Genomic DNA, 144179 nt, shown 5'->3' on the forward strand with positions numbered 1-144179 from the left:
GGTGCATTAAGTTTGTTGGAACCTCTCCAACTTTCTGATAATAAAGAACGATTAATTTAATATTGACTTCAGGTGTCCCTGGTGTTGAATTTCCACGACACTAGAAATGGAGTTCAACGGTGTAAGAGGATTAGCACTGTAAAGAGAAAAAAAATAATAATAATAACTAGATGGTAATTTTCCATGAAGAAAAATTGGTGGAACTTGCTTTAACTCTTTACTGAATATTTTTGTGGTAGTGGAAGAAGTTTCAAATGTTATACTTAAGCCAAGAAGTTAAATATAGTCAAAGTTAAATTTAGTAAAATAATTGATCTGATTACTTTGATAGACTACACTATCAAGCGTATTACTTTAGATTGTTGGGCAGTTAGATCATAATGTCTAAACTACAGTTGTGTGTGAACTAAAAGAAGAAAGCAATCTTCTATCAGAACATGGGAATAAAAAGCAGGATTTCAGATAAATAGATGCATGATTTACATTTGTAAAACGTTCAGTATGAATGAAGTTTGAATTTGAGTTGTTTGATGATGTAATGATTATAAAGTTGTTGGCAATTATTTGGGGAGAGAAATATGATGGTGCATTTAGTAATGTCAGCTCTTTAAAAGTATTTTTTGTGGTAGTTGAAGAACTATGTAGAATAGGTTTGTATGTAGACCTACTGGTAGCTAGCTGTAGTTCTATCTAATAAATCAATCTTTAGGCTAAAAGTACATTTCCTGAAGAAAATGTGGTGTGTTTGCTAGCTTGTTTTAAAGTATGTATGGTTTTGAAGTACATTATAGTCGTGATAGTGTCTGCAGTGGTAATGGTGATGACTGGTTATAGTTTAAAAAGTAGGTCGATGAAAAGTTAGGATAGCCTGAACAAATGAAAGTTGGTTTGGTGTTTCTAGCTTGAACCATTCAAAAGTTACTCTTGGTGGGCTATTTTATGGAAATGTTGCAAATTGATATATTTATAGTCGGTGGTTACGTTGGTGGGAGTGTCTCGAGTAGTAATGGTGGTTACTAGTTATGGTAGAAAAAGTAGGAAAATCAAAAGATTGATTGGTTGATATGATAGGATAGCCTGAACATGTGAAAGTTGGTTTGATGTCTCTAGCTTGAACAGTTACAATTATTGTTGGTGGGTATGATATGATAATTATTGGTCATTTAAGTAGTTGTAATTTATAGTGCAGACCAGAGCTAGACCAGAGCTAGTGCGAACCAGAGCTAGCTAATTGTAACTAGTGCAGACCGGTCAGTAGATGTGTAGTTGTGTTGTCGGTTCTTTGGGCCCTACAGTATGAACATGGCCAGTACTTGTGGTCAGCGATTGTGGTCAGCAGTTGTGTTGTTGTGGTCATTAGTTGTGTGGTTTAGTAGTTTTGTGAACAGTAGTTGTGTGGTTGTAGTTTTGGTGAGTAGTTGTGTGGTTCATTAGTTGCGGTCAGTAAATGTGTGGTTATGGTCAGTAGTTGTGGTCAATAGTTTTGGTCAGTAGTTGTAGGGTTGTGTCCAGTAGTTGTAGTTTTGTAGTTGTGTGGTTGTGATCGGTAGTTGTGGTCAGTAGTTTTGTTTGTGGTTATTAGTTGTGTGGTTCAGTAGTTGTGTGGTCAGTAATTGTGTGGTTGTGGTCAGTAGTTGTGTGGTCAGTAATTGTGTGATTGAGGTCATTAGTTGTGTGGTCAGTTGTTGTGGTAAGTCGTTTAGTGGTTGTGTCAGTATTTGTGGCCAGTAGTTGTGTGATTGTGGTCAGTAGTTGTCTTCAGTAGTAGTCAATAGATGCGGTTAGTAGTTTTGTGGTTGTGGTCAGTAGTTGTATGTTTGTGGTGGTCAGTAGTTGTGGTGGTCAGTAGTTATGGTGATTAGATGTGTGGTCAGTAGTTGTGTGGTCAGCAGTTGTGTGGTTGTGGTCAGTAGTTGGGTGGTTGTGGTCAGTAGTTTTGTGGTTAGGAGTTTTGGTCAGTAATTGTGGTCAGTAGTTGTGTGGTTGTGGTCAATATTTGTGTGGTTGAGGTCAGTGGTTGAGGTCAGTAGTTGTGTGGTTGTGGTTAGGCGTTATGGTCAGTAGTTATGTGGTCAGTAGTTGTGTGGTTGTGGTCAGTAGTGATGTTCCTTCTAATGTTTTTTCAGCACTGAGAAAATGTCAGGTCTGCTCAGCGCAAACTTGAACATTGTGAAAATTCTGTGCAACTTCCAGTGCGCGTTTACTGTGAACACTGAGGCTGTACCTGCTTTAAGTTACAGGTTCAGACAGTGGTCAAGTAGCCTACTGTGGCTATTTGATTATAATGTAGGCCTACCAGAGTGGCCTACCATTAAAAAAAACTATGGAGAAAATGCACCCCATAACATTATAACAAGGAAAAAGCTGTTCTATCATTCACCCCAGTAGAAACCAATTTGTGGTTTTCAATGTAGGTCTACATTCCATGAGACTTTTGATAAAAACATGCATGGCTTGTCATTAACCTGTTTATCCGCATATCCATCAGACAAGGAGGGGACTGAACATGTTGATGTGTTTGATGCAAGAAACCACTTTATAAAATAAAAATGTGACTGACCAGCTCGATTTGGTCTTATGTAGAAAATGTTTTAGTTGTGTTTTTTTTTTATTGGATACAATTAGAGACTCTGAGTTAGAAAATGATATATCATACACTGCAGTTAATGAACAATGAGAAAGTAATTATGCTTTAAAAGTTTAACTTTTTGAGAAAATGGCTTGTGAATGTTTTGGTACTACCATTGGAGAGCTCTTCTTTGTCTACACCCATTAAGCATTGTTCACACCCTCTTAAGCCTTAGCACCACCCATCTCTTTAAGGATTCACAGTGTAGTAAACAACCAATGATTACAAGACTAAAAGTGATGAAAGTAGTAGCAAAAAGTAGTAGTAAAAATTAACTTTATCTAGTCCTTGGCCAAATCCTAATCTGACTTTGGTGCAGGTCATGTTACCATCTCTGGTAAACACACACTATATCAAACCAAATCTAAGTTTCTCTGTCACGTGCACAGGATACAGAAGGTGTAAACGGTACAGTGAAATGGTTACTTGCATAGTGGATTTTTTTTGTTTAGACATCTAGCTAGCTGAACAATGAACCATAATTCCAATACTAATGCCATGTTCAAACAATTGGGAACTTGGAAAAAAACTAACTCCGACTGGGAAAAATTGATTTGAACAGTCATCCAACTCGGAATTTGGGCCTATTTCCAGAGCTCCTACACAGATCATACACGTAACGTTAGCTAGTGAGCCAGGCAGCTAATGTTAGCTAGCTGACATTACGCTTTAACTTGCAATGAAAAGGACTTTCGGACGAAATTAGAAACGCATAATATCTGAAAATGTAGCTAGACTCTTACCCGTATACATGGATGAACGCTTCTGACTCTGTCATGGATGCCCTTAGTTTGAGATGTTGTTGTGGTCAGTATTTGTGGTTATTCATTTTGTGGTTGTGGTTCAGTAGTTGTGTGGTCAGTAGTTGTGGTCAGTACTTGTGTGGTTGTGGTCAGTAGTTGTTTGGCCAGTAATTGTGTAGTTGTGGTCAGCAGTGGTCAGTTGTTGTGGTCAGAAGTTGTGTGGTCAGTAATTGTGTGGTTGTGGTCAGTGGTTGTTGTCAGCAGTTGTGTGCTTCAGTAGTTGTGAGGTTCAGTAGCTTAGTGGTTGTGGTCAATAGTTTTGTTCAGTAGTTGTGTGGATGTGGTCAGGAGTTGTGGTCTGTAGTTGTGTTGTGGTCAGTAGCTGTGTTGTGGTCAGTAGTTGTTTGGATCTGGTCAGTAGTGCTGTGGTTGTGGTCAGTCATTTTGGTCATTAGTTGTGGTCAGTAGTTGTGTGGTTGTGGTCAGGAGTTGTGGTCAGTAGCTATGGTCAGTAGTTGTGTGGTTGTAGTTGTGGACAGTGATTTTGGTCAGTGAGATTGGTCAGTGATTGTGGTCAGTACTTTTAGTCAGTAATTGTGGTCAGTAGTTGTTTGGCCAGTAAGTGTGTGGTTGTGGTCAGTTGTGGTCAGTAGTTGTGTGGTCATTAATTGTGTGCTTGTAGTCAGTAGTTGTGTGTTTTTGTCAGTAGTTGTTGTAAGTGGTTGTGGTGAGTAACCAGACTGAATAATTTTCTGTTTTTTTACATTTACGGATAGCCAGGGGAACACTAACACAGACATAATTTACAAACGAAGCACTTGCGTTTAGCTTGTTCTGCCAGATCAGATGCATTAGGCAAGACCAGGGATGTTCTCTTGATAAATGTGTGAATTGGACAATTGTTCTGTCCTGCTAAGCATTAAAAATGTACCTTTGGGTGCCAAGGAAAATGTGTGGAGTAAAAAGTACATTTTATTTAGGAATGTAGAAGAGTGGAATTAAAAGTAGTAAAAAATATAAATAGTAAAATAATGTACAGATACCACAAAAAACGACTGAAGTACTTTAGACCCCTGGTGGTCATTAGTTGTGGTCAGGAGTTGTGTGGTTGTGGTCATTAGTTGTGTGGTTGTGGTCAGTAGCTGTGGTCAGTAGTTGTGTGCTTCAGTAATTGTGATGAGTAATTGTGGTCAGTAGTGGGCACTACTTTTGGTCAGTAAAAAGTGGTCAAAGTAGCTCATTTGTGTCAAAAGTTGCAATGTTGCTTTACAGTTAATGGAAGATGGAAGTGATGATGTCACACTGGGGAGCTTTAGAATATTGAGGAAATCCCATGCAAGTGGACGGAGTGCAAAAAGGTAAAAAAGTTGTATGCAAGCAACCTAGTCTACACGTTTTAAAGTTTGAATGGCGTTTCCACCTTAAACGGTGTAAGAGTACAAGTGTTCAAAATAATAATAATATGTCCGAAATCATTTTTACAATATTGAAGTGTGGCTGCTTTCGCAAGCCACACAATAAATATAAGTCAGAAGTAATTTGTGCAATTGTAGAGTGTGGCTGCTTTTGCAAGCCACACTAAAAAGTCTGAAGTACAGTATGCTGAAGATTTAAACAGGGACTTTTGCTGTCACAAGTCCCATTAATAAGAGAATGTAATAAATCAAGAGTTGTGCTTTGCCTTCAGCAAGCGCACATCTAATAATAAAGGCGTTATTGTCACCATAACCTAACATAAGCATAAAATAGATGCCTGCAACTAGATTCCCTGCATACTGGTCTTGACAAGAAGAAAAACTGAGGTTTTCTTCTGCACTGTTCAACCAATCCAGTAAATGTTGAGGAGTTTAGATGAAGTGTGCCTTGTTAACGTCCTAACCCTAACCATACTGCTAATCTTATGCCTAACCCTAATTCAATTAAGACCAAAAAGCTATAAAAAAAAAAGTCAAATCATGAATTTTTACGATATTGCCAATTTTGACTTTATGGCTGTGGTTGTTTTCAGGGCAGAATTATAATGCTTTTTCACAATGATTTTATAACGGGAAACATGTGCATGTATGGTGTGCCCAAATGTATGAATCTCAATTTTGAGGTACGCAGTCTTTTCAGAAATGGCACATGCAGATATTTAATGTGAAATTTAGGCAAAAGTTCTAAATATAAATGAGCCTTTTCATTTTTTTTAAATGTATTTATTTATTATCATATTTTTTTTTATTAACAACAAATCAATACATGAAGAACATGTGGGAACACAAGTATAAAATATAAATGAGCCCCCAGTGCAGAAGCACCTGTATGACGTAATTCAACAGCATCGCGAGCCTTGAACCTTCGCGAATCGCACCTGTGTGAAGCTAGCGACAATAAGGATTAGCCACAATAGAGGAATTTAGAGCTTGCCTTCAAAATACAAATCGTCAATTGAATGATTGAAACAAAAAGTGGAATCATGCCTTATTTGGACTAGATAATGCTAAACAAGGTCGGAATGTTGTTATATAAATTCAACAACAGACAATCATTTGTTAATTTTACACCAAAAAGTAAAAATCTGTTGAAATCGCACTATGTAGTCAATGTATTAGACTTTAGAATTGCATTGGGGGCATACATGCACTGTACAGCCTAACCTAAGGATGTTGCACCCATGAAATGGGGTATTAGCCTACTCGGTGACACTCACAGAACACAACTGTGTGGAGTTTACACAAATATAAGCGTCTTAGCTCTTGTTGGAGGACTTTGACAGTGGGAAATCACCTTTCTAGTCAGTCTATTGTGTGTATTGAACATTCATATTGTACTGTACAGACTAAATATTAAACACCAGTGCGAAATGAGCCACATTAACTTATTATTATATTTTGTTGAATTTATATAACAACATTCCGACTATGTTTATTAACATAGTCCAAATATGGCACGATTCCACTATTTGTTTTAGTTTGAATCACTTTCAATGGCGGACTTTTATTCTGAAGGCAAACGCCACTATTGGCGCTAATTCTTATTGTGGCTGGCTTAACACGGGTGTGAATCGCGACCAACCGAAACAGTACTCTGGAAGGCGACTTGCTACTGCCTCTTTAAGGAAAAAGGGAAACATTTTAACAAACAATTATAGATAGATGGCTAAGTAGACAACTTCAATGTGGATTTACCGGAATTTTGCACGAACATTTACCGTGAATGTGGAGATAAATGGCGCTTACTTCTGTGGATAAGGGAATATATGATTGAGCACGAGAGGGTGACTGGTTAGCATAGTTCTCGCTAGCTAAACATGGTGGCCAGTGAGCGAAAAAGGATCTAAAATATTTAAGAAAAGCTTCTTGTTGGATGGTGAGACAACCTTGGTGATGGTGAGTGAGAGTAACCTTTCTACTCGTACTCCAAACCTTGGCTGGATTTGCACATTTCAAATACACTTTTCGGTTCATCTGAATATCCAGTAAGGAGTCGAGCTGTCCCGACACAGTCCTTGGACAACCCGCTTGAAAAGTTGTAATGAAGTTTGTTTCATGTTCTACAATGTATTGTACATAGACGAACAAATGACCATTGAACAACGATGATTTCAAATGCGCGTTAGGGATTTATCTCGTGGAACATCACTCTCTCTCAATTCCAATGTGAGCATGGTTGTAATATTGTTAGCCTACAGCTGAGTTAAACGGCAACAAAATAACTGGTAAGCATCAGTGCTGGTAACATTGTTTCATTTAGGAAATTGTATCACATTGCTTCGTTGTGAAGACACCCACTGTTTGGCAAACCTTTTCTACTCGTACTCTGGGAATATTCACGGCGACACGTTATGGATTATAACGTAATACAACACACACACAGGCCAGAATTTGTGAATTGATGGAAACGAGTGATGGTTTTCACATTTGGGATTTTACGATACTTCATACAACAAAACGTGGATTACCTTCGATAGAATTTAGAGGACTTGCAGAGAATATTACATGGAGACTCGTCTGACATGCCAAGGAAGGAGTTACCACTACCAGAGGGTTGGGAAGAATCCCTGGATTTTGACGGGAAAGTCTACTACATCGACCACATCAACCACGCCACCAGTTGGATTGATCCAAGAGACAGGTATGGTATGACATTCCAGTGACTCTAAAAGCAAGCAGTTGAGTCTTGCTGATAGATTGTTGTTGATAGCGCATATCACCAATCAGCATACATCAAGTGCTCATAATCTAATGGTTCACTTGGCACTTAATGAATGGACTCAACTGCAATCTTTGAGTTTACATCACATTTTCTTAGGTGTCACACAATGTAACAAAGTAGGCTATAAATCTAGCCTGGTCAGCAGCGAGTGTGCGCTATGGAGCTGCACTATCGTCTTGGTTTAATGTGCCCAGCCGGTAATAAACTAGTGTCCCCCGCGACCAATTCGTACATAAAACATCCTCCATTCAGGCTTTATAAGCATCGGTTTCCTCTAACTAGCTTTAATGGCATTTCGCGTATTGTCATAATAAAGCACAATTTTCCATCATCATGCTAGAGTGGCTAATGCTACTTCCTGATGTTGCCCCTCGCATGCAACAACCAGAAGTTGTCCGAAAATGGGGGCAAATGCTGTTTAACTACAGTATGTATACATTTCCCGTTTTTTTCGAATCGGCACGCCATTAACGGTAATCGAGGAGGAGACCGATGCCTTTGCAGCCTAAATGGAGGAACCGATCGCAGGAGGACAAGTGTATTATTACTGGTTTGGCACATTAATCCCAGATGATAGTGGAGATCCATAGCGTCTGCCCAGGCTACTATAAATCAAGCCTGGGTGTTGATGGAAAAAAACATGAAGATTTTCCTCAGGAATGTGGCTCATGGTCACCCGGGCATTCATTTGCATTCCTGTGATTAGAAATTAGCCCTCGAGGTTTGAGTTAGTTTTCCCCCTTGTAATCTTTTAGTGTAATAGGCTTACAATCCTTAGAACTTGGTCATGACAGCCAGGGTCTCATTTATACAGAAACTCACTGTCAACCATACTGTGGAACTAATTTCGTTTTACCAGTTACTTAAATCCACTCGGACTTTGACACAAAATCTCTTTTAATAGCTTAGTTCTGGAATGCTTGAGATTATGGGATACATTTTTTTTTCATTCAGCCTTGGTTCTGGATAAGGATAGGCCTTCATATTATGTGACAAGATTTTAAAATAGGCTTTGTGTCAACAGTTACACCTGTTTTCCTTGGTGGCTGTCATTGTTGCAGTCAGCACACAGAACCATAATTAAAAGCCCAATAACATGACAGAAGCAAGGGCACAGACCTCTCCACCTCCTTGGTGAAATGCCTTGGTAGCAGCAAGACCAAGATGGCAGAACTTTGTAAACAAAGACCTCAACACACATTCCTAAAATGCACGGCTGAGGAGGGCTGAGCACAGAGGCTGTAAAGTAAAGACTGATTCATTTAAAATCCCTTTCACTGCTTGCCAATGTGCACAGGGTCAAAGTACAACATCACAACTTGGGAAAGAGTTGTGGTCAAAAGGAGAGGGGTTGAGCCAAGTGAGGAACATAGACTGCCACTGTAAAGGGTCCGTCTTCTGTAAATCATAGGCCTGTCTTCTAATATATAATATAGGCCATTTAGCAGACACTTTTATCCAAAGTGACAAGTCACACGTGCATACATTTTACATATGGGAATCAAACCCACAACCTTGGCATCAATGGCGCCACACTCTACCAACTGTGCCATACAGGATCATGTCTCCTATGCTGTTCAGTGATCTGTTGGAGGGCACAGTAGAACATGAAGCCAGCCCAGAGTACAAAGTCTGAGATGAGACACAGCCATTCTCAAAGTAATGAACTCAGAATGAAATGACCAGACTGGCCCAAAACTGTCATTGGACTTTTACATATTTTTCTACTGCTGTTCAGCACTAAGACATTTATTTTGCTGTGCTGAGCAACAGCTGATGAGGAGTTATTAGGAGGCCTACTGATGATGATGACAAATTCCCATTAGACTGGTCTGTCCTATTGGTGAAAAATGTGCTTTCACAAACACCTCTCACTGTGGAACCAAAGAATGTACCAGCCAAGTGTGATCAAAGTTCTATTATTCCATTATTATACGTTCTACAGCTATTACAGGCCTATAACATCTTCAAATACTACAAGATATCCCAAAGGTATTGTAGTATGGCAATCTGACCATGTAATGATAACTTTTGCTCTTTGGTCCCCTTAGCCTATCAAATCTGAGTAATGTTATCCTTTAAGCTCAAGAATGAAGCCTGTTAGGCTTAATGGAGCTGGTAACTGGAGGACTCAGCCCTACATTCATACCATGCATACATGCATGCATCTCGTTGGCCTCTGCCCTGTCAGTATCTTTCTGGGCTGCATTCACATACCTCAGCAAGACATATTGTTTATCCACCCTCATGGTGACGCACACACCCAACGCATTCTGTCAGCTGAATGGAATGTTATCTCCCAGATACCAAGCTGTTGCAAGAGGGGAGTTGAAGCAGCTAGCAGCACTACTTTATTGTTGGACCTTGAGAGCTATGAAATGTAGGTTGGAGTCTCATAAATTTGACTTGAGGAATTTATAGTGCGATGAATGAAAGTCTGACTCATCATTCAGTTATGCTCCCACATGTTTGCACTCTGCCGCACTCTTTGTCGCTTTGCATTAGAGCATTATCACCTGCTTTTGACTTTGTATGCAAACCTGCCTAGTGTTTTTTACACTGCCACTCGACTAGTAATGCTGCAGCTCACCTAGGGCCTCTTATCAACCATGCCTTATTAAAAATTGCATAGCAGCATGTCGCCTAAGAAAAATACAATATCTTACTTTTATTAAATAGGCCCAAATCAATCATATTGTAGGGCATGTCTCTCCTTTTCTGACATGACTGGTTTATTCCCGCTAAACAACAATAATAGGCTAACATTTATCTGTATTAACATTAGGCCTACGTTTTAATGTTTTTTTATTAGTCTACCATTATTATAATTCCTGTGAATCAAACACCTCCATTTCCACAAAAATAACTATTTGCTTGCAATACAGTTGATCAACCACTAGAAGTTTTGCGTATTCATGGTCTGAGATTTGCGTGGCGATGCGCGCACTTTCCCGTCAAGTTCAAAATGGATAAATACCAACCTTTGTGGGAAAACCTTGCCTGCACCAGTTGTCTTTTTTTTGTGCGCACGCACCTTTTGATAAAAGAGGCCCCAGGAAATGCCAGACCCCCTGTCTTTGTTTGAAACACTTAGCTAAAGGTTAAACCTGTCAAATCAACAACTACGGACTCTGAAATCCGCTCTCGCTATAAAGGCCTACTTGGTCTGCATGGAGTATTAATAATGAGAATTTATAACTTTTTTTATAGTGATTTTCATTACAATCCAAAGCACTTTAAGCAAAAAAAATGAAAAATACATGCACTTTTGAAGAAAAATTAAAAATGGCAATGAATGGATGATAATGTCAGGCAGGGTAGTTCATGGCTTCAGCGGTTTCAGAATTTGTTCTTAACTGACTTGCCTAGTTAAATAATGAAGAGAAAAACAAAGCAGTCAGCACAGGAGGACAAGTAAAGTAGAGGCAGTTCTGAGATGAAACTGAGGGAGGCACATCCAGGGGGTTTCAGACTGGTCCAGAGCCTTTCATCAGAGCACTTGCCATCTCTGAAGCAGCACTTCTCAGTATTAGTCTCTAAAGTCAGATTCTTATGGGTAGAATCCTCCATTACCGATGTGTAGCACCCACCTGGGTGGAGCCACGACAGCCGCGAAGGCACCAGAAAAGCACACTGCAAGTCAGTCGAATAGTCCACGTTGAAGCTAACCACTGGAGAAAACGTTTCAATTTCAACGGGCCTGCCAACTCCAAACACCATCCCTTTACTTTGAGTCAAAACATAGCTGGTTTGTTTGATAGCAAGTTAGCTAGCTAAGCTTCTTGATGACAGTGACGCATTAGTTAGGGGAAACCAACTTATGCTTGTATTTGTAAGCAACTCACACATACTGCCCATACAGTAGGCCTAGTAGTTTATGGGTTTACATAGATTCAACAGAATCTTGAAAAAACCCTATCCTCCAGGGGAGTGCTTTCCTAAGGGTGGGTCGCGCCTGGTATTTCCTGTATCACACAGCTTATGGAAAAGGCTGGAAAGAAACAGGATTTGTTTTATCATGTGGTTCACAAAAGACAATTATAGAAGCCTTAAGGGGGTCACTCACTCACTACCCAATTGAGTTATTGAAGACTCATCACTGTCTGAAGAGATTAGGAGATGTCTAGCCTGGTTTCCACTCCAGACAGACTGGAAGAGGTCTTGCATGCCAATGCACAGCCAGTGAGTGGCTCACGCTAAGCTCTGGGCCTATTTAAAGTCCTCTGATTGGTCTATTGAGACAGCAAGTCCCCGCTTTTCGGAGGGTAATGATGAGTTCGGCCATCAGCTCCGAGTGATTAGGGGACTGGATTTGCAAGGGTGAGAGGACAGCGACAGTGGAATGAATCAAATAATGGGATGATGCGCACACAGTCACTCAAAGGACCTGGCACCAGCAGCCAGCTTTTTGGGAATTTTATTTTTTTTTCTCCGCGAAGCCTTTTCCTCTGAGATACATTTAGAACAGGCCTTTTTCATTATTCATAAAGTTAAAAAGGAACCCGTTGGGTTTCACCCTGAGCAAACATCTCTGTGAGGATGGTAATATCTGCCGTCTGCAGAAAAGAGTTTGAGCAAAGGAATAGATCAAGACACGTTTTCCCACATGTAGCCTACGCCACTGATAACTGGCATAAGCTTATGTAGTCTATCCTTCAGCCTAGGTTAATGTCATAGCTATGAGGGAAATTAGTATTAGGTTAATTGTGAACCCAAGTGTGCCAAGTTAGATCAGCATGAAAAATACAACAACCGAATATATCCAACCCACCTAATGTACGAACTGAAAGGCTGATTCTTGGACGTTACTCAGCAAATAGCTCCCTTCCCCTTTTCCATTGGCACTTTGCACATTGGTCGTGCTGGTAGAGTCTTCCTGAGGGGCCTTTTGTGTATGGTGGCCACTGAGGTCTCTTGGGTATCCTATGATCCTGAGCCTGGCTTGGTGTTGGAAGGCCTGGAGGGGTTGCCTCAGAAACCTCTAGGCAATTTGTGAAATGCCAGGTCCCAGCTTCCGGCTATTGTGCTTTGCAAACCCCACTCGAGGCGAATAGAGACCTATTCTAATTAGACCCCTTTTATTAGAGACACACACACATCGTGCAGTTCTGGTAGCCCTCAGTGACAACCAAATTATCTATCTTTGCATGGACCCTGGATGGCCCACAATCTTGTCATGGTCATCCTGATTTATTATTGCTGTGACACCTCTAATTCTTACCATCAGTTGACTGTTGTTTCTTGTGTGTGATTTTCAGGCAGACTAAACCTCTGACATTTGCTGACTGCATTGGCGATGAGCTGCCAGTGGGTTGGGAGGAGGCCTACGACCCCAATGTCGGGGCCTACTATGTGGACCATAACACAAGTGAGTCCAATTCTCCATAACACTAACTTCTGGCACCCATATTCATCACACATTTGTGAAGAAACACATGGCCAGTCAAATCAAGATGCAAAATTATTTCAACATTTCTTTCATTCTTTCTTGTTTCTTATGTTCCGTCTCCCTTTCCTCTCCCATTGATCTCTCTCTTTCCCCTCTCCTACCATCAGAGAGCACTCAGCTGGAGGACCCGCGGGCCCAGTGGCAGCGGGAGCAGGAGGTCATGCTGCGGGAGTACCTGGACGTGGCCAAGGACTCGCTGAGCGCCCAGAAAGAGATCTACCAGGTGAAGGAGCAGCGGCTTCGCCTGGCCCAGCAGGAGTACCGCCAGCTTAACGACGCCTGGAGGGACAAGTCCACCTCTCAGACCAGCTGTAAGGACAAGCCGGGGGGGCAGGTTTATGGGGTGGCAGAAGGAACAGGTGTGCAGGTAGCAACGGTGATGAGGGGCAGAGAAGCCAGGAATCTTGAAGGGCTGTACGTAAACAGGGGGCAAGGAACCAAAGAGATTAGGCGGCAGAAGAGAACTACAGTGATTGGTAGTCTTTTATTACTCTTCTGCGTGATGCAACACTTTTGACACTGGGGAGGTGCACATCAATTTGATCACAGGATTACAGCACATCATAGTTCACTCAAGTTTTCAGTAATTTACATTTTTGTGGAATTAAAGCTACTCCCTACTAATTTAATTTGACTCCATTCCTAAGAGGAATCCTCTGCCATTGCTCAGACTTGAAGTGGTGATTTACAGTAGTTTGATAACACACAGGGGATTGATGAGAAGGGCCTTGAAGTTGAATAGCGCGATGTAGAGGATTAGATAACACCCTGGCTCTTATCTTCCACAGTGAATTCCAGATCGTCCTCCAGCAGTAAATATGACCCAGAAATCCTCAAAGCCGAGATAGTCACTTCCAAAAGTAGGGTAAGAAACCGTTCTTTTTTTAAATAAAAAATTGTATTTTTTTTACACCATCTCCGTACTCCAACGATGGCCTGCTTTACTTGTGTTCAGTAATCATTAGGATGGATGTGTATACCCATATGTGTCCTTAAGTCTCCTGTTTTGGCTTAATTCTCATCCCTAAGGACTGTTGCTAAGTGACTGAGTGTACAACTCTTTCTCATTGTAAAGGAGGAATGTGTGTAAGTGACATCTTTGTCTGAGACCTCCACCCAGGGCTGGGTCCCAAATTGCACCTCATTCCCTATATATTGTACTACTTTTGACCAGGGCCCATATGGCTCTGGTCAAAAGTAGTTAACTACATAGGGTGCCATTTGGGACGAATCCCAGAGCTGCCGGTTGGCGTTGTGCAACATTATACAATGGGTGGGCTAATGCTGATTGGTTAAAAGCGCATTCCAGCCAGTGTCTATTCCACAAGTTACCACAGCTAAATCTATGATGTTAAAATGCCTTTTTACTCTCTTCCATTTGACTGCGCAATTCACTGTCTCATCAGCCCAGGCAGGGAAGTTAACATGATCTCCACCATTAAAAAGCATATAGATGTTATCTCACATTTCTTTTAGGCTAACATTTAGTTTTCAGCAGCGGTGATTTGTATAAACCTTACTGTCCGTCTCTCCGACATTTGCAACATTGTTTCAATATTCAAATTTGATCTCCAGCTGTCCCATAGTAATGAACGTGTAGGGGTCGGGAAGAGAGTTGCAGGCAGCGTTTCTCAGCCAGTCGAAATCATGAATCAGCTGGCATCATTTTTATGTATCCAAATAAATGTCACTAGAAAACAGCTTAAACAAATGCAGCTACTGTTGTTCTTTTTGCACCGTTTGACATGGCTAAGTTAGCTGTAGTTGGCTAGCTAGCAAACAAGGGATAAGAATGTTGCCAGCCAGTATGGCAATGGAACATTTAGAATGAACGACTGGGTCTCGTCCATAGATACAGAACAAAAAGACTGAATGACTGGGTTGCGTCTCTGGCCACCGAACCAATAGAAGCAACGACCAGCCGGCTTGGCTAGCAACCGTAGTTTTGTTTCAGGACTATATCTTGTGGATGGATGAAATAGTATGAATAGGGCCTCCCGGGTGGTGCAGTGGTCTAAGGCACTGCATCGCACTGCTAGCTGTGCCACCAGAGATTCTGCGTTCGAGTCCAAGCTCTGTCGCAGCCGGCCGGGACTGGGAGGCCCACGGCGCACAATTGGCCCAGCGGCGTCCGGGTTAGGGAGGGTTTGGCCGGCAGGGATATCAATACACAAGTATATATTTTTAAACCTGCATATTTAGTTTATATTGCCTGCTAACATGAATTTCTTTTAACTAGGGAAAATGTGTCACTTCTCTTGCAACAGAGTCAGGGTATATGCAGCAGTTTGGGCCGCCTGACTCGTTGCGAACTGGAAGACTATTTCTTCCTTACAAAGACAGCCGACTTCGCCAAACGGGGGATGATTTAACAAAAGCGCATTTGCGAAAAAAGCACAATCGTTGCACAACTGTACCTAACCATAAACATCAATGCCTTTCTTAAAATCAATACACAGAAGTATATATTTTTAAACCTGCATATTTAGCTAAAAGAAATCCAGGTTAGCAGGCAATATTAACCAGGAGAAATTGTCACTTCGCTTGCGTTCATTGCATGCAGAGTCAGGGTATATGCAACAGTTTGGGCTGCCTGGCTCGTTGCGAACTAATTTGCTAGAATTTTACGTAATTTTGACATAATATTGAAGGTTGTGCAATGTAACAGGAATATTTAAACTTAGGGATGCCACCCGTTAGATAAAATACGGAAAGGTTCCGTATTTCACTGAAAGGAAAAACGTTTAGTTTTTCTGTGTGTTTATTATATTATAATAAAGTCTATGATTTGATAGAGCAGTCTGACTGAGCGGTGGTAGGCAGCAGCACGCTCGTAAGCATTCATTCAAACAGCACTTTCGTGCGTTTTGCCAGCAGCTCTTCGCTGTGCTTCAAGCATTGCGCTGTTTATGACTTCAAGCCTATCAACTCCCGAAATTAGGCTGGTGTAACCGATGTGAAATGGCTAGCTAGTTAGCGGGGTGCGCGCTAATAGCGTTTCAAACGTCACTCGCTCTGAGACTTGGAGTAGTTGTTCCCCTTGCTCTGCATGGATAACGCTGCTTCGAGGGTGGCTGTTGTCGATGTGTTCCTGGTTCAAGCCCAGGTTGGCGCGAGGAGAGGGACGGAAGCTATACTGTTTGTTACACTGGCAATACTAAAGTGCCTATAAGAACATCCAATAGTCAAAGGTATATGAAATACAAATCGTATAGAGAGAAATAGTCCTATAATTCCTATAATAACTACAACCTAAAACATCTTACCTGGGAATATTGAAGACTCATGTTAAAAGGAACCACCAGCTTTAATATGTTCTCATGTTCTGAGCAAGGAACTTAAACGTTAGCTTTCTTACATGGCACATATTGCACTTTTACTTTCTTCTCCAACACTTTGTTTTTGCATTATTTAAACCAAATTGAACATGTTTCATTATTTATTTGAGGCTAAATTGATTTTATTGATGTATTATATTAAGTTAAAATAAGTGTTCATTCAGTATTGTTGTAATTGTCATTATTACAAATACATTTTAAAAAAATTGGCCGATTAATCAGCATCGGCTTTTTTGGGTCCTCCAATAATCGGTATCGGCGTTGAAAAAGAATAATCGGTCGACCTTTAATATGCAGTGTGTTTCTCTCAGTTGAATAAGCCGAACATGATCATATTGCCAGTAATCAATAGTATTTCGATTTGGGCACTATTTTTTTCTCAGTGAAATAACTCTATTCTTGTCACTCAAGGCCATCAGACTGCTAAACAGCAATCACTATCTCAGAGAGGATGCTGCCTACATTGAGACCCAATCACTGGCCACTTTAATAAATGGATCACGAGCCACTTTATTCAATGCACTCTAAATAATGTCACTTTAATAATGTTACATATCTTATATTACTCATATCACATATATATACTGTATTTTATACCATCTATTGCACCTTGCCTATGCCGCTCGGCCATCGCTCATCCATATACTTATATGTACATATTCTCATTCACCCCTTTAGATTTGTGTGTATTAGGTAGTTGTTGGAGAATTGTTAGATTACTTGTTAGATATTATTGCGCTGTCGGAACTAGAAGCACAAGCATTTCGCTACACTCGCATTAACTTCTGCTAATGTGTATGTGAGAAATAAGATTTGATTTCTTTGTCTCAGGTGAATAAGCTGAAGAGGGACCTCGCCTGCATGAAACAAGAATTGCAGCATAAAGAGCAGGGCTTTGAAACGCTGAAAGAGTAAGTGCAACCCGACATCATTACACTATCACAATTACACTTAGTAGTAGTAGGCTTCTGCTTTTTTCGCTACAGCCGTAAAAAGATTCCCATTATCAACACACTCGAGGCCCTCATCTCACTATGGTCGAAAAGGCAGCTCCCTGACAGTGAATTTGATGATGACCCTCAAAATGGTCAAATATCACAATATTTGTCTGTGAAACACATTTCTCTTTCAATGCCTGGAGTGCCGCCTCTTGCATCTGTGTTGTGGAAAAAGACAGATGGGCCCTGCCTCAGTTCAGTTTCGTTTTTTTAAACGAAAGACAAGCTACATAGTAGTTCGACTGGATTCCAACCGTTCTTCCGTGACCTTCATTTTGCTATCAAACATTTACCAACAATCATGGAACCGTACTAATATACGAACACGGCAACATCCTGTCTGTCCTGAACTCTCCTTTCTCAGAGAAAATACTTCAGGATCTTTATAACAAAAGACCGAAATAGGAGAGTATCTATTCTAACAGCATATTTCTACTGAAGTGGAAAAGGCTTGGATAGGCCTCACTGGTTCTAGTTCTCCTTGGTCTGCAGTGAAGGAGTGCTGCCCCCTCCCTCCTTTGCTCTCTGAACAATGTGGAATGACCTGTTATTCCACTGCATGCATGCCTTGCTGTTGACTGACTTTACATATTTGATACTGCTGCCACGGACGGTCTCTCCATCTGTAGCTGACTGTCTGGGCTTCAGGCTCTTTACTCTCTCTACACCTGTGGCCCTTAAAATCCAGTTTGGTTCCCGTCCTGGATCCTTAGTTTTTTGTTATTGTTCACTCTAATCCAGATTAGATCAGGATGGTTTAAAAATGTCACTGTAGTATTTTCATAGTGAAAATGAAACATGTTTTTTTAAACAACATACCTTTTTATCAAACACCAAACTAAAGATGTTAAATATGAGAGCAGAAATGTAGAAGTCTGATAGTGCTATCTATGTAGTATTTAGGCCTACTCACTGATTCACAGTTTCATAACCTATATCACTGTCTGATCAGTTTCCAACTTGTCTTTTTCTTCCTCACTTTCTCTCCCTCTCCCACCTTAACCCTGTCCCACCTTATCCCTCTTCCTCCCCTCCCGTCACCTCCCTCTAGGATCGATCACAAGGTGTCCAGTGCGCCGTACGGCTTCAAGCTCCATGAGGCGCAGGCCATTCTGAACGAAGTCAAGTCTATCAAGGACGCCATCAGCTCCGGGGAGAAGGAGAAACAGGAGCTCATGCAGGTAAGCGGGGAGGGGGATCAGGTGTTGCTATGAGGAGATGGGTAGATGACAGCCTGTCAGCTTCATATGAGACGATGGGGGGGATCAGAGGATGCGGGAGTGTGGGGGGTAACGGGTGGCTGTTTTGAGCTAGACTTACTGTCATGGGAAGGAGGGAAGGAAGGAAGGAAAGGAAAGGAAAGGAGTAGGGAGGGAGATGGGGTGGGCTGATGGTCAGGCAGTGAAAGAGAGAGGAGAGAGCGAAGAAGAAAGGGAGTAGACAGGAACTGCAGAGTCTCGTCTTGGTCTCGTGTACCTCTTCATCTCACACGGCACAGCATTTTCTCTCTGCTGGTGCGTCTCCCACCCTCCCTTGTTACCTGTGTCCCCTGCAACCTCTCCATCTCCCCTCTCCTGTCCCAGCGCCCCTGGGCTGAGTAGCAGACAGACAAGACTGCATGGTACTGCAGACTCTGTCATGACTTTGCTGCTCAATCAATGATTCACCAGCATGCTAAGTCTTTTAGAAGCTGAGCTGGAGGAGGGGTTGGTAGTCGACCTACCTTCTTCATGCTTCCTCCTCTGCTCTGACCTGAGGGAGTGGGACACACGTGCGCTCATGCACACACACACACACACACACACACACACACACACACACACACACACACACACACACACACACACACACACACACACACACGCACACACACACACACACACACACACGCACGTACGCACATCAAATGTGCCCCAGTTTTAATCTGGGTGGCAGTAGAAAACAACAAAGACTGTGTTTCTTAGTAGGGGCTGGGTTGTGTTTAATAATGCAGAGCCACTCTCTCTCTCATGTGCTCTCTCTCTCTCCACCGGGCTGTCTCCCCTCCCCAGCCTTCTGCAGCTGACAGTTCAGTTGTATGTACAGTTGAAGTCGGAAGTTTACATACACCTTAGCCAAATACATTTAAACTCAGTTTTTCACAATTCCTGACATTTAATCCTAATAAAATTCCCTGTCTTAGGTCAGTTAGGATCACCACTTTATTTTAAGAATGTGAAATGTCAGAATAATAGTAGAGAGTGATTTATTTCAGCTTTTATTTCTTTCATCACATTCCCAGTGGGTCAGAAGTTTACATACACTCAATTACTATTTGGTTGCATTGCCTTTAAATTGTTTAACTTGGGTCAAACGTTTTGGTTAGCCTTCCACAAGCTTCCCAGAATAACTTGGGTGAATTTTGGCCCATTCCTCCTGACAGAGCTGGTGTAACTGAGTCAGGTTTGTAGGCCTCTTTGCTCGCGCACACCTTTTCAGTTCTACCTACAAATGTTGTGTATGATTGAGGTCAGGGTTTTGTGATGGCCACTCCAATACCTTGACTTTGTTGTCCTTAAGCCATTTTGCCACAACTTTGGAAGTATGCTTGGGGTCATTGTCCATTTGGAAGACCCATTTGCGACAAAGCGTTAACTTCCTGACTGATGTCTTGAAATGTTGCTTCAATATATCCACATAATTTTACAGCCTCATGATGCCATCTATTTTGTGAATTGCACCAGTCCCTTCTGCAGCAAAGCACCCCCACAACATGATGCTGCCACCCCAGTGCTTCACGGTTGGGATGGTGTTCTTCGGCTTGCAAGCCTCCCCCTTTTTCCTCCAAACATAACGATGGTCATTATGGCCAAACAGTTCTATTCTTTTCATCGGACCAGAAGACATTTCTCCAGAAAGTACGATTTTTGTCCCCATGTGAAGTTGCAAAATGTGGTCTGGCTTTTTTTATGGCGGCTTTGAGGCAGTGGCTTCTTCCTTGCTGAGCGGCCTTTCAGGTTATGTCGATATAGGACTCATTTTACTGTGGATATAGATACTTTTGTACCTGTTTCCTCCAGCATCTTCATAAGGTCCTTTGCTGCTGTTCTGGGATTGATTTGCACTTTTCGCAACAAAGTACGTTCATCTCTAGGAGACAGAACGTGTCTCCTTCCTGAGCGGTATGACGGCTGTGTGGTCCCATGGTGTTTACTTGCATACTATTGTTTTGTACAGATGAACGTGGTACATACAGGCATTTTGAAATTGCTCCCAAGGATGAACCAGACCTATGGAGGTCTACAATTTATTTTCTGAGGTCTTTGCTGATTTCTTTTGATTTTCCAATGCTGTCAAGCAAAGAGGCACTGAGTTTGAAGGTAGGCCTTGAAATACATCCACACGTACACCTCTAATTGACTCAAATGGTGTCAATTAGCCTATCAGAAGCTTCCAAAGCCATGACATCATTTTCTGGAATTTTCCATGCTGACCCACTGGAATTGTGATACAGTGAAATATTCTGTCTGTAAACAATTGTTGGAAAAATTACTTGTGTCATGCACAAAGTAGATGTCCTAACTGACTTGCCAAAACTATAGTTTGTTAACAAGAAATATGTGCAGTGGTTGAAAAACGAGTCTTAATGACTCCAACCTAAGTGTATGTAAACTTCTGACGTCAACTGTATGTGTGTGTGATTTGTATTGTCTGTCTGACTGCAGTGTATGAAGCCTGTCCTACTCAGTCAGCATTGTGTCAGTTGCCAGTCTTGTCTTTGCTGGTTTTACTTGAATTGTGTACTTTAATATTAAAGATGAGGTTCATTCCACTCTGTGCTTCAGTGCTGAGCTATTTATGATATTTATCAACAACCTTGAAGATCAGGACTGATTTTATCACTGACTGCACTGATTTTATCATTGATTTAAGTAGGTTACCATGTTTGGCCACTTGCAAAAACACATCTTTATGCAATGTACAGGACTCTATCTCTATGAACACGACTATGGTCTGTATTATAGATTTAAACCATAGGACAGGAGCTTTTGTGAATGCAAGACACACAGCAAAATATGTAATTATTACTAGCCGTGACTTCTCTCTGATGTGTCAAGCCTGTATACAGTATGTCTGTCTCCTCCCTGTAGAAACTAGCAGTGCTTAAGGACGGCTTCCAGCTGGACTCGGTGGGTTCTCAGTCTGACCTGTGGGGCAGCAGCCCCTCCCTGGCCAACTCTGAGCTGTCCATCCCTCGACTCTACTCCGAAACCAGCTCCCAGACAGACATACCTGCTGAGGTGAGAGGAATGGACAAATTGGGAGGCACTACCTGGACTTGTCCAATAAGAAACGCTTGTTTTCGTTTTCTGTTTAAAAATGTTTTGCTTTGGTGTGCCCTAATGAACAGGACCCAGGTGTAACCTTTGGAAGTGTGCCATGGAATGATCCACAGATACTGGTTGCATCACTAATTGATCAGAATGTAGGTTTGTCACACCACACCTTCAGTTCTGTTATTCTTTTGTTTGATCCAGTTTGGGACCAACACCAACAAGTTGGCAGAGAAGGTTCGACTAAGCCTGAAGTATGAAGAAGCAAAAAGAAGGTAACTTGTGTAACCCAAATAAGGGGTTTTCAAAATGTTCTTTCCCAGGCCAACCGACGACCTAGGGAACCCCATCGTATGTTAGCACATTTAAAAAAATATAACATTTTGTCTTCTCATCAGGTGAATGATATTGGCAAGTAGAAGTAACATTTTGAATAGATTTGGTAGACAGTTGTTTTGACCTCCCCACAGTTCATTGGAAGACTCTAACAATAGTCTATTAGCTAAAAAGGTACACTACATGACCAAAAGTATGAGGACACCTGCTCGTCGAACAACTCATTCCAAAATCATGGGGCATTAATATGAAGTTGGTCCCCCCCTTTGCTTCTTTTACAGCCTCCACTCTTCTGGGAAGGCTTTTGACTAGATGTTGGAACATTGCTGTGGGGGCTTGCTTCCTTTCAGCCAGAAGAGCATTAGTGAGGTTGGGCACTGATGTCGGGCGATTAGGCCTGGCTCGCAGTCGATGTTCCAATTCATTGAGTTTGAGCGGAATAGGATCACCTGTTGCGCATTGGGAGCCAGCTCCTCTTAGCTGGTTGATGCATGGAATGAAATGTGTTCCTATAAGCCCGAGTTGCGCAACATTTCCATAGGCTATGCAATTGCGTGAGAAAATACTTTTGATGGCCTCTGTTAAAAAGAGGAAGATTCTATAGGCTAGGTCTACTTTATTTATTTATTTATTTATTTATTTATTTAGTAACTTCCCTAATATTGCTTTGCTTTACAACCGGAGTAGCCTACCAGGCTGGCATGAAAATGAACTGCGGGAAAGCCTCCTCCTTCAAGTGCATACGGATGACGTCTTCTATTTCCCACCGCCCCTGTTGCGACAGGTGCATGATAATGGCCCATTTCTAAATTATAACTAATTTCACACACATTATTTAGTACATGTAAAGACAAGATTAAATTGAGAATAGTCTGATGGGTGAGAATATTATCACGTGTGAATGATGCCCAGTGTGTGCAGGCAAGGAACAGCGCATAAACCATTTTTTGTGCAACTTTTTCCCAAGCATAGTCTCATGTAGCCTAGCCCATAGGCCTATATGCTTTGTTAAGGTTTGTATCACCACTAAAATGGCCAAATAACTCTTGTAGCCTGTAGGCCTAGCATGTCTGGAACAGGGTTGGAGAGCTCATGGCCTACAGAGCCGAGTGAAACGTGTTCTTATAAGCCCAGTAATTTCGCAATCACGTGTGATAAAAGTTTTGATCTCAAATGTATTTGTTTAACACTTTTTTTGGTTACATGATTTCATATGTGCTTATTCATAGCTCAACACAGAATAGTCGCATGTGTGCACGCCCTCAAATCGTTTGGAGAAAATATCCTTTCAATTTGATTCAGCTTTGTTCAATTATATTCTTCATAATATAAAATAATGCCATGGAATTCTAAGCATATCTTGTCTGCTAAATGAACTAGTGTAACCCACAGCCATTTGGCATAGCCAGATCAGGACCTAACCTAAGGACAACTCATAGTATGCTATTCTGTTCTTCTGAAATAGACTACATTTTCTTGATTTCATGCTTCTTTAGACCCGTCTAAAGATCAGTGTGGAAGTCAGGAGATGCTAAATGTGTTTGTTAATTAACGGTCAATTACCGTGAGAAGGAGAGCTATTGGCTTGACAATCACCGGCTGACAATTTCGTGAACCCCACAGCCCTACTCGTGAAACGACCTCTTACTTCCTTCATACTGGACACAGAGATATGAAAATGGTATCCACAATGGTATTCTGTTGCAGCTAGTGATATTCATAAAATCATTTTTTTCACGTTATCCAGATGACTCATTCCCAACACAACACATCATCAAGTATCAGTCTAGTGACTTTATAACTTGCTATGAGTGTTCATGAGCCTTTATAATGACCTTTAACGTATTATAAGCCATATTATTTCTCTCTTAAACCTCTCCTCCACACAATTTAAATACAACATAAAAGAACATGAATTATATGATGTCCTCTCCTCCCCCCAACCCCAGGATTGCCACCATCGAGGTGCAGATAGCCAAACTGGACAGTGAGGCTTGGCCGGGGCTTCTAGACCCGGAGCGCGACCGCCTCATCCTCATCAATGAGAAGGAGGAGCTACTGAAGGAGCTGCAGTATATCAAGCCCTGCAAGAGAGCGCCCAATGAACAGGAGAAGATTGAGACTGAGAAGAAGATGCTTGAGAGAGACCTGCAGGCTGCCAGGGACAACCAGAGCAAGGCCCTGACTGAGAGGTGAGCATGGGAGGTGACGCGAGTGATGTGCCCCCTTTCGTTTATCCCCAATTAAGTAATCGTGATCAGCCTGGGGCTCACTGACTTATTGAGAGTTGGCCATCACTCCATCCCTAGGTCAGGGTCACGGTCAGGGAAGGAGGGATAACAGAGGGAATAGAGCTGCACACCAGGAAAGCATTATGGTCACACAATGATACAGGAGATTCAATTAGTCATCCACTCTTCTGTCTTTGCAGGACATTTTTATTGCCAATTTTTGGCATTTTAGTGTTCTGTTAGTCAGCACCTCACCAAAAGAGTGCATTTTTAAAATGAATTTCTACATCTCATTTCAATGCTAGCCAGACAACGGGTCGGCGTGTCTGTTGCGTGAAGGAGAGAGGGGGCCATGGGAATCCCACTGGAACTAGGCTGCAGTATATTCAGACAGGGAATAGATAGGCAGAGCAAGGCCCACAACATACTGTACTGTACCTGCAGTGAAAAGACATGGTGCAAGTGCCTCAGCTGCAGCACCTGATATGACTGTTACATAAACACAAAGGTCTACTCCCTGATGTGGACATGGTGATGGACTGGGCCCCGTGGCTCTGTTAACAAATAGAAACTAGACTGAACACTAACTATGGAAAACAGACCGACGTCTCCAACTGGGTTCAAGAAAACACTGTCAAACAGGTTGAAAAGCATCAACACTGTGCTCTCTGTTGACCTAACGTTGTGTATGTTGACCCAACGTTGTATATGTCGACCCTGTAAGACTTACTCCCAGACACACGACGCACCTTTTGTTATGTTGGCTGCTTCAATCCGCATAACCTTTTTTCATGACATTCATGGCTCATGATTGTAATTGGATCACAGACTGTAGAAGTGGATAGTATATGTACTGGTGTGTAGAACCCCTAGTCTCTTACCCATCACTGGCCCTCTGTAAGGTGCATTTTTACCCTTTAGTGATTGGACACCTGCACTCTGGATCAGGTAACCAAGGGGACTACAACAATTGGGCCTTGTGACTATGGCACATTCTCCCCTCTCGCTCACATTCTCCCCTCTCGCTCTCTCGCTCACATTCCTGTCTCTTTTCCTCTCTTTCTCTCATTCATATTCCCCCTCCCTCTCCCCCTCTAGCTTTCCTAAACAGCTACCTTGTTCTCTGTTCTCAATACTGTACCTGCATTGAGTTCCCTCTCTGGTTTCTCCCTTCCTGTAACCTGAGCATCACTAACCGGGGATGTAGGTTGGACACAAAAGATGCCCTTTTCTAACTGCTGGTTCTGTAACCCCGGCCTGGAAGATGATCAAAAGACTCAGTTATTATGTTATGGCCTGTTTCCATTAAAGCCTCATTACACTGACACACTCCCCCAATAAATAAAGAACTGGATAACAAGATGTCTTTTATGAGACACAAGTGTCTGCCTTTTGCCCTTTTAACTGTCTATACTGCTGTATATATTTTCAATCCGGCTGTGACCTAACATGTTTTGTTTTCTATCAGATTGAGATTGCACTGTAAGAGAAACAAGCTGGTGAGAGAGCTGGAGGAGATGGTTCGCCTGGCCTCATCACTACACACTCAGCTCAAGAGGTATGCACACTCACCCATCTATACAACACATTCAGCTACTGTCTCCCAACACTTCCACACTGTCAGTTTAGGAGGCAGAATCACTTAAATGTATCTACTAAGCATGTAAACTCCTATTGCACAACTCGATGTGCACGTTCAAAATGAAAACCGATTTAAGAATACATTTTATTGACTACATGGAGACACAGGCAACATTTTTACCGTGGAGGTCTTGGTGAGGTTATAGTCACTAAGGTGTAATGGTACACCACTACTGCACTCTGCTCTAAAGTTGTTCACGAATCACTACACACTTCTATGAGCACAGCCTCTTCTGTCTCCTCTCCTATCTAGTCTCTCACATCTCAAAATGGGCTTAGTGCTTCTGAACATTCAACATTTTCATCCAATTAACCCATTTCACCTCTGAGGCAACTGTAGAGTTGCAAGCTGTTTCATCAGGTATTTTCAATAAACATCACAACCCGGCCTTGCCTGGCGCCCTGAGCCTACTCGCTACCCTTTGAGGGGAAAGAGTGAAACTTTAATCCAAGGTCTGCTGGGGAATGGTGAAGATCACATTACCGTCGTTCACATGAAAGCATTTTATCTTTCATTTCTTGAACCCCATAAGTTCACATGAGGTCTGTTCTAGACTACAGTATTTTCTAGGGATGCATGATATATCGGTGAACATATCGGAATTGGTCGATATTAGCTACAAATGCCAACATCGGCCCGATGTCTAGTTTAACGCTGATGTGCAAAACCAATGTCAAAGCTGACTTGCGTATGTACATGACGTAATGACGCCACGTAAAATGTTGTGCTTCACGTGCAACACAGCATTCCTAACCTAGCCCACAATGTCTGCTGTGTGGATCAAGCAGTCAACAAGTCGAGCGGTCATTTGAAAGAGTAAGAAAATTTCAGCGAGACAACTCAATGGCGAAATCCATTAACGCCAAGATAATGGAATTCATTTCCCTTGACAATCAACTGTTCTCTGTCGTGGCTGATGTTGGCTTTCACCGACTGGTCGAGCACCGCTATTTTTCAGATGTTTCCCTACCGGAGTTACAGTAGTAGCGTCCCTGCTATTAGCTTCACGACTGACATTTGGACCAGCGATGTCAGCCCCATGAGCATGCTGAGTCTGAGCACAGTGGGTCATCGAGGATTTCGTACTGAGGAAAGTTGTATTGCATGCTCATGAATATGCTGGTTGTCATACCGCTGCTGTCATTTCAATGGCATTTGAGAACATGTTTGAAGCTTGGAAACATGAACACGCTAGCTCCATTCGAACAACTGACTCAAGAAATAAGCTCATCACCTGCAGAGGACGAGATACCCTCTGTCATGGCATTGAAACGCCTGCTCAACAAAACTGCCGACACAGGCTGTGAACAAACGATTCGGTGGCATTCTCTCTGAGCCTCTTTACTGTGTCGCCACCATGCTCAACGCTATGTACAAGGACCGCTACTTCGATGCAGACAAGAAACAGGGTTTACGTGAAATGTTACATACATAGCTGGACAAGATGGAAACGGACACAGTGACAGTGTGCACCGAGGGAGAGAGGCCACGGACAGACAGAGCTGAAACTTCACTGCTTGACGTATGATGAAACCCTGATTGGCTTGACTTCGAGACGTGTTATTCGGGAAGGGTGTCCCTCCTACCCTATAAAGAGTCCGACGCAATGTCTGAGTCATTCAAACATCTCACTTTTCATCAGAAACCTTACCTCGACACGACTGCATTTTTCAGAAATAGCTAAACTGTCCACAGACGTGAGCTTACAACTCGCTCGCCGGGTTCTATTCTCGGGATTGTGCGACTGACAATTTTTCCTTTCCCTTCACCATAGCTAGAGGAAAATTATAGGGAGTAACGTTTACAGCTGTGACACGGCTAACTTGTTCATGGCCAAGTTAGCTGTATCCAAACAGTGACTAGTCGTCGGCAAGCTAGCCACCACGCTAGCTAGCTTTTGGGGTTTTTACTTCGGCAAGAAAAATTTCTACTAGCTACATCAAGCTTTCTTTTCTAACCTGTCCTTTTGAAACGGTATCCGGCCATCACACCGAGTGCCACCGTCAGAGAGAACCCACGCTAATCGCTAGCTTTCTGGGACTAGCCTACCATGCTATTTTTTTCTGACAGTTAAAAACGTAACATCCAAGCAATGGCGACAAAGACATCTCCCACCCCAAACGAGGAGAAGGTCCCGACACGAATCTGCTCCTGTGGGAATAAGGTATCGGAAACGGTGTGAGGAGAAAAAGAGGGTGAAGCCCTCCAGCTCTGTATGCCCAGGAAGACACAGCCCAGTGCCTCGCCGCACCTTCGTCCAGGCTGCAGCAGGTCAACCACCCTTAACCTTTAAGATCCCCAGATGCCCAGCCCCCTAGGCTGGTTTGCAGCCTGGGGAAACTTGGGCCCCTGGTCTAAGAAACCCTCCTTCCCGCCCATGGCACCAAGGGGCCAGCCTGCTACTAACCCCACCCAGGGGATAAGGAGGAAGAAGCACATGGCCTAGCGATGTCCCCATCACTAGAGAGGCAAGTACAGTCTCCCCCAAGCACTGTTCTATCCCCTGCTCCAATCCTGAGCCTTTTCCAGGGTGCAAGTTCCCGGACACCTCAGTGTTCTGTCAGGCGTACCAGGCCAGAGTTGGTACAGCCCAAAGAGAAGAGACAATATTCAGATGGATGCTTCCACAAAGCCTCCCTCTTGTCTCACACTCCCCAATGTCAGTTCACAAAAAAAATGTATACTAGCGCAACCAGGATACAGGCCAAGGGCGCAGTCAGACATATTGTTTCTCAGAAAATCTAAACAAACAGGGTGCCCCCCTATAACACCACCAGAGGGAGCTACTGCTCCTTCTGCGGTGACAGGCCACATAAGCGTGCTCCCGCTACGAGCCAGCTCCCACTACAGCTCCCTTTCGGCCTCTCTCTGTCACCTCGTGTTTTTCCGAAGTGTAGCGAGGCAGCCATAGCCCCACTCAAAGAGAAGGGAATTCGGCTGATGACGTACATAGACGATTGGATGCTGTGCGCACAATCGAGACGAGGTCTTAGAACACAGTCAGCTGTTATTGGGACACCTGAAGCTTCTAGGCTTCAGAATAAACGCAGTAAAGAGTGTCTGGGTGGGAATCAGAATAATCTCTTTCCTGTATTCGGTATCGCTCAAAGCTCGCCTTTCGGTGGAACGTATAAGAACATTTGAAGATTGCCTAGCACTGTTTTGCTGAGGGAACCTGGTCTTTAAAAACATGCCTGAGGCTACTAGGCTTGATGGCATTGGCTTTAGCAGTCATTCCGTTAGGACATTTGAATATGAGAGGGTTTCAACGCTGGTTCTCTTCTCTGGGTCTGAGCCGTCAAGGGCAGAACAGTCAACGGGGTGTGGGGACCCCATCTCAGTTCTACTCACATAAACTGCCTGGAACTCCTTGCAGTGTCCCTAGCATTAAAGACGACCCTCCAAAAATGGGAGGAACAACATGTTCTAGTCAGAACAGACAATACCACTGTTGTGGCTTACATAAACAGACTTACACAGACTTACACTTACACACACTGGCATGCAGACTGATTGTGTGGAGCAGTGTGCATCTCCAGTCACTGAGAGCTACTCATGTACCGGGAGTATTGAATCTGGGGGCAGATTTACTTTCCTGGGGGAATCCTCTATTCGGAGGATTGGTGAAGTTTCCAATCGGGTTTGGATGCACTTCGGCATTCCAGGAGTGGATCTTTACGCATCAATGGAGAATACTCAGTGTCCACTTTTTTTCCCCCTGAGGGATCAGGATGCATCGATGGGAGTGGACGCGTTGGCGTACGAGTGGCCAGGCGTCCTCCTGTATGCATTCCTCCTACTGGCCCTGATTTTCCCCCACCCTAGCCAGGGTGCGGGAGAAGGGGCTATCGTTCATACTAATAGCGCCACATTGGCCAGGGAAACACTGGCTAGCGGCAATCACTCAACTCTGTGGTCATTCGTGGCCCCTCCCCCTGCGTCGGGACCAACTGTGCGAGGCGAGATTTTTCACCCTCACCTGGAATGGTTGGCACTCTGGGCCTGGCCCGTGAATGGTGCATCTTGAACACTGCCGGGCTTCCTCAATGTAATTTAGACTATTCAGAGTGCTAGAGCCGCATCCACCAGGTCCCTTTACAATTATAAATCGCGTTTGAGGAATGGTGCGCTAAAATACAGTGTCATTCCAGTGCTCTGTCCCGGTAATTCTGTTGTTTCTACAGGAATGATTAGAAAAGGGAAAGGCTTTTTCTACTAATAAAGTATATCTGGCAGCTATTTCGGCTTGTCATGTGGGTTTTGGGAACACGACTGATGGGCAACACCCCCTTGTCGCCCGTTTTATGAAGGGTGCACGTCGCTTGCGTCCGGTGTCCAAACGGCTGGCCCCGTCATGGGATTTATCAATTGTTTTGGATGCTCTATGCCAAAAGCCTTTTGAGCCTCTGGATCAGGTGGAACTGAAGTTGCTTTCATGTAAGACCGCGCTATTACTAGCACTGGCTTCTGCAACGCGTGTAAGTGACATTCACACATTCTCTGTGCACTCGTCCAGTGCGCAATTTGCACCTGGTAACAATAGGGTATGATTGCGGCCTAACCCCTATTTATCCCTAAGATTATTAACCCATCTTTGATGCATCTTCCCCTTGAGCTAGTAGCTTTTTATCCCCCACCGTTTTCCTCTCCGGAACATCAACGGTTGCATATGTTGTGTCCAGTATGCGCTCTGCGCATCTACATGGACAGGACTAAGGGATTTAGGAAATGTGATCAGTTGTTTGTTTCCTGGGCGAAACCGCACACGGGTAAAGCGCTCACTAAACAACACCTCTCCCACTGGTTAGTGGAGGCTATTGCTTTGGCCTACACAAGTAAGGGTCTCCAGTCTCCTGCTGGCCTACGGGCTCATTCTACTAGAGGAATGGCTACCTTCTGGGCTTTATTTAAGGGCATATCTATCCAAGATATTTTCTCAGCAGCGAGTTGGGCTTCGCCTCATACATTTGCAAAGTTTTATAGGCTCGATGTTACTGCACCGACCCTGGCGCATAGTGTTTTACGTGTAGGATCTTCTGAGGGGCAAGGCCCATTTGTGTGATATATAGACCAGGGCAGTCGGTCATCAGGATAAGCTTGTCTGGCAATACGGGAGTCAGTATATCCCATAGTGAAATACCGAAATTAATACTTGAAAGAGAACTATAGGTTACGACTGCAACCCCGGTTCTCTGATAGTATGAGTGAGGTATTTCACCAGAACACCCTTCTTGCATGAGCAAAACTAACCTATAGTTTTGATTATGTTTTACTGGTAATGGGGACATACGTAAATGCCAATAAAATAACTTTTTGGGGGGTGTGTGTGTGTGTAACCTTTTATTTAACTAGGCAAGTCAGTTAAGAACAAATTCATATTTACAATGACGGCCAAACCCGGACGACGCTTGGCCAATTGTGCGCCGCCCTATGGGACTCCCAATCACGGCCGGATGTGATACAACCTGGATTTGAACCATGGACTGTAGTGACGCCTCTTGCCCTTAGATGCAGTGCCTTAGACTGCTGCGTCCATGTGTGTGTGTTAACTGTTTAATTGTGCTAAAATTTTAAATATCGGTTATCGGTATATATTTTTTTTGCCAAGATAAATTTTGGATATAGGTATCGGCCAAAAATGTCATATCAGTGCATCACTAGTATTTTTCTCTTCTGAGTGGCTTGTATGGTTCATTCAGTTCTATTTGAACATCTTGCCCATCTACTGTTATAATCTCCACCCGGCACAGCCAGAAGAGGACTGGCCACCCCTCAGAGCCTGGTTCCTCTCAAGGTTTCTTCCTAGGTTACGGCCTTTCTAGGGAGTTTTTCCTAGCCACCGTGCTACTACATCTGCATTGCTTGCTGTTTGGGGTTTTAGGTTTCTGTACAGCACTTTGTGACATCGGCTGATGTAAAAAGGGCTTTATAAATTAAATTTGATTGATGAGGGAGTGTTGGTCTTGAGAGTATGAGGGAGGGATAGGACATGGACTATTTCAAATTTTCTCTAAAAGCTCAAGATGAAAGGTGCCTTAGAGGGTAGCTCTCCTGTTATCTTCAACCAGCTACTGGTTCCTCCTCACTTCAATCACATAGTCTTGTCAATTTGAATTAAAGATCTCAAACACAAATGAGCATTTATGAAAAGTGCTCTCTGTGAAACTGAAGCTGGGTTTTTATGAAAAATATTAATTCAATAGAATTGCATCAGAAAAACAAAAGCCCAAACCCTGTGTCTCTACCATATATAGTTCAAAAGTTAGACTACTTAAATTCTATTATAGTGAATACAATGTCATTATGGCCATAAAGTGGTCGCTGCTCAATAGAACTGTCAGCGCCATTCTGCCCACGGAGCACTAACTTCGAACGTCAACTGACAAGCTAGCTATTGGCTGCAGGTTCGTGTGTGGTAACATGGACTTTTTCTGAATGAAATCCCTCCCTGAAAAAAAATCTGTTCCAATTTTCATTGTAGATTTCTGGGTCTTCCCATTTAAATTGCCATAGAAATGGCCCCTCTCAACATTGATTGACCAGAGGAATAAAAAGCCACAGATCTGGAGATGAAAATGACAAGGGTATCACCTCCCAATGCTAAAATATGGAAAAGATACAACCAAGAGCTGTGCTGTCTAAATTAGCAACGTTCACAAACTAATGTTCTTATTTAATCAGCACTGTTAAGTACAAGCATATTAAGGTTGTAATATTGTAGAGAACAATCTAATGATTCATAATGAAAACTAGGTTTAGACGTTAATTTCATAGCCCCCTTTTTGAATTTAGCCGTATTTCAATACATTCTAGAGCAGCGAGTGAATGCCCTATACTGTATTAATGCTGTTTTGAGACAATTTGCTTCAAGCTCTTTTAACAGGTTAACAGTGATAATCAAACAAGTATAGTAATGTCAAAAAGTGTTTTCCCCTTTTCTAATTTTCACTACTTTTCATTATTTTGTTATCAGATGTTTGTTATCAGATCTTCAATATTTTTTTCACTACTTCTCAATCCCAATTGAGATGTTGTGGCAGGATGTGAAACGAGCAGTTCATGCTTGAAAACCCACAAATGTCGCTAACTTAAAGCAGTTCTGCATGCAAGAGTGGGCCAAAATTCCTCCACAGCGATGTGAGAGACTGAACAACTACTACAGGAAGCTAAACGGTGACACAACCAGTTATTGAGTGTAAGGGGGCAATTACTTATTTATTTTTTTACACAGGGATATTAGGTGTTGCATAACTTTGTTTATGTCATTGTGTTATTTGTTCACTCAGGTTCCCTTTAATGAATATTAGGTTTTGGTTGAAGATCTGATAACATAAAAATAAACATTTTTAGCTAATATCACCCGATTCCGATATGCTCACAGATTTTTTATTTTTTTAAAATGTTTAATATCGTGCATCCCTAATTGTAATACATTTTAGAACAAGGCTGTAATGTAACAAAATGTGGAAAATGTCAAGGGGTCTGAATACTTTCCGAATGCACTGTATTTGGTTTTGGTTGAAGATCTGATAACATTCAGTCTCAAAAATAAAGAAAATCAGAAAGTGGGCACTTTTCACAGCACTAACTTCAACAATAGAGAGAGACAGAAAGAGCATCGCTGTCTCTGTGTCTCTCTTCGTCCTCTCTTTCTGGCTGATATACAGTACATCAAAGGGCTGAGATGCAGAGAAACTCCCCTGTGTCATTCCATATGAGCTTGCCAAGCTATAATTAGGATGTTTGCTGTAGAGCAGAAACTGCATTTGAAGTTACGAAGGGCTAAAAGAGGGGAGGAAATTAGGGTTTTCAGTGCCCACACAGACAGGAGAATGGCTACGGAAGGCAATGGTCAGACCAGCCGTCTGTGAGCTGAAGCGCAGCTGGGTCATAGGTCTGCCTGGAGTGTGCTCCTAGTGCTTCTAACACTGTGGTCTTCTCTCTCTCTTTATCTCTCTGTTGGTCCCTTGCTCCCTTTTTTTTCTGGTCCCAATTCTCTCTCCCTCCTCTCTGCCCTCTTTCTCTCATTCTGTCCCTCCTTCCTTCTCCCCATCCAATCCTCTCCTCTGCCTCTTTTTCTCTCCATCTACTTCCATCCCCTCTTTCTCTCTCTCTGCCTTCTGTCTCATTCTGTCTTCCCTCCTTCTCTCAATCCAACCCTCTCCTCCCTCTCTTCCTACAGTCTGTCGGCCAGCACGCTGTCGTGTTCGTCGGGCAGCAGCCGTGGCTCGTTGACCTCCAGCCGGGGCTCTTTGGCTACCACATCCTCCCTGGGCTCCACCTCCTCCCTGAGCTTTACCGACATCTACCTGGAGCAACCCGAGCTGGGAGACCCCGACTTCCAGAACAAACTGGAAACCCTACTGCAGGAGGGCGGCCCGGTGGTCAGTTTCCGGCCCTCCAGCTCCATCACCACCATCCACGAGCACGAGGTGGTCCCTGTAGTAGATGCCGGGACTGGGGGTGTTGCCGGCGGGGGAGCGGAGGCCGGCACCAGGCTACAGGCGCTGAGACTATCGGAGACGCCAAGGTCCATGAGCTCGCTGTCGCCGAGGTCTTCGCTGTCGTCGCTCTCTCCACCCTGCTCTCCCCTGGTCATGGACTCCGCATTCCTCTCAGGGGAGGGGTATGCAGTGTTGGGGGGCCCGGGGGGGCTGGATGTGGAGCTGCATTGCAGGCTGACGGAGCTGGGGCTGGACAGGGAGGAGCAGCAGCGAGGTGGAGGGGTGGAGATGGACACTAAGCAGGCCATGGCTGGAGAGGTGCTTAAAGGTACAGTCACTGTCTATTATCTGACATTGGTACAGCATTGTCAGAAGTCATTGTATGAACTGTGACTGTGCAGTGGTGGAAAAAGTACCCAATTTTCATACTTGAGTAAATGTAAACTGACTCGAGTGAAAGTCACCCAGTAAAATACTACTTGAGTAAATATACTTCAGTATCAAAAGTACATGTAATTGCTCAAATATACTTAAGTATCAAAAGTGAAAGTATAAATAATTTCAAATTCCTTATATAAAGTCCCCCAGATCAGAGGCAGTAGGGATGACCTGGGATGTTCTCTTGATAAGTGTGTGAATTAGACAATTTCTGTCCTGCTAAGCATTCAACATGTCATGAGTACTTTTGGGTGTCAAGGAAAATGTATGGAGTAAAAACAACATAATTGTCTTTAGGAATGTAGTTTAGTAAAAGTTGTCATATACATAGTAAAGTACAGATACCCCCAAAAACTACTTAAGTAGTACTTTCAAGTATTTTTACTTAAGTACTTTACACCACTGTGACCGTGTACAGTCTGGTATTGTGTTACTATGTAGTGGAGTGTATATAGTCATCTCCATTGTGATCCATAAAGAATGAATGTTTGAATTATTTAATTAATTTGCAACAGTTTGAGATCCACACAACACATTGCAAATCAGAGCAGTGTCAGCGTCACACTAAGAAAAATGTGAACGTGAATATACAGTTGAAGTCGGAAGTTTACATACACTTAGGTTGGAGTCATTAAAACTCGTTTTTCAACCACTCCAAAAATGTCTTGTTAACAAAATATAGTTTCGGCAAGTCAGTTAGGACATCTACTTTGTGCATGACACAAGTAATTTTTCCAACAATTGCTTACAGACAGATTATTTCTGGAATATCAAAAGAAATCAGCCAAGACCTCAGGAAAAAAGATTGTAGACAAGTCTGGTTCATCCTTGGGAGCAATTTCCAAATACCTTAAGGTACCACGTTCATCTGTACAAACAATAGTACACAAGTATAAACACCATGGGACCACGCAGCCATCATTCCGCTCAGGAAGGAGATGCGTTCTGTCTTCTAGAGATGAATGTATTTTGGTGCGAAAAGTGCAAATCAATCCCAGAACAACAGCAAAGGACCTTGTGAAGATGCTGGAGGAAACGGTACAAAAGTATCTATATCCACAGTAAAATGAGTCCTATATCGACATAACCTGAAAGGCCGCTAAGCAAGGAAGAAGCCACTGCTCCGAAGCCGCCATAAAAAGCCAACTGCAAATGGGGAGAAAGATCGTACTTTTTGGAGAAATGTCCTCTGGTCTGAAAAATAGAACTGTTTGACCATAATAACCATTGTTATGTTTGGAGGAAAAAGGGGGAGGCTTGCAAGCCGAAGAACACCATCCCAACCGTGAAGCACGGGGGTGGCATCATGTTGTGGGGGTGCTTTGCTGCAGGAGGGACTGGTGCACTTCACAAACTAGATGGCAGCATGAGGCTGGAAAATTATGTGGATATATTGAAGCAACATCTCAAGACATCAGTCAGAAAGTTAAAGCTTGGTCGCCAATGGGTCTTCCAAATGGACAATGACCCCAAGCATACTTCCAAAGTTGTGGCAAAAATGGCTTAAGGACAACGAAGTCAAGGTATTGGAGTGGCAATCACAAATCACTGACCTCAATCCTATAGAAAATTTGTGGGCAGAACTGAAAAAGTGTATGCGAGCAAGGAGGCCTACAAACCTGACTGTTACACCAGCTCTGTCAGCAGGAATGGGCCAACATTCACCCAACTTAGTGTGGGAAGCTTGTGGAAGGCTACCCAAAATGTTTGACCCAAGTTAAACAATTTAAAGGCAATGCTACCAAATACTAGTTGAGTGTATGTAAACTTCTGACCCACTGGGAATGTGATGAAATAAGTAAAAGCTGAAATAAATCATTTCTCTCTACTATTATTCTGGCATTTTACATTCTTAAAATAAAGTGGTGATCCTACCTGACCTAAGACAGGGAATTTTACTCGGATTAAATGTCAGGAATTGTGAAAAACTGAGTTTAAATGTTTTCTGACTTCAACTGTGTGTTTGTGTGTGTGTGTGTGTGTGTGTGTGTGTATATCATTTACATTTTAGTCATTTAGCAGACACTCTTATCCAGAGCCACTTACAGTAGTGAATGCATACATACATTTTTTTCTCCATACATACATACATATGGGTGTTTCAGAGACAGGGCTGTATCAACATACACACTGATGATGTAACATTCAACACACACTAACTATATTGAACTGGTTGGTCTGGCTTCCTCCACTGCAGTAAGGGTGTGAGTGCATGCACCTCATAATGAATTCAAGATTGCACCTGAAACCTGATTGCCAATGGGGCCACTACAGGGGGAGAAGTGAGAGACTGGGGGTTGAGTTATGGCCCACTGTTACCTGTGGTGGTGGTGTGTTGTAAATTGAACCTACTCCAGCTATGCAACTCAACACCGGTTTCCATGGCTGCAAGGGGGAAAGGTTGTGACAATGTGTTGTCTTTCTCTACCCTTCTTTTTTCCTCCCTTCTCTTTTCCTATCCTCCTCTTCCCAACCCCTCCCTATCCTCCTCTTCCCAACCCCCTTTTCACATAGATGCCGTAGCGCAGGTCCGAGGGACGGTGGGTGCTGGGTCGAAGAAGATGGGTGTGACGTCAGCAGTGTCTGATGAGTCGGTGGCGGGTGACAGTGGGGTATACGAGCCCTCTGACAGGTGGGTACTGTAGTAGCCACTGGGTCACCTGGAGGACAAGTGTCTCTAATTTCTTTACACTGGAGCCTGACCCGTCACGGATAGTAAAAGATTAGTGCTTCGTTACCACCCCTATCTAACTATATGAAAGTGAACATCGTTGTCTCACGCATTGACTGTATATATGAATGGACAAAGCTATCGATCACATAACGTCTCATGGAGACATAACGTGCACAGTTTGAGCTACTCCAGGAAGTGACATTGCAGGCTAGCTCAGTGCTGCCCCCTCTCATTGAGTAACTCAAGTTAAAGGCCGACCGGGGTACTGCAGACTGCCATTAGCAACTGAATTATCCTGTGCGTTTAATTTTTTTTGTTTCATGGACATACATTTGGTGTATTAGAAGCAATTATTGGTACAATTATCGTGTAAAAAGAATAGTATTTTTAGACAGATTGACCACGAAGATTGCACTTTTTCCATTCACTATAAGATACTGTTTTCTGCAAACAATGCCTGCAGTACCACGGTTGGCCATAAACTTCCGTGAGAGGGGGCAGTCATTCTCCCCTGGTCTCACGTCAGATGGCGTCACTCCTACGAGATGCTCGTCCCTCAACCGATCTGTCTTGTAGGACTTGGAACTCATCTCTAAAAGTCGCGGTTTTGCTCATCCGCCTAATGCCACATTTCATTACGCCGTACGTCATCTTCATGCAATCTTGTACCACTACTGGACGGAGAGCATAGGGTTTCACAATGCATGACAAGATTGTGAGCCTAGTCTCTCGTCAAAGATCACATTTATTTTGGGAAATTGCAAAATATGACCTTTTCATTCACAACAGGAGAAACATATTGTTTCAGGTGATAATAAAACATGTTTAGTTACTTTTTCCTTAACTTGTTTCTCTAACTTTCTAGCAAGTCAATCTGGCTTACAGAGCAGCTAGCGAAACGCTAGGCTTGGTTGATAATGTAGCTAGCGACTTCCACCTAATAATTATCATAAAAACAAACGTCATTACCATCATAATAAACTAAAACGGGTTTATAACATAATTGGCTTAACAGCCAATGTGTATTATTTAACATTACTATTAAAGTAGTACTCACTTATAGGAATGGGTAATTGTTTACAAGTTGCTAGATATCTCATAAAGCCATCGCTGAAAACCACATTTTCATCTTGTTCTGTGGTTTGGTAAATTCCTATTTTTTTTTTCTTGTAAAAAATCTCCAAACATTACAAAAGACAACATTCAGACGCACACAAACATCAACATCACTCCTGCCCAGACCTATCTGTTCTCACCCCTATCTCCACTGCCTGCACTATTCATTTCCACATGTCCTCAAATTGCACTATTTTGTTCCTCTCTGTCGCCCACTCTCTTTCAATATTCAGATAATGACGCATTTGATTTTTCCATTGTCTTAACGATGGAGGATTGGTTGATTTCCAGTTCTTAAGTGTATGTTTTTTTCAAGAAGAGAATTGTCCAACCCATCGGGTATCTCACTGCTCCCTCATATGACATGTCTTGAAATATGCAGACAGGTGGATTAAAAGTACATTTACATTGGAATACTTCTGACAGCCAACTTTCTAATTCCGCCCATAACTTTTGGACTTTATAGCATTCTCAGAAGGGACGAATTATTGAGTCGTTAATTTTATACTTAAGACATGACTCTGTTGTGCTGCAGAATTTGTGAATTTTGGTCTCAATACATGAGTTTATACTGGATTAAGCATACATTTTCGTTACCTGTAATTTCGTTTGTTAGGTTCAAACATTCCCTCCATCTTGTGCCAATATCAGTTCTTTTTAAGTCTTGGTTCCAATAGTTTATATTTTTTTCTAAGAGGTAGTCAGTTTGATTGGCTCTCTGCAAGGTTTTATATAACTTACCTATCATAGGAATATCCTTTTCTGACTCATAGGATTCCTTCAAGATTGCTCTGATGTCTAAAATATTTCCAATCAAAATTTTGTGACATTGAAACTTTTAAGTTGCATGTATTTGAAAATATCTGCATTGGTTAGTCCAAAATTCCTTTTTAATTCTGTCATGGAAATAAATGTATTTGCTATTACCAAGTCATTGACGGTTTCTATGCCTTTAGTTTTCCATGTGGACCAATTTATCGGTGTATTCTGAAGGATTGTTCCATAGGGTTGTATTTTTGGGAGTGATATTGGTTCTTGTACAATCCGATTCATTTTCTACCATATTGTTCTAGTGTTCTTAACTATGAAGTTGTTAATGCTCTTAGCTTCATCCTTTTTAAAATAGACGTGAAAAGTTTCTGGGGTGAGCATGCTCATCTTCAATATGTACCTATTGTTTGTCTTTAGTGCATTTAACAATATGTCTCTAGTAAAAGCCTTGGGTGGCAAGTTGGTACAATTCCTAGTCTGGGAGGTTAAAACCACCCTCAGAGTTAAGGCCATGTAAACTTTCCAATTTATTCTACGAGTTTTATTTGCCCAAATGAAGTCTGACAGAGTATACTTTTTTTAAAGAATGTCTTCGGTGGGGTAATTGGTATTACTGAGAATAAATATAAAAACTTTCGGAGCCATACCATTCTGAATAGGTTTATTCTACCTGTAAGATTTATGGGAAGATTGTTCCATTTTAAATAGATCTGCTTTCATATGGTTGAGTAATGGGATAAAGTTATCTTTATATATTTATCACGTATTAAGCATCGTAAGTATTTTTTTGTGGTCCACTTAAAGGATGGCTGTAGATCATTAGTTATTTTTCCTATTACCATTATTTCATTTTTTTCCCATGTAAATTTTATATCCTGAGATTTTAGAGTATTCTGAAAATATTTTTAGCAAGGAGGGCATTGAGTTTTCAATTTTGGTTCAGTATATCAGCAGATCATTGGCAAATAAGTTTAGTTTATATTCATGTTTACTGATACCTGTTACGTTTGGGTAACTTCCTGTTTTTTTAACTGATTCTGCCTGCAATGAAGGCGACACAAAGTTTGGAAAAATTACAAGTATGCGGCATCCGTTTCGCTGCGATACCACTGTTGTGAATGGTCCCCATTGAAATGAATGATACCTGGCGGAACGCAACAGACTGCTCAGATATAATGTGAATGAGGCGTAACCTTGTGCTTAACACTAGTTCCTAAATCTGTAAATCACTCCGTTCTCTAGGACGCGCTGGCTACTACTGCAAACCGTGCTTGATAAGCTGACCAAACAGCTAGCAGCCTAGTGCAAGCTTGTTTGAATGGCCATACGGTAGGTAGCTAGTTTGCCAGCTTGTTGAAGTTGTACGGCACCAAAGTTATGGGACTGTTACAGGAATCAGCTTATCTGACTTTGACAGCTGGCATTGTGCCTCACTACTTGAACATTTGGCCAACGCAATAACGTCACAGAGAGCAGTCAGTTATGCTTTAGAACTCGGCGATCTATTCACTGCAGAACATATATCATGAAAAGTAATTTGTGCATTAGTTAGAACTACACTAACTAGCTATCTAGAGGGAGTATTCGGCAGTGTGTGAACTGCCGTTGTTAGTATCCCTGCCTTTCGTTTCCTATGGATTGATTTTAGACTAGTTCAGCCAGTAAGTAGACACTATGCGTTAGCTAGCACATTTTTGTACACACAAAACACCTTAGCGAGATGTAGAATTAGGTAGACTTGCTCATGACAAAAAAAAATTACATTTTAGCTACAGGTATATAGTTTTTGGTAAGATGGCAAATATGAGTGGCAATATAGTCCCCTACCATCCTCAGTCATTTTCCATCCAAGTTGTCAGTACCAGGAGGTTTGTCAAAGTTAGTAAACTTTAGAATAAAATGGTGTTTGACCAGATACAATGCTATTTCACAGTAAACAAATTAACTGGCTCAGCATGCTTATAGGGAAGGGCCCTCAACATGCAACATGTATAGCACTAACACAAATGACTGATGATGGACTGAAAGGAATTGATGATAATAATAAGATTGAGGGAGCTGTTAGGCTGCATTGCAGCTTTTGACATTATTGATCAAAGCCTGCTGCTGAAAAAATCGGTGTTATGGCAGAGGATGTAAAGCATTAACGTGGATCGAGAGTTGCCTGTCTTAACAGAACAGAGGGTTCTTTATTATACAATGGGTGGGTCTAATCCTGAATGCTGATTGGTTCAAACCGCATTCCAGACAGTCTATTCCACAAGTTACCACCAGCTAAATCTGACATTATAATGCCTATTTATTCTGTTCCATCTGACTGTGCAATCCACTGTATCATCAGCCCAGCCCGGCAAGTTATAAACTTAATGTCTAGATGCTTTTTATAGTGGAGATTATCTCACATTTTTTTAGACTAACATTTAGTTTTCAACAGCGGAGATTTGTATATAAACCTTGCTGTCTGTCTCTCCGACATTTGCAACATTGTTTAAATATTCAAATTCGATCTCCAGCTGTTCCATAGTAATGAATGAGTCGGGACGAGATACAGGCAGGCAGCGTTTCTCAGCCAGTCGAACTCATGAATCAGCTTTCATCATTTTTATGAATATATACAAAGAAATGTCAATTGAAAAAAAGGTAACTAACTAACTAGTGCAGCTACTGTAGTTTGCAGTCTTTCCAGCTTCAGTTTGAAGTGATTCTGTTAGCTGTGTTGTTGGCTAGCTCCTCTGAACAAGTGTCCTCACGAGTGAGCACATTTTCTATGTCAGGCCAAATTGCGCTTCATTAGCTCATTGTTATGGATGTCACAATAAATGTCACTTTGCATAAACAAATGCAAATACAACTACTGTTGTTATTTTGGCTTTCACGTGACCATAAATTAGCCGTAGTTGGCTAGCTAGCAAGCAAGGGATAAGAAAGTTGCCAGCCGGAATGGAATTGGAACATTTAGAACGAATGACTGGGTCGCGTCCATAGATACAGAACAAAATGACTGGGTCACGTCCATAGATACAGAACAAAAAGACTGAATGACTGGGTCGCGTCCATAGATACAGAACAAAAAGACTGAATGACTGGGTCGCGTCTCTGGCAACAGAATGAACGACCAGCCAGTTTGGGTAGCAACCCTAGATTTGTGTCGGGACTATATCTCGTGGAAGGATGAAATAGTATGAATAAATTAATCAAAATAAAGTTTTTAATGAAAATATGTCAATCATTATTTGAATATGTTGGTAACCTGTTGTATAAAAGTGATAATGCCCGAGAAGCTGGTGTTTGGAGGATATATTGGCACGGTTTGCCGACCCTCAGCTTCGTCTCGGGACTAAGAACACCCGTGCTAATATATCCTCCAAACACCGGCTTCTCGGGCATTATCACTTAAATGGAAGCCTCTAACATAAACCAGGTAGAGTCTGGCATACTTCAAGGCAGTTTTGGCCCCTTTTTTCTATTTTTACTAATGACCTAGCACTGAGTAAAGCTTGTGTGGCTATGTACGCTGATGACTCAACATTATACACGTCAGGTACCACAGCAAGTTAAATCACTGCAACACCTAAGAGCTGCAGTCAGTTTTAGAATGGGTGATAAGCTAGTCCTAAATATATATAAAAAAAACTAAAAGCATTGCATTTAGGACAAATCATTTGCTGAAACATAAATCTCAACAAAATGTTTTAATGAATGTGGCAATTGAGCAAGTTGAGACTAAACCTCTTGATGTAATCAAAACATTGACACAACGGTAGCTAGGATGGGGAGAGGTCTGTCCTTGAAAAAGCACTACTCTGCTTTCTTGACATCATAATCAACAAAACAAGGCCTACAGGCCCTAGTTTTATCACACCTGGACTACTGCCCAGTCATATGGTGAAGTGTTAAAAAAAGGGACATGGGCAAATTACAGTTGGCCCAGAGCAGGATGGCTGGCCCGTAAATATACACAGAGGCCTAATATCAATAACATGCATGTCAATCTCTCCTTGTCTTCTGTGAGAGGTATTGATGTGTCTGTTCAAACAGCTAACACACAACTCAGACACCCATACATACCCCACAAGACATGCTAACAGGGGTCTCTTCACAGTCCAGAACAGACTCTGGGAAACACACAGTACCACATACTGTAGAGCCATGACTACATAGACCTCTCTTCCACATCAAGTAACTCAAGCGAGCAGTAAAATCTGATTTTTAAAAAACCCATATAAAACACCTCACGGTGGCACAACGCGGACTGTGAAGAGACACACGCATACGCACACACATTGTAATATTGTAGGTTTGTAAATGTAATGTTGTGAATTTGTGGTTGCAGAGTAGTAATGTGGTGATGTCTTGCATGATGTGATGTAGGCTGTTGCATTATGTTATATAATTGTTTTACTCTTCCTGGGGTCCAAACAGGATTATCTGCTGCCTTGGCAGCAGCTAATGGGGATCCTAATAAATTAAAATAAAAAAAGCATATTTAAAAAAAAATGATGAAAGGGGATGATGTCAGCTTAGTAACATTTTTTTAATGTTTGGAATGTATATTGTAGCCAAACAAATTTTTTGGTATGAGTGTTTGCGAGTTATGAGTGCAGACGACCGTCACGCTATCTGACGTGAGACAATGAGTGAACATATAATGTGTTTACACAGGGAGGAAGAGGCAAAGCGAGAGGGTTTACTCCCGTCAAAATTTGTCCACGATAAGCAGACCAATAAGCAGATCGCCTGACTTTCCCGCCTTTGGGACAATGACTCCGATTGTTAGTGCGGCTCGAGACAAGACGATCTCGTCATTATATACAGTATCTTTGGTTTACATCAAGTGATCGCTGGAGACAAGCTGTCTGCAGTACTATTTGTCAAACAAACATCCAGCATATTTGCATTGTGTTTCGTTTGCACCGTTTGGCCCGGAGCGTGAGGGTCTTTTTGCCATATACTGTATGTTGCCAGTCCCTCTCACAACCAGTACCTCTGCTATTTTGAAGTCTGGTTGCCATATCTGTTTGGACTGATATCACCTATAATTTTAGTGACATGACTTCAATGTAAGGTTAATAGCTAAAGCACAAACCAGGACTGGCTTCCAGGTACTGTATTTGATAGTCACTTTGTGGATCTAACCCTAAACCTGTTGTATGTGTCACTGTTCCCAGGCCTGTCCCCCAAGCAGAGCTGCTGCTGGGCTATGAGGAGAGGGGAGGTCCTCCAGGCTGTGCCCAGGTCAGACTGGGCCTGAAGTACGAGGTGAAAGACAAGCGTTTCACCGTGTTAGTCATGCAGCTCTCCAACTGCAGCGCGCTCACCCCGCTGCCCAACCACAAAATGTATGTAGCAAAGTTATCTTTTCTCTTTGCTTTAGGAGTGAATGACTGTCATTATTTGTTAGGTTATGTGAAACAAACACCTCGCAGATGACTGAGCATACAGTGCATTCGGAAATTATTCAGACCCCTTGACTTTTTCCACATTTTATTACGTTACAGCCTTATGCTCATCAATCTACACACAAAACCCCATAATGACAAAGCAAAAACATGTTTTTAGAAATTAACAACAACAAAAAAATCACATTTACGTAAGTATTCAGACCCTTTACTCAGTAATTTAAAGCACCTTTAACAGTGATTACAGCCTCGAGTCTTCTTGGGTATGACGCTATAAGCTTGGCATGTCTGTATATGGGGAGTTTCTCCCATTCTTCTCTGCAGATCCTCTCAAGCTCTGTCAGGTTGGATGTGGAGCGTCGCTGCACAGCTATTTTCAGGTCTCTCCAGGAGAGCTGTTCGATCGGGTTCCAGTCCAGGCTCTGGCTGTGCCACTCAAGGACATTCAGAGACTTATCCCGAAGCCACATTGTCTTGACTGTTGGAAGGTGAACCTTTGCCCCAGTCTGAGGTCCTGAGCACTCTGGAGCAGGTTTCCATCAAGGATCTCTCTGTAATTTGCTCCGTTCATCTTTGCCTCGATCCTGACTAGTCCCCCAGTCCCTGCCGCTGAAAAACATTCCCACAGCGTGATTCTGCCACCACCATGCTTCACCATAGGGATGGTGACCGGTGTCCTCCAGGTGTGACGCTTGGCATTCAGGCTAAAGAGTTCAATCTTGGTTTCATCAGACCAGAGAATCTTATTTCTCATGGTCTGAGAGTCCTTTAGGTGCCTTTTGGCAAACTTCAAGCGGGCTGTCATGTGCCTTTTTTAATGAGGAGTGGTTCCGTCTGTCCACTGTACCATAAATGCCTGATTTGGTGGAGTGCTGCAGAGGTGGTTGTCCTTCTGGAAGGTTACCATCTCCACAGAGTAACTCTGGAGCTCTGTCAGTGTGACCATCAGGTTCTTGGTCACCTCCCTGACCAAGGCCCTTCTCCCCCGATTGCTCAGTTTGGCTAGGCAGCCAGCTCTAGGAAGAGTCTTGGTGGTTCCAAACTTATTCCATTTAAGACTGATGGAGGCCACTGTGTTTTTGGGGACCTTCAATGCTGAAGAAATGTTTTGGTACCCTTCCCCAGATCTGTGCCTCGAACACAATCCTGTTTGTTCGACCTCATGGCTTGGTTTTTGCTCTGACATGCACTGTCAACTGAGACATTTTATAGACAGGTGTGTGCTTTTCCAAATCATGTCCAATCAATTGAATTTACCACAGGTGGACTCCAATCAAGTTGTAGAAACATCTCAAGGATAATCAATGGAAACCGGATGCACCTGAGCTCAATTTCGATTCTCATAGCAAAGGGTCTGAATACTTATGTGAATAAGGTTTTTCCGTTTTTATTTGCTAAAATTTCTTAACCTGTTTTCGCTTTGTCATTATGGGGTATTGTGTGAAGGTTGATGAGGAAAAGGTTTTATTTAATCAATTTTAGAATAAGGCTGTAATGGAACAAAATGTGGAGAAAGTCTAGGGGGCTGAATACTTCCGAATGTACTGTATGCTGTCTGTGTACCCACTTTTCTCATTTAAGTCGGTGTGTTTGTATTGAAAGTACTGTATGTGTCATTTGTTCTCAACAGTACACTCAACTGTGTGCACATTGTCTAGGTGTTTAACTGTGCTTCCCTTCCGTAGGTACATCCGTGTGGCTGTCCTCCCCTGCTCTGAGACCACCCGCTGCCTTTTCCGGACGCGTGGCTCTCTCCCCCAGGACGCCGTGGAGGTCAACGAAGTCTTCGGCATCCAGATGGCCCACAATGTTCTGCGGCAGAAGACCCTGAGGGTGGACGTGTGCCACACAAGCCCATCTGGCCGCGAGGAGTGTCTGGTGAGTTTAACGACACACATTTGTAAATTAGCGTCAACAAAACAAATAGTCCTTATCACCAGCACACCCATATACAGTAGAAACACTGCCACCCACGGTGGTGTATTTGCGATGTGTACATCGAAATCCCAATGTATACCCTTTAAGCTTCCACACCTGTTGTTATTGAATCATATGACAGTGGTGTATTGCCATAAGTGAGCATAAGTGGATTTTTGTCCCTCTGACACTCCCTACTGTGTCTCATGCATGAAGTCTGTTACATCAGTGTATAACATCCTTCAGTAAACCACCTTTTAACTCTTAACTCTTATGTCTTCCTCCTCCTCTCCTCTGGGCAGGCTGGTGCTCAGATAAGCCTGGCTGATGTCAACACCTCTGGGGAGAGATGTGTCAAGTGCTACAACCTCCTGAGCTACTCCTTCATGCCCCAGATCAATAGCAAGGACAAAGAGACCGGGACGGCTACACAGTCTGAAAGGGTAACGTAGACCTTCATGCGTCGTGTATAACAATAGGCTGCATTTCAAAATGAACTGGCTCTGTTGTTTTAAATCTGTATGTAGACGTGTTACATAAGTGTTTTTTTTTCTCCATTTATATACATACTGTATGTATCTTATGAATGCATGTAATAGATGAATAACTGTGTTTGTTTGTTTGGTGTGTTCCAGAGCTCTGTCCCCACCACAGGGAGAGTAGCAGGCAGTCTGGAGGGTGCACCAGAGGAGGATGAATGGTGAGCTCTCCCTACGTTAACAACAGCACCTTTATGCCTTTATTCTCTTGTCTTCTCATCTCTCCTCCCCCCCTTTCAACCTCTATGGAGGACAGGCATTCTTCCATTCTACACACACACACACACACACACACACACACACACACACACACACACATCCGGAATCCCACCCTGCAGGTTCAAAAACACAATGACAGTGCTTGAATTTCTGATACACCCGTCCCCCCCCCTTTCCCCCTCTCCCATCTATCTCTCCCGTGGGAATAAGCTAAGACGTTAAGTGGCGATTTCGAAAGCCCAGTGGCATACTAACCACCTCTCCACTCCCACACCCCCTCACAGGTAGAATCCGATAGATGAATAACTCACAGGTTTCTCCCTCCCTGTCCCTACTTCCCTCCCTCAGTCCATCTGATAGTGTTTCAACCCTCCACAGGCACAGTGAAGTGCTGGAAGGAGATGTATTTGAAGACGAGGGAGACAACCATGTAGAGGGGCCTGAAGAGGAGGAGTTGTATCCTGAGAGCAGTCAATGGGAGGGAGAGAAGGTGGCGGCCAAACCTACTCAAACAGGAACTATGACTGAGAGGGTAAGTGGGGACTCCAACTATACAAGATGCATAAATGAATGCAATTTTATTTGACATGATTTAATTAGTTTTTAATTACAGAGGATGATAATGGGAAGTATTTGAGTAAAACATGTTAATTTGGTTCAAACTCAACAGTTCGACAAACTCCTTAATATGCCGACTCAAAACGTGCTCAACAGTTCTAAGACATGACTGTGAATGACATGATCACAGTTGTAACTGAACATAACAGTAAATCTGTAAGCCAAGCTTGACTGTGTGAAATGACTGATCTCGTGCTCTGTCCCAGGTGAACAAGGAGACCAGTACCGGCCTCAACCACCACCATGCCGTCTCCTCGGTGGTCCGGCCCAAGGAGCATCGACTCCGCGATGTTCCCCAGCAGAACCCCTTTATCCGGGGAAACACCATAATCCGCTCCAAGACCTTCTCCCCTGGGCCCCAGAGCCAGTACATCTGCCGGGTGAGCAAACACACTCCTCATGGACATATTTAGTACATATCTGGAATATATATATATATATATATACTATATATATATTAGTACATACTGTATCTACTCTCAAACTTAGTAAAATGCATAGCCTAATTTCTTTTATTGTACTTATTATACACTACATGACCAAAAGTATGGACACCTGCTCGTCAAACATCTCATTACAAAATCATGGGCAATAATATGGCGCTGGTCCCCCCCCTGTGCTGCTAAAACAGCCTCCACTCTTCTGGGAAGGCTTTCCACTAGATGTTGGAACATTGCTGCGGGGACTTGCTTCTATTCAGCCATGAGTATTAGTGAGGTTGGGCACTGATGTTGGGCGATTAGGTCTGGCACGCAGTCTGCGTTCCAATTCATCCCAAAGATGGGGTTGAGGTCAGGGCTCTGTGCAGGCCAGTCAAGTTTTTCCACACCAATCTCGACAAACAATTTCAGTGTGGACCTCACTTTGCGCACGGGGGTATTGTCATGCTGAAACAGGAAAAGGCTTTCCCCATACTGTTGCCACAAAGATGGATGCACAGAATTGTCTAGAATGTCATTGTATGCTGTAGCATTAAGATTTCCCTTCACTGGAACTAAGGGGCCTAGCCCGAACCATGAAAAACAGCCTTAGACCATTATTCCTCCTCCACCAAACTTTACAGTTGGCACAAGGCATTGGGGCAGGTAGTGTTCGCCTGGCATCCACCAAAGCCAGATTCGTCTGTTGGACTTCCAAATGGTGAAGCGTGATTCATCACTCTAGAGATCACTTTTCCACTGCTCCAGAGTCCAATGGCGGCGAGCTTTACACCACTCCAGCCAACGCTTGGCATTGTACATGGTGATTTTAGCCTTGTGTGCGGCTGTTCGACCATGGAAACCCATTTCATGAAGCTCCCGACGAACAGTTCTTGTGCTGACGTTGCTTCCAGAGGCAGTTTGGAACTCGGTGGTGAGTGTTGCAACCGAGGACAGGTGATTTTTACGCGCTTCAGCACTCAGCAGTCCCGTTTTGAGAGCTTGTGTGGCCTACCACTTCACGACTGAGCCGTTGTTGCTCCTAGATGTTTCCACTTCACATTAACATCACTTGCAATTGACCGGGGCAGCTTTAGCATGGCAGACATTTGACGAACTGACTTGTTGGAAAGGTGACGGTGTCACGTTGCAAGTCACTGAGCTCTTCGGTAAGGCCATTCTACTGTCAATGTTTGTGTATGGAGATTGCAAGGCTGTGTGCTCGATTTTATACACCTGTCAGCAACGGGTGTGGCTGAAATAGCCGAATCCACTAATTTGAAAGAGTGTCTACATACCTTTGTGTATATAGTGTAAGTTGATCTGGATAAGATTAAAAAATACAGTTCACTTTGACTACTGTTTTCAGTTGAGCTTAGCTTTGCAATGCATCCTTAACCCAACAAAAGCTGTTATTCTTGCCGTTCTTGTTCCATCATTCTTAATTTTGTTTGTTTTTGCCTTTCTACTATGTGATCATCAGATTAACCGAAGTGACAGCGACAGCTCCACTCTGTCTAAGAAGTCTCCATTCGTCAGGAACGCATCGGAGAGACGCAGCATGCGCATGAAAAAGGTAGAAACTACCCACTTAGGATCAATGGCCGGATGGATACGATCTATCATTCTATATTTCTACGTCGTATAAATACCCACTTCATTCTATATTAATATTATATAAACCACTCACTTCGTACCTATCCTACCATGGTGATACTTCCTATCATTTTATATTTCTATGCTATAAATACCCATTTAACTTTCATTTTCTGTCTGTTTGCCAAGGTTCTCAGTATAACAAGCACGTTTTCTTATTTTTCAGTCTCTATTTATTCCAGTGCTTTGCTCTGTTCTCACTGTTCTGGCTCTTAACAGTCTAATAGTGCAGTCAAGTCTCAAGCTGTGGCCACATTATTAGATACACTCAGACGTTCATTTACATTTATGGTTCCATAAACCAGAGGCTCAGCCTTCAGTAAAAGTGAGTCTTAATATTTAATGGCTTGTTGAATTGTTAATGTGGCCTGACATTCTCTGGCCTCTATTAATGCTGGGACAAGGAGTGATCTATGTCCAGGACAGATCTGTCTGCTAGGAGAGGAAAGGGGAGGGGGCCACTGGGAAATAGCTGCTCTGTCTCCTTGTACCTTCCTATGTGTGTTAGGAAGAGAAAGATATGCGTTTCCATCTTCCTCTCCCTCCTCTCCTCCCCCCAGCCCCCGATACCAGTGCGGGGCCTGGACGGGCTGCTGCGGACCAGTCTGGACCTGGAGCTGGACCTGCAGGTGTCCAGGACTCGTCACACGCGGCTGTCCCAGGAGCTTCGAGTCCTCAGGGAGCTGAAGGAGCAGCTGGAGAGAGCCCGGCAGCAGGGCACCAGAGACCTCCCCACCTGGGTGCAGGACGACGAGCGCTTCCGTCTGCTGCTCAGACAAGCTGAGAAACAGGTGGGAGAGGGAGAGATACTGACCCCCGCAACAATCGGTCTGTCACCAATACGTTTTCGGGTGGTTCTAGAATTGCAACCTCTATTGCACTATATAGGGAACAGTCTGGGAACATAGGGAACATTTCAGACAAAGACTTTGAGACCAGTAGGAGGCTCTCACCTAGTAGTTATATAAACTCAGCTAAAAAAGTTTACATGTGTAAATATTTGTATGAACATAACAAGATTCAACAACTGAGACATAAACTGAACAAGTTCCACAGACATTTGACTAACAGAAATTGAATAATGTGTCCCTGAACAAAAGGGGGTGGTCAAAATCAAAAGTAACAGTCAGTATCTGGTGTGGCCACCAGCTGCATTAAGTACTATTACCTATTGCGGACAGTCTGAACACTGATGAAGGGATTGTGCGTGCCTTGTGTAACTCGGGCAGTTGTTGTTGCTATCCTGTACCTGTCCCGCAGGTGTGATGTACCGATCCTGTGCAGGTGTTGTTACACTGCGAGGACGATCAGCTGTCCGTCTTGTCTCCCTGTAGCGCTGTCTTAGGCCTCTCACAGTACGGACATTGCAATTTATTTCCCTGGCCACATCTACAGTCCTCATGCCTCCTTGCAGCATGCCTAAGGCACGTTCACACCTAAGGCACGTTCACGCAGATGAGCAGGGACCCTGGGCATCTTTCTTTTGGTGTTTTTCAGTCCGTAGAAAGGCCTCTTAAGTGTCCTAAGTTTTCATAATTGTGACCTTAATTGCCTACGGTCTGTAAGCTGTTAGTGTCTTAACGACCGTTCCACAGGTGCATGTTCATTAATTGTTTATGGTTAATTGAACAAGCATGGGAAACAGTGTTTAAACCCTTTACAATGAAGATCTGTGAAGTTATTTGGATTTTTATGAATCATCTTTGAATGACAGGGTCCTGAAAAAGGGACGTTTCTTTTTTTGCTGAGTTTATTAGATTTTATTATACATTGTTGTTCGAATACACACCTGTGAAATATTAAGAGAGGGTTTAAATGCTGTTCTAGCTGTTGACTGGCCATGAGGAGTTTAAGCCTATTTTCCAGCTTCTCTCTAAGCATCTGTGTGGTGTTGTCTGCAGACCCGTGAGGAGCAGCTGCAGGAGCAGAGGGTGGAGAAGATGATGCGCGCTGCGGCCAAGGACGTCCACAAGCTCCGAGGCCAGAGCAGGAAAGAGGTGCCTGAGGTCCAGTCCTTCAGGTCAGTACAGTAGAATACATTACAGAACAGCAACAGTGAAGTGTAACATACCTCCTGTAAGAGAAGTTGATCCATTAAGCCATATCTCGTTCCCTATGTATTGGATGAATGTCAATGTGTAAATTTATTTTTAGCTTCTCTCACCAGGTCTCATTAGGGCCAGTTGAATGAAGCACAATTTGTGGTCCATTCCATATGTATGCCAGTTAGTCTAGGAATGTAAGATGATAGGGAATTTTGAGTGGGGAAAATGGCTATGATGTGGACTGGGATTGATTGACCCTGGCTCTGAAGTGACTGAAAGACGTTTGCCTCAGTGAACACGTAGTCTGCTTGACTTGGGCTGAAATAGGGCCGGTAATCATGTTGGGTGCCGGTAATACTTATGTTTAGGTGCAGGAGCTCCACAATACTTTTGAGCTGATATTCTGTAAGGGAGCTCAAGCAGTAGAACATTTTGAGGTGCCGGTACTCAGCTCCGGTGAGCTCCTGCCTAAGTCAAGCACTGCACATAGCCCACCATTCAAAATAAAAATCTGTTCTGTTCACTGTTTAGAAGGGGGGGGGGTTAGTTGTGTTTTTAGGCTCATGTGAAGATAGAAAGTCTTCTAATTTCAGAGAGAAGATGGCCTTCTTCACTCGTGCAAAGATCAACATCCCCGATCTGCCTGCCGACGACGTGTAGCGCATTTCAAGTATTCCAGTCTTAACTGCTGTTTCCAAGGAGATGACTCTGACACAGACTTCTGGTGGTATAATGAAGAATGGAGAATAATAATGTATAGGAAAAACCGTCACATTTTTAGAACTTTATTTTTTATCTCAGTTGCTCATCTGTATAGTTTTTGTTATTAGCACCTAGCAACATGCATTTTTTTCCCCTCCACTCTGTAGCATTATTTTACTGTTACTAATAAGTGGATGTTGGTAGCTACCTTTACATGTTTTACGGTAAAACCGTCATTCCAATACCACACCGGTGCTTTCTGTGTGAAATATGAAAAGATAGAGACGACAAATGCTGTTATTTTCATTAGCCAGGACCACTTACTCGCTGTAATCTAAGATGTGAATATAGACCCCCCCAGAGGTACTTTACTTCAACATGATTTATAGCACAACACATTTACAAAATCAACATTCTGATTGAATAATGGTGTACTATGACCGGATGAGTGGTTGGTTGGTTGTACAATATACTGTAACTGGCTGTCTGTCCCTAGTGGCATTGTGTTCTCTTATTACTGCACACTGTCTACTGTGTATGTATTACCAGTCAGGCCATCTATACTGTACATGGCTCTTGTAGTGACTCTCACTGGTGCACACACTATCTCTCAGCATTGTGTAAGAACTGCACTAACTCTCTCTAATACTCAGGTAGTTTATCGGATAGTTTGTGCACTTTTAAAATAGGAATCTAAAAAAGAGTGAAGGGGTTGAAGAAGTGGGAGGAGTGCTCTTCTCTGGGCAGAATTGATTGTTGAATCACCGTTTAACGAAGCACATTATGATTGTGAAACAAAAGAAGTGCATTTTATGAAGGTCATTAATTTGTATTTGATGAAGGTCATTGCTGATGATAAACTCCACATTTATTGTATGAGTCAAAACCCAAGTGAAGTGATCCAAAAATCATGGAACAACAGAACTCCCAAGTATACTGAACAAAAATATAAATGCAACAACAGGGCGCTGAGATGGGTGGGCCCTGGGAGGGCATAGGCCTACCCACTTGGGAGCCAGGCCCAGTCAATCAGAATTAGTTTTTTTTCCCCACAAAAGGGGTTTATTACAGACTGAAATACTCCTCAGTTTCATCAGCTGTCTGACTGGCTGGTCTCAGATGATCCCGCAGGTGAAGAAGCCGGATGTGGAGGTCCTGGGCTGACGTGGTCTGTGGTTGTGAGGCCGTTTGGAAATACTGCGAAATTCTCTAGAACGACGGAGGCGGCTTATGGTAGGAAATTCTGACAACAGCTCTGGTGGACATTCCTGCAGTCAGCATGCATATTGCACGCTCCCTCAACTTGACATGTGGCATTGGGTTTTGTGTGACAAAACTGCACATTTTAGTGGCCTTTTATTGTCCCCAGCACAAGGTGCAGCTTTGTAATGATCAGGCTGTTTAACCAGCTTCTTGATATGCTACACCTGTCAGGTGGATGGATTATCGTGGCAAAGGAGAAATGCTCACTGTATCCATCCTGCATGGAGCATTGTCACATCAATGACCACAGGAGTTGGTGAGACAGCACACAGATCTGGAACCATATGGAGCTGCTTAAACCAGCCATGTTGCCCTCTCTCTGTTAGGAGACCTGACAAAGTCCTGCACGGTGCCTGGCAAAACTGGCTTTCAACACTGCTCTCGATGTGTCAGTGGTAGAGTCGGGAGCACATATCTGGCTCTGTGTAGCGAATGATCACGTCTGTCATCTTCAGAGGCAACTCGTAGTGTCTGTGTTTAATGAAATGTGATTAAGTGAAACGTGTTAGTGGATCAACAGGCAGTACAGGGAGAAATGAGAACTGTTTATAACTAGGCCACTGGAAACTGTACAGGGTGGGTGATCTAGATAAGATCAGAACAGTCAGCGTGCTACTCACACTCCCTGTAAACACTTGGATGGCATTTGAGATGATAGAGATGTGTTGGACGAGAGTTTGGAGGGGTGATCATAAGGGGATATATACATTGGCAAGGGCCCCTGTTCACATATTCAATGCAGATGCAAATGTCTGTGGAGTGTTTTGGATTTAGCTTTTTAACAAATCCTACTCACACAGGCCTTTTTTTGGTGTTGACCAAGCATGATTGTGATACCAATTTATATAAGGCCTGAATTACATTCTACTCATATTGGAGAAGCCAGAACTGTAACCATATTTTCTACAGAAACATAGCTAGCTTCTTTCCCTCTCAATGGAAAACTGTTTAACACCATACATACGTAGCACCCTAAGACCTGATGTAGTCAGAGACGATATGAAGCTCAATTCAACTCTAGGCTAATACCACTGTGGTAATGTAGAGATTTGCCCAATCCACAACAGGTTGTTTGACAATGAAACAAACAGGTTAATGCTAATTGAATTTGGCCATAGAATGAGCACAATGATTCTAAAGGTGGAGAGGAGTCAGTGGAATGAATCACATTCCCTTCCTCAGCTGAATGGTCCTCCAATGAAGTCACCTTCAGTGTTGACGACACCAGAGTGGCCCAGCAACTGAATTTATGTAATAGCACATGACCTTTGTTGGATTTGAATGTGTATGAATTGGCTCTAACGTTCTGCAAATGATGAGCAGAACTCACTGGTGTCCAGTGTCCACCCCAGTTGACATTGCCTTGTAGTTTGATGAATACATTGCATGTTTCATACTCTGTGAATAAAATTATACCCTGATTTGAACATCAGAAAGGATTTTTCTACTCTACCCCATACTACTAATGTTAGATTAGATAGTGTTTCATTCCTACTCTACTTTTTTCATCTACCTTTTCCTTACTGGTTGTCTTTTTGCCTTGATGTGCACTATTTTCATAAACTGGACCTGTGAGCTTTAGCTAGGGATAAAGAATGTTTCTTGGGTTATTGTGATACTCCACTGTCTTTTATCGCTAAGTTGCCTTTTTGTTTTCTCAATTTCACTTTTCTGTTAAATGGTGTAGGCAATCACACAGGCACACACCGTCTTAGTCACCCAACTGGATATAATATGGGTTGCTTTCTTGCGCACTCTAGGTTAGTGTGATATCTTTATAGCCTCTTTGTCATACACAATTAGCTAGACACCCCTTGCAAATTGAATACAAACAGTTTAATTTAGTTAAATATAATGTTACAAAAATGTTATTTTTTCTCCTTTGGACCATTTCCATTCTTTTAGAATATTAAACTGTACAATGTTGCACCTCACTACTGTAAAGGAAAGCCACTGTTGACGGCACAACAATTTATTCTACTGGAATCGGACATGAACTGTATACTGTGACTAGATCCTTTGGAGAGTGTGCTGTTTTTAGATGAAATCTGATTTTAACTGGAGTTGAAAATGTGGTCACCATCCAAGAAGAGAACACAACTTTTTGTTGCCTAAAATAATGTCTACTGTTTGCAGTTGAATGTGAACTGTTTACTTAAAAAGAAATCATGATTTACTCCAGTGTAGAGAGAGGGAACAGAGGTCTTACATTAGGACTTCTGATTGGATTACACTGTGTCTGGATAGAACAGTACTATGTGATTAACTGATGCTAGTCACGATTGACTAAAGGCTCAAATGTACTTTTCTATAACACCACCCGGCATGTATATTGTAGAAAAGTCCATTTCATCAGAAACAAATTATGTAGTAGGTCTTGCTTCGAGTAATCAAAAAATCATGTCAGAAACTGATGCTGGTCATGAATGATTTGTTGTCTTGTAGGTTGTGATATAATTCTTGTTTTGATGTTCAAGTGCATTTTTGTTTATTATTATTTGCTCTGTTGTATTAAGGATGGCAATGAGACTGGTATGTGTATAGAGATGGTTTGAGAAATACAGCATGTATTTATTGCACTTTGTGATTTGGGTGTGCTGTTTGTTTCCTTTCTCGTAAGACTCCTGAAAGCTGTGAATTTTATTATGGACACTACTGTCAACCAGATTTGTAAATATTTCACCAGCACAAAAAAAAATGTTTTGTAGTTTCACAAATAAAAATAAGTTCTTTTGTTCTACTATTGCCTGCGCTTTCCCCTCTGTTTTGTGTATCTGTGGTGTATTTAATGTCAATGAAACTCATTTGCAGAGCACTGAATTTTGACAAACGCTTTGATAAAAAAACAAAACTGCAATAAGTAGCAATAAAATGTAACACTTGCTATGTTTTGAAAGTTCAAGCATAACGTTATAGCCCATGACTGTAGTACCTACCTATTCGTCTGTGGTAGTACATTGGGTATCCCACACGAGGGCGGTAAATGGAATTTCCGACATTTAACTTCAATGCCTCTTCCTCATCTAAGCCGGGTTCAACTCGCATTCCAAAAAAGTCATTTAGCAACAGAAGCAGACGCTAATTTACTGTTCTATACTTGTACTGAAAATGGGAGATCCTGTGGCTGATTACACGTCCCGACTTCAACAGCAGGTCAGCTCTGATACTTTACGTATACCTCTTGGTTTGCAATAATGCAATGAAATTAAGCAAGTTTAGCTCCGCAAACGTGGACATGTGGGCTAGTTGCTGACGTAATGTGTGGCAAGGCAGCTAGCCAGCTTGTAGTTCTGCTTGTAACTAGCTAAACATTGCAGCAGGTTGCTAGCTGCTTGAAATCTGCTAAAGTGTTATCTTTGTTGTATTCTAGCCAGGCAGTCTCGCTCTCTGCGCGTGTGAAAAATGACCCAATTGTCATACTAAAAGTAAAGATACCTTTAATAGAAAACGACTCAATTATATTTTATTTATTTTACCTTTATTTAACTAGGCAAGTCAGTTAAGAATAAATGCTTATTTACAATGACGACCTACACCGGCCAAACCCGGACGACGCTGGGCCAATGTGCGCCGCCCTATGGGACTCCCAATCACGGGACTCCCAATCACGGCCGATTGTGATACAGGCTGGATTCGAACCAGGATGTCTGTAGTGACGCCTGTAGCACTGAGATTAAGTGCCTTATACCGCTGCACCACTCGGCAGTTAGTTACTTGAGTAAAAGTCTAAAAGTAAGTGGTTATAAATATACTAAACCTGTTAAGTATCAAAAGTAAATGTAATTGCTAAAATATACTTAAGCATCGAAGGTAAAAGTATTAGTAATTTCAATTTCCTTATAATAAGCAAACCAGACTGCACAATTTTCTTGTTTAAAAAAAATGTACGGAGAGGCAGGGGCACACTCCAACACACAGACATTATTTAAGCAATAAGGCAGGAGGGGTGTGGTATATGGCCAATATACCACGGCTAAGGGCTGTTCTTACATGGAATGCCTGATTACATCCCTTAGCCATATACCACAAACCCCTGAGGTGCCTTATTGCAATTATAAACTGGTTACCAACGTAGTTAAGCACAGTAAAAATAAATGTTTTGGGTGTGTCAGGGAAAATGTATGGAGTAAAAAGTACATTATTTTCTTTAGGAATGTAGTAAAGTAAAAGTTGTCATATGTAAATAATAGTATTTTTACACCAATTAACAGGTAAGTCAGCTGTCACTCATGTCGCATTCAAAACAACTGGGAACTCAGAAAAAATCAAGATCCGGTCTGGGAAAAATCGTTTTGAACGGTCATCAAAATCGGAATTGAAAGTCTGAAACTCGGGCATCTTTCTAGAGCTCCGACTTTCAACCTGAAGATCACTGACGTCATGATTTCACCTAGTTTTTAAAAATGTTTATATAAAGTTTTACATTTTTACATTTACATTTTAGTCATTTAGCAGAAGCTCTTATCCAGAGCGACTTACAGTAGTGAATGCATACATTTCATACATTTTTTTCGTACTGGTCCCCCGTGGGAATCGAACCCACAACCCTGGCGTTGCAAACACCATGCTCTACCAACTGAGACACACGGGACTGTGTTGAAAACACCCTTCCCATCTAGACATTTACTGATAACAATCATATTAAATCAACATTATTCTGTAATAGACAAGAATTTGCTAGCTAACTTAGCTAGCTGACGGTTTCAATTTTGTTCTGACGGGTGTGACATCTGATTTCCTCAATCTGTGCTCATATCAGTACCTTAGCCTTAGTTTATGAGTCAAAGGCCTGAATATTGTCGTACACTGCACATTGTACCTCAACCAATGTTTTCGTAGAGGCAGGACATTTTGTTGACAGTGAACTCTTTCTCCGTCTAGGAGCTGGAGATCCATTCCCTGACTGCAGAGCTCGAGAGCCTGAAGAACCCACAGGGCCTGGGCTTGTCCTCACACCTGGATGGGCTGAGAGAGGAGAATGCCAAGCTCAAATACCGCCTCAATGTCCTCAAAAGGGTGAGTGATCACTAGTAGGACCTTCCACACGCCGCTCTAGCTACATTCATGTTATGAGATTGAGCTATCGTTCTTGTTCATGTACACAACACAGGAGGTGACTAAATGCTTAGTTTCACCTGTTATGTCCTCTTTCATTACTGGTCAGAAGAGAGGGTGAGAGAGAGAGACAGAGGCTCAGTTGCTCTATAAGTTCTAGTGAAGGGCTGTCTCTATGCTCTCCCCCAAAGATCCTGTGGGAGGGGAGGAGAAATTCTGGGTTGCCTTTATAGATTGTCCTCTATACATTGTATTGTAGTGCTCTCTGTCTATTTTCCCTATCCAGAGTCTGCAGGAGGAGAGGAGCCAGTGCAGTAAAACCATGATGAACATCAACCAGCGCCTGCAGGAGATCTTTGGGGAGGCCATCCGGGAGGCCTGCCCCGACCTGGAGAACCCTCCCCTGGCCGTCACCCCCAACCAGCAGGCCAAGTTTGGGGACTACCAGTGTAACAGCGCTATGGCCATGGCCCAGGTGGGACTAGAACACTGATGGATCTTATTCTGACTCTTCTTTTCTCTGAATCTCTTTTACACTCACTCTTAATTTCTTACCTGTTTTGATATGTGTTTGTGTTGTCTCGCTCTCCCTCTGATCTCTCTCCCACTGATCTCTCTCCCACTGTAACTCTTTCTTTCAGTCTCTATCGATTGCTCTTTCTGAGAGAGTTTAGCATATAGCCTAAATATCAACAGCTCAACTTTCATTTGAACAGTTAGGTGGTGAATGAAATGGGAGTGTAATTGTTTTGGACTTGTGTTTCAGATGATGAAATCAAAGGGCCTGAAAGTTAACCCCAGGGAGATCGCTGAGAATATTCAGAAGAACATTCCTGACAATGAGCTCATTGAGAAGACAGAAATTGCTGGACCAGGTTTTTGCCCGCATACAATATTTAAGATAGAGTCCTTAGTTGAAACAAACACAAAGCTGAGGGATGGGCCTGGAGAAATGTGACCACTCTGAAATTCATAGTCTGAGCTATAGATGCCAAGACTGACCATCCATGATATAGTTTTAACCATGTTTTAAGGCTATATACAGTGTTTGTTCACATTTACATAGTTTACGAACAATGGAGACAACCAAGCTTATTTTTGGTTTTGAAGGGGTATTACAGTTTGAGCTCATAAGGCATTTATTTATAAGTTATATTCTTCAAGAATCAATGGGTATATATAATTAATTTCTAAGTACAAAAATGGATGCAGCAACTAAGGATTCTAGATTGAATTGATTATAGTCATGTGCTCAATGTACTGAGGGCCGTTACATTGCTTTTTGTACCCTCAGGGTTCATCAATGTTCACCTTAAGAGATCGTTTGTGTCCAAACTGCTGACCAACCTGCTACTCAACGGTGTCCAACCTCCTCCCTTAGAGAGCAAGAAGAAGGTAGGCGAACATCCTGCTTTTACGGACCCAACCGTTGCCCTTTTCCCTATTTAAATGTGGGGATGAATCTTCTGTGTGTTTGGGTTTTCTAGGTGGTTGTGGACTTCTCATCTCCTAACATCGCCAAGGAGATGCATGTCGGTCACCTGCGCTCCACAATCATTGGTGACAGCATGTGTCGTCTCTTTGAGTTCCTGGGCTACGACGTCTTGAGGTCAGTACGTCAGTAAAGATATGATGTAAAAATACAAATTCAGTTGATCTTTTTGAAGTGTACTGGTAACACTTTATTTTATGGTACAGAAATGACCAGGTGTTTACTTAAAGTACATGGTGTAATAAATGGTAATAAAACAGTACCTAAACAAAACCTATGAATGTGTGTATAGTTTTTGTGGTACATTATTAAACAGCTGTAGCAAATGCCAGTCACAAATATACCATAACTGAGCCAAATGAATGCCAACTGAGCCAGAGCCACCCCTACATTGCACCGTATGCTAGTGTATTTGTGTGACATCCTGCCCTGCAGTAAATCCTTTTTTGTGTGAGTGTTTGTTTACCATGTTATCACTGCATTTATTTGTGTTTTGTACCACAGGCTGAATCACGTAGGGGACTGGGGCACCCAGTTTGGGATGCTCATCGCTCACCTGCAAGACAAGTTCCCAAACTACCTGACCGTATCGCCTCCTATCGGAGACCTGCAGGCCTTCTACAAAGTGAGTCCACCCAAAACACCTGCTTTTTCTATAAAGTTGACCACTAGATGGAGGTGGTGGGTTTAAAAAAAGAAAAGGAAAAGGGTATGGCATCAGACATGGCATGTCCTTTCCTCTGGCCAACTTTTGAGTTGTGTGACTATCCTGGGCATCCAATACATTCTGTTCCTCACTAGTCGTCATCAGATATGTTACCTATTGTCTCCCCTGCTGATTTAATTTTTTTTTTTTAAAGTACCGTTATTTTACCAGGTAAGTTGACTGAGAACACATTCTCATTTACAGCAACGACCTGGGGAATAGTTTCAGGGGAGAGGAGGGGGATGAATGAGCCAATTGTAAGCTGGGGATGATTAGGTGGCCGTGATGGTATGAGGGCCAGATTGGGAATTTAGCCAGGACACCAGGGGTTAACACCCCTACTCTTACTATAAGTGCAATGGGATCTTTAGTGACCACAGAGAGTCAGGGCACCCGTTTAACGTCCCATCCAAAAGTCTGCACCCTACACAGGGCAGTGTCCCCAATCACAGCCCTGTGATTGGGATATTGGGACATTGGGATATTTTTTAGACCCGAGGAAAGAGTGCCTCCTACTGGCCCTCCAACACCGATTACTGATAGGAGTGATTCCTCCCTGTCTGTGTGTCCCAGGAGTCTAAGAAGCGTTTTGACGAGGAGGAGGACTTTAAGAAGAGGGCCTACCAGTGTGTGGTCAAGCTGCAGAGCAAAGACCCAGCTTTCATCAAAGGATGGAACCTCATCTGTGACGTTTCCAGGAATGGTGGGTGGGATGAATGGATGATGAAAGTCAAAATGTATTATAAAGGCTTTGATCTAGGGGTAGTTAGACCTTATGCCATGTACTGTGAAGAGTCAAAGATAACATTATTTAGCATGAGTAAATTCACAAAAATAAAGATATAGGCTGCAGTAGTTTAGCGTTTGAATGAAAGGTCACAATCAGACACACAGATGAAGTTGTGGCATTGGCCATATTGGACTTTGAGATGTTTATCAGCATCATGGAGTTTTTCAAATCTTCAAAATGGGAGGTTCACATGGGGTGATGAGGTTCTTCACACTAGTTTTCATGGTGACTGCTCTATTGTCAGTTCTGTTTAATGTGTGTGTGTGTGATAAAGGTCATGGCAGGCGTGAGGCGTCAGACCTCTGACAGGTCACAGCTCTCCATACTGTGTGCGATCTCTGGAAGGATTTAAACCTTGACGTGACAGATGGGGAGAGAGAGAGAGACAATATGTTCCCAATGCCTTTATCAGCCATCAGTCCCCACGGAGACCCAGCTGAGGAAGGGCAATTAGGTTGCTCCGTCCTTTTTCTCTTCTTTTTTTTCTTCCACTGAATGAGTGACTTCATTTCCTCGAGTCTCATCCAAAGACATGCAGTGTGTTTAGTACTGATATTCCCCTGGTGTTGCTACTGTACTCTAACAGAGATTTACCCTCCAACTCTTGTCTTTATGTCTCTCGTAGAATTCCAGAAGGTCTACAACTGTCTGGACATCCAGATCATCGAGAGAGGAGAGTCCTTCTACCAGGAGAAGATGACCGCCGTGGTTAAAGAGTTTGAGGCCAAAGGTCATTCAGTTTGAATCAATCAAAACAAAGATAGCTTTACGTTGTCATTCAGTTGATTTTCAGCTTATTCATATTGAGCTAGAAGGACATCATGTACTCTTCGGCTCAGGTTGGTTGCTGTACTGTGCAGTTTGCTGTAGTTGGCCTATGTGACCAGAAGGGGGCACTGTTGTCTCAGCAATACTCGCACTCATTTTTTCCTCACTCACTCACTCACTCACTCACTCACTCACTCACTCACTCACTCACTCACTCACTCACTCACTCACTCACTCACTCACTCACTCACTCACTCACTCACTCACTCTCTTTCCCTCCCTCCCTCCAGGCCTGGTGGAGATGGATGAGGGCCGTAAGATAGTGTTTGCCCCGGGCCAGCAGATCCCCCTGACGGTGGTGAAGTCTGACGGTGGCTACACGTACGACACATCAGACCTGGCCGCCCTGCGCCACCGGCTCTTTGACGAGAAGGCAGACATCATCATCTACGTGACGGACAGCGGCCAGGTGAGAAGGGTGTGGAGGGAAGTCCGAGTGCCAGTCTGTTTGTGCCATCATGCCTACTCATTGTCATGTGATACATGTTTGGCTTTGACAAGGATAGCATTTGGGACCATGCTACCTCTGTTGTGCCTCTGAGGTCCTAGCTTTGACACCCACGGTGTCACCTGCTGAAAATGTGCTTGTGTCTTGGTTTCTCTGTGAGAAGACTGTCAGGGACTGGTATGAGTAGGGGACTTCAGAGTGCTGCCCACTCACTGTAGTTCAAGACCACAAGCATTGCCTTGTCTGAGTGTTCCCTGTCATTTTTATGCTGTTGAAGTTTCTACTGGAATGGATCATACATGCAAAATCATTAGGCTCACCGTCACTAATAGTCTGTCAAACTCTGTCAAAACATTCAACCGGCGTTCAATTCTTTTTTGTTCTTTTTTTTTTTGTGACTCTAGTTTTATTATGCGCATGTCTGTTTTTTTACTTCACAACAGGGCACCCACTTCCAGGTAGTGTTTGCAGCGGCTCAGATGATTGGCTGGTATGACCCCAATGTGACACGAGTGGAGCATGCTGGTTTCGGAGTGGTGCTAGGAGAGGATAAGTGAGTATCTACAAATTATTTAAGTAATTTTTTTTCCAGGGTCTTATTCATTAGGGCACACAACAATAAAACAGTTTTAAAAGAGTTTGCAACAGAAAACAAAAATGAGTGATTCTTATTGGACAAGTCCAGGGTGCCCCTCCTGTTTCAGTACATTTTCTTCCATTTGGTGCCTAATGAATGCGACCCAGATTGGCATACTCCAACAATCACAGACACATGCCTAATTTAGTGTTCATAGCTCAGTATACTGTACTGGGCCGTCCAAGAGAACACCCACCCCACCCACTTGTGGCCTCAGCAGCCTATTGAATTAGCACACTTAGCTTTTATTTGTCCATTATTTGCTCTATTGGCCCATTGGTCGCGCATCGTCTTGTTGTGTATGGCTACTCGGAGTATCGTTACCGAGCAGATAATGTCACCTAGTGCATTAATAAAACATCAAACACAGGCAGAGAATGTGTTGTGTTGGTCGTAAGAGGCTGTAGTGGAGGTGAGAGGAGCCAACTAAGTGGTGGTTAGCGCCTGGTACTTCGCTGTAGGCTGGGAGGAAGCTGAAGCACTGTCAAACGCTGGTCACAGTTCAACATGGGAAAGTGGAAAAGCACACTTCCTTTCTCATGATCACTAATTCAACATGATTTCATTCATTGAACATGATTGGATAGAGCCATGCAAGTGGAACACTACTTATGTCAGATTAGTGGTGAAGGAAGGAACGATGTGTTTTTGAGGTGGATTTGAACAGGGCCTGAGTGTTGTCTTTGTCTGTTTGTCCACAGAAAGAAGTTTAAGACTCGCTCCGGGGACACGGTGAGGCTGATGGACCTGCTGGACGAAGGCCTGAAGAGGTCCATGGAAAAACTCAAGGAGAAGGACAGGGACAAGGTGAAGAATGGATGCTGCCTGTCTTTCCAACATTACTGCATAGCCATAAACTCTTCAACTCTTTGCAAGGCCAAATCAGGTGTGATAGTTGATAGTACTTGGCTGGGACGAAAGTACGCACCCACCCAAGCACTGACAGGAGAGTGTAGAAAACATCATTACTACAGCCTGAACAGTCATCTTACTAATGAGTGTGAAACTAGCCTGGCTGTGTGAAGTCTTTACTGAAGCACAACAGTGAGTCCATTTGGAGTTTTAAACAGAGAACGAACAGCTACTGCTCTTGCAGATTGTCTCCTAGGTTGAACACAGCACTGTGAAACGATGCCTCTCTCTCTAATCTTGGTTTTCTAAAGGCTTTTGGGATACAGAAACGCATACTGCTTCCACCTGGCATAGCTGTCTGCCTGCAAATCGCAGCCCGCCTCTTTTTTTTCTGATCCTATTACTTGTGTTTGTTTCTATGAAGCAAGAAGAGGTTCTCTGAAGTGTGGTTTGGCTGTTATGTTTCTGCTAAGCCTATAATTGTCAAGGATATCGAAAGTTACCCACGCTGCATTAAATTATGCGGAAAAGTTAGTGGGCGTATAATTGCGCTGTTCCCTAGGGCGTAATCAATTAAGCAAACGCCGGATGAGGGAGCCAACTCAGATCTATTCTGAGATCTTTTTATTTTGTTAGTGCAGTAAGCGTACCCCCCTCAGCCCGTTTCTTTCCAGGCCCCGACGTAGCATCGTTGGCACCACAGGGCTGGCCACGCGCCCAACCCTGCCACATGAAGCATGCATGAGAGAACCAGCTGTTCCAGACGACCAAGAATGTTGTGAAGAGGTCACGACAAAGCCTTTTCCCCCTCAGGGGACTGAAAAGATTTGGCATGGATCCTCAGATCATCAAAAAGTTCTATAGCTGCACCATCGAGAGCATCCTGACCCCCCCCCTTGTTTTTACACTGCTACTACTCACTGTTTATTATCTATGCATAGTCACTTTACCCCTACCTACATGTATAAATTACCTTGACTAACCTGTACCCCCCGTACATTGACTGGGTATCGGTACCCCTTGTATACAGCCTCATTATTATTTTGTTGTAACTTATTTTTTTTTTTTCATTTTTTTACTTTAGTTTATTTAGTAAATATTTTCTTAACTATATTTTCTTCAAACTGCATTGTTGGTTAAGGGCTTGTAAGTAAGCATTTCACGGTAAGGTCTACATTGTTCTATTCAGTGCATGTGACAAATACAATTTGATTTGTTTGTCCCAACCTCATTAAAATAAACCCGCCCTGCTCAAAACACTCAAGCACACAAATCCTATACAAATGCTAAAGAACACAATCCACTCTCTCTCGTTACTTGTGAGCCTGTCCATACCTAACAGGGTATTTGACTCAACATGGATGTCAGAATGACAGGTCCAACTCATAGCACTACAGTACTTCAACTTGTCCCAGATATCTTGTGACACACAGAAACAAGTTGTGACCCATCCCAGATGCCAAGTGACTGAACACATGCTGATTGGCTGTAACTCTGATTATAAGATGTCTGTCTGCCCCAGGTTCTGAGCACGGAGGATCTGACCAAGGCCCAGCGCTCGGTGGCATTTGGCTGCATCAAGTACGCCGACCTGTCTCACAACCGCATCAACGACTATGTGTTCTCCTTCGACAAGATGCTGGACGACCGGGGCAACACGGCCGCCTACCTCCTATACGCCTTCACCCGCATCAGGTGAGCCATCCCTGGGGAGCTACACTCACCCCCTACCCTTACAGTCCCCTGGTGGTATTAACCCAGAGTTGCCACGCCCCCAATCTGTCTCCATTTATCTGTACACGAGTGGAGGGGGGAAAAGCCGTCTTCTTCAGGGTGGTCGATGGTAACACACTAAGTCAATAGTGCACTCACAGGTGGCGGTGGCTCCTGCTGTGGAGGGAAACTGGGGTTACACACGCTTGTTTGAGCATTGGGTTTGAAACCCCGGATGCTGCTCATCTTGTAGATCTGCAGTTGTAGATAGCTAAAGAACACAATGGTATTGTTCTGGGATCATTTGGTTCACTGTCAGTCCCAGTCAGGATCAGATATAGTCTCTTTTGATAGCCGGCATCATGCTCCAACTAATCTCAGTTACCCAGAAGTAAAATTATCTCACGAAAGTTTGTCATTTCCTGTTTTACTTCTGGGGGGAAATGCCATTAACAATTGTGATTACCTTTTGTGCGAAGGAAGCGAAGTCGCCTCCCTTGCAAACGGAAACTCTGGGCCAAACCCCTCCCTTTGGCTAATTTCACCCATGTTTATCATGGCCAAAAAGGGAATACATTTTTATGATATACACAGTTTTGACTATGTGGCTGTGGAATCTAGTGGAAACCATTTATCATCCTCACACAAGCTTGAAAATCACTGCGCCAGTTTAAGCACTACCTTCGCCGCATCCTGATTCGTCCAAATAATCAATGATTCAATACCCAAAACCAGGAACTACTGCTGCTTGTAATCACATAATTCTATGTGAGCCTTGACAGATTCTCCCCATTTCATCTGTCCAAGAGAGATTATGCTCCAATGAACTGAACAATCTGGATCTGCAGCATCACCAGGGATTTTCAAATAAATTATAGTCCCACCTAACTCGTGTTGCTATAATCATGTGATAACCTGCCTAGTTACAATGTAATCACAATGTAGGTACACTTTATAAAATGGAACTGGTCTGCCATTTATATCCTACTTCACATATCCCTTCCCCTCCTGTGTCTGCAGGTCCATAGCCCGGTTGGCTAACATCGACGAGGCAGCGCTCCGTAAAGCAGCAGAGACCACGGAGTTGCTCTTGGAGCACGACAAGGAGTGGAAGTTGGGCAAGTGTCTCCTGCGCTTCCCTGAGATCCTGCAGAAGATCCTGGATGACCTGCTGCTCCACACGCTTTGTGACTACCTGTATGAGCTGGCCACGACCTTCACAGAGTTCTACGACAGCTGTTACTGTATCGAGAAGGACCGCCAGACAGGTAGGGCAGAGACACTGGGGTGATGGAGGCTGAGAGTGTCCGTCTTTCTATTAGTTGATCTGTCTCCATTCATCTATACATCCATCCATCCATCCATCCATCCATCCAATGGTCCATACTAAATGCTGGTTTGCACGCTCTTGACATTCTCTCAACCTGTTTCACATGGAATGCTACAGTGTGTGTGTTTATGCCTGAACAGGCAGTTAACCCACTGTTCCTAGGCCGTCATTGAAAATAAGAATTTGTTCTTAACTGACTTGCCTAGTTAAATAAAGATAAAAAGTGTGTGTGTGTGTGTATATATGTATTTATTTTAGTGACCGACGCTTCAACCTTGTTTCTTATGATTTATTCTTTGACTGTACCTTTTTTCCATTTATGAATGTTATTCCATGCGTTTCTATGGGCTTTAGTAGTAAAGGTCAACATCAATATTTTATCAAATCATTTGTCTTTTTTTTTTTTTTTATACCTAAAGGGTTCCTAAAATTCTAAATCAAATAGCTAAATGATCCATAGTATGACCATCCTTAAAAAAAATCCATATGTCAGTTTAGCACCTCCTCTCCCCCAATGCTTAGACTGTAAAGAATTACATTCTGAATGTCAGCTTGTTTTCCACCCTTAGTAACAATGAAGGCCAATTTGAGTTTTAACCATACAAATGCTGGTCTACAGACCAATGGAAGTCTCATGAGTAGTCTATGGGTGGCTCTCAATAACACCCTCTCTTTCCTTTAGTCATCCTTTTTTAAACTGATTTTAAAGGAGCTGACTGGGATGTATGTCATTGGATGACAATGGCATGGACATTACCAAGTGCTTGAATGACTCTAATATGACAATAACAGATGATTTGTTAGTGTAAATGAAGGAGAAGTGGTATTGTTTGTCAATTACATCAATGTCCATGTCCTATAATGACTTGTCTGTTTCATTTGCCCTCCCTCTGGCTTAATTTCTATTGGATCTCCTGATTGTCCCATGGATCGTTGAATCGTGAACATTGATTTAGTGACTGCTCTATTATTGGGATGTGATTCTGTGTCATTTTATTGGATTGAAATGACCTCCGATCTATGTGTTGACCCATCTCTCTCGCTGTCCTGTCTCTCTCTCTCTCTCGACAGGTGAGGTGGTAAAGGTAAACATGTGGAGGATGCTCCTATGTGATGCCACTGCCGCCATCATGGCCAAAGGCTTCGATATCCTGGGCATCAACCCTGTCTCCAGGATGTGACCTCATCACAGCGACATCACAATGCCCTCCTCCCATCTCCTCAGACGACCGAAAAATAGAGCCACTTCCACCCATTGTCACCTGGGATCTTACTGTATACCAAATAAAAATTACTGCTTGTCAAAAAAAAGGATCTGGCACCCTGCTCATCATTCTCCATATAAATGTCAGAATACCTACCAAGAGATTGAGGAATGTCTGGAGAGGCTGCCAAAACAGCAATCCTGACTTGGGCTACAGCTTATTGCACAGGGGATTCGAGATGTATGTGTTAGACATTGACCTTTGTTTATTGCAGTAAATCTGGGCTGATCCTGACCTGACCAAATAATACACTATTTCAGATGAAAGACGTCGATCGCGAAGGAAGGAAGCATAAGTAGCTAAACATGTATCCTTTCTTGCAGTGTGGATGGTTAAATGGAGCATATTATTTTGGCTATTTGAGCCTAATTTTTGAGGCCTTTGAAGTCGAAAGTGTGAAGGTTTTCTGTCATCTTTAGTCCAGCTACCCCATCTGTCATTTGACTTGAAACCCATATACATATTTGTAACCCGTGCACCTGTGATATTGGTCACTTTGAGGACAGCCAAGTGCAGAAGACTTTCCTGTACTGAAAAAGATTGAATCAAAGTGTTTTAACCATATTGTAGACTTTTCAATCCACTTTCATATCAATAGGCAATTATTGCTCCCATTTATATATATATTTTAGACAATGTATTGAAATTGCATGATTTTCAAATTCATTTTAATTGTATTGATGCAATTACATTGTATCTGCGGTTTTGTTAAAGCCTCCATCATTTACTCACAGTAGAGACTCAAATGCATGATTCGCACTTTAGGTCTGATACAAACCTGCTGACTGAATATATATATATATACATTTTTTACTTTGTCCTTTTCAGCATGGTTCCTGCAACTATGGTGGATGTGTAACGAAGCCAGCCCATGTACAGTTTGGCTTGGCTAGACTTAGTTTGCCTTAGTGTGAATCAGCAACAGAGAGACTTGGGGACAACAGTTCTTCTCCTCCCAAGTGACAGTGGTAGAAGATCCTCACCCTGGCTATTTACCTGCATGCCAAGGTTAAATCAACACTAATGATGAATGCCTTGTCCCATCCTGATAATCAGCTGTGTGATTCATGGAATTGATTTGTCCAGCTAAATGGACAATTGCTTATTATTTACTTATTGCACAGGTAGCTGTGGACTGACCAGATACTGATTAGACTTGACTTAAGTTCTAAATTACACATGATAACAAGGGGAAGGAGAAATAACAAGAGGACTAATCGGTTTGTCTTTGTCTCAATGGCAAATATCTTGTCATGGTTGGAGGGGCTCCTTTGTTAGTTAAATACTATATATTTTCTGTGCAGGTTCAATGAACAAGGTGCATCAGTGACTTCGCACAGCTTGTAACTTAACTGGCTTTACTTAGTTGGTCCTCTTGGGTCCATTGGAGCAAAGGGTGTCCACCATGGCTTTCCACTTCAGCCATTTCTGTGTGAAGACCTTTGCTCCTTGCCAGGGCTTTGCTGAGTTTACCACAGCATGTGGATGCTCACTTATTAGATCCGTGGCCTCAAATTATACTCATTAGCCTCTGAAATGAAATTGGACTAGCCTGATTAATCCTCAAAACCAACATTGTATTCTCTGTCATAGCAACTAAGTGTTATGTGTTAGCAGGTGCACTAAATTACTAATTTAGTGACAAATGATAATCTCACACAGAGGCAGCCAAGACTAATTGTAAGGCTGTGTTTTCCCATGGGAAAGTTATTCACTGTTGTAGATGGATACAGACTAGTATTATGCTGTAAAGGATGCCACGAGCAGTATAAATCACCTCTCTAAACTTGAGTTGAGCTCATAAACTGTGATAAGTGGAAGTGTCTGTGTATGATCCGTCACCAGAATGTATGAAATATCCATATTTATATGAATCTTTTATCATTCCACTGCATGACTTTATAGCTAGTCTTCAATACCTACTGGAACAGTGATTCCCAGTGCATTTATTAAAAATGTATCAATCTTCCACAATATGGGTACTTTGGTGCGCATGTCCCCGGTTGAAGGACAATGTGCTGAAGGTGTTTTGACAAAGGCTTCAGGAGGAAAATGGTTTACCACATTGTTTTGGCACCAAGCTTCAATAACACCTGCAATAGGATTTACTCACAGTGGAATAGAGATCCTCAGCAGTACTCTATAGTTTCATCTTATTCTGCCTCTGGTTCAGCCAGGCAGTGGACTGCACTGCACAAAATGAATGGGTTTTCCCACAAATGTTTACTTCAATTTCCATGGACTGTAGTCACAGCCAGGTCTTTTGTGCTATACTACTAGGCTGCCTAGTGTTAGGTGGTTGGAGGAGAGGTTTGGTGTCGAGTCTGTGGAGTAATATTTCTGGCCTCTGATTCCATCTTGACCTTTTGAGTTACAAAGACAGCCCGATTCTGGTCTTTTTTTCCACTAATTGGTCTTTTGACCAATAACATCAGATCTTTTCACATCGGAGCTTATCTGAATGGTCAAAATACCAATTAGTGAAAACAAGTTCAGAATTGGGCTGAACATATAAACACAACCAGAATCATCAAGTTGTCAAGACATTTCCGGATTGTTCAACCATATGGGGTGGCGTTACCCAAACCCAATCTGAAATCTTCGCCACAGGCACTAGCCCTGTTATAAGCTATACGTTTCTCTTCTAAAAGACTGTTATTGAAATTCCACAAAATCCCCTTTTAGATCCAGCCTGATGGCCTAACCATGTGAGGTATTTTGGCTTCCCCATTCACATGCAGTTATTCAGCATATTCATGATTTTAGGAGAATGCCTCAGTACTAGGTGCTTAAAGGGGATTCAATAATGTGATCTAGGAGATTAATCAATAAGATATGTAAATGTCATTATGCAAATATGACACAAGTGGGCGGGTTGAAAGCGTAAATCATTTCCTAAGAATATTGTAACAGAGGGAAAGAGAGAATGTTTGTCTTTGGAAATCAACATCATCATAAGCCCAGACCTGTAAATCTTCTGTGTGATAAAAGCACCGAGTGACATCATCTTCCTCTGGCTGTTAGCTATTTCAGGGTCTTCAGAGAAAACAATCAGTGTGACTGGCTGGCTGGGATTCAAGCAGACTATCACACACAAAGCAAGAAGACTAGAGAAATCAACATTTTAATCAGTTGTCATTTTGATTCAACACACGTACTACAAAAAGGGTATGCTGCAGTTTTCCTAAAGCTTGAAAACCAATATTTAAGTAAATCTATTTGAATATTTCTGAGGAATAATAAAATTCATTAATAATAAAATATAATTAGATAAACTACACATTCATGAACATGTACATCTATAAACATAGTGTAACTGACCCTTTTAGTGAGTATACTGTGATACATTTTGAAGTTTACAACATTACCAGAGAAACACTGTAGTGTCAAGTCAAATACACACAACTAAAATGAAGTAATTAGACAATCCCTTTGACAGTATAATAATAAATACAGAGTACAATTTTGAGGACAGCAACGTGCCTCGCAGAATATCCGCCACAATGGCACAAACGTACATGAGAATCTTCCCAATTCACAACTGCAAGAGGACGCTTTCCTGAATCCTTAACTTTGTCCCGCTTCAAAGTGTGATGCAACCGAGGCTTTCCTCTCCGAAGAGGTAGATCTGCTCTTAGTATATCTGAACTGTTACACAGGCCCTGTTTTTAACTCTTAAAACCTGTGGCGTCTGGCAGCGCTCTGTCGGAGGCCCCCCTGCCATGCATTAGGCCTGAAACAGTCACTCAAGTGGGATGAGATGTTCCATCATGGCGACAGACTCCCACATCACTCTTGATAATGAAAACCTCAGTCGCCTCCACCTGAACACTTCATCAGACAACCCCTGCTGCGAGTCCGGAGGGGCAATTGTCTCCATAAAAAAATATAAGGTTTCTGGAATTCATATCAGGTCTTGGGTTTAAGACAACTTCTCAGCTCCCCCTCCTGCCTTCCACCCCCTCCTTCAGTCCTCTCTGCTACAGCTGTATGCCTGCAGGCTTCTGTCTGTTTGTGTTGTTCTCTCCTCATCTGTCCTCCTCTCGGGGTAGATGAGGCCTGGGTTCTGTCTCGGAGCTATGACTTAGATCTTTGTCTCTCTGTGGTCAGGTCTGAATGAGTCTCTGATGGCCAGAAGGTTGGAGGCCAGTAGGTGTCCACTCACTCTGTTGTGCCATTCCTTGGATCGGCCCCTGGAAATCACACACAGTAACAGGAAGTTAGTACACAGGAAGCGTCACCAGGGTTCAGATGAGACAGTCAGCGAGACACAAAGGCCGCATTTCAGGCAGACTACATTGCAGTTGCCTGCCAGACATAACCACATCATATTATATAGCAATCTGATGCGTGACTGCAAAGTAAATGACTTGATGAGCAACCATTGGTTGCTGTATCCCACTGGGCACACAGTGGTTGAATAAACTTTGTTTCCACGTCATTTCAATGAAATTACGTTAAACCAATGTGGAATAGATGTTGAATTGACATCTGTGCCCAGTGGGATGTAGCATGACTGCAATATAGTCTGCCTGGAACGCAACCAAACCTTGGTGTAAGAGACACAGTGACTAAGACCATTTCACTTTCAATTTCCTCGATATCAGTGTCATTGGCTTTCGCTATTAAGCTCAGCAGGCCAAAGAACAGTGAGTTGATTATCAACGATAAGCCAACAAGTACTCAAAACCTAATGCCACTAGCACTGCAAATAAACCCAATATGCTAGGGCTGCCCAGCTCTTTTCTATGAGTATTTAAAGAGAGTAGAATGAGGTAGAGATGTTATCTCCGTTACCGCTCAGTTCTGATGTAATGAAGTGAGAAAACCCTGCAGAGATAATCATCATAATCGTGTGAATCTGTCTTGTTGGCAAACCGTCTCGTTCAAATCTCTCTATGCTGCCTAGTGTGATGAGTGTGTGGCTGAGGCCCCGATTCTGACCAGAACTAAGCACGCGTAAATGGAACGGAAATCCCTTTTATGCACTTTTCTCTCTATGCGTATTCTGACCTTGAACTAAAGCATGAGAATAGTGTGCTTTTCCCCTACAATTCGTTTTGGATGGAGATTGAATAAATGAAGGTGTGGCGGAGGTGTGTCTACAGATACACCGTATTCTGACCTTCACTTTATTCCCTAATAATTCCACCAATTTTACACGAGAGGAAACCATGAATACAAGCATTTTGCTACACCCGCAATAACATCTGCTAAACACGTGTATGTGACCAATATGATTTTATTTGAATAAGGTCTAGCGAACCTACCAGTTCCAAGTGGATAAAGTATCTACTTTTATCCGATAGAAATAACACCATTCTCCATGCACTATAATTTACAACTAAATACGAGCTATTGGTAAGAGCTCCAGTAGGTACATTTGTAATCCATTTGGATAAGGGCATTGTAAATATAAATGACTCTTGTTTTATATATATTTTACCTTAGAATCGCTGGAGTCATATGGCAGCAAACTGAAGCATGCTGTGCCATTATGCAGAATTGTAATTGTATGGCCTTCTAACTTGCAGGGATGGGAACTCTTGAATGTCTTAATTATGGACTACCCCGACTTTCTCTGCTTCCTATTTCTATCATGTTAAAAATTTGCCACTATCAGTATCTACCGTCAGTAGGCCTAATAACAACACATATTCAACTGCCAATTTACCATTAGTTCCCTTCAGTTAGTAGGCCTATAGCCTAAATTATCATTCCATTTAATTACATTGTTTTGTTTACCTTCATTTGCTTCCTCTGTAAACGCCCTCACGGCCATGTAGTCGTTGCTGAGGTTCATTAGTACCAGTTAATAATATAAAAAAAATACATTAAGTCGTTATGGAGCGAAGTGCAGACCAAGCAGTAAGTTTGAACCTGACGCATGGCGCAATACTTGGCTGTGTCATTACACAGTTCCATGGTTAATGCAGGCAATGGATGAGGGTATAACCCACAGTACTATTGTACACTATTCTCCCTATTATAATTATATGTACACTGATCTACCAACATCACCATGTGTTAAAGAACTGAATGTGAACATTGATGAATCAAAAATTTACACTGCTCAAAAAAATAAAGGGAACACTTAACCTGTTGGGGCTAGGGGGCAGTATTTGCACGGCCGGATAAAAAACGTACCCGATTTAAACTGGTTACTACTCTTGCCCAGAAACGAGAATATGCATATAATTAGTAGATTTTGATAGAAAACACTAACGGTTCTAAATCTGTTTGAATGGTGTCTGTGAGTATAACAGAACTCATATGGCAGGCCAAAACCTGAGAAGATTCCCTACAGGAAGTGCCCTGTCTGACAATTTGTTCTCTTTCATTGGCATCTCTATCAAAAATACAGCATCTCTGCTGTAACGTGACATTTTCTAAGGCTTCCATTGGCTCTCAGAAGACGTCAGAAAGTGGAATGACGTCTCTCCAGTCTCTGGGCGAAAAACAGCAGGAGATTTTGTGAGTGGTCAGGCTGAGAACAGTGACACTGGAGATGCGCGTTCATGTGAATTCTCCATGTTTTTCTTTCTCTCTTTGAACGAATACAACGTCGCCCGGTTGGAATATTATCGCTATTTTACGAGAAAAATCGCATAAAAATTGATTTTAAACAGCGTTTGACATGCTTCGAAGTACGGTAATGGAATATTTTGCATTTTTTTGTCACGAAATGCGCTCGCGCGTCACCCTTCGGATAGTTACCTGAACGCATGAACAAAACGGAGCTATTTCAATATAACTATGGATTATTTCGAACCAAAACAACATTTGTTGTTGAAGTAGAAGTCCTGGGAGTGCATTCTGACGAAGAACAGCAAAGGTAATCCAATTTTTCTTATAGTAAATCTGAGTTTTGTGAGGGCCAAACTTGGTGGGTGTCAAATTAGCTAGCTGTGATGGCCGGGCTATCTACTCAGAATATTGCAAAATGTGCTTTCGCCGAAAAGCTATTTTAAAATCTGACACCGCGATTGCATAAAGGAGTTCTGTATCTATAATTCTTAAAATAATTGTTATGTATTTTGTGTGGATGTTAATCGTGAGTAATTAAGTAAATTCCCCGGAAGTTTGCGGTGGGTATGCTAGTTCTGAACATCACATGCTAATGTAAAAAGCTGGTTTTTGATATAAATATGAACTTGATTGAACAAAACATGCATGTATTGTATAACATAATGTCCTAGGAGTGTCATCTGATGAAGATCATCAAAGGTTAGTGCTGCATTTAGCTGTGGTTTTGGTTTTTGTGACATATAGGCTTGCTTTGAAAATGGCTGTGTGATTATTTTTGGCAGGGTACTCTCCTGACATAATCTAATGTTTTGCTTTCGCTGTAAAGCCTTTTTGAAATTGGACAGTGTGGTTAGACTAACGAGAGTCTTGTCTTTAAAATGGTGTAAAATAGTCATATGTTTGAGAACTTTGAATTATGACATTTTGTGGTTTTAAATTTGGCGCTCTGATTTTTCGCAAGCGTCCCACCTTGCCATTGGAGGTTAAACAACACAATGTAACTCCAAGTCAATCACACTTCTGTGAAATCAAACTGTCCACTTAGGAAGCAACACTGATTAACAATACATTTCACATGCTGTTGTGCAAATGGAATAGACAACAGGTGGAAATTATAGGCAATTAGCAAGACACCCCCAATAAAGGAGTGGTTCTGCAGGTGGTGACCACAGACCACTTCTCAGTTCCTATGCTTCCTGGCTGATGTTTTGGTCACTTTTGAATGCTGGCGGTGCTTTCACTCTAGTAGTAGCATGAGACGGAGTCTACAACCGACACAAGTGGCTCAGGTAGTGCAGCTCATCCAGGATGGCACATCAATGCGAGCTGTGGCAAGAAGGTTTGCTGTGTCTGTCAGCGTAGTGTCCAGAGCATGGAGGCGCTACCAGGAGACAGTACATCAGGAGACGTGGAGGAGGCCGTAGGAGGGCAACAACCCAGCAGCAGGACCGCTACCTCCGCCTTTGTGCAAGGAGGAGCAGGAGGAGCACTGCCAGAGCCCTGCAAAATGACCTCCAGCAGGCCACAAATGTGCATGTGTCTGCTCAAACGGTCAGAAACAGACTCCATGAGGGTGGTATGAGGGCCTGACGTCCACAGGTGGGGGTTGTGCTTACAGCCCAACACCGTACAGGACGTTTGGCATTTGCCAGAGAACACCAAGATTGGCAAATTTGCCACTGGCGTCCTGTGCTCTTCACAGATGAAAGCAGGTTCACACTGAGCACATGTGAGAGACGTGACAGAGTCTGGAGACGCCATGGAGATCGTTCTGCTGCCTGCAACATCCTCCAGCATGACCGGTTTGGCGGTGGGTCAGTCATGGTGTGGGGTGGCATTTCTTTGGGGGGCCGCACAGCCCTCCATGTGCTCGCCAGAGGTAGCCTGACTGCCATTAGGTACCGAGATGAGATCCTCAGACCCCTTGTGAGACCATATGCTGGTGCGGTTGGCCCTGGGTTCCTCCTAATGCAAGACAATGCTAGACCTCATGTGGCTGGAGTGTGTCAGCAGTTCCTGCAAGAGGAAGGCATTGATGCTATGGACTGGCCCGCCCGTTCCCCAGACCTGAATCCAATTGAGCACATCTGGGACATGTCTCGCTCCATCCACCAACGTCACGTTGCACCACAGACTGTCCAGGAGTTGGCGGATGCTTTAGTCCAGGTCTGGGAGGAGATCCCTCAGGAGACCATCCGCCACCTCATCAGGAGCATGCCCAGGCGTTGTAGGGAGGTCATACAGGCACGTGGAGGCCACACACACTACTGAGCCTCATTTTGACTTGTTTTAAGGACATTACATCAAAGTTGGATCAGCCTGTAGTGTGGTTTTCCACTTTAATTTTGAGTGTGACTCCAAATCCAGACCTCCATGGGTTGATAAATTGGATTTCCATTGATTATTTTTGTGTGATTTTGTTGTCAGCACATTCAACTATGTAAAGAAAAAAGTATTTAATAAGATTACTTCATTCATTCAGATCTAGGATGTGTTATTTTAGTGTTCCCTTTATTTTTTTGAGCAGTGTATTTTGTGCGTAAAAGCTCCTCAAACCTGTTTTTTTGTATGATTCATACAGTTTTTCCTAATCCTAAAATGCAGTGGTGTAAAGTAAAAATAATTTTAAGTACTACTTAGTTTTTTGGCGTATCTGTACTTTACTTTTATATTTTTGACAACTTTTACTTTTACTCCACTACATTCCGTAAGATAATAATGTACTTTTTAATCCTTACATTTTCCCTGACACCCAAAAGTACTTGTTACATTTTGAATGCTTAGCAGTCTGCCTCTGATCCGGCAGACTCACTAAACATAAACGCTTTGTTTGTAAATTATGTCTGAGTGTGCCCCGGGCTATCCGTAAATGAAAAAAACAAGAAAATCGTGTCATCTGGTTTGCTTAATATAAGAAATTTGAAATGCTTTATACTTTTACTTTTGATACTTAAGTACATTTAAAACCAAATACTTTTACTAAAGTAGTATTTTACTAGGTGACTTTTACTTTAACTTGAGTCATTTTCTTTTAAGTTATCTTAACTTTAACTCAAGTATGAAAATGTGTTACTTTTTCCACCACTGCTAAAATGTGCCAAAAATAATCTACAAAATCAGAGTATTTTTTTATCTACCAGTTGGTGTTGAAATGGAGACGAATATGCATATACTTCATTGATCCCTATTTTCTAAAACCGTTCTCTCAATGTATTCTAGTCTGTCAACAAAATTAGAATTGAATGTACACCGTTTTTAAAGGGATGGCTTAAGATAAATGTACTGATAACGCTATTGAATTAAACCTCCACAAGAAAATCTGTTGGCCACCAAGTGGGAGGGTTTTCAGTGGTTGAATAACATTTATTCAGCGTGCACAAGGGAACCACACTTGCAAAGCCTGTTATGCAACTGATAAGGTAAGTCTGAATACCAAATACTCAGAAGTGTATAGGAAACGCTTGCGTAGGAATGCCATAAATTTCTCAATCGGAATCGTGCCCTAAGTGAGTAGTCAACCACCCCTACTGATGGTGGGCTATTGGAGCAGCACAATAGCTCCCAGTATAATGCAGGGGGAGAACACTCTCTCCTACTGTCCCTCTCTACGCCCCCCTCATTCCCTTTCACACTTTTCTATCTCCCTCTCCTCCCCCTTCTCTCTCTCTCTGTGTGTGCTTCTAGACACCTGTTTTCCATTGCATGGCTTGTTTCATTAAATCAGACGAAACAAATGGAAACAGCGGTACTCTACAGAACAACCCAGCAGAATCATGCAGGGAATACATTGATCAGATAAGAAGCAGAAAATCTATAAGGAAATGTGAAGAGAGCTAAATCATGTGTGCACCAGAGGTGCCTTTCTTTCTATTCATTATTTTCCTTCTCTATTTGAGTGTCTCTCTTTTGAGAGGCAGTGATCGCACTTGAGATACTGGTGCAGTCAAAAGCAGAGAATACCTCATTACAGAAGGTAAAGAATAAGCGTGTCTCTGGATATATTTTTTTAAAGTCTGTGTATTCTCTCTCCCCTCTCATCTTCCCTCCCTCTCACGGTCTTGCCTACCTGGTATCTGTGCGACAGAGGTGTGTGAGTCGGGACCTCTTGGCCCCTAGGGGTTCTACCAGATAGAGACAAGAGAGGACCTGGGCTCTCACCCCCTCCATGGGGGCCTCAGGGTGCTCTGTAGATACAGCTGACACATAAACAGGTCCGGCCGACGGATCTGACTGCCAGGTCCTGCATGAGAAAATTGTAGAAGATTCTTCTGGTTAATGTAAAAGACTTTCAGAGTCAAGCTCTGTGAGAAATAGACCCTCAGATATTCAGCCACCATTTGACTAGGTGTTTGAGTAAACGGTCAACATTCCTTTGACTTTGACACTAATGTAACATGACTAATATAAACTAGCTCTTTCGTCATTCACCGTGATGCCAACATGTAGCAATGGTACAGTATAGTAACAAGCAACATGTCAAAACAACTTTACCCAGAGTGTTCAAGTCCAAGCTGAACTCTGTTTGTCCCTGACTCATCTGTCCCTTCTACTCAGCAGAGTCAGCAGCCTGCCTAAAGACCCATGCAGCATCGTGCAGCGCTGTGCAGAATTGGGCTGGCAATGCCTCATTACCTGAGCAGGAGGTGCTCCTGTGGCGGTCGGGGTCCCAGGCCCTGCAGGAGGTAGCGATAGATCTCAGTGTCCTTTGTCAGGGTCTGGACTACTGCCGACTGTTTGAGGGTCTTCTCCCAAAGACCCTGCTCCCTCAGGACCCGCTGGAGGGCCTCTTTCTGGGGGGCATCCACCTCAATGGAGCCCTTCCACAACCGCAGCAGCCAGCCATCATCCACCTGGTATGGAGAGGGCAGGGAAGGAGAGGGTGAGACCTATTGTGAGAATCTGATTTTGAACATATCTCAGCTCAAATTCTCAGTGTGCTTAAATCCCTTTCCTGCAGTCAAATGACCAAATCGCCCTCCAGTGGCCTCATTGGTGGAATGTTATTAATATTTTTCATAATTCCATAATTACTAAACATTATGTTTTTAAAACACTGAAAATCTGGTGTTTTTATGTCAAACGGGTTTGTTTTATTTCAGTCTTCTGTGATGTATATAAAGTGTTATATTGGGATGCAAACTCAAAATGTAATACATTTCAAATCCATATCTGACATTGGACAGGTTTTTTGTTGTTGCCCATAACCATGTGTGTGAGGTATATTCTTTTGTTTCAAAGTAGATTTGTTTAAGACTACCAAGAAACACTGCATAACCCTGATTTAGTCCACTGCAGTAAAAGGTTCATTGGTCTGACTAACTGGACAATCAATGGTGTTTCGATGTTGACTCATACATAATAACCCTTTTAATAGTCAGCAGTATTCTTTATAGGTGGTGTTGTTTTGGTGTGCTCTCAGAAAAAACATTTCACAACCATGTGACCATTGGGGGGGGGGGGGGGGGGGTCACTGTAACAGTAACTTATCTATTATATGTTATTTGACTACTATTTCATTAATTTGTTAGTTCCTTAATTCATCCATTCATTTGTTTGTCATTCATTCATTAATTACATCAGATTCCATCGCACACCTTCTTAAAGGCCAGGTCCACTTGGTCTGGTCCAGAGCATGACTCCCAGCCTTGGCTCTTCTCCCTGGCCTCTCTCAGCAGGTGCTGGGTAGACTGGTCCAGTCTGGCCCTCTCATCCTGCTCCTCCTCCCCACCCTGACAGGGCGAACTCCGACCCCCATCCGCCCAGAGAGCCTCCTCACTGGGGCTGCGCACACTCTGGTCCGGCCAGAACTCTGGAAGCTGGAATGATCAGAGAAAGAGAGAGGAAGAGTTAGCTAGACTTTTTCCACATAAGGTCACATATGACTTAATCTTGACACCCAGATCCAAATACTGCATGTTAACGTCTGTCACAAGGTATACTGTATGACTTCTTGACCAATCGATGATATGGTGACTAAGAGCCTGTTGTTGGCATTCATAAATTCTTTTTTTCTAATATTTTTATTCTGTTTCATCAAGTAAATGCAATGAACTGACTGAACTGAATAACATAGATGAAGTGCCTCTTCATTTAATTTCCCTTGCAGATGGTTTATGGCAGGAACGGGCAACTGATGGCCCGCGGGCCCACCTTTTGTAGGTCCGTGGACCAATTTCACACAAAAATACATAAATAATTAAATGTTTCATTTTTTAGGAACTTAGTCGAAGTCTCAACTTACTGTTGAGAGTTAGAATAATAGAATATACAAGGTACAATTTCTAAAATATGGTTGGGAGTGGTATATGGATGTGGGACCCACGAGCCACTGTGGCCCCTCCGTTTTTCTGTGGTCCCCACCCCTATCAAAGTTGCCATCCCTGGTTTACGGTTGTGAACAATAGGGAAGTGCCTTCCTGCTTTTTCTAACATACAGTACAGTAAGTATTACTGCACAGTGGGAGTACACTCATGAGAGAGTGGTGTGTGCTGTGCTGAGTCTTGTAACACCCACACACGTGATGTTAATTAGTATGGCTAGAACAGGCTGTACTGTAACTGTACTGTAGTGTGTACCTGAAGGAGGCGTAGGGACTCTGTCACCATGTGGGCAAGGCCCTGTGTAGCGGCGAGGTTCTCACTCAGGTCCCTTTGGTCAGGCCTACCCAGGCTGTACTTCCTCTGGCTCGACCTAGGTCAGAGAAACAGGAAATGTCATTACATCAGAGTTAAAGATTTAGGGGGTACAGTTTTGCCATTACTCTATACTCTCCTACAGTTTTTGGAGATTTTTGCAAGGAGGACTGTTATTCAATGCTTATGTAAAACGAAATGTCAGCATCGACTTCCAAATCAAGAAAAACATGTCGCAAAAGCAAAGCATTTAAACTTTTACTAACATCACTATATCCTTAAAGCACAATATGCCACAACACAACAGTCCATGGGAGTAGAGTTTATTTGTTCTGGTCATTGTTCCTAGTGTGACATGTTTCAAGGCATAGCTCTGTTTCCAGTGATGGGAGATAGAGTGTGTATTGTGTTGTGTTATGACTTCCATCTGTGCTCTACTCTGACAGCCTGTGGGGAAATGGTTGAGCCAACTGGCTCCCCTGGACAGGCTGGCATTATACGAGGAGGAAGAGAGGGGGAGGAGGAGAGGTATATTGTCTCTCTACATCAGACACAATCAGACTTGTGCTATATGACATCACTGGGTCCACGATGCCACTTTTCGATGTGAAGTGGAACTTCTAGACATGCTGTCTGAATACAGGGTGTCAGCAGAGTGTGTGCAGCTGAGTGTGTGTGTGTGTGTGTGTGTGTGTGTGTGTGTGTGTGTGTGTGTGTGTGTGTGTGTGTGCGTGCATGTGCGTGTCTCTCTTCGCAGCGCTTCACTTCAGATCCAACAACTACAGATCACCAGTCTTGTGAAGTTAATGAGAGTGCCAGAGTCAAAAACAAAGTTCAAAGACTGATGTGTTTTAAAAAATGAGTCACTTGGGCCATCTCTTTCTCTCTCCCTCCCTCTTTCTCTCTTTCCCTCTTCCTGTCACTCTCCCTCTTTCCCTCCCTTTCTCCCCCTCCCTCACCTTCCCATTCTCTTGCAGTAACCAGCTGATTAGTATTACAGATATTAGATCTCCTCTATCTGAGAAAAATGAAGGCCAGATGGGAGATTCAGCAGGGTTACATAAGTTTCTCTCTCACGCTGCGATTAAACTCCCGAGTGGCCGAGTGGCGCAGCGGTGTAAGGCACTTCATCCCAGTGCTAGAGGAGTCACTACAGACCCTGGTTCGATCCTGGGTTGTATCACAACCAGCTGTTATCGGGAGTCCCATAGGGCGGCGCACAATTGGCCCAGCGTCATTAGGGAAGGGTTTGGCTGGGGTAGGCCGTCATTGTAAAATAAGCATTTGTTCTTAACTGACAAGACTAGTTAAATAAAAAATGTATAAAAAAATAAACCCAGCCGACAGCTATTCATTACCACACAGGGAAATAGGGTTTTGGTTAGATTACCATAGTTGATGTAATCTCTAGGAATTTAAACAACCCATGAATCTGACGCAGCATAAGAAGGAAAAACTAAAACAACATGTCAAAAACAGACAATTTAAAATCTGCCGTTGTGGCGATGAACACAAAGCAAAGCGCACCGGAGTAATCTTATGTAACAACAGAAGACATTTTACATGTACATTTGAATCATTTAGCAGACACTTATCCAGAGCGACTTACAGTTAGTGCGTTCATCTTAAGATAGCTAAGTGAGACAACCACATATCACAGTCGTAGTAAGTACATTTTTCCTCAATAAAGAAGTTATGGGCAAATCAGTGTTAGTAGGAAAAGCGAAGAGCAATTGTTTTTTTTAGGGGTTGTGGGGGGAAAGATTTATGATACTCTTTCAGGAGGTAGGGTTTCAGATATTTTTTGGAAGATGGGCAAGGACTCTGCTGTCCTAGCATTAGGGCGAAGCTGGTAAGAGGGAATGATATAACTTTAACAATGTGGGACCCAGATCTCCAGACCTCTTCTCGTTTAGAAGTTGCACTGTTCCAAGATTGCCTTACACTCCCCCAATCCTAACTTCAACCATAAGGGCCAAATCCACCAAACTGATCTTAGATCAGCATCTAGACCCTAGATTCTAGGGGCAACTTGATGTCTTCCTCCTTCCCAGAAGGCGGTGCACTGTACCTGGCTGGGTTGCCCTCTCTCTTCAGGGTGTTGAGGTGGAAGAGAGAGGGGGCAAGGCACACAGCGATGTTGGTGGGGGTCATCTGGTTCTCATCCACGCAGCCCACCACATCTCGGAGGAAGAGGAGGAGTGTCTGCAGGGCCTCCTTGTGCTCATCTGGCAGGAGGAAGATGGCCGCCTGGGCCGCACAGAACTGCTGGTCTTTGGGGAAGTCTGTGGAGGATGAGGAAGGGGTGAGCGATGTTAGACTGGAGTGGTGGATAGGATTGATTATACTATAAAAATGTCTGTAATTGGTCTCAAAATGCCTACTTAACCATCATTAACATTATGATTAGGTAGTACAGTCAGTCACGCAGATTCTGTCCACTTACATTGGTAGATATGCAGGAAGGACTCGCAGAGTTTGCTGGAGAACACAGGTTCTGGTAGATCTCTGAAATACTGTTTCACCATATCAGCCACATCGAATGCTGATTGGCCATCGTAAGACGCACCCTCTGGGTCCGCCTCCACCATGTCACGCAGGTATTGGATACGAGACTTCACCCCCGACTTACGGAACAGACCCACCTGAGGGGATGAGAGAGTGAAGGTGAGTCTCACCTGGTGGGGGTGGGGGGTATATTAGACAATTTATATATGAAAACATCTAACCAACTTTGAAATTGTGAACTGTCCCTTTAAAGCCTGGCCCTAACTATTTCTTGAATAATGTATGAGCAATACTACATCTACTGGTGGTACAGGAGGTTAAAGAGTCCAGTACCTGATCGAGACACTCTGTCCTCAGATAGAATAGAGCCTTGAGGATGCTGGGGGGTAGAGGTTCCCCTGTCTGCTGCACACTGTGGAGGAGGGATACACCAAACACCCTCCTGCCCTTCAGCTCTTGGGCCTTGGCCTTCCGCGGGGGCTTGGGGAACGTCCTGATGGGAGACAAACATTACAGGATGGAGGTCAAGGCTTGATGTTGAAGATAACCAGGTTAAAACTGAAACCTGCATGCTAAGTATAGACCATATATTGTGTTACCTACAGATTATAGAAAAGAGCAGAAGCTCTTAACTCTCCACTCAGAACCCAGTCCTACCTACAGGTTATGGAAAATGTGCTATTTTAATATTTCTACAGTAGGTTTCCTCAAGGAGAAAGCCCCCCACTTCTATGTCAAAGATAATAAAACAAAAACATTAGTAAATACTAAAGTAATGTCCCCAAAAACGCTACAGTAAGTACTACAGTATACTACAGTCCGCAAAAACACCACAGTAAATACTACAGTATACCACAGTCCGCAAAAACACTACATTAAATACTATAGTATATACTTTTTTTTTTACTACAGCATTTATACTATAGTAAACTGTAAATACTACAGTAATCTACAGTAAATACTACAGTAAAGTCTGCAAAAACACTACAGTGAATACTATAGTACTCCTACCATAGTATACACTATAATATTTTTTCATTTGGGCACACATGCTCTTAGAAGATGCCTTTGTGTAAAACTCAGATGGGACATTTCTTTTAAAGCCCATTTGGTTTATATGCTGAATAGGTTGTTTTTATAAGCCAGCAAGTGCCGGGGTAACGGCCTGTGTAGCCGAGGAGATAACATGAAGACCATTTAAAGCCTCCCTCTCATTATTCTTCCATAAATCAAGTTCAGGCACCTTGAGATATCAAGCTTCAGAGCCAATCAAATGTATGATTGCAGAAATGAACCTACTACTGGAATTAAATTCACACATTTTCATACAGCATGATTCTTGTTGATAGTGCTCTCTCCCATTACAAGCAGCATTTCCATTATAGTCCTCAGCTGTTCAATTAAAAGATATCTGCTGCGTCCACCTCATTTCATTACCTTAATGGTGTTCTGCTAGTGATTTAATGTGATTGTGTGTGTGTCATAGTGTTAGTAGGTGTGTTTTTCTCTGTGTGTCTCACTCTCACTCACTCTGTGTGTGCGTGTGTAAGTGCGTGCGTGCGCGTGCGTGCGTGCGTGCGTGTGCATTTAGAGAGAAAGCCAAGGGGAAAGGTGTTTGGCCACAGCAAATACAAGACACCACTTGTCTGGAATGAAGCTAGTTCCACTGCAGTGAGGGTGCAGAATACTGAAGCACAGGATCAATGGAAAAGCAAGTGAGGCTGGAGTAGGTTATTTCTTTTGTAGTTAGCTCAATGATTGTTAAAACAAATAGCCCAATTACTCTGCTCTCAAAAAGTAAATGACCCTGTCCTCTTGCCTTAAGCAATCCCTTTTCCTCCAGTTGGCTACACAAATTAATAATGTCAAATACTTTATTAGTGGGGTAGCCAAGTTTTGGGGATCAGGTTTTGAAACATTGGTGAGGAAATAGCTACAAACAATGAAAAGTAATAACTCATTCTGACAAAACTGATTGGGATGTGCTGTGTTCTCATACATCATCCCATGTAATGCTATTTGAGGTCACTGCCGTCAACCGTCGAGATGAAATGTTCCTAAAAATGTGGGAAAACTTTGGGCTCTATTCAATCTGTATCGCTGAAGCGTTACAGATTGCGTGATATAAATGTTAAGGTCATTCCCGATTGAGCCGACATATGCAGCGTTTACCGTGAATGCAGTCTCCGCAGACTCGGGAACATTGCCTTTAGATTTCAATCACGCTGTAATGCTGAGCTTCCGTGATATGGATTGAATGTTTGGGAGTGTAAACAGATGTTTTGTCAGAAAGTAGAATCGGTTTGGATCCAAGCTTCCTTTAACCCTTCAAAGCAAATAGAGTACCACAGTACGAGTCATAATACCCATAAAACCTAAAGGTGAAACAGGGAAATGGTTCCAACTGTTTTTCCACCATTCATTTTTTGGGGGAAACACTTCAAATAAGGGCTGTGTTTCGTGTAGGCTTACCCTGGCATGATGTTTTGATAACCATGTAAATCTCTCTAGGACAAGGTGACTTATTAACGATTGGAACCATTTCCCTGTTTGACCGCTAGGTTTCATGGGTGTTATGACAACTCCACTGGTCCAGAATGGTCAAGCTTGCTAGTTTAGCAAAACCACGTCCATCATTACCATACCCCCAGCATGCTCTATTGCAGTTTGGTTTTTAGAACTCTATTGCAGTTAGAATGTTAATTTGTTTGTGTTTTTGCATGTAGATTGATTGATTAATTAATCTTATGCAACACAAAGATAAACAACATACATTTTTCTAAACTAATCCAATCTGTTATTTGGACTTATTGCAACATTACTGAAATGGGGAGTGGCCCACCCCCTGAAGTGACTCTTATCAACAGGGGCGGCAAGTAGCCTAGTGGTTAGAGCATTGGGCCAGTAACCGAAAGGTTGCTAGATTGAATCCCCGAGCTGACAGGGTAAAAATCTGTCGTTCTGCCCCTGAACAAGGCAGTTAACCCACTGTTCCTAGGTCATCATTGTAAATAATAATTTGTTCTTAACTGACTTGAATAGTTAAATAAAGGTTAAATTAAAAACTGTACCCAAGGGTTTCTTTGCGTTGTCTCAAGAATGCTGTATTCTCTCTCCAACCCCAATTCAATCAATCAAATGTATTTACAAAGCCCTTCAGCTGATGTCACAAAGTGCTGTACAGAAACCCAGCCTAAAACCCCAAACAGCAAACAACGCAGGTGTAGAAGCACGGTGGCTAGGAAAAACTCCCTAGAAAGGCTGGAACCTAGGAAGAAACTTAGAGAGGAACGAGGCTATAAGGGGTGGCCAGTCCTTTTCTGGCTGTGCCGGGTGGAGATTATAATATGGCCAAGATGTTCACACCTTTGGGTAGCAGAGGCTCTGCTGTCTGATATCTGATTTACAGTAATTCTATTGGTCAACAACTCAGATTGTGAATCCAAACAACTCAGATGTTATAAAAGGGTCTTAGAATCATTGTTCTTTCTCTTCATTGTTCCTGACCTGCGCTGGTGAGATGCACTCTCTCTCTTTCTCTCTCCACCCCAAGGACTTTTTGGGGCGTAGCCTTTCAGATTGTGACTTCTCTCTCTCGCTCCCTCTCTGATCATGCCTAGAATAATGCCTTGTAATGCTTGTTAAGGCTATGCAACTTAAGCTTTATGCCTTGTATGTGAATCCATACATTTTGCAATGTTAATTAACTACGCTTGCATTTAGAATTCCATTCTCAAACCTGTCTTGACCTTTCTTTTACTGTAACTCAACTATGGTCTCTTCCATTGCTGAATCATATTTATGGAGTCAGATATTCAGTTTAATAGACTTTGTTAACATACAAGTTACATAGTCTTATCACAGGTCGCATGTGTGGTATATATAAATAATATATATTACCAGTCAAAATCTGAACACACCTACTCATTCCAGTGTTTTTCTTTATTTTTACTATTTTCTACATTGTAGAATAATAGTGAAGACATCCAAACTATGAAATAACACATATCGAATCATGTAGTAACCAAAACAGTGTGAAACAAATCAAAATATATTTTATATTTGGAGATTCTTCAAAGTAGCCACCCTTTGCCTTGATGACAGCTTTGCACACTTTTGGCATTCACATTCTTGATCCTAACCGACCTAAGACAGGGCATTTTTACTCTGATTAAATGTCAGGAATTGTGTAAAACGGAGTTTAAATGTATTTGGCTAAGGTGTATGTAAACTTCCGACTTCAACTGTACATATCGAATATTACCCAGCTACAGACCTTATCCAAAAGGAAAGAAGAGAACCTGTCTATAATTTCCCCAGGAATCTAGCCTGAAGGTTACACTTTGTCATGCCGGCTTTTTCAGATGCAGCTTTTTTTTAGATCTGTATTGGGGGGGGGGGGGGTGGGGGGGGGGCGGGTTATTGATCTGAAAGCATCCTGTGTTTTGTCTTTTGAGGGGCAAAGTTGCAACTTCACATAAATACTGAATTCTGCGTCCAATCTTCCACCTCTTCCCCCCTTCCTCCCCCACTTCCCCTTCTCTTCCACCTTTCCCTCATCGCACTACCACTTTCCTTTGATTCTTCTGGTCCAACCCCTCCTTTTCTCTACCTCAACTCTACCTTTCCCATCCCATCTCTCCTCTCCCTCTCCCCCCTCTTCACTTCCCCTCCCATTCCTTACCAGTTCCAGCCCTGCTTGCTGGAGGGTGAGTACTTGTCCATGAGAGCAGTGAGTTTAAGTAGGGAGAGCTTCCGCAGCAGGTGGAGGTGAGAGACAGGCTGGGCCTCGAACCCTGGGCTGCTGGCAGTCACTGAGGGAAGGCTCTGCTCGCTTGACCAGTGGGGCTGGCTCCGTCTATAGAACAGACACAACAGAACAATAATTTGTTCAGTGATATAGTTCATGCATTTACAATATGATTTATCAAAACCTATTTGCGTTTTTATCCTCAATGATACAATTACATAAGTAATGGATCTGTATGTACGAGTAATAAACTTCCAATATGCCTTCTTAATGAGCGCTCAGGCCAGCTGTCATTCTCCACAGCCTGTTCTCACCTGATATTGCGTGGTAGTGGCTGAACCTCTGTGCCATCTCCATCCACAGATTCTTTTTCTAGGCTCTCCCTGTCCCCATCTCCCTCCCTCTCCATGGCTCCCGGCCCCAGCTCCTCAGCCTCCTTGATCTCCAGGTGGATGTGGTTGGAGGAGGAGGAGGGGCAGGGGAAGGGGGTGGAGCTGCGGTTAGAGTCAGAATCAGAGTCCTCTGACAGTTTGTCCGTCCAGGTGTTGACGAGTTGCTGCAGGCTGCTGATACGCTCCATCACGCTGTCCAGCGCGGAGAACACGTCATTGTTTTCGCTGATCTCCCCCGTCTCCGCCGCCCTGTGATGCTCCACCTCCTGGCCAATCACCTGGCCTATCGGCACATTGTCATAGATACTGGCCCGGTGGTCCAATGAGGCTGGGGGGCTGCAGCAGGGGGAATCCTGGTCCATGGCCGCTGTGCTCCCCCTGCACCGTCGCCCACGGTACCCGTGGAAGCTCCCAGTTCTCCAGTTGACGGAGGTGTTGTCTATGGGCAACAGGACATTGTTGTGAGTGAGGGCAGTGGGGAACGTTCCTGGCTTGTGTCCCTGGGGGATCTGGAAGACCAGGCTCTCGTGGTTATTCCTCTCGTCCTTGTAGTCATGGAGCTCTCGGACCGGGCCTCTGTGGAGACCCTCCTGGTGCTGTTCTCGGACCCCGCCGGTTCGTTTGCAGTTGCTGCGTACCCTGGTGATGGGGCTTGGGGTGCTGACAGTACTGCTGCTCTCCGATGTGCTTGGGCTGCTGCTGCCTGAGTGGGGGGAGGATGGTGAGGAGGAGGCCTGGCTGCCCGGCCGGTCCCTATCCCTGTCCTGCAGGGTGGAGATGTCCAGGCACTGCAGCCGTCTCAGCCTGTGCTCGACATCCATACCCTCCTGGAGCACGGGGCCAGAGATGACCAGGCTGGTCCTGCTGTGGCCACTGTGGCCTGGGGAGCAGAGGGTGGATGTGCCCCTCAGACGCAGCTTCTCCATCTTCCTCAGCAGACTGGGGCCCTTCTTCCTGGGGGGCTTGTCCGGGAAGCGCTCCTCAGCACTGCTGAAGCTGCGCATCTCGCCCTTTGGGGAGGGGGGCCCGCTGAACGACGTGTCCAGGGACATGGTCTTGTTGGTGGAGGAGCAGCGAGACGAGCTTCTGCTGGTCTCTTGGTCGTCAGTGGCAGTCTTGCGGCCCTCACGGCCCTCACCTCTCAGTGCTGCTGGTGCTGTGGAGGGAGCAGACCTCGTGACGGTCATTGGCTTCACACGGGGACATATCATGGCTGTCTGTTGAACACAGGAAGCCCATCCCCTCTAGTCGATGCCAGCGCCTTGTCTGCCTCTCATAGGCCCATTTGGCGCTGATGGCACAGGGCTCCTCATCCTCTGATTCCTCCAACTAAGAATTACAAGACAATAATCAAGGTACTGTATGAGCCATGTTTCAACAACAAAAAAATCAGGGCCATCTATTTCTGGACATCGTGTAACTCTTCAGAGATATGTTTTATTTCTTTTCTGTTTTTGAGTAGATCAGCTTTAATTTTGCAGATAGATTTTGGCCTCTATCAATGTAAATTGTCTGCATCATTTTCAATCCCCCATGTATATTTTTTTGTAAATATATATAGAATTTTAAATATAGATTTTTAAAATATATTTTCCTTCTTTATTATATCTTCCACAAAGATAACAAAATTCTGAGATAACGAGTCTCTGAGAACATTAAATGTCCAATACAGCCATTTTTATATCAATGTCAAATAATTTCTGGGTAACAATTAAGTACCTTAATGTGATTATTTTCTATTAAAATGATCCAAAAATATCAAGAATAGCTTCTTAGCAAAGAATAATTTCACAAGCAACATTTTTCGAGGACTGTCTGGGAGTGGTCTGAGTGGGGAGGAGAGGTTATTGGCAGAGAGGTTAGGAACTCTCTTATTGGTCTATTTACCGCATGGTGATGTCACTATGGAAGGCCAAAACTCCATCCCACCAAAACAGGCTGAAATTTTATTTGTCTTTTTCATCTAGCTCTTAGAATTAGAAATAGTTTTCACACTTTCACAGTACTATTCCAACCTAGTTATGGAAATGTATATCAAATATAGGAAAATCTAGTTTTTGACCTGCACTGGGCCTTTAAGTAGAAAATTATTAAGCAACCTGATTAATTCTAGATGAGTTTTCACCTTAATTATCTTTCTCTGCACTTTCTCAAACAAAGACTATTGAAGTTTTGAGGAGTTTTGGAGGTGGGTGGAGCTATCTACCTAGCCATCGATATCAGTGGAAATCAATGTGTTAAATGCTAACTATGAGCTTTTCCTCTGGTTACTGCGGTGTCTTTGACAGAGCTGCCATGTTGGTGTTCCATGGTGTTCACTCTCACTCACCCGTCTCTTTGATCTGCCCAGCTCCAGCCTCAGCTCCACACATTTGTTTAAAGTGCTTAATCTCCTGTAAGCAGAGGAGAAGAATGGCGGTTAAACAAGCACAGCAGCATGGGACCCAATCGAAAACAAACGCACTCACACACTCTGTCTTTCTCTCTCTCTCTTTCTTTCTTTCTCTCGCTCCTCTCTCTCTCTTTCCCCAGCCCAATGAAGTATTCCAGCACTACATACACTTCATCAGTAGAACAAGGAGCCATGGTGAGAAGGAGGGAGTGGATGTAAAGTCCAGCTACTCACCTGCAGAGTGAATCAAGTGCATCCTTATCCAGAAAACTGTGATCACTCTTTACCCAGTCTATATCTATGGGGAACCTGCAATCTGAGAGGCAAACAAGGCAAATGAAAGCGTGATATGACACTGTTTGTTATGGATGAGCAAATATGTGGATGTGGTGTGTACTGTAATAGATTGTGCTTGATGGCATGAGAGGATTACTATTTGATATTTACCTTTGTATAATTGCACGTACTGGGGAAAGCCGGCCGCTCTTAGCCAATCGCAAGCCTCCTTCGCTTCGATCTCTGCAAACAAAAAACAATATTCAAATTAAATTACAATTATTTTCTGTTTGGCCCATTTTAATAACAGGACAAATATTTGTGCATATTAAGCGAGCTATTTTACGCTTTAAATACAGTCGCAAAAATATTGCGGACAAAAATAGAAGCGTCTCTCATTTTTCTCCTCTCATCTCTGAGAGGGTATACTTTTACAGTGGATTTTTGGAAGAGGCCATCCTAATTGCTCCTAATTGGCTAACGTGGCGTGTGTGTGTCAGACACAGAAAAGGCAGACATCGTTTGTCAGAAGTGGCTTCAGTCCCTCTGGCCACACACAGCCTTTCATGTCCCCTCTGTTGAGGTTCCACCCATCTGCTAACTCCCACCATTGACATAGTACTGTCAGGGACAGATGGTGGAAAGAAGTGCAATCTTTCTTCAAACTTGAAATTGGTACTTCATGAAATAAAACCCAGAGAGAAAGAGAGAGAACGTTAAAGAGAGAAAACGATAAAGAAACAACAAGAGAGAATACTTGGAATTAGGTGTTTTTCTCCCAGGCTGTGGGGGTCAGGGGAAGACAGCTGGAGGTTGAGTTACAAAGAGGTGGCAGGTAGCCTAGCGGTTAAGAGCGTTGGGCCAGTAACCGAAAGGTTGCTTGTTCAAATCCCAAAGCTGACTTAGTGAAACATCTGGCGATGTGCCCTTGAGCAAGGCACTTGAGCCTACTTGTTCTTGTAAGTTGCTCTGCATAAGAGTGTCTGACAAAATTACAACAAAAAAGCAGATGGCTGAGATATGTAAACAGGGGAAAAACAAGCTGTGAATATCACAAGACTCCTTTGATCCAGCGGAGATAAACTCTACTAGATGGGAATGGGGTTCATCAAATCAACAGCCAGGTTTGATCACTTAGTTTTAGAGGAGAATGACTTCTGTTCCGGTCCAATATTGACTGGCTTTCATCAGGCTGTCCACTCAAGAGAAAGCTTCAAACTGTAACTAGTGCCTGTAACCTGGCTCAGGTTACCAATCAACCTAACAGGGTAGTTACAAACATCACAGGAATTAAATCATCAACATGTATAGATCACATCTTTACTAATGCTGCATAAATGTGTTTGAAAGCAGTATCCAAATCCATAGGATGTAGTGATGACAATATAGTAGCCATATATAGGAAAACTAAAGTTCCTTAAACTGGGCCTAATATAGTGTATAAAAGGTCATCCAATAAGTTTGGTAGTGATTCCTATGTTGTTGATGTAAAGAATATTTGTTGGTTCATTGTGTGTAATGACAAGCAACCAGATGCTGCACTTGACACATTTACAAAATGTCTTATGCCAGTTACTAATAAGCATGCACCCTTTAAGAAAATGAATGTAAAAACAGTGAAATCCCCGTGGATTGATGAGGAATGGAAAAATTGTATGGTTGAGAGGGATGAGGCAAAATAAATGGAAAATAGGTCTGGCTGTACAACTGATTGGCAAACGTACTGCAAATTGAGAAATCATGTGACTAAACTGAATAAAGAAGAAACAACTACACTATGAAACAAAGATAAATGACAAAGAATGATAGTAAAAAGCTTTGGAACACCTTAAATTACATTTGTCAACTACTTTAATGATTTTTTCATTGGCAAAATTTGCAAACTTAGGCATGAAATGCCAGCAACAAACATTGACACTACACATCCAAGTGTATCTGACCAAATTATGAAAGACAAGGGTTGTAATTTTGAATTCCGTGAAGTGTGGAAGGTGAAGAAATAAAAGTTGTCTATCATCAATGACAAGCCACCGGGGTCTGACAACTTGGATTGAAAATTACAGAAGATAATAGCGGACAATATTGCCTCTCCTATTTCCCAGATCTTCAATTTAAGCCTACTAGAAAGTGTGTGCCCTCAGGGAAGCAAAAGGTTTTCCCTTACCTAAGAATAGTATAGCCTTCTTAACTGGTTCAAATAGCCGGCCAATCAGCCTGCTACCAACCCTTAGTAAACTTTTGGGAAAAATTGTGTTTGACCAGATTTCACCTTTCTTTAACCAGATACAATGCTATTTTACAGTAAACAAATTGACAACAGACTTTCAGTATGCTTTTAGGGAAGGACATTCAACAAGCACAGCACTTACACAAATGACTGATAGAAATGTATTAAAAAAAGATTGTGGGGGGCGTTTTGTTAGACTTCAATGAGGCTTTTGACATTATCGATCATAGTATGTTGCTGGAAAAATGTGTTATGGCTTTACACCCCCTGCTATATTGTGGATCAAGAGTTACCTGTCTAACAGAACACAGAGGGTGTTCTTTAATGGAAGCCTCTCCAACAAAATCAGGTAGAATCAGGAATTCCCCAGGGCAGCTGTCTAGGCCCCTTACTTTTTTCAATATTTACTAACGACATGCCACTGGCTTTAAGTAAAGCCAGGAATATCTAAACTCAGCAAAAAAATTAAACGTCCTCTCACTGTCAAAATGTGTTTATCTTCAGCAAACTTAACACATGTAAAGTATTTGTATGAACATAACAAAATTCAACAACTGAGACATAAACTGAACAAGTTCCACAGACATGTGAGTAACAGAACTGGAATAATGTGTCCCTGAACAAAGGGGGGGTCAAAATCAAAAGTAACAGTCAGTATGTGGTGTGGCCACCAGCTGCATTAAGTACTGCAGTGCATCTCCTCCTCATGGACTGCACCAGATTTGCCGGTTCTTGCTGATGTTACCCCACTCTTCCACCAAGGCACCTGCAAGTTCCCGGACATTTCTGGGGGGAATGGCCCTGGCCCTCACCTTCCGATCCAACAGGTCCCAGACGTGCTCAATGGGATTGAGATCCGGGCTCTTCGCTGGCCATGGCAAAACACTGATATTTCTGTCTTGCAGGAAATCACGCACAGAACGAGCAGTATGGCTTGTGGCATTGTCATGCTGGAGGGTCATGTCAGGATGAACCTGCAGGAAGGGAAACCACATGAGGGAGGAGGATGTCTTCCCTGTAACACACAGCGTTGAGATTGCCTGCAATGACAGCAAGCTCAGTCCGATGATGCGGTGACACACTGTCCCAGACCATGACGAACCCTCCACCTCCAAATCTGTCCCGCTGCAGAGTACAGGCCTTGATGTAACGCTCATTCCTTTGACGATAAACGCGAATCCGACCATCACCCTTGGTGAGACAAACCCGCGACTCGTCAGTGAAGAGCACTTTTTGCCAGTCCTGTCTGGTCCAGCGACGGTGGGTTTGTGCCCATAGGCGACGTTGTTGCCGGTGATGTCTGGTGAGGACCTGCCTTACAACAGGCCTACAAGCCCTCAGTCTAGCCTCTCTCAGCCTATTGCGGACAGTCTGAGCACTGATGGAGGGATTGTGTGTTCCTGGTGTAACTCGGGCAGTTGTTGTTGCCATCCTGTACCTGTCCTGCAGGTGTGATGTTCGGATGTACCGATCCAGTGCAGATGTTGTTACATGTGGTCTGTCACTGCGAGGACGATCAGCTGTCTGTCCTGTCTCCCTGTAGTGCTGTCTTAGGCGTCTCACAGTACGGACATTGTAATTTATTGCCCTGGCCACATCTGCAGTCCTCATGCCTCCTTGCAGCATGCCTAAAGCACATTCACACAGATGAGCAGGGACCCTGGGCATCTTTCTTTTGACATTTTTCAGAGTCAGTAGAAAGGCCTCTTTACTGTTAGTGTCGTAACGACCCTTCCAAAGGTGAATGTTCATTAATTGTTCATGGTTAATTGAACAAGCATGGGAAACAGTGTTTAAACCCTTTACAATGATGATCTGTGAAGTTATTTGGATTTTTACGAATTATTTTTGAAAGACAGGGTCCTGAAAAAGGGACGTTTCTTTTTTTGCTGAGTTTATGTATGTGGATGACTCAACAATATACACGTCAGCCACCACAGCAACTGAATTGACTGCAACACTTCACAAAGAACTGCAGTCAGTTTCAGAATTGGTGGCAAGGAATAAGTTAATCCTAAATATTTCAAAAACTAAAAGCATTGTATTTGGGACAAATCATTCACTAAACCCTAAACCTCAACAAAATCTTGTAATGAATAATGTGTAAATTGAGCAAGTTGAGGAGACTAAACTGCTTGGAGTAACCCTGGATTATAAACTGTCATGGTCAAAACATATTGATACAACAGTAGCTAGGATAGGGGAAGTCTGTCCATAATAGAGCTCTGCTCTGCATTCTTAACAGCACTATCAACAAGGCAGGTCCTACAGGTCCTAGTTTTGTCACACCTGGACTACTGTTCAGCTGTGTGGTCAGGTGCCACAAAGAGGGATTTAGGAAAATTGGAATTGGCTCAGAACAGGGCAGCATGCCTGGCCCTTGGATGTGCACAGAGAGCTAACATTAATAATATGCATATCAATCTCTCCTGGCTCAAAGTGGAGGAGAGATTCACTTCATTGCTACTTGTATTCGTGAGAAGTTGAATGTTGAATACACCAATCTGTCTATTTGAACTGCTGGCACACAGCTTGGACACCCATACATACCCCACAAGACATGCCCCCAAAGGTATCTTCACAGTTCCCAAGTCCAGAACAGACTATGGGAGGTACACAGTACTACATAGAGCCATGACTACATGGAACTATATTCCACATCAAGTAACTCATGCAAGCACTAACATTTAATTTAAAAAACAGACAGACAGGCGCAGACACATGCATACATACACACGATAACATATGCACTATACACACACGTACACATGGATTTTGTGTTGTAGATACAGTGGCTTGCAAAAGTATTCACCCCCTTGACATTTTTCCTATTTTGTTGCTTTACAACCTGGAATTAAAATATATTTTTTTGGGTTTGTATAATTTGATTAACACAACATGCCTACCACTTTGAAGATGCAAAATATTTTTAATTGTGAAACAAACAAGAAATAAGACAAAAAAATTGAAAACTTCAGCGTGCATAACTATTCACCCCCCATAGTCAATACTTTGTAGAGCCACCTTTTGTAGCAATTACAGCTGCAAGTCCCTTGGGGTATGTCTCTATAAGCTTGGCACATCTAGCCACTGGAATTTTTGGCCATTCTTCAAGGCAAAACTGCTCCAGGTCCTTCAAGTTGGATGGGTTCCGCTGTTGTATAGCAATCTTTAAGTCATACCACAGATTCTCAATTGGATTGGGGTCTGAGCTTTGACTAGGCCATTCCAAGACATTTAAATGTTTCCCCTTTATCCACTCGAGTGTTGCTTTAGCTGTATGCTTAGGGTCATTGTCCTGCTGGAAGGTGAACCTCCGTCCCAGTCTCAAATCTCTGGAAGACTGAAACAGGTTTCCCTCAAGAATTTCCCTGTATTTAGCCCCATCCATCATTCCTTAAATTCTGACCAGTTTCCCAGTCCCTGCCGATGAAAAATATCCCCACAGCATGATGCTGCCACCACCATGCTTCACTGTGGGGATGGTGTTCTCGGGGTGATGAAAGGTGTTGGGTTTGTGCCAGACATATAATTTTCCTTGATGGCAAAAATCTCCATTTTAGTCTCATCTGACCAGAGTACCTTCTTCCTTATGTTTGGGGAGTCTCCCACATGCCTTTTGGCGAATACCAAACTTTTGCTTATTTTTTTATTTAAGCAATGGCTTTTTTTCTGGCCACTCTTCCGTAAAGCCCAGCTCTGTGGAGTGTACGGCTTAAAGTGGTCCTATGGACAGATACTTCAATCTCCTCTGTGGAGCTTTGCAGCTCAGGGTTATCTTTCATCTCTTTGCTGCCTCTCTGATTAATGCCCTCCTTGCCTGGTCTATGAGTTTTGGTGGGTGGCCCTCTCTTGGCAGCTTTGTTGTGGTGCCATATTCTTTCCATTTTTAATAATAGATTTAATGGTGCTCTGTGGAATGTTCAATCTTTCAGATATTTTTTTTAACCCAACCCTGATCTGTACTTCTCCACAACTTTGTCCCTGATGTCACGGGTGTCGTCGTGTAGAGATGACCAAAACGCAGCGGGAATGTGGATGCTCATCTTTATATTTATTAAATAAAGAGAACACGGAAAAAACAACAAAACAAAGAACGGCAGATGACAGTTTCGCAGGCTAAATATTACTAGCAGTGCAAAAGACAACTACCCACAAAAACCCCAGGTGAAAACAAGCTCCTAATATATGACTCCCAATCAGGAACAATGACGTACAGCTGTTCCTGAACGGGAGCCACACAGACAACAAAGAAATAGACAAACCAGAAAACCAAAACCAGAACATACACTAAAACCCCGGAATACATAAACCAAACACCCCTTTAATACTACACACACAACCCAAACCATATGAAACAAATACCCTTCTGCCACGTCCTGACCAAACTACAATACAAATACTCCCTCTACTGGTCAGGACGTGACACCTGATCTGTTTGGAGAGCTCCTTGGTCTTCATGGTGCCGCTTGCTTGGTGGTGCCCCTTGCTTAGTGGTGTTGCAGACTCTGGGGCCTTTCAGAACAGGTGTATATATACTGAGATCATGTGACAGATCATGTGACACTTAGATTGCACACAGGTGGACTTTATTTAACTAATTCTGTGACTTCTGAAGGTAATTTGTCGCACCAGATCTTATTTAGGAGCTTCATAGCAAAGGGGTGAATACATATGCACGCACAACTTTTCAGTTTTTAATTTTTTGAAATAGTTTTTTTTCATTTCACTTCACCAATTTGGACTATTTTTTGTATGTCCATTACATGAAATCCAAATAAAAATCCATTTAAATTACAGGTTGTAATGCAACAAAATAGGAAACATGGCAAGGGGGATGAATACTTTTGCAAGGCACAGTATGTAGTAGTAGAGTATGGGCCCGAGGGCACACACGTATTATGTGATGTATTATGTATTATGTATTATGAAATCTGTTGTGAATGTATTGTAATGTTTTTTAAATTGTATAATTGCCTTCATTTTGCTGGACCCCAGGAGAATAGTTGCTGTCTTGGCAGCAGCTAATGGGGATCCATAATAAATACAAATACAAGTTTTGGGATGGACGAACAGAGTTTATGACATTAGAGAGGAGATCAGCTGTACCTGCTAAAATATGGCATACAGGCTAGTATCACATAACTCTGAGGCTGTAAAGCTATGTATCAGAATGTACCTGCCAGGGTTATATTAAAAGCCTGCTGTCACGCCCTGACCTGAGAGAGCCTTTTTATGTCTCTATTTAGGTTTGGTCAGGGTGTGATTTGGGTGGGCATTCTACCTGCACCCTCTGTGACATCTAGGAAGATTTTAATCCACTTAAGCCCAACATTTCTCTAAGTTTTCGCCATCATTGTGAAGCCCTAGTTATTATTTTGCTTTGACAAAGTCATTTCTCTAGATTATTATTTAGTGTGATTAGTGATTCATTTACCTCTGTCCCTCATTTTATGGTCAACCCTGCTACGTGAACTCCCATTTTAATATGGTGAAAGTAAACTATTCCTTTTTTAATCTTTTTTCCGAAAGCAACATTAAACAGCTAATAGTCAAATCATAGTGTAAAAATAGGTGAGCTGGTTCTACTCTTTTTGGCCATTTTCCTGTGTTTTGTGGTGGAAAACTGAGCGGGTCAAGCCTAACACGTCAACCCTGTTACCCATAGATAGACAGGCTACAAATGTTTTAACAATTCTTTTTTTTGCCTTCCATTGCCACTCCCTGTTGCACACAATAAGCTTCCATTCCCCTTGTCAAAATGGGATTTCATGGCTGATTTAAGATGAAATCGTCAACCCTGTTACTGTCAACTCTGTTACGGTCAACTGTGTTACTTTATTTGGCACTTCATATGCACTTGCTATAGTATTTTTATTTATTTAACCTCTTGAAATAAAAAAATGAAAAAACAAGTTACACTTCTCAAAAGGCACCGTGGAACGACCATAAAGCCTAAGTTGTTATCACCTTATACTAACACCCTGCTCCCAGATGTAAATAAACTATTAGCTACCCAAACCAGTGGTCAGAATGACATCACAGGGCTGGAAAAGGCATAAGACAGGTGACCCAGTTGCAGTATGAAATATATATAAAACAGTGAACAATAAACTTCACTACGCCTTGTTCACCACTGTATTCTCACTGCGTATAAGCACGATTGTATCTGTGAGACCGCCAATTTTAATATGGCCAAGAAGGGAAAGGCTCTTCCTATTCCAAATTCCTCAGGCCGCCTTGGAGGAAGTTGTGCTTTTGGGCTCTGGGTTCTGATAAGAGATGCGTGCTCGCAATTCAACCCCACCCTCCCTCACAGCGCCAGGAAGTCGGAGGAGTGCGTTTAGGGGCCTGGGAAAATGGCGCTACGTGCTCTAGCCCTGATGCAATCCCTGCCCCCCCCCCCCCCGAGTGGCGTCCCAGCGCGCACCACACACTACACACCCACTCTTCGTAGCAGTCTCCTATGTCCTACAACTATATGGGCCTCCAGGCCTAGAGCTATCTTTTGCCATGTCTCTTCATGAGTTGATAGACATGAGAAAAGCGTCTCAGTGTGATATGGTAACATCTCTCTGCTCTGACAGCTTACATGGTTCTGATCTTCACATCATCCTCCAGAGGACCAAGCCTTAGCTGCTTTTTCCTGGGATGGCAAGTGTCAAGTGAGGCGTAAAAGTGGTATGAAAACCTCAAATGTCTGTGAAGTTATGTTGAGAACTGTAACATTAGACAAGCGGAGTGCTAGGGATGATAGGACTTTGGGTGGTTACCGTGGCCTAGTTAGATTACAACCATGTCAGAGAGGATGGATGTGTTCTAGTGAATGGCCAACATATGTCCTCTGAATGACTGTAAACAAGGACATTTTTTATGAGGAAAAGACAGGAAAGACCAACAGATAGAACTGACCTCCATTTTCTGTTCTTAAATCAGAGAATATAGATGTTTGATGAATCACAAATAACAGTGATATCCAGCAGTTGGTCATCTATCATGTTTCTGTTCTGTTAGGTATTTTGTGTATGACCCAAGAGTGTCACTTGGTCAGCAAATCAGAGTTAATATGGAAAAAGTAACAATGGCTCTATAACAATGGCAATCAGAGAGCACCTGGTGATCGTTACACAATAACTTATCCCCCTTAACCATCTATACCAGCGCTGGCTTATCTCATTCCATTACTCCCCGGCCAAAGTTGTCAAGTAGAATTGCATTAGGTCATAGGTATAATTGTTCCTGCGCTCTGTTGCTCCTGGTTGCTAACAACAGTGTCTGTGTGATCCACTCATGCCAATGGGGAAATGAGTTGGAGGGATTTTTGCTGCTATAGTTAGAGAACTTTCAGATTGCAGAAAGTATAATTGGTGAATTAAGGTCTTCTAGGAAATACTAGACACCACAATGAACCAGTCAATCTCTACTGAACCTTTTTAGAGAACCATCTGTAAATGAGCCCAATTTAGGGGTCTGCTCACTTTGAATCATGTTGATTGGATTGAAATACTTGGCATTTAATGGTCAAGTAGAACTATGCACATGATAAGATGCCAAATCTTAAAATGGTGAAATACAATGGTTAGTTGATTAGAGACCAAATACTCTAATCCATTGCAATGACTGAGTGACTTTGTTCAGTCTGGATCCTCTGAAAAGCTAACACCATGGGAAAAAGACTTATTGGAAAACAACAGATGTGCTAGGCATTTTATCTCTGATTCCAAAGTAGCTGGTTTTCTATCATAACTCCTAAGTTCATCAAATTTTGCAGCCTGAACCCATTGCCTACGTGCTAGGAATATGTATGGAGCAGGAAACAAATACAGTATATTACACACTAACATCACTGAAATGAATTTAAACAATTGACTGGCACCTGCATGAAGAATTCAATATAACACTCTCCCACATAACACTCAACCTACAGGCCAGAAATAAAAATATTATTTTTGTACTCCGTAGGCCTAAATTCTTAAGATGTCATTTGAATATTTTATGTGGACATTTTTTTATAGGATTCATTTTCTTAATTTTAGAGTAAACTAAGAAACTTAACTTTTGAATCTATATGACAAAACATCTAGGCTATTTAAACAAGTATTTATAAAATTATTTGATATAAAAGAATTAATTTTAAATGAGCTGAAGTATCATATTTATGTACTCACTTTCCTTGACAAAATGGTGAATATTGACACTGACTTTACTCAAACAATCAACCACTTATTTTTTTCATTAGAGCTCACTCAAGAACATTTAAGGATTTTATTAACATTATAGTAATTTATTAACATTATAGTCACTCTTATCCAGAGTGATTTACAGTAGTGAGTGCATATATTTCATACTGGTCCCCTGTGGGAATCAAACCCACAACCCTGATGTGGCACACACATGTGCTACCAACTAAGCCACAGTGAACCCTTTCATGTTCCTTGAAAGTCAAACTAATCCTTTTGAATCTATATGACAAAACATCTAGGCTTGTTAAATAAGTATTTTTAAAAGCCTGTTGCAAAACTATAGTCTAGAGCATGCGTTAGACTAGAGGGCTGATGCTCATGCGGTGGTGCAGCACATCACCTTACATCATCTGAACTCCTCACCTCATTTTGAGCATCACATGAACCTCACAGCTGACACCCTATCAGGTTAGTAGTGGCTCTCTGAATATGTTAATACATCTAAGTGTATATTTGTCGGAGTCCTAGAATTTGATATTGTAGTACTAAAGTTCATAGAAGAAAAGTTGTTACTTACTTGTAATCAACATGGTGCTGTAACGTTGTCAGATAAAATGTGATATTTAGTCTCGTTTTATTCTTGTTAAGGATGAGCAAACTTATCAAACTTGATGTTGAATAATACAAATACATAAAAACTAAACAAATCCATTCAAATATTGAAGACAAGTTCAGCTGTCTTGATCATATTGGGCGTCATAGTGAAATCAGTACAAACATTTCCACTTTCCAGTCGCCCTTCCCTCCCCTGGACCATACCAACTGCACTTAACGCTCACCCCAGGAGGGAGGCTTCCAAAATTACATAATGGATGACCAAGGCTGTTGACTTTAAAAGCATGCAAGGGTATTTATAAAGTATTTCAGAATTCAGATAACTTTCTCTACTGTGAAAATTAATACAATTGTAACATCTGATATAAAATAATTCATTTTAAATTAGCTAATGTACCCCCCCCCACACCACCACCCTTAAGAGACTGGTTGATCCCATGACATTGCCCTGTTGGTATTAGACTAGACTAGAGTGACCTGAAAGAGATTCCCAAACCTCAGACTCTGGCCTTGAGGGCATTATTCCCCCTTTGTAGTCAGAGTTGACAGTTAAAATTAGATGTAGCAGACAATCAGCCTATCAAGGTAAACAAGGAAACTCTCAAAGACAGTCAGGCCAAGAACATGATGAACTTCCCTCCACACAGGCTTCATAATAATCAAGTATTTTTTATATAATACAGTACAATATTTGTACTTTATGTAACTATTCCTTCCAATATCCAGATGCCACATTTCTTACACATTGATGTTCTCACTTTTCTTGACAAAATGGTGAATATTGACTCTATCTTTACTGATCCTACTCAAACAATCAACCACTTATTTATGTCATTAGAACTCACTCAATAAAATCTTCATGGATTTCATTAACATCATAGTCATTCAGCAGACAGTCTTATCCAGAGTGACTTACAGTAGTGAGTGCATACATTTGCATACTGGTCCCCCATGGGAATCGAACCCACAACCCTAATGTTGAACACACCACACTCTACCGACTGAGCCACAGGGAACCCTTCCATGTTCCTTGAAAGTCAAATTATTCCTATGGTACAGTACCTTATCTCTAAAACCTGCGGACCACAATTATATGTGATCTGACCTTCTCCTGTCGCTGCTATCAGCATCTTGTAAAAGGCAGCCGCTGTTTCAAAGCAGAAATGGCACATTTAGTTCAAATCAAATGAACAAGAGGATAGTAACTCTAATGACTACTCTTAAACCACTGTGGATGATGACAAAAACCTGCAGTGCTAATAGCCCTCTTCAAGGCTTCATCAGGATTCATTCTTAGGTAAGCCATTAGCGGTAATAGGTTCCATTTACAACGTAGGTGTTTGATTAGGCTCTTTTAAATGTGAAAACCCCTTGAGAGGTCCACCGCTTTGCTGCATTAATTCACAGTTGAACGAAAGATGGAAAGAAATGAAAACAACTAATGACTTTTACACAAGAGTGAAGTACAGGACCCATGGTCCCCTTGGCAACCTTCCTGGAGTGCTTAGCTCAAGTTTATAATAAAACCTGGAAATAGGCATTCTTGGCTGTTACTGGGAATGAGATGTTTTTCTTGGATGACCCTAGCCCAAGATTCTGGTTTATGTGCATGATGTCATAGTCCATCCTAATGCAGACCAAAGTTTTGTTATTTTTCCTGCAGATTTAGAAAGTGCTTCTGCTTCATGTCTGTGTAATATAGTAATTATTTTATAATACACTTTTGAAGACAAATGTTGACTTCGGTAACTGTCACAACTGACCAAATATTTTAACTTGGCACAATTATAAAGTTTTTCTGTTTGGGTTAGTTGGTGAATTCATCAACGCCACTGGCTCCTTCTGGTTCCTTGAAGGTCCCACCCTTGTTTTGGGCAAGTTAATTTGGCGGGGCGGGGGTGTGCACTGCAGCCCTCCTCCCCAAGCAAAGGCTTCTGCTCTGACAAGCCCCTTATTCCAAATGGTCCAACTCCAAATGATGTAAAGCACTGTCCTTACATCACACAATCTGCTTTAATTCTATTCCTATAGAAAACATATTAGCTGCTGTTGAATAGTTTGAGTTCTGTGGATGTTATAAAACTTGTTACTATGTAAGAGATTATGACTTCTGGGTTTTCCTCCTCAGGACCACAACTCCTAAATGCTGAAGTGATAGTGACCAGCAAGGATGAAATGATCGCTGCTGCTAATATCTCAGTTTCTCTACCTCTCCCATCAAATCAAACTTAACCATGACGACAGATGTTTTTCTACTCACTTTTGCAGCATGGGCAGTCAGCCTGCCTTACAATAAATACACAACATCACAAAGAAATTGCCATACGGAGACATGGAACTATGCTGAAACTATAGAAACCACACTGAACTCCACAACAAAGAAGATCATTCCACATCATCTCACTTTACGATATGAGCTTGGACAGGTTGGCTAAAAATGGCCAGGCTATAGCCAAATGGGTCTATATATCAAAGATCCAGAGGTCCAATAGCATCTCTCTCTAGTTCATCACTCTTAGAAATAACATCATCGGTGTTCAAATCTTTGTGTTGATGAAATGATGTTACTTCAACAGCTGTGGTGGCAGACCGGCCAGCAGCCATCCAGTCTGTTCTACTGGATGGTTTTATTTACAACTGAAGTATTTACAATGACTGTGATTAATGCTAATGGCCAAGCCTCTCTATTGGAAACAGTCAGATCCATCCACCAAGACTGATCCAAAGCAACACTAGCGCCATGTGGACTGTGGGTACGTTTAATACAAAGCGACATATGTCCCAGTGTTGTGAGAAGGACAAAGGGACAGCCGTGTGTGTGTTTACCTAGTATGAAAGTTACCCTGTCCTCGTTTGTTTGCTAGGCCATAAAGCTGAGAGGCTCACTTAGGCTTGACCTCTGCTCTTGGCAGCCGCTGCACTGCTGGCCCCTGGTCACTGTTTTGTAAGGTTATGCAAGAACACACATCCTTTTCCTGAGTAAGAGGAGGAGGGCGTCAGAAAAGGAAGTATTCAGCTCAGTACCCCTCCCAGGGTAGAGTGTGTGTGTGTGTGTGTGTGTGTGTGTGTGTGTGTGTGTGTGTGTGTGTGTGTGTGTGTGTGTGTGTGTGTGTGTGTGTGTGTGTGTGTGTGTGTGGTTATGAGTGTGTTAGGGAGGGTATGTGAGGATGTGTCATGTGCTTACTCTCATGGACTTTGTTTCTATTTCAGTATACCGTATGCACTTGTGATTGTGTGTGTTTCTGTGTCTGTAATCTGAGTCCAGCCTCTGAGTGTTTAGGCTGGTATTTCCGTTGATGTAGGAAGCGCTCTTTCCGTCCCTAGAACTGTGTGTCCCTCCCCTTCTACTCACCGGTGCTGCAGCTCCAGCTTGCCAACGAGCCTCTGTGTACAAATCAACCTGTCCTGAACACACTGGGCGCCTCTGTACTGGAACCAGGAAACGCTGAGCACAATCACTGACCACCTCCTCCTCGCTCAAAATAACTTCTAACTTTAGCAGAAATATTTTATCAAAAGCTATGATGATAATAATAAAACAACAATATTTTGGCCTCTTTGTGTACCCTTTAGGGACAGAGACAGAGGGACAGAGGTGGCAGTGTAGAATGAAAATAACCTGTGAAAATAATTAAAGCATTTGACATGACAACTGGAAAAAGCATACCGGTAGCTGACATCTGTGATGTAATGAAAAGGCCTTGGCCCTGCCGTGCCCTGACATGGTCTGAATGTTATTGTATAATAGTGGTGTAGAGTTAGTAGAGTTGTCAGTGCCTGTTTGTCTCTTGCTGCACTGAATATAATTGCCATAGAGCTCAGAGCTTAGGTTACAGTAGGGCAGACTCTGTCACAGGCCAAGCGACAGGACTAGCCCCTGAAAGGAGCCTCTGATGAGCTACAGAATCAATTAAGTGGGGATATGATAAGAGCTGTGCTTTATTAGTTAGAAATTATCTGGGGTGCAGAGTAATGGCGCATCCATGTAGAGTTAATTTGGAAGGCATCTTCATTGGGACACCTATGGCTGCTATGTTCTCTGGCAACACGTCTGTGTTAATTTCCCTTCTCATACCTCAGCTATTGAATTGGAGTTTAGGGAACACAGTTCTATTTCATATATCTAATAATGGCACTGGTGGGGATGGCTGCTGTTTTACGGGCTCCTAACCAACTGTGCTATTTTGTGTGTTTTTTTCACATTGTAACTTATTTTGTACATAATATTGCTGCTACTGTCTCTTATGACCAAGAAGGGGTGTGGGTGTGTGTCTATTTGTCAATAATAGCTGGTGCGCAAAGCTGTAGACCATCTATATTTTTTGTAGCCATCTATTTACCGCTAAAACCGATGCTGGCACTAAGACCGCACTCAACGAGCTCTATAAGGCTATAAGCAAACAATAAAATGCTCATATAGAAGCGGCGCTCCTAGCGGCCGGGGACTTCAATGCAGGCAAACTTAAATCCGTTTTACCTAATATCTACCAGCATGTCACATGTGCAACCAGAGGGAAAATAAACTCTAGACCATCTTTACTCCACACACAAAGACGCATACAAAGCTCTCCCTCGCCCTCCATTTGGCTAATCTGACCATAATTCTATCCTCATAATTCCTGTTTACAAGGAAAAAGTAAAGCAGGAAGTACCAGTGACTTGCTCAATACGGAAATGGTCAGATGACAAGGATGCTACTCTACAGGACTGTTTTGCTAGCACAGACTGGAATATGTTCCGGGATTCATCCAATGGCGTCCCCCCAATTCATCCCCAATTCATCCAACGTCATCCCCACAGTGATTCTACGTACATATCCCAACCAGAAGCCATGGATTACAGGCAACAGCCGCACCGAGCTAAAGGCTAGAGGTGCCACTTTTAAGGAGCGGGACACTAATCCGGACGCTTATAAGAAATCCCGCTATGCCTTCAGACGAACCATCAAACAGGCAAAGCGTCAATACAGGACTAAGATTGAATCCTACTACACCGGCTCTGACGCACGTCGGATGTGGCAGGGCTTGCAAACTATTACAGACTACAAAGGGAAACCCAGCCGTGAGCTGCCCAGTGATGCGAGCCTACCTGACAAGCTAAATGCCTTTTATGCTCGCTTCGAGGCAAGCAACACTGAAGCATGCATGAGAGCACCATCTGCTCTGAACAACTGTGTGATCATGCTCTCCATAGCCAATGTGAGCAAGACATTTAAACAGGTCAACATTCACAAGGCCGTGGGGCCTGACGCATTACCAGGACGTGTACTCAGACCAACTGGCAAGTGTCTTCACCTACATTTTCAATTTCTCTCTGACCGAGTCTGTAATACCTACATGTTTCATGCTGACCACCATAGTCCCTGTGCCCAAGAAAGTGAAGGTAACCTGCATAAATGACTACCATCCCTTAGCACTCACGTTTGTAGCCATGCTCACATCAACACCATCATCCCAGAAACTCTAGACCCACTCCAATTCGCATACCGCCCCAACAGATCCACAGATAATCCAATCTCTATTGCACTCCACACTACCCTTTCACACTTGGACAAAAGGAACACCTATGTGAGAATGCTGTTCATTGACTACAGCTCAGCATTCAACACCATAGAGCCCACAAAGCTAAGGACCCTGGGACTAAACACCTTCTGCAACTGGATCCTGGACTTCCTGACGGGCCGCCTCCAGGTGGCAAGGGTAGGCAACAACATATCTGCCACGCTAATCCTCAACCCCGGGGCCCCTTAGAGGTGTGTGCTTAGTCCCCTCCTGTACTCCATGTTCACCCATGACTGCGTGGCCAAGCACAACTCCAACACCACCATTAAGTTTGCTGACAACACAACAGAGGAGGCTTGATCATCCACAACGATGAGACAGTCTATTGGGAGGAGGTCAGAGACCTGGCCGTGTGGTGCCAGGACAACAACCTCTCCCTCAACATGAGCAAGACAAAGGAGCTGATCATGGAATGCAGGAAAAGGAGGGCCGAACACGCCCCCATTCACATCGACGGGGCTGTAGTGGACCGGGTCGAGAGTTTCAAGTTCCTTGGTGTCCACATCACCAACAAAATATCATGGTCCAAACACACCAAGACAGTCGTGAAGAGGGCACGACAACACCTTTTCCCCCTCAAGTGACTGAAAGATTTGGCTTGGGTCCCCAGATCCTCAAAAAGTTAAACAGCTGCACCATCGAGAGCATCCTAACCGGTTGCATCACTGCCTGGTATGGCAACTGCTTGGCATCCAACCGTAAGGTGCTCCAGAGGGTAGTACGTACGGCCCAGTACATCCTGCCATCCAGTACCTTTAAACTAGTCAACCAAGTCATAGACTATTCTCTCTGCTACTTCACGGCAAGCGGTACTGAGCACCGAGTCTAGGTCCAAAAGGCACCTTAACAACTTCTACCTCCAAGCCATAAGACTGCTGAACAGTTAATCAAATGGCCACCCAGGCAATTTACATGACTTTGCTTACACTGCTGCTACTCACTGTTTATTATCTCTGCATAGTCACTTTACCCCTACCTCCATGTATAAATTACCTTGAGTAACCTGCACATTGACTCTGTACCAGCACCCCCTGGATATAGCCTCATTATTGTTATTTTATTGTGTTACTTTTTATTTAATTTTTTACTTTAGTTTATTTAGTAAATATAGGCCCATGAGCCGCTGAGGCCCCTCATGATGAGTTCCATTTTTTTGTGGCCCCCACCTCTGTTAAAGTTGCCCATCCCTGCCCTAGATCAATAGCTAGCATTGGACACCACTTAACTGTGACAGTAGGGTCTGCACAAATGTGTGAAGTGAATACTTATTTACTTACTCTATGAAGTGTGTACTTGTTCATGTATTCTGAGGAGCGTATGCTTCTTGACATACACTTTGCAGTGTGTACTTGTTGACATACTACACAAAGTATGTACACTATAAGGTTGTGTACTTGTTGACAATGACATACCCTACGATGTGTGTACTTGTTGACATACACTACAAAGTTTGTCCTTGTTTACATACAGTACACTTTGAAGTGTGTACATTTCTTGTTGATGCAGTGTGTTACAATGGAAAGCCTGGGCATCATGCAGGCTGAAGGTCATAATGGTCCCTAGTGGGGTTCTTAGTGTTCCGGAGCCTTCCCGGAGCCTTCCCATCAGGATATCCCAGTCCCATGCCATCCCACATTCTGTCTCCGAGCCCCTGACCCAAAATAGCACCTCTGATCCTTTCAGCTTGTTGTCCATCCATCCAGGAAATGTCAAAGCTATGATGTACATCTCTGTGTTTACAATGGGCTAGGCTAAAGCCATCATATGGAATTCTGCTCTACTGACATGGTCTTTAGTGTCTAAATCCAGAGCTCTGACATTTATTCAAATGGTGTTAGTTTATATAAACCTACTGACTGTACAGTATCATGATACTAGATATTTAGGCAGTCGCTGATATATCCGATTTGAACCCTTACTTCGGTTTGAACCCTAAAAAAGTAAAGTATAAGTAAAGTAAAGTATACAAAGCATGTGCTTTTTGTATTACACTAACTAGGTAAAGGAGTAAAGGAATGCTGGATATTCTTTATTTTTATTTTTTTACATGAGTTTATGAGTCTATAAGGAAGCCCTACAGAAGCCCAAGGCAAAAAAACAATAATACGTAGACTTTGAATTATCTAGTTCGAACGACTTAGTAAATATATGTTTTTGAAATATATGTCGTTTGAAATGACATATTAATTATTTTGAACAACGTATTATCTCATTCAAACGACTTAATTGTTATTTTGTCTAATTAGGCCTAATTTCTGATGCAGTGCCAGCTGTGCTTGTAAGACCGTTGCTGCAGCCATTCATTCACTGATTCCATCCATTGATATGATTATTCAATGACAGTTATTTAATAGCCTAAAGCAGGACTGCTTTTGAATGCCAGAGCATGTAAGTGGGCCAACAAGATCTCACGGTTTTAACAATTTGACTTCAGATTCTGACGTTTATCCAAGTTTCTCTATCAAAGCCCTATCAAAGAATGAAAAATAATTTCAATGGATGGAATCAGTGATTGAATGGCTGCAGCAACGATCTGACAAGCACAACTGGTGCTGCATAACAAATTAGGCCTAACTAGACAAAATAAGTCTTTTTTTTTACTAAGTTGTTCAAATGAGATACTAAATAATTCGAACAAGATACTAAGTCATTCGGAAAAGATTATTCCAATCGTTTTCTTTTTTGCCTTGGGTTTCAGGGCTTCTGTACGTCTATGATGTCTAACGTCCTTTCTTAATTACAGCTTATAGGAGAAGCCCTTTCACTCATGCAGGTGTTGTGCCGGCCGACGTCAGTGTTCATCTGCTTAGTTTTGGTAAAGAAAGATGTCTCCAAGATGTCTGGCAGAAGCCCAGAGATGACCCATTCAGCGCAGAGACAGGAGGGAGCCACAATGCAAAAGTGGCAGGGATTAAGGCAGCGCCTGGACTGAGTACCGCAGTGTGTGTGTATGTGTGTGTGTGTGTGTGTGTGTGTGTGTGTGTGTGTGTGTGTGTGTGTGTGTGTGTGTGTGTGTGTGTGTGTGTGTGTGTGTGTGTGTGTGTGTGTGTGTGTGTGTGTGTGTGTGTGTGTGTGTGTGTGTGTGTGTGTGTGCGTTTGTGTGACAAGAAAACAGACAAGTGTTCGCCTCTCCTCCAAGTGATGCCAACTGTTCTGCACACACAACTAAGAGCCAGAGCATTTGAGCACAAGGTAAGCAAACAGTTTAGAGTATAATCTCCTCCCTAGCCCCCTACAGAATGGCTAGACGGGTATACACACTTGCACCCACATGTGTACACCTGCAGAAGAAATAGAACACACACACGCACAGCAATGCTTAACACCATAGCAGCACCCACCCGTAGCACGCGCTGCAGCAGGTATATCTTACTGGTCACCCCTAAAGCCAATTCTTCCTTTGGTTGCCTCTCCTTCCAGTTTTCTGCTGCCAATGACTGGAACGAATTGCAAAAATCACTAAAGTTGGAGACTCTTACCTCCCTCACTAGCTTTAAGCACCAGCTGTCAGAGCAGCTCACAGATCACTGCACCTGTACATAGCTCATCTGTTTTAAGCCCATCCAATCTACCTCATCCCCATACTGTATTTATTTATTTATTTATCTTGCTCCTTTGCACCCCAGTATCTCCACTTGCACATTCATCTTCTGCACATTCTACCATTCCAGTGTTTAATTGCTATATTGTAATTACTTCGCCACCATGGCCTATTTATTGCCTTACCTCTCTTATCCTACCTCATTTGCACATGCTGTATATAGATTTTTTCTACTGTATTATTGATTGTATGTTTGTTTATTCCATGTGTAACTCTGTTGTTGTATGTGTCGAACTGCTTTGCTTTATCTTGGCCAGGTCGCAGTTGCAAATGAGAATTTGTTCTCAACTAGCCTAACTGTTTAAATAAAGGTGAAAAAAAAACACACAAAAAAACATACATACTCACATTCAAGCAGCCACACATGCAGACTCAGGTAAGAGTGAAACAGTTGTGCATGTGTGTGTGTGTGTGTGCACTGTGCCTCCTGTCACTGCCTCTGTCGCTCTGCCTTCATTTGCTTTTCAATGAGGCTTACAGCTTGCCTGGCTACCCAAACACCACTCCACGTTCATTTCGTCTCTGCAATGAGTCTGGATCTGAGTACCTCCCTGACGATTTCTAGAATGGAAATCAAATCTAGACCATCTGATTGGTCCCAGCAACCGATGGGTTGGGCCAGAGCCAGAACACATGTAGGTAAAGCAGAGTTTTGAAAATTCATCATTGGCTTTGATACTATGATTGGTTAGAGATGATCCAATCACTGATGACTTTGTTTTGTACAACACCCCTCATTTTGACGTCACCACAAACGACTTCAAAGATGGCAGTCTCAGACTGAAGTATGTAGCGAACGATAGAGCAGCGGTTGATGACAGGGAGAGAGAGAGAGACCAGGGCCGGCTCCAGGCATACGCTTCATAAACAGTTGGTTAGGGTCCAGGCTACTAGTTGGGCCCAGACCATCTCAAAAATATGAATGTATTTGTATCCTTTATTTAACGAGGTAAGTCAGTTAAGAACAAATTCTTATTTACAATGATGGCCTACCACAGCCAAACCCAGACAACACTGGGCCAATTGTGTGCTGCCCTATTAGACTCCCAATCACAGCCAGATGTGATTCAGCCTGGATTTGAACCAGGGACTGTAGTGATACCTCTTGCACTGAGATGCAGTGCCTTAGACAGCAGCGCCACTCAGGAGCAGTCCCTGGTTTGATATATATATATATGGCGCTGCTGTCCAAGGCACTGCATCTCAGTGCAAGAGGTGTCACTACAGAGCAAGAGGTGTCACTACACTACTATATATATATATATCAAAAGTTTGGACACACCTTCTCATTCAAGGGTTTTTCTTTATTTTTACTATTTTCTACATTGTAGAATAATAGTGAAGACATCCAAACTTTCAAATAACACACATGGAATCATGTAGTAACCAAATAAGTGTTAAGCAAATCAAAATATATTTTATAATTTAGATTCTTCAAAGTAGCCACACTTTGCCTTGATGACAGCTTTGCACACTCTTGGCATTCTCTCAACCAGCTTCATGAGGAATGCTTTTCCAACAGTATTGAAGGAGTTCCACATATGCTGAGCACTTGTTGGCTGATTTTCCTTCACTCTGCAGTCCAACTCATCCCAAACCATCTCAATTGGGATAAGGTCAGGTGATTGTGGAGGCCATGTCATCTGATGCAACACTCCATCACTCTCCTTCTTGGTCAAAAAGCCCTTACACAGCCTGGAGGTGTGTTTCGGGTCATTGTCCTGTTGAAAAACAAACGATAGTCCCACTAAGCGCCAACCAGATGGGATGGAGTATCCTTGCAGAAGGCTGTGGTAGCCATTCTGGTTAAGTGTGCGTTGAATTCTAAATAAATCAGTAACAGTGTACCCGGCAAAGCACCCCCACACCCTCACACCTCCTCCTCCATGCTTCACGGTGGGAACCACACATGCAGAGATCATCCGTTCACCTACTCTGTGTCTCACAAAGACACGGCGGTTGGAACCAAAAATCTCACGTTTTGACTTTTCAGACCAAAATACATATTTCCACAGGTCTGATGTCCTTGCTCGTGTTTCTTGGCCCAAGCAAGTCTCTTCTTCATATTGGTGTCATTTAGTAGTGATTTGTTTGCAGCAATTCGATCATGAAGGCCTGATTCACACAGTCTCCTCTGAACAGTTGATGTTGAGATGTGTCTGATACTTGAACTCTGTGAAGCATTTATTTGGGCTGCAATCTGAGGTGCAGTTAACTCTAATGAATTTATCCTCTGCAACAGAGGTAACTCTGGGTCTTCTATTCCTGTGGTGGTCCTAATAAGAGCCAGTTTCATCATTGCGCTTGATGATGTTTGCGACTGCACTTGAAGAAACTTTCAAAGTTCTTGACATTTTCCGTATTGACTGACCTTCATGTCTTCAAGTAATGATGGACTGTCGTTTCTCTTTGCTTATTTGAGCTGTTCTTGCCATAATATGGATTTGGTCTTTTACCAAATAGGGTCATCTTCTGTATACCACCCCTACCTTATCACAACAGAACTGATTGGCTCAAACACATTAAGAAGGAAATAAATTCCACAAATGAATTGAAATGCAGTCCAGATGACTATCTTATGAAGATGGTTGACTCCATATGTGTTATTTCAAAGTTTTGATGTCTTCACTATTATTCTACAATGTGAAAATAGTAAAAATAAAGAAAAACGCTTAAATGAGTAGGTGTGTCCAAACCTTTGACAGGTACTGTATATATGAATATACACTGCTCCAAAAAATAAAGGGAACACTAAAATAACACATCCTAGATCTGAATGAATGAAATAATCTTATTAAATACTTTTTTCTTTACATAGTTGAATATGCTGACAACAAAATCACACAAAAATAATCAATGGAAATCCAATTTATCAACCCATGGAGGTCTGGATTTGGAGTCACACTCAAAATTAAAGTGGAAAACCACATTACAGGCAGATCCAACTTTGATGTAATGTCCTTAAAACAAGTCAAAATGAGACTCAGTAGTGTGTGTGGCCTCCACGTGCCTGTATGACCTCCCTACAACGCCTGGGCATGCTCCTGATGAGGTGGCGGATGGTCTCCTGAGGGATCTCCTCCCAGACCTGGACTAAAGCATCCGCCAACTCCTGGACAGTCTGTGGTGCAACGTGGCGTTGGTGGATGGAGCGAGACATGATGTCCCAGATGTGCTCAATTGGATTCAGGTCTGGGGAACGGGCGGGCCGTCCATAGCATCAATGCCTTCCTCTTGCAGGAACTGCTGACACACTCCAGCCACATGAGGTCCAGCATTGTCTTGCATTAGGAGGAACCCAGGGCCAACCGCACCAGCATATGGTCTCACAAGGGGTCTGAGGATCTCATCTCGGTACCTAATGGCAGTCAGGCTACCTCTGGCGAGCACATGGAGGGCTGTGCGGCCCCCCAAAGAAATGCCACCCCACACCATGACTGACCCACCGCCAAAACGGTCATGCTGGAGGATGTTGCAGGCGGCAGAACGTTCTCCATGGCGTCTCCAGACTCTGTCACGTCTGTCACATGTGCTCAGTGTGAACCTGCTTTCATCTGTGAAGAGCACAGGGCGCCAGTGGCGAATTTGCCAATCTTGGTGTTCTCTGGCAAATGCCAAACGTCCTGCACGGTGTTGGGCTGTAAGCACAACCCCCACCTGTGGACGTCGGGCCCTCATACCACCGTCATGGAGTCTGTTTCTGACCGTTTGAGCAGACACATGCACATTTGTGGCCTGCTGGAGGTCATTTTGCAGGGCTCTGGCAGTGCTCCTCCTGCTCCTCCTTGCACAAAGGCGGAGGTAGCGGTCCTGCTGCTGGGTTGTTGCCCTCCTACAGCCTCCTCCACGTCTCCTGATGTACTGGCCTGTCTCCTGGTAGTGCCTCCATGCTCTGGACACTACGCTGACAGACACAGCAAACCTTCTTGCCACAGCTCGCATTGATGTGCCATCCTGGATGAGCTGCACTACCTGAGCCACTTGTGTGGGTAGACTCCGTCTCATGCTACCACTAGAGTGAAAGCACCGCCAGCATTCAAAAGTGACCAAAACATCAGCCAGGAAGCATAGGAACTGAGAAGTGGTCTGTGGTCACCACCTGCAGAACCACTCCTTTATTGGGGGTGTCTTGCTAATTGCCTATAATTTCCACCTGTTGTCTATTCCATTTGCACAACAGCATGTGAAATTTATTGTCAATCAGTGTTGCTTCCTAAGTGGACAGTTTGATTTCACAGAAGTATGATTGACTTGGAGTTACATTGTGTTGTTTAAGTGTTCCCTTTATTTTTTTGAGCAGTGTATATTTTTTAGGAAATCAGTAGGGGTCTCAACTTACTGTTGAGAGTTAGAATAGTAGAATACATAGGTGCAAGTTCAAAATTTGGTTGTGCATCAGCAGTTTTTCTCTTGTTTTGTCAGTCACTGACAGTCACTCAATTAGCCATGTCAGCTAACAATTTTTAGATTGGTAAGTTAGTCTAGCCAGTTATCTAAACCTGTAGTTATCATGTTCCCGAATACCAACGTGCCCAGGGGCCCTGACCTCCAGGGGGCCCCAATTGATTTGGTTAGTCAATCTCAGATATCATTAACATGGCATAAGTCATGGCAAAATGTGTAGAATTGCAGGATATTAGCTTTAAAACTGAAAAAAATATATACAGTTGAAGTCAGAAGTTTACATACATTTAGGTTGGAGTCATTAAAACTCGTCTTTCAACCACTCCACAAACTTCTTGTTAACAAACTATAGTTTTGGCAAGTCGGTTAGGACATCTACTTTGTGCATGACACAAGTAATTTTTCCAACAATTGTTTACAGACAGATTATTTCACTTCTAATTCACTGTATCACAATTCCAGTGGGTCAGAAGTTTACATACACTAAGTTAACTGTGCCTTTAAACAGCTTGGAAAATTCCAGAAAATTATGTCATGGCGTTAGAAGCTTCTGATAGGTTAATTGACATCATTTGAGTCAATTGGAAGTGTACCTGTGGATATATTTCAAGGTCTACCTTCAAACACAATGCCTCTTTGCTTGACCTCATGGGAAAATCAAAATAAATCAGCCAAGACCTCAGAAAAGAATTTGAAGACCTCCACAAGTCTGGTTCATGCTTGGGAGCATTTTCCAAAAGTCCGAAGGTACTACATTCATCTGTACTTTTTGGAGAAATGTCCTCTGGTCTGATGAAACAAAAATAGAACTGTTTGGCCACATCGTTATGTTTGGAGGAAAAAGGGGGAGGCTTGCAAACCGAAGAACACCATCCCAACCGTGAAACACGGGGGTGGCAGCATCATGTTGTGGGGGTGCTTTGCTGCACGAGGGACTGGTGCATATCACAAAATAGATGGCATCATGAGGACGGAAAATTATGTGGATATATTGAAGCAACATCTCAAGACATCAGTCAGGAAGTTAACGCTTGGTCGCAAATGGGTCTTCCAAATAAACAATGACCCCAAGCATACTTCCAAAGTTGTGGCAAAATGGCTTAAGGACAGCAAAGTCAAGATATTGGAGTTACACCAGCTCTGTCAGCAGAAATGAACTTATTGTGGGAAGCTTGTGGAAGGCTTCCTGAAACATTTGACCCAAGTTAAACAATTTAAAGGCAATGCTACCAAATATTAATTGAGTGTATGTAAACTTCTGACCCACTGGGAATGTGATGAAAGAAATAAAAGCTGAAATAAATAATTCTCTCTACTATTATGCTGACATTTCACATTCTTAAAATAAAGTGGTGATCCTAACTGACCTAAGACAGGGAATTTTTACTAGGATTAAATGTCAGGAATTGTTAAAAACTGAGTTGGCTAAGGTGTATGTAAGCGTCCGACTTCAACTGTATATACTGTATATCTCCACCACATGGCAAAATGTGTAGAATCGCAGGAAATACGCTTTACAACTGTCAAAAAGTTATCTCTGACCAATGGCATGTAGAATTGAATGAAATGAGTAGAATTTCATGAAATTTGCTACGTCAACTCACCCCTCAACTACCATATACAGGCATTGACACTGGACAGGCCAGTGTGGTCATTGGGTCATTATGATCAGATGAAGACTTGATTGCAATTACTCAGCCAGACACTGATACTGCCAGTATGAGATGAGTGAAATAATGACAGTAATAGGGGGAGTGAAATAACAATAATGACAGGAGAGGGTGAGTAAACTGTGTAGTGCCTGGATGGAAGTCCCACAGTGAGTGACTTCATAGGAATGCATGGAAACAGACATGTCTCCAAAGTCCTGCCTTTAGCCACATCACCCAAAAGTCAGGTGATGTAAGAAGTGGTTAAATGAGCACATGCACTATGTCTCACCTCATGGGGCTTTCCTGTGTTACAGCAACATGTGCTCCTAAACTATCTGGTATCACTTACAGGCACCATGCTTTAATGGTAACAGTCATTGGCTCATAATGGCAAAGCCAGATGACTGGATAGCTCAGGCCAGTCAATGACATTTCCTGCCAGAGGAAGTGGAGGTTACAGCCCTCTAACCCTGTGATCCAGGCTGTGATATTGCCTTTTATAGACATACTGCACTGGAGTGTTATGTACTGTCCTGAAGGAAATCCCTCTGTAATTAACTGATTCCTGACCGCAGGGACAGGCCCTGTCCCTCGGCCTTCCATTAAGAGTCTGTAGTTGGGATAGAAAGAGAGAGGGAGGGAGAGAAGGAAAGAGAGAGAGTGTGAAAGAGCGAGGGAGGGAGAGGAACAGAGCAAGAAAGAGAGAGAGACATAACAAGTGAAGTACAGTGCAATGAGAAAGAGTTAGAGAGTGAGAGAGAGAGAGAGACGAGAGAGAGAGAGAGCGAGAGAGAGAGAGAGAGAGAGAGAGAGAGGAAGGAAGGGAGAGCCAACCCACTCCAGCCTAATTGTCCTTGGAGCAACCTTCACATCGTCTGATCCCTTTCCCCTTAAATGAAGCAGGACCCATTCTAATTAGCAACTCTCTCTCTTACTTAGCGCCACGCTAACTCACCGTCTTAACACAACTTACATGACAAGACTCACACTGCTCCCATCCATCCTCTTATGGGCCTAATAAACCTTTGGATGGCAACCATGACTGATATTCCCCACCCAAAATTACAGTGCTTAGTTATTGGTGATTCATAATCAAGTTTTGAAGTATTAATGTCTAGCAATATTTAAGGTGCCAGTGTTTAATATACACTTCCTCAAGTTGCATTAAATCTTCAAATCCTTTTTTCAGTTATTTTACAATTGGCTGGTTTCCCAGGACTGGAGACGAGCTTTTTGGTCTTAATGTTTAGATGTGACCTGGATACCTCTCTCTCTCTCTCTTTCTTTCTCTCTCTCCCACCTCTCTCCCCACCCCCACCAACCACTTTCTCTGTTGCTTTTCCCATGTCCACTCCTGTGTGTTATGATGTATTGATCTTAAGAAGATGGGCATTTTGTGTACCAGAAGACGCTGAGCGACACCTTTACAGTTGTGAGCAGGGACCAGCTCCTTTTTGCTTTATGATCAATAAATCAGACATGTTTGTACTTTGTCACTGGAGACTGTGTTACAACCTACAGGTATGGCTAAAACAGCATTCTAATCATCAACAAAGATATGATTGGTGTAGGATTATTTTATGAGAGATTTTATGAGATGTCGCTATTAAAAAAACATAGAGATTTTAGTTGTTATGAATTGCAATGCTAATTTATTATCTACCTAGCAACTAATCTGCTGGATTCTGATTGGTCAGATGTTGTTAATGATTGAGCAAGAACAGGAAGTAGAGGAGTTGACACATGGTTATGAATGTCGTCACTCAGTTCATAATTAAATCTGCAAGAGAGTAATCACTCTCCATCTAGTGTTTGTCTACATAGAGTCGTCCATCCACCATCTAAAGAACCCCTCAAACTACACAGGTTTTAAAAGGCAGATAGAGGTAGTGCCTTCAGAAAGTTTTCACACCCATTAACTTTTTACACATTTTGTTGTGTTACAGCCTGAATTTAAAATGGATTAAATTGAGATTTTTTGGTCACCGGCCTAGCCACAATATCCCATAATGTCAAAGGGAAATATGTTTTTCGAAATGTTAAAATGTTTAATTAATTACAAATTAAAAGCTGAAATGTCTTCAGTCAGTATGTATTCAACCCCTTTGTCATGGTAAGTCTAAATAAGTTCAGGAGTTAAAGTGCTTAACAAGTCACATAATAAGTTGCATGGACTCACTCTGTGTGCAACAGAGCTAAACATGATTTTTGAATGATTACCTCATCTCTGTATCCCACACATATAATTATCTGTAAGATCCCTCAGTCGAGCAGTCAATTTAAAACACAGATTCAACCACAAAGACCAGGGAGGTTTTCCATTGCTTCACAAAGAAGGGCACTTATTGGTAGATGGGTAAAAAATAAAATCCCTTTGAGCATGGTGAAGTTATTAATTACACTTTGGATGGTGAATCAATACACCCAGTCACTACAAAGATACAGGATGGAAGGAAGGAAGGAAACTGCTCAGGGATTTCACAATGGGGCCAATGGTGACTTTAAAACAATTACAGAGTAATCGCTGGGATTGGAGCAAACTGAGGATGGATCAACAACATTGTAGTTACTCCACAATACTAACCTAATTGACAGAGTGAAAAGAAGGAAGCCTGTACAGAATAAAAATATTCCATAACATGCATCCTGTTTGCAATAAGGCACTAAAGTAAAACAGCAAAAAATGTGGCAAAGCAATTAACTTTTTTTCCTGAATACAAAGTGTTATATTTGGGGCAAATCCAATACAACACATTACTGAGTACCACCCTCCATATTTTCAAGCATAGTGGTGGCTGCATCATGTTCTGGATATCTTTGTAATCGTTAAGGACTGTGCGGGAGATAGAATGATGGTCAAAGATAAAAGTAAAAAATAAAACACAATAAAAAGTATGTTTGAATGACACTGAGGGTCAGTGTTTTTACAGCTAATTCCGGTTTGCCTGAGGCTGATGCCGTGCAGGTACACATGCATATACACACACTCATTAAAATAAATGTATACAAGAACACACACATACATGTAATAGTGCCAGACATGCATACAAACATATACAGTTGGCATTACTGTTATGATTTTTGTTGTCCTTGATGTCCTTTCTTTTTTCCTTTTTTGCTGTTTTTTTGCATTGTTGTTTGCTGTTTTTTCTTTTTTCTCTTTAGTTCATTTCCTTACTTCTTGGGGGTGGGGAATGGAATTAATTGTATTTAAAAATATATATAGATATTTTTTCTTCTGGGGGGCTGTGAGAGGGGTCTCGAATGGTTGAGGGACAGCTATTGGAGAACTGTGTGGGTATCTTGGAGGGTTCGGGTTCACGTTTTTTAGCCTGGTGGAAGATCTTTCAACGTGCCCTTGAGCAGGGCATTGACCCTGGATGCTTCTGTGTGTCGCTCTGAATGGGAGTCTGTTGGATAACTGGTGTGGTGTAGGTGTTGAGCGGCTTCACTGCAAGTATATTGTACGTTTCAGATATTCAATAAAAAAATACAAAATACAAAAATGAATACAAAAAAATCGTTAAGGACTGGGGAGTTTTTACAGGGCAAAAGATTTACCGAATGGAGCAAAGCACAGGCAAAATCCTAGAGGAAAACCTGGTTCAGTCTCCTTTCCACCAGACACTGTGAGATGAAGTCACCTTTCAGCAGGACAAATTAAATGTTTAAATGTTTTTATTTAACCTTTATTTAACTAGGCAAGTCAATTAAGAACAAATTCTTATTTACAATGACGACAGTAACCTAAAACATAAGGGCAAATCTACACTGGTGTTGCTTACCAAGAAGACAGCGAATGACCCCGAGTGGCTGAATTACAGTGTTGACTGACAATTTTACACGGAACCCAAACCAGCTACGTGCGTGCACCATCGTGCATACATTTATTTTGTCCCCCCACACCAAACGCGATCACCACATGTAGGTTAAAATATCAAAACAAACTCTGAACCAATTATATTAATTTAGGGACAGGTCGAAAAGCATTAAACATTTATGGCAATTTAGCTAGTTAGCTTGCACTTGCTAGTCCCTGCCACTGAAAAATTTCCCGACAGCATTATGCTGCCACCACCATACTTCACCGTAGGGAGGGTATTGGCCAGGTGATGACTGGTGCCAGGTTTCCTCCAGACATGTGACTTGGCATTCTGGCCAAAGAGTTCAATCTTGGTTTCATCAGACCAGAGAATTTTGTTTCTCATGGTCTGAGAGTCCTTTAGGTGCCTTTTGGCAAACTCCAAGCGGGCTATCATGTGCCTTTTACTGAGTATTGGCTTTCGTCTGGTCACTCTACCATAAAGGCCTGATTGGTGGAGTGCTGCAGAGATGGTTGTCCTTCTGGAAGTTTCTCCCATCTCCACAGAGGAACTCTGGAGCTCTGTCAGAGTGACCATCCCTGATCAAGGCTCTTCTCCCCCGATTGCTCAGTTTGGCTGGGCAGCCAGCTCTAGGAAGAGTCTTGGTGGTTCCAAACTTCTTTCATTTAAGAATGATGTAGGCCACTGTGTTCTTGGGGACCTTCCATGCTGCAGACATTTTTTGGTACCCTTTCCCAGATCTGTGCCTCGAAACAATCCTGTCTTGCAGCTCTACGGATAATTCCTTCGACGTCATGGCTTGGTTTTTGCTCTGACATGCACTGTCAACTGTGGGCCCTTATATAGACATGTGTGCCTTTTCAAATTTATGTCCAATCAATCAAGTTGTAGAAACATCTCAAGGATGATCAATGGAAACAGAATTCACCTGAGCTCAATTTCGAGTCTCATAGCAATGGATCTGAATACCTATGTAAATAAAGTATTCAAGTTTTTTGTTCTGTATTTCTTAAAACTTGTTTTCACTTTGTCGTTACGGGTTATTGTGTGTAGATGGATGAGAAAAACATAAATTGAATCAATTTTGAATTCAGGCTGTAACACAACAAAATTAGAAATAATTGAAGAGGTATGAATACTTTCTGAAGGCACTGTAATTAACCCCTCAAGCATATCTCATAATTCTCCTGAATTATAATTTACAAACCCCTTACTTAAAAAAAAAATGTAACCACATAAGTTGACTGAGAACACCTTCTCATTTACAGCAACAACCTGGGGAACAGTTACAAGGGAATGAAAGAGCCAATTAGAAGCTGGGGATGATTCGGTGGCCATGATGGTATGAGGTCAGATTGGGAATTTAGCCAAACCACCGGGATTAACACCCCTATAATAAGTGCCATGGGATCTTTCAGTGACCACAGATAGTCAAGACACTCATTTAATGTCCCCAAAGACAGCACCCTACACAGGGTAATGTCCCCAATCGCATTTGGGATATCTTTTTACACCAGAGGAAAGGGTGACTCCTACTAGCCTTCCCACACCACTTCCAGCAGCATCTGATCTCCCATTCAGGGACCAACCAGGACCCAGCCTGCTTAGCTGCAGAGGCAAGCCAGCAGTGGGATGCAGGGTGGTAAGCTGCTAGCAAATACTGAACTCTCAAATAATATTACAGGCATATCTCCAATCTAAGGCCTTACTATAAAGGCTGCTGCTGTTTTAATCAGCACAACAGAGGCTATCTAAGAAAAATCGACCATGATTCACCTCAGTTACCCTCTTTCTGACAACACCAGGAAACTTTTGAACACCAACTATATAATTTCCCCCTTTCTGACTCATACTCCTCCAAATGTATCATGATGTGGCTCTGATGTGAATACCACCTTCATATTGTGTTCTACAGTGCAATGCTGTGGTGAACTGGCCACCGAAACCAAAATGCCATTTACCGTATGGGGGCAACATGAATGTAAAACACTGCTAGCTAATTAGCAAAGTGCAACTCTCTGCTCCGTATTTCAGAGGGTTGAATAAAGCCAGGCTTTGGCCTCACACTACTGGGAGGTGATTGAGCACCAAGGCCCAGCTATGGCTGTGATGACAGAGGAGTTTTGAAGGCAGAAGCTGCCAATACTCATCACCTCCTATCCTGGGTGGAGGAGGACGGAGTCTTTGATGAAAATGTCAGGCTGTCTTTTTATTATTGAAAATCATTAGCTGTTAAAGATCACGACATTAAGGGCCAGCGGAGGAGAGCATAAACAAGAGATATGAGCAGAGGTAGGTAGAGGTAGGGCTGGGGTGGTTTGGCCTGACCGTGCTGTGTGTGGTCCAGTAGAGAGACAGACGGACAGACGCACAGATGAACAGACAGACGGACAGACACAGAAACAGACAGAGTTTGGGCCAGGTCAGTCAGGCAGACAGACAGACAAACAGACAGACATTGAAGTGGAAGTGCTGTATTGCCAAAGGCCCATTCATCACAAGCAGGGGGGGACATGCCACAGGAGCCGCCCTTTCACTGTGCTCTGTGATGCATGTCTTTCTATTTTCAGTCAACTGCACACACACAAACACACAATCATACCTGTGTCTGGGACACGGGACCAGGATGTCCTTTGGAACAATGAGTGACTTTTGATGCTGTGTTTTACATCAGGTCTGAACGAGCCATAGGCTACTGTACAACACCACACAATCGATTCAATTGGTTTTGCTAACTCCTCCGTTCTCTGTCCTCTCCTCACTTCCTTTTGAAAAAGGTTAAAGGTAATCAAGGAGAGGAGGCAGGGAGAGGAAATGTGGAAATGATTGTGCTTGTACTCTCATTGTCCGCTAGTGCATCATCAGGCAAATTACATTTACTGAGGAGGAATCCCAAAATATATGTGTGAAGTGGTAAAAATACATTTTGGTAGTTGTGGCAGACATTTTATAGACAAAACAATGAGTACCATATAGGTTTTTATGCTACTTATCATGCATGCTTTTCTCCTCCAACAAAACAACAGCTGATTCAAAGGGGTTGTGGCAGGTATCAAAACTCTTCCTCGAAGGACTCAGGTAGGATACACATGACTATCCTCGACAAAATGTGCTTAACGAGGAGGGGAGGACACTCTTCCGTTCGCAGACTAACGAATTGACACTCTCCTCAACCACTAGACCACTTATTGGTTTCCGGGTCACGGAGGGGAGAGGATTGTCTTTTACCCAGATGAGAATCTCCCTTGGCATGCATTAATTGGAGGAAAGGACTCATTGAGAGTGTTCTAGATGATATTGTAATATTGTGTAACTGTTTAAAGAAGCCTTTTTAAAGCGTGATGTGTTTGTATCCTCTCACGGTTGAAGAATGGCTAAGTACAGAGCACAAATGATCATACGCTCATTCTAGTAAACACTGCCATGGGAAAGCCTCATTACAGTCTTCACATGATATACTGAAGCTGCACCTGGAAGAGTGGGATTTGCAATTCAGGCATCATGTTACTCATATTACTTTTTAATGATAACAGTTTTACAGCGTAAAGTACGGAAGCATTTCAGTTGGTTCGGTGAATGAAAAAAGCCCTGGAGGAAGTTTAGAACTCTTAGAGGCCTAATTCAACATGTCCTCCTTGACACTTACATGCCACCTAGTGGCTGAACATGTTAATGAGATATCGCTGGCCAGTTTCTCTATGGGGTATTCACTCAGAATGGCTACTATGGGCACCATTGATGCTCTTTTATGAACGGTCATTGACATTGTGAGGGTGGGACAATTACCACTTATTCTTAAAATTACACAAAATGCGGTGCTGCAATGTTGCTTCCTTTTCTCATCTGTCGTAGCAGATAGGCCCATCATTGCGTGCTCATAGAAACAGATTGTAGATTTGAAACAAATAGGTCATAGTCTAACTGCTTTTCAGGGCGATATGATGCATGACAGCACACGACATGCGTCAGACACATGCTTTAAAACACTAAGTGGCCAGACACATTGAGTGATATGTGTAGTTGTTACCTCCGGCCCTGTGGGACCACAGGAGTAGGGGAAACAACCCAAGTGACGTGTTTGAGAACATGGAGAGCAGCAGAGTGGTTTGACCTCCAAACTCTCCTTTTAACGGGGCTAATGTTTTCTCCATCCCAGGTGGGTGAAAGCTGAGCTGGAGGATGCTTTCCGGCCGAGCACACACAGCCCTAGTGCACAGCTCCCTCGTCTGTAACGTTACACTCCACTGGCTTTGAAATCTGATCAGAGCGCCTGGGATCCCTAAATGAGTTTGTGAGTGTGAGCCTGTTTCGCTCTCTCTTCGTGTGTGTGGGGGGGGAAGCACCATAAATCCAGAGAAGGACAGAATTTGATGACAAAGTTTTATGACAACATTTTGCCTACGAAGGACCGCTGCGCCACTTTCCTGTTCAAGTGAGCACAGCACAACAAGGTGAGTCCAAAAATGTATTGTATGCTGCTGCATAAATTATGTAATATGCCAGGGAGATATGTATACTGTAGCTAAGAAAATAATACTAAGTGTATGTTGTTTAGTAAGCTGTTAGTAGCCCATGTGCTTCATCCTAATAATTTGGTCTATTTTCCGGTCTTAATTTTACTGTTCTGAATTGGTAGTGCACATGTAGCCTATAACCTGTTTTAGTGAAATGTAATCACCGAATATTGTAAGACCTTTTATTGTCTGCTTATATGCCCCCTTTATTTATCTTAGGGTTCTGAGAGAATACTGTACAGGGAGAAAACTGTAAGAACGGCCCATGTTCTGAATTCTGTCGCTGTACATTTCAGAAGTGCTGAACAAATAGTTACATTGACTATGTCTGTCCTAGCTCGCTCATTAATGTCTTAATCGAAATCACGGATTGGCTCTTATCCGCTTGTCGTCCCCTTATGCCAAAGTTTGTACATATCAATTGTCAGTAGAGCTACATTTGTTTAAGCAAGTCAGCCATATCAGCTATGTTTTTTTTAAAGGCAGTAAATGAGGCTGAATGAACTGTTTCACTGCCAGACAAGACTCCGCTGATAGCCAGGTGTAGTGGTGGTAAGGTGTTGGGACTGCTGTTGCTCCACCAAGATTTACAGGCAAAAATCGCCACTGGTGTAGGTCGTTGGTTAATCCCAGTGCCTGCTGTGGTAGAGTGCTGATGTTCAGCGGGCTGATTCTTGAGAAGGGTCTGAAATGAGCTGAACACCAAAGGATCACACTCCTGCCATCACACACACACACACACACACACACACACTCACTCACACACACACACACACACACACACACACACACACACACACACACACACACACACACACACACACACACACACACACACACACACACACACACACACACACACACACACACACACACACACTGATACACCAGCGTGTGTGTGGTGTAGGTGTGTGTGTGTGTGTGTGTACATGGTCAATAGCCACCAAGACATGCCTTTGTACAGTCTGTCTTAATATTTGTGTAAGAAATGTCATGGGGTATAGTGTGTTTTTGGTTATATATATGTGTGTACCTACTCTGTGTCTGTGTGTGTATGCGTGCTTTCCCTGTGTGTGTGTGAATGCCCTTCAAACAGTCCATGGCACCGTGCCCTGCCAGTGTCATTGTCTCAACACTAACAAGGCAGCTCCCTCTGCCTGACTGCCATAGACACAAACACACACACTGGCCCGCTGCACAGGAACAGGTGTGGAGGGCAGGATCGATTGGAGCTCATTTAGCTGGAGCAGCCCCTCCACCTGCGGCTTTCCTCACTCTCTTGCCCAAATGTACAAATACACACACACGCACGCACGCACGCACGCACGCACGCACGCACGCACGCACGCACGCACGCACGCACGCACGCAGGCACACACACACACACACACACACACACACACACACACACACACACACACACACTTTAGCAGACTACGCCTGACTGCAGACACGTGCACACTGACACGTCTGTGTACACAGCAACACATTAATTAATCACACAGAAACTAACGTGCACGCACACAGATATACACATCCACTGACACACCCCCATCGAGAGCTAGAGAGCCAATTTCAGTGGAGTGGCACTGTGGCAGTCAGTGGAATTTACAGGACTTCACCTTGCAAACCCCTGTAAACCCATTAAAAGTCTCCTAAGTTTCCTCTCCCTTTTTTTCTCTCTCTATGCTCTCTCTCTCTGCTCTCTGCTCTTCGCTCTCTTCTTCTCTCTCTCTCTCTGCTCTCTCTCTCTCTCTCTTTCTCTGCGCCTGTTATTGCATTTCCATGCGCTATTTCAACTCGCCTGGATGCTGCTATTTATTACCAACCACTCTCCACCACCATCTTATCAGGCACATCTAGCTCCTGTCCCATATTGTTGCGCCTTTTTGTTATCCAATGCATCACACATTCTGGGTTCCTCTCTCTCTCTCTCTCCCTTCTCACTCTTTCCCCATCTCTCTATCTCTCTCCCTCCCCTGTCCCTTCTCTCTCTCTATCTCTCCCATCCCCCACTCCATCCCCCTCTCCCTCTTTCTAGTTTATGAATGCCCAGTGTCTCTTCGTCGCGATAAGGAGGCTCGGCGGCGACGTGATGGATTCCATTGGGCAGAAAACACTTTACTTTTGGGTCAGATGAGGTCCGAATCCTGCTGGATAAGCAGGTCAAAAGGAGCCAGTGTTGCAGGGAAAACAGCTGACTGAAAAGCAATAAAGAGGAGAACCAGTAGACAGGATATACATCTACAGCTTGGGGAGAATGAGGGAAGCAGCCGTGGGTAAACCAACCAAGAAGGAGGACGAGAGAAAAAAATCTGATCCAATTTGTAATAGAGACAGGATAAAGCCAGGCTTGTATGTAAACGTGGGGGTTTGATATGTGGAGATGAGCATATAATCAATAGACTCGTAAATAGACACCTGGGAGAGGTGGAGGACATATAGGAGGTGAAGGGGGAGGGGAGTGAGGGATTTAGTGGTATGGCTGTAGTAACTGTTATCTGCTCTCCCCAATACCAAATGATACATGTTCTATGCAATGCGTATGGCAGTACTGTTATCTAGTATTGTCAGTGTAAGAAATCAAGATAACAGGGCCATGCAGTTCAGTAAATTGACCAGGGTTCATGTGTTGTCCTTCGTTTGATCCAGTAACTTCAGCACTGTGAACCCCTGCTGACAGAGGAAGCCAATTCATGGCATCTGCTCGCTGTGTGTCGAGAAAGCCCTAATTTTGTCTGAGACTGAGGCAGACAGTTACTCCATGAGACACTTAGAGCTCATCAGCCAACCTCAGGGCCTGTTGTTTACTTTCTTGTTGAGATGAGCGTGTGGACAGTGTATATGTTGCAAGCCAAACTTGCGACCGTTGGCAGGGACATGCACAGACCTTTGGTGGGGCAGGTGCTCAAAGTGAAAAAATTACCTTTAAGCCCTTGAATTTAGAGTTTCTACTTCTCCTGTAGCCAAATTCCCTATGAAATATTTTTAATAGGGCCTTCATTTTCTGTAAAAGCAGATATCACACATTGTAGGCCAAGAAAACTACAACTACTACTGGGTGGGTTATCACCTGATCATAGCTAATGTAGATGAATCAGCTAGTTATATGCTGTCAAAACAAACTAACTACTCTTTACTTGATTTGAATTAGTTCTGCTGCTGACAAACAGTTTAAGTGCAATTGCCCCCTTCCCTGTCTCTGACCGTCAGACGGGCCGACATGCAGGGGTTCCCTAAATTTTGGGCCTGTGACGCTATTTGGAAATGAAAATGAGCAACTCCACCTACTACCTTGGTATTCATTTCAAACTCACCTCCCGGCACTGGTAGGTAGCTCGTGCCTGCCGCGCTCGTCTTGCACAGAAGGGCAGGGGGTGGGGATTTTTTTGAAAGACATAAGTTTGCTAAATGATCTAGTTTGATAGGCAAATCATTACATTTAAAGTTACAAGAGAGCAAAGATACTGAAAAATAAGTATTTAGTAAAACACAACAACAGTTTTATAAAAATAGCATTTTTTTCCAGGGGAGGGCAAAAAGGCAGGTGCTCCAGCACCCCTAGACCTCTATCTGTACGCCTGCCTGACTGTCGCCAAATTGGGGAACCATATACCTATGATTATGACAGATTCCTAAGATGGGGGTAAGACATACCTAGTGCTAGTTGTTTTTCCCAGGCCCAGTGTCGGTCATGTGGTGAGAAACTATACAGGTTACATCTTCCATAGTAAAGAATTTGAATTCAGAGTGTGTGAGGTGTGTCTGATGTAGAGTGCATGAGAGGCCTGATACAGAATGTCCTGTTCTGCACTGTAGAGAACTTTCCTGTATGTAGTGTGGCACCCCCGGTGGTGTGGTCAGTGAATGACACTGTTTGGGGAGTCAGCCACACCCCACAACCAGCAGATTGGGCGGCAGCAAGCTAGGGAGCAGTGCCATGCCCAACACCTGAAGCCACTCAGCCTCGATAGGCTGCAACACAACTGGGCCATGCAAGGTGCTGCTTCAGTTCAGCGCAGGAGAAGCTCTTGGCTGGACGCTGCACGCTGACCTCGCCAGGAGATTTGGTCGAAGCCCACGGACATTGACTTATGACTGCAAAAAAGCTGCAAAGGACAATTGGCTGGTAAGCTGGATAGCAGCCCAGCTGTTTAGTCTTCTAAGTTAAGTTCCAGCCTCAGTTAAGTTTATCCCCTGTGTGTGGGAGTGTTTCGATTGACAGTTTTTTATCATCCTTTTTGTGAACCTTTCAATTTTAGTAAATATGTTAGCCTGGTTTCAGCCTTTGTGTGTTGAACCACTGTCATTGTTCCTCATCATTGCCATCCTACCAGCAACAACTAGCGAGTCGTTACAGTAGTAAATCTATACAGAGCGTACTGTACTGTATGCCAGCTGAGGCCCAATGACTGTCTGTCTACTGCTCCGATGTGAGCACTGCTGTGATTGTGGCTCCCCAGAGTGAGGAATGAGTCTTCTCTTGGGCCAAGTTAACTATAATGAAAACCATGATGGGGAATGAGCTCTATAAACCCCCACTCACCTTGAAACTTCAGTCTGGTCTGCTCCACTCCAACATCCAGCATGTGCAGACCAGCTGGCTGTTGTGTTCTCTGACATTTTCAATCTCTCTCGAGCTCAGGCCACTATATCAAATCAAATCAAATTGTATTTGTCACATGCGCTGAATACAATAGGTGTAGACCTTACCGTGAAATGCTTACTTACAAACTCAAACTCTTAACCAACAATGCAGAAAGAGTTTTTACTAAATAAAGTAAAGTAAAGTAAAACAATAAAATAACAATAACGAGGCTATATACAGGGAGTACCGGTACCGAGTCATTGTGCGGGGGTACAAGTTAGTCTAAGTAATTTATACATGTAGGTGGGGGTAAAGTGACTTTGCATAGATAATAAACAGTGAGTAGCAGCAGTGTAAAAACAAAGGGGGGGGGGTGGTGTCAATGTAAATATTCTGGGTGGCCATTTGATTCCAGCAGTCTTATGGCTTGGGGGTAGAAGCTGTAAGGAGCCTTTTGGACCTAGACTTGGTGCTCCGGTACCGGTTGCCGTGCGGTAGCAGAGAGAACAGTCTATGACTTGGGTGACTGGAGTCTTTGACAATTGTTTGGGCCTTCCTCTGACACCGCCTAGTATATAGGTCCTGGATGGCAGGAAGCTTGGCCCCAGTGATGTACTGGGCCGTACGCACTACCCTCTGTGATGCTGAGCAGTGGCCATACCAGGTGGTGATGCAACCGGTCAGAATGCTCTCGATGGTGCAACTGTAGAACTTTTTGAGGATCTGGAGATCCATACCAAATATTTTCAGTCTCCTGATGCGGAAAAGGTGTTGTCGTGCCCTCTTCATGAATGTCTTGGTGTGTTTGGACCATGGTAGTTTGTTGGTGATGTGGACACCAGCTCCACTACAGCCCCGTTGATGTTAATTGGGGCCTGTTTGGCTCTCTTTTTTTCCTGTGGTCCACAATCGCTAATTTGCCTTGCTCACATTGAGGGAGAGTTTGTTGTCCTGGCACCACACAGCCACGTCTCTGACCTCCTCTCTATCGGCTGTCGCATCATTGTTGGTGAACAGGCTTACTATCACAACTTCCGCCGAAGTCGGTCCCTCTCCTAGTTCGGATAGCATTCGGCGGTCGACGTCGTCGGCCTTCTAGCCATCGCCGATCCACCTTTCAGTTTCCATTGGTTTTGTCTTGTCTTCCCTCACACCTGATTTCAATTCCATCAATTACATGTTGTGTATTTAACCCTCTGTTCCCCCCATGTCCTTGTCCGGAATTGTTTTTTGTAGTGCTTGTGTACGTTATGCTGGTGGATACCGGGTTTTGTTTGACCCATTCATTTATTGTTCTGTTTACGGTGGTTTTTATGTCTATAAAATGACACCGTTGTAAATCAGTTTTCGCTCTCCTATGCCTGACTTCTCTGCCACCAGTACGCACCCCTGTTGTGTTGTCAGCAAACTTAACCTGTTAGGGCTAGGGGGCAGTATTTGCACGGCTGGATAAAAAAAATGTACCCGATTTAATCTGGTTACTAATCCTACCCAGTAACTAGAATATGCATATGCTTATTATATATGGATAGAAAACACTCTAAAGTTTCTAAAACTGTTTGAATGGTGTCTGTGAGTATAACAGAACTCATTTGGCAGGCAAAACCCTGAGACATTTTCTGACAGGAAGTGGATACCTGATGTGTTGTATTACCTTTAAACCTATCCCATTGAAAAACACAGGGGCTGAGGAATATTTTGGCACTTCCTATTGCTTCCACTAGATGTCACCAGCCTTTACAAAGTGTTTTGAGTCTTCTGGAGGGAGATCTGACCGAACAAGAGCCATGGAACGATGATGGCCCATTAGACACCTGGCGCGCGAGTTCATGTTGGGTACCCTCGTTCCAATACGTTATAAAAGAGTATGCATTCGTCCACCTTGAATATTATTCATGTTCTGGTTAAAAAAGGCCCTAATGATTTATGCTATACAACGTTTGACATGTTTGAACGAACGTAAATATATTTTTTTCCCCTCGTTCATGACGAGAAGTCCGGCTGGCTTAGATCATGTGCTAACAAGACGGAGATTTTTGGACATAAATGATGAGCTTTTTTGAACAAAACTACATTCGTTATGGACCTGTGATACCTGGAAGTGACATCTGATGAAGAGAATCAAAGGTAATGGATTATTTACATAGTATTTTCGATTTTAGATCTCCCCAACATGACGTCTAGTCTGTATCGCAACGCGTATTTTTCTGGGCGCAGTGCTCAGATTATTGCAAAGTGTGATTTCCCAGTAAGGTTATTTTTAAATCTGGCAAGTTGATTGCGTTCAAGAGATGTAAATCTATAATTCTTTAAATGACAATATAATATTTTACCAATGTTTTCTAATTTTAATTATTTTAATTTGTGGTGTTGACTTGACTGCCGGTTATTGGAGGGAAACGATTTCCTCAACATCAATGCCATAGTAAAACGCTGTTTTTGGATATAAATATGAACTTGATAGAACTAAAAATGCATGCATTGTCTAACATAATGTCCTAGGAGTGTCATCTGATGGAGATTGTAAAAGGTTAGTGCATCATTTTAGCTGGTTTTATGGTTTTGGTGACCCTGTCTTTGAATTGACAAAACATTACACACAACTCTTGTAAATGTACTGTCCTAACATACTCTAAATTTATGCTTTCGCCGTAAAACCTTTTTGAAATCGTAAAACGTGGTTAGATTAAGGAGATGTTTATCTTTCAAAGGGTGTAAAATAGTTGTATGTTTGAAAAATTTGAATTTTGACATTTATTTGGATTCAAATTTGCCGCTCTTGAAATGCACCTGCTGTTGATGGAGTGCACCACGGGTGGGACGCTAGCGTCCCACCTAGCCCATAGGGGTTAATGATGGTGTTTGGGCACGCAGTTGTGGGTGAACAGGGAGTACGGGGGGGGGGGGACTTATCACGTACCCCTGAGGGGCCCCCGTGTTGAGGATCAGTGTGGCAGATGTGTTGTTTCCAACCCTTACCACCTGGGGGCGGCCCGTCAGGAATTCCAGGATCCAGTTGCAGAGGGAAGTGTTTAGTCCCAGGGTCCTTAACTTAGTGATGAGCTTTGTGGGCACTGGTGTTGAACGCTGATCTGTAGTCAGTGAACAGCATTCTCACGTAGGAGCAATGGAGATTGCGTCATCTGTGGATCTGTTGGGGTAGTATGCGAATTGGAGTGGGTCTAGGGTTTCCGGGATGATGGTGTTGATGTGAGCCATGACCAGCCTTTCAAAGCACTTCATGGCTACCGATGTGAGTGCTACGGGGCGGTAGTCATTTAGGCAGGTTACCTTCGCTTTCTTCGGCATAGGGACTATGGGGGTCTGCTTGAAACAAAGGTATTAAAGACTTGGTCAGGGAGACCCTGGCCAGTTGGTCCGCACATGCTCTGAGGACACGTCCTGGTAATCTGTCTGGCCCCACAGCCTTGTGAATGTTGACCTGTTTAAAGGTCTTGCTCACATCGGCTACGGAGAGCATGATCACACAGTCGTCCGGAACAGCTGGTCTGACTGGGTTTCCCTTTGTAGTCCGTAATAATTTGCGAGCCCTGCCACATCCGACGAGCGTTAGAGCTGGTGTAGTGGGATTCAATCTTAGTCCTGTATTGATACTTTGCCTGTTTGATGGTTCATCGGAGGGCATAGTTGAATTTATTATAAGCGTCCCTATACCCACCTGCTTCAAGATGTCCATTATCATCCCTGTGTCCTAGAAAGGGAAAGTAACTGAACTGAATGACTACCAACCAGTAGCACTTCCATCACCATGAAGTGCTTCGAGAGGCTAGTCAAAGACCATATCACCTCCTTCCTCTCCGACACATTCAACCCTCTCCAATTCGCCTACAATCCTGACGGAACCACGGACAATGCAATCGACATTTCCCTGCACACTGCCCTTACCCACATAGACAAAAGGAATGCATATGTGAGTATGCTGTTCATTGACTACAGCTCAGGCCTTCAATACCATACTGACTTATATGCTCATTTCAAAGCTCACGGTACTGGGTCCGCACTCCTCCCTATGCAGCTGTGCCATGGACTTCCTGACGGGCTGCCCCCAGGTGGTTAAGGTAGGCAACATTACCTCCTCGACACTGATTCTCAACACGGGGGCCCCACAATGGTGCATCCTCAGTCCCCTCCTATATTCCCTGTATACCCAAGACTGCGTGGCCTCACAAAGATCCAACATCATCAAGTTCGCCAACGACACGACAGTAGCAAGCCTGATTACCATCAATGACGAGATGGCCTACAGGGAGGAGGTAGGCACTCTGATGGAGTGGTGCCTTCCCTGTGGCTCAGTTGGTAGAGCATGGTGTTTGCAACGCCATCATGGTGTGTGCAACGCCAGGGTTGTGGGTTCGATTCCCACGGGGGGCCAGTACAGGGAAAAAAAAAAATATGCTTGAAATGAAATGTATGCATTCACTACTGTAAGTCGCTCTGGATAAGAGCGTCTGCTAAATGACTAAAATGTAATGTAAACAACCTCTCCTTCAATATCAGCAAAACAAACAAGCTGATCATCAACTTCAAGAGGAAACAGGCTGGACACGCCCCCATCCTCATCAGCGGGGACGCTGTGGAGTTTGTCACTAACTTCAAATTCCTCAACATACACATTTCAGAGAAGCTGAAATGGTCAAACCACACAGACACTCTGGTGAAGAACTCATGATTGGGAATCTTCAACCTCAGGATGTTGAAGAAATTCAGCCTATCCCTGAGGGCCCTCACAGTGTTCTACAGGAGCACAATCGAGGGCATACTGTCAGGCTGCATCACAGCGTGGTATTACAACTCCACTGCCACGAACTGCAAGGAGCTTCAAAGGGTGATACGCGCAGCCGAATGCACCATTAGGTGCACAGTGCCTGCCCTCCAGGACACCTACAATACCAGCTGTCGCAGGAAGGCCAAGAAGATCATCAGTCACCCGAGCCATCCCTTGTTCTCCCCACTCTTATCACTCAGACATGGGCAGTACAGGAACATCATGTCAAAATGTGGAAGACTGGCCAATAGTTTCTACCCCCAGGACCATCAGGCTGCTGAATAGCCTACCTACCCCCCCCCCAAACCCTCCTATGGACCCCCCCACTCCCCCTTCAACACCTGAACGGTCACTTATCTTACCTGGTCATTTATTTATTCATCACTTACACAGTTGTTATTATGTATATAGTGCTATTCCTATTTCTATTGTGTTTTTATTTTTTTTTATTACCATTTTCATTGTTTTTATTTAACTTAGTCCTGCACGTTGGAGCTCGGAGCCTAAGATTTTCACTAAACCCTGCAATCACACCTGCAACCAGGTACATGAGACCATTAAACCCTCGGAATCTGAATCTGTCATGGCTCCATGACGGTGAGTCCATTCTACTCTGATGTGCTGGTCTGTGTGGGCGGCTGTATTTCACTACTTCAACAATGGACTGTGACATGACCATTGAGAGGTTGTTTGATAATTAATTTGTAACTTTTAGTGTGATGTTTTCTGTCATTTGTTTGTCCCAAGACTACACCATGGTTGCAAAACATTATTTTGCAGAACTGCTACATTATTCATTAGCATGACAGAGCATCATTCCATCAAAACTTCCCCTTGCGTAAAAGTTCAAGTCAAAGGCTAGACACACATTACTACCTGACTGACTGAGCCTCATCAGGCCTGAATAATAGGAGGTCACTCATATAATAGTGTTTGTTAGTTCAGTTGTGTGCTTGAGCAGGCAAATGTACCCTTGGATAAATTACACCTTCAAACAGTGTGTCCAATAGTTGGCCACTGGAGATCTGTGCCAATAAGAGGAGATTCACAGGAGGGGGGGAGGTTATCCATCAGGTGTAATGAGTGAGGAAAAGTGACCAGACCAAATAATTTGCATAGTAATACCTCCAACAATGTGTTTGGCAGTGGCTGGGCCTGCTATGGCTGAGAGGGCCTAGCATCGACCGTCTCTACACAGCCCGAGAGGAGTGTTCCAGGAGTTCAGAACAGCACACAGCCTTCGATCCTACACTTTTCTCAACCCTCCATTAATCAATTAGAGAAAAAATGAGGCACCCAACCAACTAACCAATCAATCTATTTATCTGTGATGGTGCGAGGGAGGGAAGGGTTTGGGTGTGTGGTGGGGTTGTTTTGAATAAAGAACTAAAGAAATACTGCTGGAAAAAGTTATTGAGAAGATGGATAACTTCAGTGGTACCATTCGAGAGAGAAGAGAAAATAATTTTTTCTCCTAAATGAGCCGAGACTTTTGAGTGCCTTTCTGCCTCGCTTCCATGAACCCAATCACACAAGACTGAGCTGGCTCTCGCAATGAATAATAAACACATTACCCATCATGCCATTTGTTTGGTGTCCTTCAGCAGCTAGCTAGCAGACTCTTTATGTACCTTACATTTATTTCGTCTCTGCCCCTGCAGGTGGGACAAACAAACACAAAGAGACCCACTGACTACAATGAGTGTGTCAACCTTAGTTTTTCTCCAAACCCAGTGTTATGAGGATGGAAGAGAGAGAGAGAGAATGTGAGAAGTCCTGTAGGACTGATGATGATGAGTCAGCCACTAGTGAACACCTGAGTTCCATGTCTGCTCATTAGTATTGTTACGTAAAGATAGGGCCTCTACCTCTCTACCCCCACGGCATCTGCTTATTGTCTCCACAATGCAATGACGCCAGTGGAACTTTAACCTTTTTATTGCTGTTATATGCGTCACATATTTCAACCCTGGAAATCTGTAAGTAATGAAGTAACCTATTAATAGTTCACTTGTCCCCATTTTGCTTTACTATCCAAATGAATCAACTAACTGCATATTGAACGTAAGATACGGTGAGAGAGCAGACGATAACATTATACAAATTAAATGGGACGGAATATAATAGTTTCGCTTGGTGAATTCTTTCCGTTTATCAGAGAGAGAAAGAGAGAGAGAGAGGTCATGAGTAGATGAGCTCCTGCATTTTTCAGCATTTTCTTTAAAAATATAGATTTAGAGTTAGATAAACTTCGATTTTTCGGCAAGGACGTATACAGGATACTTCCCTCCACAACATAACCTTCACTCCAAATCAAAACTCAAAACCTACAACCTGTCACTACCTGATCTGTTTCACCTGTCCTTGTGCTTGTCTCCACCTCCTCCAGGTGTTGCTCATCATCCTTGGTGTATTTATCCCTGTGTTTCTGTCTCTCTGTGCCAGTTCATCTTGTTTGCCAAGTCAACCAGCGTTTATCTCCTAGCTCCTATTTTTCCCAGTCTCTGTTATTCCTAGTCCTCCTGGTTTTGACCCTTGCCTGTCCTGACACGAAACCCGCCTGCCTGACCGTTCTTTCTGCCCTGACCTCAAGCCTGCCTAATGCCTTGCATTGTTTGGACTCTGACTCTGTCTAACGCCCTGTACTGTTTGGACTCTTGTACCCGACCTGCCTTTTGCCTACCCCCTGTGTTGTAATAAATATCGGAGCTCAACCATCTGCCTCCTTTGTCTGCATATGGGTCTCACCTTGTGCCCTTATAGTACGAACTGGCCATGACAGACCCAGCAGACTTGGACCAGCTCCGTCATGCTGTCTCCCTGCAGGGAGCCACCTTTGGGAAGCATGAGGAGCTACTTCGGGAACTTTTGGAAGGGCTTCGTTCTCTGACGGAACGCCACGACCAAGGGTTCAATGCGGTAATGGAACAAATCCATGAATTAGCTTATAGGCAACATGCCACATCTGAGACCTCCCAACCACTCAGTAACCTCTCTACTAGTGGTGGATTTGTTCAACCTACTCCGGCTCCCTGAGAATCCCGCTTACCTCCTCTGGAGCGTTATGCTGGCAATCCTGGTACCTGCCGGGCGTTCCTTTCCCAGTGCTCCCTCATTTTCGAACTTCAGCCCTCTTCGTTCCCGCCGGACCGATCGAAGATAGCGTATTTTATTACGCTAATGTCCGGAAGGTGACGGCTGTGTGGGAGCAGCAATCCGCTGTATGTCATAGCCTGGAGGAATTTATGGCAGAGGTGAGAAAGGTTTTCGATTAGCCGGTGCCCGTTAGGGAGGCGGCTCGAAAACTACTGCAGGTACAGTGGAAGTCGGAAGTTTACATACACCTTAGCCAAATACATTCAAACTCAGTTTTTCACAATTTCTGACATTTAATCCTAGTAAAAATTCCCTGTCTTAGGTCAGTTACGATTACCACTTTATTTTAAGAATGTGAAATGTCAGAATAATAGTAGAGTGATTTATTTCAGCTTTTATTTCTTTCATCACATTCCCAGTGGGTCAGAAGTTTACATACACTCAGTTAGTATTTGGTAGCATTGCCTTTAAATTGTTTAACTTAGGTCAAATGAGCTGGGTGAATTTTGGTCCATTCCTCCTGAAGGAGCTGGTGTAACTGAGTCAGGTTTGTAGGCCTCCTTGCTCGCACATGCTTTTTCAGTTCTGCCCACACATTTTCTATAGGACTGAGGTCAGGGCTTTGTGATGGCCACTCCAATACCTTGACTTTGTTGTCCTCAAGATATTTTGCCACAACTTTGGAAGTATGCTTGGGGTCATTGTCCATTTGGAAGACCCATTTGCAACCAAGGTTTAACTTCCTGACTGGTGTCTTGAGATGTTGCTTCAATATATCCACATCATTTTCCATCCTCATGATGCATTCTATTTTCTGAAGTGCACCAGTCCCTCCTGCAGCAAAGCACCCCCACAACATGATGCTGCCACCCCCGTGCTTCACGTTTGGGATGGTGTTCTTCGGCTTGCAAGACTCCCCCTTTTTCCTCCAAACATAACGATGGTCATTATGGCCAAACAGTTCTATTTTGTTTCATCAGACCAGAGGACATTTCTCCAAAAAGTACGATCTTTGTCCCCATGTGCAGTTGAAAACCGTAGTCTGGCTTTTTTATGGCGGTTTTGGAGCAGTGGCTTCTTCCTTGCTGAGCGGCCTTTCAGGTTATGTTGATATAGGACTCGTTTTACTGTGGATATAGATACTTTTGCACCTGTTTCCTCCAGCATCTTCACAAGGTCCTTTGCTGTTGTTCTGGGATTGATTTGCACTTTTCGCACCAAAGTACGTTCATCTCTAGGAGACTGAACGCGTCTCCTTCTGGATACCACATATCCCGAGGCTGCATTTATTGGAACTGGGAATTTTAACAAGGCTAATCTGAAAACAAGGCTCCCTAAATCTTATCAGCATATCAAATGCACGACCTGGGCTGGCAAAATCCTGGATCATTGTTACTCTAACTTCCGCGAAGCATACAAAGCCCTCCCTCCCCCTCCTTTAGGCAAATCTGACCACGACTCCATTTTGTTGCTCCCAGCCTATAGACAGAAACTAAAACAGGAAACTGTTCAACGCTGGTCCGACCAATCTGATTCCATGCTTCAAGATTGCTTCGATCACGTGGACTGGGATATGTTCCGGATAGCGTCGAACAACAACATTGATGTATACGCTGATTTGGTGAGCAAGTTTATTAGTAAGTGCATCGGTGATGTTGTACCCAGGGCAACTATTTAAACCTTCCCCAACCAGAAACCATGGATTGATGGCATCATTCGCGCAAACTGAAAGCGCAAACCACTGCTTTTAATCAGGGCAAGGCGACCGGAAACATGACCGAATACAAACAGTGTAGCTATTCCCTCCGTAAGGCAATCAAACAAGCTAAGCGTTAGTATAGAGTCACAATTCAACGGCTCAGACACGAGAGGTATGTGGCAGGGTCTACAGTCAATCACGGACTACAAAAAGAAAACCAGCCCCATCGTGGACCCCGATGTCTTGTTCCCAGACAAACTAAACAGCTTCTTTGCTCGCTTTGAGGACAATACAGTGCCACCAACATGGCCCGCTACCAAAACCTGCGGGCTCTCCTTCACCGCAGCCAACGTGAGTAAAACATTTAAACGTGTTAACCCTCGCAAGGCTGCCGGCCCAGACGGCATCCATAGCCGCGTCCTCAGAGCATACGCAGACCAGCTGGCTTGTGTGTTTACGGACATATTTAATCAATCCCTATCCCAGTCTGCTGTTCCCACATGCTTCAAGAGGGCCACCATTGTTCCTGTTCCCAAGAAAGCTAAGGTACTTTCTGACGGGACGCCCCCAGGTGGTGAGGGTAGGAAACAACATCGCCACCCTGCTGATCCTCAACACTGGAGCCCCACAAGGGTGCATTCTCAGCCCTCTCCTGTACTCCCTGTTCACCCACAACTCTGTGGCCATGCACTCCTCCAACTCAATCATCATGTTTGCAGAAGACACTACAGTGGTAGGCTTGATTACCAACAACGACGAGACGGCCTACAGGGAAGAGGTGAAGGCCCTCGGAGTGTGGTGTCAGGAAAATAACCTCACACTCAACATCAACAAAACAAAGGAGATTATCGTGGACTTCAGGAAACAGCAGAGGGATCACCCACCTATCCACATTGACGGGACAGTAGTGGAGAAGGTGGAAAGTTCCTCAGCATACATATCATGGACAAACTGAAATGGTCCACTCACACAGACAGCGTGGTGAAGAAGGCGCAACAGCGCCTCTTCAACCTCAGGAGGATGAAGAAATTTGGCTTGTCACCAAAAACACACACAAACCTTTACAGATGCACAATCGAGAGCATCCTGTTGGTCTGTATCACTGCCTGGTACGGCAACTGCTCCGCCCACAACCGTAAGGCTCTCCAGAGGATAGTGAGGTCTGCACAACGCATCACCGGGGGCAAACTACCTGCTCTCCAGGACATCTACACCACCCGATGTCACAGGAAGGCCAAAAAGGTCATCAAGGACAACAACCACCCGAGCACCTGCCTGTTCACCCCGCTATCATCCAGAAGGCGAGGTCAGTACAGGTGCATCAAAGCTGGGACAGAGAGACTGAAAAACAGCTTCTATCTCAAGGCCACCAGACTGTTAAACAGCCATCAGTAACATTGATTGACTGCTGCCAACATACTGACTCAAATCTCTAGCAACCTTAATAATAAAAAATGTATGTAATAAATGTATCACTAGTCACTTTAAACAATGCCACTTTACATCATGTTTACATACCCGCCATTACTCATCTCATATGTATATACTGTACTCTATAACATCTACTGCATCCTGCCTATCCCGTTCGGGCATCGCTCATCCATATATTTATATGTACATATTCTTATTCATTCTTTTACACTTGTGTGTTTAAGATAGTTGCTGCGAAATTGTTACATTACTTGTTAGATATTACTTCATGGTTGGAACTAGAAGCACAAACATTTCGCTACACTCGCATTAACTAACCATGTGTATGTGACCAATAAAATTTGATTTGATTTGATTCCTTAGCGGTATGACAGCTGCGTGGTCCCATAGTGTTTATTCCTGCATACTATTGTTTGTACAGATGAACGTGGTACCTTCAGGCGTTTGGAAATTGCTCCCAAGCATGAACCAGACTTATGGAGGTCTTCAATTTTTTTTCTGAGGTCTTGGCTGATTTCTTTTGATTTTCCCATGATGTCAAGCAAAGAGGCACTGAGTTTGAAGGTAGGCCTTGAAATACATCCACAGGTACACCTCCAATTGACTCAAATGATGTCAATTAGCCTATCAGAAGCTTCTAAAGACGTGACATAATTTTCTGGAATTTTCCAAGGTGTTTAAAGGCACAGTCAACTTAGTGTATGTAAACTTCTGACCCACTGGAATTGTGATACAGTGAAATAATCTGTCTGTAAACAATTGTTGGGAAAATGACTTGTGTCATGCACGAAGTAGATGTCCTAACCGACTTGCCCAAACTATAGTTTGTTAACAAGACATTTGTGGAGTGGTTGAAGAATGAGATTTAATGACTCCAACCTAAGTGTATGTAAACTTCTGACTTCAACTGTACATCAGAACTTCCGTAGTGTGCCAGACTACGCAGTGGATTCTCGCACATTGGTCACAGAGAGTTCCTGGATTTCAGAGGCTCTGTTTGACATCTTCTTCCACGGACTGTCTGAGGGGATAAAGGATGAGCTCGCAGTTCGGGAAATATCCTTGGACCTCGATTCCCTCATCGCCCTTTCGGTAAGGATTTATGGGTGCCTACGAGAATGCCGGTGTGAGAGGAGGTCGGGCCTCGGGAACACTCGTTCATCTGCTGATGCTGGCGCACGTCCTAAGGAATCTGGATATCCACAAAGTGTGTATTTCCGAGGAGAACCGAAAACACTCGAGGTCCCTCGAGAATCATCCTGAGTGAGTTTGCTACTCCATGCAACTGGTAAGAGCTAAATTATCAA

General features: G+C 43.0%; 3 protein-coding genes across 3 annotated transcripts; 2 read left to right on the forward strand and 1 right to left on the reverse strand.

The window, feature by feature from the left end:
• The first annotated feature begins 6399 nt into the window (after positions 1–6399).
• LOC106568003 (protein KIBRA) lies at positions 6400–56836 on the forward strand. Its single transcript, XM_014137976.2, has 22 exons — positions 6400–7488; positions 12828–12937; positions 13126–13329; positions 13807–13883; positions 17188–17267; positions 18406–18535; positions 21485–21634; positions 21872–21942; positions 23953–24195; positions 25703–25792; positions 34059–34648; positions 37273–37390; positions 44488–44658; positions 46404–46596; positions 46938–47078; positions 47271–47335; positions 47772–47925; positions 48218–48391; positions 49914–50006; positions 50647–50877; positions 51988–52106; positions 52725–56836. Exons 1-22 carry the CDS (start codon positions 7370–7372, stop codon positions 52789–52791), a joined length of 3390 nt encoding a protein of 1129 aa, XP_013993451.1. The 5' UTR covers positions 6400–7369; the 3' UTR covers positions 52792–56836.
• A 226-nt stretch (positions 56837–57062) lies between these two features.
• LOC106568002 (arginine--tRNA ligase, cytoplasmic) lies at positions 57063–69257 on the forward strand. The gene is made up of 15 exons (XM_014137974.2): positions 57063–57249; positions 58978–59112; positions 59438–59626; positions 59918–60026; positions 60446–60546; positions 60639–60760; positions 61148–61268; positions 61923–62052; positions 62765–62869; positions 63198–63376; positions 63859–63968; positions 64754–64859; positions 66427–66599; positions 67638–67885; positions 69019–69257. Exons 1-15 carry the CDS (start codon positions 57205–57207, stop codon positions 69126–69128), a joined length of 1983 nt encoding a protein of 660 aa, XP_013993449.1. The 5' UTR covers positions 57063–57204; the 3' UTR covers positions 69129–69257.
• Positions 69258–72320: 3063 nt separating this feature from the next.
• Positions 72321–103889, reverse strand: si:dkeyp-23e4.3 (rho GTPase-activating protein 7). Its single transcript, XM_014137973.2, has 14 exons — positions 103679–103889; positions 92863–92934; positions 92650–92731; positions 92353–92416; positions 89946–91352; positions 89566–89739; positions 85215–85374; positions 84820–85018; positions 84445–84658; positions 82317–82431; positions 81335–81556; positions 80373–80590; positions 79807–79980; positions 72321–73405 (listed from the first exon to the last, which is right to left on the reverse strand). The coding sequence occupies exons 5-14, from the start codon at positions 91232–91234 to the stop codon at positions 73297–73299; spliced, it is 2874 nt and encodes a 957-aa protein (XP_013993448.2). The 5' UTR covers positions 91235–91352; positions 92353–92416; positions 92650–92731; positions 92863–92934; positions 103679–103889; the 3' UTR covers positions 72321–73296.
• Between the last annotated feature and the right edge of the window lie 40290 nt (positions 103890–144179).

The sequence above is a fragment of the Salmo salar genome, chromosome ssa13, assembly GCF_905237065.1.
Source record: "Salmo salar chromosome ssa13, Ssal_v3.1, whole genome shotgun sequence".
Classification (NCBI taxonomy): Eukaryota; Metazoa; Chordata; class Actinopteri; order Salmoniformes; family Salmonidae; genus Salmo; species Salmo salar.

What these genes read in the sequence shown, in the direction of transcription:
- si:dkeyp-23e4.3 (XM_014137973.2), bottom strand. Translation starts at nt 91,234, where the DNA reads ATGATATGTCCCCGTGTGAAGCCAATGACCGTCACGAGGTCTGCTCCC. An exon ending in CCACTACCACGCAATATCAG is followed by an intron (nt 89,740 to 89,945) that starts GTGAGAACAGGC and finishes TCTGTTCTATAG; the next exon opens with ACGGAGCCAGCCCCACTGGT. An exon ending in AGTCCCTACGCCTCCTTCAG is followed by an intron (nt 81,557 to 82,316) that starts GTACACACTACA and finishes TGATCATTCCAG; the next exon opens with CTTCCAGAGTTCTGGCCGGA.
- LOC106568002 (XM_014137974.2), top strand. Translation starts at nt 57,205, where the DNA reads ATGGGAGATCCTGTGGCTGATTACACGTCCCGACTTCAACAGCAG. An exon ending in GCGCTATGGCCATGGCCCAG is followed by an intron (nt 59,627 to 59,917) that starts GTGGGACTAGAA and finishes CTTGTGTTTCAG; the next exon opens with ATGATGAAATCAAAGGGCCT. An exon ending in CCTTAGAGAGCAAGAAGAAG is followed by an intron (nt 60,547 to 60,638) that starts GTAGGCGAACAT and finishes TGGGTTTTCTAG; the next exon opens with GTGGTTGTGGACTTCTCATC.
- LOC106568003 (XM_014137976.2), top strand. Translation starts at nt 7,370, where the DNA reads ATGCCAAGGAAGGAGTTACCACTACCAGAGGGTTGGGAAGAATCCCTG. An exon ending in GTCCACCTCTCAGACCAGCT is followed by an intron (nt 13,330 to 13,806) that starts GTAAGGACAAGC and finishes TATCTTCCACAG; the next exon opens with TGAATTCCAGATCGTCCTCC. An exon ending in CCGCTGCCCAACCACAAAAT is followed by an intron (nt 44,659 to 46,403) that starts GTATGTAGCAAA and finishes TCCCTTCCGTAG; the next exon opens with GTACATCCGTGTGGCTGTCC.